This window comes from Hyperoodon ampullatus, assembly GCF_949752795.1.
Source record: "Hyperoodon ampullatus genome assembly, chromosome: X".
Classification (NCBI taxonomy): domain Eukaryota; kingdom Metazoa; phylum Chordata; class Mammalia; order Artiodactyla; family Ziphiidae; genus Hyperoodon; species Hyperoodon ampullatus.
This window is the reverse complement of record NC_136913.1, coordinates 2,932,696-3,076,874: the sequence shown is the minus strand read 5'-3', so window position 1 is coordinate 3,076,874 and position 144,179 is coordinate 2,932,696.

The window sequence follows — 144,179 nt, the reverse complement described above, 5'->3', positions numbered from 1 at the left end:
GTAGAAAATAATATTAGAATGCAGGTACTTAAAAAAAAACCCAAAAAACTAGGATAAGTCTTAGGAAATCAACATAGCAAACTCATTTTCAGGGTGCAAATGGTCAAGCAGTTGTACCATAATAAAAATATATATTTACTTGTCACACACTTGTATTTCAAGATACAGGGTGAAGTGCCCCTGGGAGCCAATGATGTCTTATTAGCAAGAATTGCATACAATTAACTAGAAAATAAGCCAGGGTCTTCTGGAAACTACAGGGGATATGTTAGCTTTAAATTCAAATTAAGCAGCAACGCCTAGAATGCAGATCAGAGAAGATGTTCAGGCAACTGAGCCGAACCATGGGAAAGAGAAGGATGTTTATGATTGGTCATAAGAAAATGTATTGCTTGTAACAGGTTGGCTATCAGATATAGGGTGCCAAAAATGTGAAATTTGAGTAAAACCTCTGTTCACCAGTAAGGATAGACCATCTTAAAATAGCTGTTAATATTTTGAGAAATTACAAAGATACCTTATTGTATGTATATAATATATATATATACACACACATAGTATATATCTATAATATGTATATAATATGTATATATGTATAATGTGTATATGCATATATGCACAGTTTATATACATATGTGTATATATATATACACACTGAATATATAATATGTATGATCAGTGTACATACTGTATATACGTATATATAACCTGTTTACATATAAAATCTGTATAATCTCTATATGATATAAATATAATCTCTATATAAAATCTTTATAATATATACAGTGTATTTATAAGCATATGTGTGTATATATATATACACCTATATATAATGTATAATCAGGTTGTGTTTATAGAGAAGCATAATAAATCTCTTTCAGAAACATAATAATCCAAACTATTGGGCCACAGAAAGAATGAGTGGAGTTCCTGTGTCCAAAGCCAGACACAGAATTACTTGGACATCCCTCCCAGATGCAAGTTATAGGACGATCTCACATGGGCTTTTTAGGTTGTCCCATAATTATGACCCATAAAAGCTATCCAAGAAAGTCTTTGGGATTCACAGTCACATTAAATTAATGGATGAGTAATTGATATTGTTCTTATCACGAGACTCTTTTCTCTTTAATTGGTTTAAAAGAAATTCCATTAAGAGAATTCCTGTGTCTAATAATTATACTGTCAGTTTTATTTTTAAAAAGTTAAGGCAAATGGACTATTTTATGATTTCTGCCAAATGTGCTAATGTGGCCATTTTAGAAGTGTTCATTGCAGCTAAACGTTGTTGCCATTTATGACAGGAACTGCAGATGTAAAATTATGTTCTTGGAAACACACTTTTATTTACATATTGAGGCATGAGGAAGATTAGCTATGATCGGTCCCCCAAAAGGTCATGTTACTATGTAGGATGAGTAGGGAAGATAGAAAAATGGTGTCATGTATTTTTCATCTTTTGTTTGTTAGCCTCATATTGTTTGTAAGTCGATGGTCCTTCTCCAACTTATATCCTGCACAGCTAAGTGGATTGAGGCCATAAGAGACTAAGTACCGACGGCTGACATGCAAGCACCTGTTCTTATCTAATATTCTAAAGTATTTCTACTAGGTCTTCGGGATCAGAGTGAAAAATGCCATTTCTTTAGACTCATTCTTGCAGCATAAACAAAGATCGTTTGCCAAGTACATGTGATTCCCCTTAAGGATGGTGACTGTTCGTAAGAAGGCCAACTCTCGGAAATAATAGTCGTACAGACCAGTTATTTCTGAATTAGCCTTGAACGGGAGGTCTCAGCACATTCACAGCTCAAAAAAGTTAATTTGATGGTTGGAATTGGATCAGTGTTTGTTAATACTGTCCTCAAAGAGAAGACCAAATTCTTTTATCCCTAGGCACTCAAATTTAGGGTCTTAGGTAAAAACAATGCAGAATAATTTCTTCCGTGTCGTGCCCCTAAAGGACTTGAGGAGGCATTGTGTCTTCATGGATGTTTTCTTTCTACATCATGGTTGCTAAATAACAGTCACTTCCAGTCTCCATGCGTCACCTTGAGATGATGGGATAGGTACACTCCTCTCCAGGATGGTTCCAGACTCCCACAGACAACCAACTTTGGAGATCCCAGCTAGCCATTGAGTGTGGTGGGAGTGGACAAATGACATCTGTTTTCATTTGGGGGTGTGATGGCTTACCTCCTGTGTCAAGTTGACTGGGCCATGGGGTTGCCCAGGTGTTGGTTTAAACATTCTTTCTGGGTGTAGTAGTGAGAGTGTTTCTGGAAGAGATTCACATTTGAGTCAAGCACATGATTACCCTGCTTAATGTGGCTGGGTATGACCCAATTCACAGAGAGCCTGAACAGAACAAAAAGAGCAAGGGTGGATTCATTCTCCCTGCCTGACTCTCTTTGAACTGGTTTTCAAGCCTTTCCTGCCTTTGCACTTAAACTTGGACTGCAAATACACACCGTCAGGTCTCCTGGGTCTATAGCTTGCCAACCACAGATTTTGAGGCTTGTCAGCCTCCAAAATCATGAGTCAATTCCATAGAATAAGTAGAGACAGAGACAGATGTAGATAGATAGATAGATACGTAGATACATACATAGATGAATAGATAGATAAATGGATAGATAGATAGATACATACATACATACATACATACGTAGATAAATGGACAGATACGTATATACATAGATAGATAGATGCCTACATACATACATAAATTAATAGATAGATACATAGACAGACATAGATATACAGTTTTCTCATACTGATTCTCTTTCTCTGTGAAACCCTGACTCCTCTGACTAATACAAGGGGGGACTTTAGGGTCAAGATTTCTTAACCTAAAAAATGAAATATCACATATAATCATTTAACATTTTGGAAACCTTCAGGGTCAGTTGTGGTTGACCCAAGGATTGTGAGGTCTGTTCTGATATTGTAGTGGTTAGGGCCTAGGTATGCTAGCCATTTTGAGGATACAGGAGAGTTCTGTTCAAAGAACTGTCCCTTTTCCCTCATGACTTTCAGATATCCTCCCAGACATACATGTAAGTGGAAAAAAAAAAAAGAGAGATTTTGTATGTATACAGATTATATACAGTATATATACTGATTATACATATATATAGACTGTATATACATATATATTACACATATACACACACTGTATATATATATATACCATGTGTGTATATATGTATATATACATTCTATATATATAGTGTGTGTACAGATATATGTACACTGTGTATATATATACACATATATATATATACACACATACATGCAGTGTATATATATTGCTGTCTCTGAGTCCAGAAACTAATTAAAACCCATTTTACATATGAATACAAATAATATTTCAAATTGTTCTTATACACATTGAATTTTCAAGGAAGACATTTAAACTGTGTAAATTCAGGAAAAATGATGTTTTGTTTTCTTTTAAAGGCTTTTCCATGGAAAACCTTTTTTTCAGGACACACTACGAGCAAATTCTACCCAGGTTGCAAGTATAAATTCTATTGGAAGTAACAGTTCTTTCTCTACCACTAAGATGCTAAGGAAACTAATGCTGAGTTTCCTGATAACCATTCAAAACTAATTTGAATCCTGGTACCTATTCCGCATTTTAAATACAATCCTGCTTGGTAGATAAAGGTGAACGTTTGACTGGGATTATGTGTCACCCGTTTTATTTTCCCTTAGCATGGGGAAAAACAAGCAGGGAGATTGTCCCTTCACTGAAAATAATTTAGGAAAAGAGAGAAGCTTGATGATAACAAAGATTATTTTTTTCTTCATTTTGGTTTTATTTCTGCTCTATCTGCTCTGCTACCTTCAAACACCAAATGTTTCCATTCTCTGTTGTTTCTATTAAGTTTTTCTATTTTGGAAATTCAAATACTCTATAATCGTTGACGATTATACAGTGTGCCCTCCCAGAGAAAAGGATGATAGTGCAACTCAGGATACTCAAACTTCCACAGTCCATCCCTTGCTTAAAACTTCTCTGGCTTGAATCGGAATCGGAATCAGACAAGTTTTGCAGACATGGCGGGGGCTTGACCCCATAGATGAATATCCTACATTCACTCGTGCAATTTCAGGAAGGCTACTCTCTGTAGAAGTGGCCTTAAAGCAACCTATGAATCATGAATTGCTCCAAATGCATCTTTCAAAAAACAAACAAAAAAGATAGAACGTCCTTTTAAAACAGTTGTTCTGACCAGTCTTGGTGAGGTCAAAACAGTTCCAGAACCTTAGTCGCCGTATGTACCCATCTTGAATAAATTGCTAGAAAATGGCGCTGAAAGCAGAATTGCCTTAACATAGTCACAGAGTCTTCCTGTGAAAGGTGAACAGGTGAAAAGCAAATGACAGAGATACGGTAGAATGCGTTTAGGCCTGGAAAGATGGAGGGAAATGAGACCAATTGAGCAGCACGCAAAATAACTTCCTGTCCTGTATATCTCCACGGCCCGTCATCTTGTTAACGCAATCAAAGGATGCAGAGATGATTTCCACAAAGCGCGCCCAAAGAACTGCGGTTCTAGGCTCTAGAATACCTGGAGAACCTTCCTGCATGGGTCCTATTTCTGATAATTGGGCGAACACCCACCTCTGAACTGCCTGGGAGATCTCTCCCATGTAACAGAATACGACCCGCGTTGTCACAGATCCCAGGCTGTCGAGCTGATCTGCTTTCCTTTGGACTTTGGGGAAGTTTCGGTGGGTGCCAGAGGGCTTCAGAGAAACCAAGAAAGAGCTCATCTGGTTAAAGGAAAGTCAGGACAGTGCTGTGGCCTGAACCACTCAGTACGGTTGGGGAGAAACACGTCCGATGGCAGAGCAAGGAAGTAGACGCTGTGTGGTCCTGTGGACAGAAAATCTCAGCCACCCTATGGTGTTATTGTTACCTATTAACATCATGTCTGTGTTATTTCAGTTTTGTTTTTTTTTTTTTTTGCGGTACGCGGGCCTCTCACTGTTGTGGCCTCTCCCGTTGCGGAGCACAGGCTCCGGACGCGCAGGCTCAGCGGCCATGGCTCACGGGCCCAGCCGCTCTGCGGCATATGGGATCTTCCCGGACCGGGGCACGAACCCACGTCCCCTGCATCGGCAGGCGGACCCTCAACCACTGCGCCACCAGGGAAGCCCTATTTCAGTTTTTAAAATTCTGATAAAAAACAATGCTGGTATAAGAGGAAAAGACGTTTAAAGTACTTGGAAATCAGAAGATGATTGTCAGGCACATGAATTTTAGCAACAGAAAGAGTAAATTAAATCCCCTGTTTCTTGTACTTTGGATGAACAAGTTTTCCAGGTTGGGAATCATCAATAAAACATCGCCTGCAATATTGCCAAGCCGACCTACTGCTGTTTTCTTCCTTCTTTAGTGATTGAGGGAAGAGTAATATTCATAAAATGTAGATGATTTAGAACTAACCCCACCAACTCATCCAATACCAGTTAGGTATTGACTTCCTACTCAGCGCTGGGCAGTGTTTGAAACCCTGTGGATTTAGTGAGAAATGAAACCAGCGTGGAGCGTATGTTAGCTTTATTGATTCGGAGCCAGCTGGGAGGCCTAGACGTCAAAGGAAGAGTCAGGAGTTTGGTCTTAAACATACCGTTTCACTGATTGGCAAAAAGTTGAATCTACCCTTGCCGTGCAAGTCCGGCATTGAGGACAAGAGCATGATTTTGGACAGTGAGAATATTGACAGCATGAAAAAAGCATGCCCCTCTTTCATGTTGGAATCCCATTGGGAACGCCTTCTGCATTTTTAAAATTAAATATCATCCAATGTTCACCCTTGCCATCCACTTGGAGACCTTTTTATTTTCGCATATGGATCTATCTATCTACCTACCTACCTACCTATCTACCTACCTACCTATCCATCCATCATATCTGTCTATCCATCCATCATATCTATCTACACAAATATATATGTATATATACACACAAATATATATGTTTTAATTATGACATCATACACATAATATCAATTTTACCATGTTAACCATTTGAAAGAGTACAAGGCAGTGGCATTTAGTGCATTCACCATATTGTACAAACATCACCTCTGTCTAGTCCTCAAACTTCTTCATTACCCCAAAATGAGACCCTGTACCTGTTAGCACTAGACCCCCCACCCTCCTTCCCCCACCCCTGGAGCCACTACTCAGCTTTCAGCCTCTAAGAATTTACCTGTTCTGGACATCTTCTATAAGTGGAATCATATACCCTTTGACCCTTTTTGCATCTAGCATCATGTTTTCAAGGTCCATCTATGTTTTAGCATGTAGCAGAACTTTGTTCTTCTATGTGGCAATATAATTTTGACACAAACATATAGATACAGCGAAAGGAGTAACACTTGGGGTATCCAACCATTCTCAAAGGAACCCGAGTCCTGGGAAACCCAAAGCTGGGTGTCTGCATCCTCTTGTCAAACCTTCCAAAGAAATTCCAGCCAACCTCCCCTGACTCATCTCTGTGTCCTGTTTGCTTTCTGCATGGTGATCTTGTTTCAGATTTATTAAAGGCCTGAGAAGATTAAGTCTCAGTTAATGGAACTGTTCCCTTTGGTTCACCCCAGCTTCCTAGAGAATTTCCTCTTATTGAATAACTTAGTACTGTCAAGTGTAGCTGGCTCACCAGCTATTACTTTAAGCAGAAAATATGGATCCGCTGTCTCTGGTGGAATCAGCATTTTAATTAGCAAGCCCTCCATGGAGAACCGACAATGTATTTTCCTCACTTAGGGAGACAGTGGATGAATAACCCTCCTAGAAACATCCCCAAGCCAGATGGGCATACTCGGAGTGTTTAGGAAATATCTTGAGTCTCCTTTTTAATTAGCTTCTGAAACCCCACAAACAAGGTCACAGTAGTTGCATTTCACTTACTTTGTAAGGAGGACGGGTCTGTTTAAAATGCAAAAACAGTGCGTGTCTCAGGACAGGACAGCAGCTTAACAGAAGCGCCTCAATGTGTATCTTCAAATAGATGACATCACTCATCTTGTTTTCTCCTCTCAGACGCAACCCCTCTCTGTGGTCCAGCTGCATAATATTTTTACTCTTTCACTGAATGCTGGACTAATCACTCCAGTCAGTACAGTACAAGTCATTGCTACAATGAGAACTGGCAGGGCAGGCTGGTGGGGCAAGATTCAATTTTAAAACTTGATGCTCGGACATAATGTCCTTGATTTGTGGCAATTGCTTGAAAATATAAATACGCTTATAAATAAATATCCAGGGAATATTGGCATCTTGTTTTTTCCTCTTTAAAACACACTGGCAGCCACATATATTTAATTGAAAGCATAACAGTTTAAAGATGTAAAATTATGCCTTAGAGATTATTTTATTTAACTATGCTTTAAAGATGAGACAGCTGATCCCCACCGATATCTAGAAATGTGTCCAAGGTCTTATGACAAGAAGTTTTTCATTGCCATGTGGAACTCAAAACACGGACTTTCAATTCAGAACTTTTATCACTAATATTTGGAAAAACAAAAAGAGAGGGGGGAGGTGGGGTAATTAGGTGTGAATTTTTTTGTAGGAGGGTAAGGGATGCAAGAAAATGGGAAGTTCTAGTTTCACATCTGTGCTTTACAGTCCAGAATTAATGTTCACATCCATCCCCAGTGCTTCTATGATCTTTGTGTTTCTCAGTCACAATCTGGAGGTGAACATAATGTGGAAACGTTTACACTCTGGGTTACAGAAAGAAGTGAAACCGAGTCCCCCGAACACTGAGTTCCCTGACCGAGTTTATGATTAACCTCTCTATCCAATACTCTATTCCCTTTCTTGACCTACCCTTGTTCCACTCGGGGTTGAGAACTGTTGAAGAAGACGGGGGGATTGAAACCAAGCAGGACCCTGCGGGGAACCTCCCTGGTACAGAAACCCCCTCCATGTTCCCTGTTTTCTTGTTCATAGAAAACAAAAAGGCTTTCGTGTCCTAGGCTTTCCCCACGTTCCAAAGAGCAGACTCAAGCAGTTAAGGCTTAGAGTTATAGAGTCACACCTCTCTTAGTTCCTCCTCAAGGGCTAGAGGTAATAATCTGATGCATATCTCTGAGTACTTCTGCAGAAACTAAGACCCCTACCCCCCGTGGAGGATGGTGACCACCTGCTGACCACCAGCATGTAGACCCCAGGCTGGTTGGAACCTGAAGGTTGATGATTAAAATTCCCCAAACATCACCCTGTTACCTCACCACCAACCAGTCGAAAGAAAGTCATGCCCCCTGACACCCTCACCCCAGATGCTGCCTTTCAAAACCCTTCCCTGAAAGCCTCAAGGAGTTAGGGTCTTTGGAGCCTCATTTGACACCCTGCAAATAAACCCTTCCTTTGCTGTAAACCCCTGCTGTCAGAGTTTGGCTTTCTGCATCGTGGGGACACAAGTCCTTGCCTGGTAACACAATCAATTGTTAGCTTCTCTTTTAAGTGAATTTTTACTGTGACATATAACAGGGGCTCCAAAAGTGCATAAAACACAAATGTAGACCTCAGCGGTATCTTAACAGAGTGGGCACCTAAGTAAAGAAATAAGACCTTAACAGCATCCCTGGCTTCACAAACATCAACTCTTCCATTCCCTCCAAAAATAACAGTATCCTGAGTGTTATGGCCATTGCTAGCCGCGGCGGTGGACCTTTGGGTCATATCCAGGTTGAGGATATGAAAAATAAGAAACGTGCAATGGATACAGTGTAGAAATCATTCCCGCATTTCAACTGGGTCTACACCCACGGATGGAGTCTCTGGTACCTAGATAGATGAGATAATGCAAGAATGTTTTTCGAAGTTGGGTACCAGTTGACTTTTCACCATCAGTCTTTGGAAGTTTCTTTTTCCCCCATGTCGTCGACAGCACTCGGTATTGTCAAACTGTTTTCCTTTAGCCGGAGGGTATTTTGATGTACATGATGGGTGTTACAACATGTATTTTCTTGGGCACAGTGGACTGGCCACCGTTTTGTATGTGTATTGGTTATTCGAATACGGTGTTCTCGTTTGTGAGGCTCTTGATGAGGTCCTTGACATTTGTCCTATTCCTGTGTCTTTTTCCTTCTTGGTTCTGAGGCGGTATTTATAAGCTCTTGGTGGTTGCATATGTTGCAGCGTCCTTACCTGATGGCATGGCTGAGCTTCCTGCCCTTTGTGTTCACACTGCATGAGGAGCAGTTCGGAAACATAACGCCCTTGATTTACCAACATTTTTCTAATATTTAGGCCTTGCTTTAAAATCTCACTTTACGGTGAGCTCCTAAAAATATTCCATAATATTATTTTGTAGATCAGCGCCGCTCACTTCCCCTTTCTGAGATGATGGAAATGTTCTGATGGTTGCCGTCCAGTGCTGGCTATGAGCACGTAGATGGGGCTAGTCTCACTGAGAAACTGAATTTAAACTTGAATTTGGTTAGTTACATTTGAATTGGCCTCTGTGGCTACTGGGTGTCCTACTGAATGGTGAAGTTCTAGATGCTTTATGGGTTTACATTTCTCATTCATAGCGTTTCCATTGTTGAACCATCATTTATTCGTATAAAATGCGTCTACTTCTGACCTCCCCATTCCGTTCCCTTGGTTTATTTTCTGATTTTTGCATACTGTTTGAATGACAATTTAATCTCTCTTTATGTCCAATAAGACCGCTAACACTCTTGCAGTGAACTCCTAAAACCCTTGCAATTTCCTGAGGGATAAGAGTTTCCTTGTAATTCATGGCATGCCCCTTCCAAGGACACCTGTGTTTATGCTAATGAGTTTATGCTAACAAGTGATGGCTAGAGGGGCCCAGGATGGCTTCAGGATGAGGGCTGGTTGCCCTAAAGGCCGCCTGGGAGATGTGAGGGTTGGAACTTTGAGCTTCGCCTTCTGACTTCCACAGAGGAGAGGCCTGAGATTGACTTCGATGACCAAGGACTAAGGATGTGATCAGTTATACCTATGTAATGCAACCTCCATAAAATCCCATAAATAAGAGGATTTGGAGAGCTTGAAGTGGGTGAACCCAAGGAAATGCTGGGAGGGTGGTGTGCCTGAGTAGGGCTTGTGGATACCCTCAAATTTATATCTAGTTGATCCAAAGCACAGGTGGCCCCAGAGACTTACACCTGGTATCTGAAATGGGGGCATTGCTGTGAGACTTGAGCCCACTGCCTGCAGGGTCTGTGTTACAGCTGGGGGTTACCTTTGGATTCAGAGAATTTGTTCTCGGTGTAGAAAACACCACCGTACTCCCCGAGTTCTCCTCTTCAAGACAAAGTCTGGCTAGTCTTTGTTAATTGCAGTTAAATAGAAATTGTAGGTTTAGTTGACCAGATTCCCTAATAACCTGTTGGATGTTTGGCCATGGGGATAGATGGGTTGGTGGGAAATTCAAACCTGTACAATACTGATTCTTTTAACCAATAAAAAGTTTAGGAACCTTCATTCCTTTAGGCCTTTCTTATTTTCTCTTACGATTGTTTTAATTTGCTTTTGTGAGGACTTCTTCCACTGTATTCTGTTTACATTTGTTATAGGTAATTATTACAGTCATGCTATGGTAAATGGTATTTTCTTTCAATTTTTTTCCCTTTTCTTTCTCTTAGGTAAAAATTCAGTAAATTGTGTGAGTGTTGATTTTGAGCCTAACACTGCTGCTAAACTTTTGTATTAATTATATTACTATATCCCTAGCTGCTTTTGGAGTTCTAGTTTATATCACATATTTTTTCCTTGCCTAATCACCCAGGAAATAATCTCTAGAAGAATGCTGAATAGAATACGTTTTTTGCATGCCTATCTTGTTCCTTATTCAAGGAGAAAGTTTCCAATATTTCCCGAATAATTAGGAGCTTTGTTATAGGTATTTTAAAAATATGTGCTACTTATCAATTCATAAAAAGCAGACTAGAAATATAATAACATTATTTATCAGGGATTGATACAGAATTTTAAATTATGATTTTTTACCTCTGTTAAACTAAAGTGGTGAATTATTTTGATTGATAATGAATGATAACCTAAATTAGGATTCCATATTATGGTATATTTTCTAGAAAATGTTTTGCATAGAATTTTATCAATTATGATATTGGAAAATTGTGAGCTGTAATTTTCCTTTCTAATGCTGTCCTTTGATGGGTTTGGTATCAAAATTAAGCTGGATAATGAAAAAGTTTTAGGAAATCTACTCTTTTGCTGCTACCTGGCAGCATGTGCTCAAACAGGTTATTCTACCCTGATATTTCATTATGAAAAATTTAAAACATGCAGCAAATTGAAATATTTCTACAGTAAATACCTATATACTCCACCTGGTTTAAACCTCTAACATTTTTACTTTGTTTTTTCAAATCACATGTCTGTCTGTCTTTGTATCTGTCATTTGTCTATCTATATGCTAACATCTATCTATGTATCTATCTATGACTCTTTGTATCTATCCTCTATGTATCCATCCATATACCTATCCTCTATCTGGCTATATCTGTATCTATTTATCTATATATCATCTATCTAACTATGTATTCATGTATTTGTCTATTATCTGTCAGTGTATTTGTTTCATATCTAACTATATTCATCTCTAAGCAATCTTGAGCTGTACATACAATATATAATGTATTTAATGCATATATAATTTATAGCATATAATTTTAAAAGTATAATTCATAGCATATGGCATACAGCATAATATATAAGTTTATTCCAGGCTCTCTGGGGACCACCTACTCATTTTCTTTATGATGACTTTTTTTTTTTTTTTTTGCGGTACGCGGGCCTCTCACTGTTGTGGCTTCTCCCGTTGCGAAGCACAGGCTCTGGACGTGCAGGCTCAGCGGCCATGGCTCACGGGCCCAGCCGCTCCGCGGCATGTGGGATCTTCCCGGGCCGAGGCACGAACCCGCGTCCCCTGCATCGGCAGGCGGACTCTCAACCACTGCGCCACCAGGGAAGCCCCTTTATGATGACTTTTGATGATCAGATTTTTTTTTTAAGTTTGATGAAGTCTAAATTGTTCACCTTTTTCTTATATGGTTATTGTTTTCTGTAACCTGTGACGTGCTTTTTCCCAGTGCATGGAGGTCATCTCCTTTGTTTTATCTTTTATGTTCAGGTCTATAATACACCTCAAATTAATTTTTTTTTTTTTTTTGTGGTATGCGGGCCTCTCACTGTTGTGGCCTCTCCCGTTGCGGAGCACAGGCTCCGGATGCGCAGGCTCAGCAGCCATGGCTCACGGGCCCAGCCGCTCCGCGGCATATGGGATCCTCCCAGACCGGGGCACGAACCCGTATCCCCTGCATCGGCAGGCGGACTCTCAACCACTGCGCCACCAGGGAGGCCCTCAAATTAATTTTTAAAAACTTTTGTTTGCAGTGTGAGGCAGGGGTTAAGGTTCATTAATTCCATAAAGATAACTAGTTATTCCAGCATCATTCATGGAACAAAACCCACCCTGCCTTCAGTGGATTACTTTGGTGCCTTAGACAAAAGCCAAATGGGTATAGAGTTCTATTTCTGAGTACTGTAATCTGTTCTATTGATCTAGTGACTGGTTGGTCTTTAATGCTGATACCACATTGCTTGATATCTGCTGATCTGTAGTAGTTCTAGAGGTCATTGGGTCTAAGTTCTGCATTTTTTTTTTTCCTTTCAAGTGTCTTTGGATATTCTAGGTCCTTTGACTTTACAAATAAAATTTAAAATCAGCTTGCTGGCTTCTGCCCATAAACTGCTGATTTTTTATTGGGATTACATTGAATCTTTAGATTATTAAGAGAAACTGTTACACTGACCCTTTGCATAGTCTGGTTGGCCAAGATAAGACATGTGACCATGTCAGGCATTAATGGGATGAGAGAGTATACACCTCAGCAGCAGGTTTTGTTTTGTTTTGTTTTAACATTGATATTTTTTAATTGTTTAATTTTTAAATTATTTTTTATAATTTAAAAAATTTAAGTATAGTTGATTTACAATGTTGTGTTAATTTCTGCTGTACAGCAAAGTGATTCCATAACACATATATATGTATACATGTACATTCTTTTTCCATTATGGTTTATCAGAGGATGTTGAATATAGCTCCCTGTGCTATACAGTAGGACCTTGTTGTTTATCCATTCTATATACAATAGTTTGCATCTACCAACCCCAAACTCCCATTCCATCCCTCTCCTCCCCGACTCCTTGGCAACCACAAGTCTGATCTCTATGTCCAGCAGCAGGTTTTATTTTGAGGTTCCATGAAGGTTAATTATATGTGTCCACTTGCCGGATGTCTTGGGTTGACATTGACATCTATACTGATGGACTTTAAGAAAAGCAGATTGCCCTACATAATGTGGGTGGGCCCTGTGTAATCAGCTGAAGGCCTGCATAGAACAAAAAGATGGGCCTCCCCAAGCAGGAGGGAATTGTCCAGCAGATGGTCTTTGGATGACATCTGCACCATTGGCCTTTGGGTGTCAAGCCCACTGGACCACCCTACAGATTTTGCCATCCTACATCATCAGATGAGCCAATGGCTCATAATAAATCTATCTATCTATCTACCTATCTACCTATCTATCTATCTACATACACACGTATTATTAGTTCTGTTTCTCTGGAAAACTGACTAGTACAGGTGGGAAGGCATGACTGTTTCCTTATCCATAATTTAAGTGACCACAATTACTATACGTACCACTATCATATCAATCCCTTCGATATATACTGTCACTATGATAAACCCTTAACAATCTTCCTTTTTAAAAAAATACGGAAGAGAATGTTCATAATATGATGTCTAAAGTCAACTTTGTGTCTTCTCAATCTTTTTATTTAATTCTCTTTCATTCGCCTACATGAACTTTCCCAATTGGATCACACATTTATGGTCTTTGAGCAATTTCCTATTGCCATTCACAGGACCCATGTTAGGCCTGAATTCTGCCCCCGTTTTATCCGTTAGCAAACTTGACCTTCACAAAGGTCTGGCACTGCTGTTATGACATGTGTCAACATCCTCTGTACCACCAGGATGTGAATGAATGATCCTGAAACTCATACTCTCATGGATTATTTCCTATCATCACTAAAAGCAATCTTCTGAGTGTCTGTGGCATCCCAGAGGGAAAAAAAAATTTTTTTTTTGCTTTAGTACAGGCATGAATTATTAAACATGCCAACAGCAAGATATATTTAAAATTCTTTCTACTGGTTTTGAAAAATTTCATCAATTATGAAATAAGCCATAATATTGATCCAGTGTCAAGATCTTAAGCATTACATTGCTATGGAGGCATTACGTTTAACATAATATTCAGTATACGTCAAGGCTATTTTTCATGTAGGTATGAAAAACTAAACTCAAACTAGTGAAGGGCCTCCCTGGTGGCGCAGTGGTTGAGAGTCCGCCTGCCGATGCAGGGGATACGGGTTCGTGCCCCGGTCTGGGAGGATCCCATATGCCGCGGAGCGGCTGGGCCCGTGAGCCATGGCTGCTGAGCCTGCGCGTCCGGAGCCTGTGCTCCGCAACGGGAGAGGCCACAACAGTGAGAGGCCTGCGTACCACAAAAAAAAAAAAAAAAAAAAAAAAAACTAGTGAAGAAAAAAATTTTTTAAATGGGAGAAAGTTAGAAAGTTAGAAATTTCAAGAACAATGCTGGTTATCCATTAAAATGGACAAGAATCTTTCATGTTGCCACTCTGCTTTCATTTGTATCATCTTCATGAATCATCGAGTACTTTCCTGGGGAGCGGAGACAAATTGTTCAGAAGGAGCTCACAGAGAAGCAGATCCAGTGGGTGTAGATTTTCTTTCTCCATTTTCTCAGTAAAATGCTTAGGATTGGGCTTCCCTGTTGGCGCAGTGGTTGAGAGTCCGCCTGCCGATGCAGGGGACACGGGTTCGTGCCCCGGTCTGGGAAGATCCCACATGCCGTGGAGCGGCTGGGCCCGTGAGCCATGGCCGCTGAGCCTGCACGTCCGGAGCCTGTGCTCCGCAACGGGAGAGGCCACAACAGTGGGAGGCCCGCGTACCGCAAAAAAAAAAACAAAAAAACAAAAAAACAAACTTAGGATTCGCTCTTGGATTAATTTGGACCACCTTCACCTCTAAACTTGTTAGTGATGGGATGGAATGTGGTGTTGCTTCCATGGGATATGGACAGCCTCAAGATCTCTTAAGTAGGATCAGCTCTACAAAAAAGGTCAGATACTGAGACTGAACCCCCATGTTCACAGCAGCACTATTCACAATGACCAAGACAGGGAAGCAACCTAAATGTCCATCGACAGATGAATGGTTAAAGAAGATGTGGTACATATACACAATGGAATACTACTCAGCCATACAAGAGAATGAAATAATGCCATTTGCAGCAACATGAATGGATCATACTAAGTAAAGTAAGTCAGACAGAGAAAGACAAATACCATATGATATCTCTTATATGTGGAATCTAAAAAATAGTACAAATGAATCTGTGTACAAAACAGAAATAGACTCACAGACATAGAAAACGATCTTATGGTTACCAAAGGGGAAAGAGGTGGGCAGGATAAATTAGGAGTTTGGGATTAACATATACACAGTACTATATATAAAATAGATAACCAACAAGGACGTACTGTATAGCACAGGGAACTATACTCAACATCTTATAATAACCTATAATGGAAAAGAATCTGAAAAAAGAATATATATATATATATATATACCTATATATACATGGAAGATATGTAATCACTTCGCTGTACACCAGAAACTAACACAACATTGTAAAGCAACCATACTTCAATTACAAAAAAAAAAAAAAAAAAGATGGAGCATGTATCAAAAGGAAACTCAAGTAGTTTTGCTGGAAGTCGAGATGTTGAATAAATGAAGGCAGTAGCCATCTAATTGTAAGTGACAAAATCCATGTGATGACTACCAAACATTTTTGAAGTATTCATACATGTAAAATTATATATGACATATATAACATGCATAAAAACTAGTGAAAATGAACCATGTTATATCTGAAATCAAAATGGAGCCTCAGACTCTGATCAGTATTTGTAGGGCACCTCCAGAAACATATCCCTTTGTTGCCTATTAAGGTGATGGATTTTTGCTGATTGTCTCTTTGTTCTCGGGTATATGCATATATCCTTAAACACTATATTCTTAGGTTTGCTATGGGTTTGTATTTTGTATACATTCACCTTAACTGTGTAGAAACTTATGCTAACTGCGTTTCTTACTCAACATTATGCTTACAAATGCAGTTTCATGTAATAGCGATTAAGTGAACTTCACCAACATATAACATTCCAAAATAGGAACAGAACAAGCTTTTTCTGTTCTCTTGTGTTTGAACATCTTCCTTGTTTTATTTTCCTAAAAAATTGTTTTTTAAATGAGTGCTGATTTGAGGATTCTTTTCCAGACCTCCTACTGAATTTTTTAAGAATCTGGTCCTCGATAATACGCTTCGGAGTGGAAGTGCTGGGTCCCAGTAAATACACTTTACAATCCGTATATCCTGAAGGTGTTTTGATGCCACTCTTCCATGTCCTCTCAAACACCTGCTTTCATGGGGCAGTTTGATTTCTTTCCAGTCTGTTGGTGGAAACATATGTCTTATTGTAGTTTTTATTTGCTATTCCTCATGTTGAAGATAGTACATTTTTCATATATTGTTTGGCCATTTTTTTTTCTACGAGATGTCTGAACTGATTCTAAAACACCCCCACCTTTCTAGAATTTCCATGAACATTTCCAGATACTTCAGCAGTAAGTTTTAAACCTCACAGATGTTGCTAACAGTGATATTTTGGGGTACAGAAATGTCATTTTTATTTTTTCTTAAAAGTTTTACTGATTAGTGTATTCACCCTGCCACCTCCTCCGAAATACACACACCGTCACTCTCCACCACCACCCGTTACACATAGTAAAAGCACGTTATGTATACAAGTATTGGCCCAATTTTCCCCAAGACACAATCCATTCTCAGATTATAAGATCCCTTGTTGCATCAAAACAAAGTAGAATATGACACAAAGTACAATTAAATCGCATTTGCTTGTATTGTAAACATTTAAAAACGAACATGCTGGGAGACATTTGCTTGCAGGAAACAGCTAAGCCATTGTCCGGGCATAATTAAGAGATACGTTAGGGAGTTTATCGATATGGGATTGGGCAGGTCCATTTGAGGTGATAGATTGCTTTTCATTATATTGTTGTATCCCCGTTTAGCAGAACAAGCAGAGATTACACGGAACCGTGTCCATCTTGTGAAATTCCCCTCCTACAGCAGGGAAAAGGGTGGTTTATCCTGTATCAGGTCCTTTCTCTGTGTGATAAAATTTATTCCACAAGATTGAATTTGTCTGGTCTTAACACGACAAGGCCGAATGCCTATCTTTTCTGTGTCCAGATTCTCACCATTAGGACACGATCTCACAAGGCGATTTTAAGGAACAGAGGAAATTCTATCAAGTAGCTTGTTTTCTCTTTTTAGAATTGCATTTTTAAGTCCACTTATAATGTGTCCTCTATCCATTTCCTTTAAGCTTCTTATTGTTTTATTTTGTGGCAGCCCTGCACGGCTTGCGGGATCTTCGTTCCCCAAGCAGGGATTGAACCCAAGCCACGGCAGTGAAAGCGCCGAGTCCTAACCACTGGACCGCCAGGGAGCTCCCTTCCAGCTTCTGAAATGATCAGTTTTTCTCCTCCTCTCGAACTCTCCTTTTAAATGTTTCTCACAAAACGAGTCCACTTGGTAACCCATTGGTCTCGAGCTCCGTTTCCCCATCTCAGCACTATTCGCATTTTGGATTAGGTAACCCTGATGTGGGGCTGTCCTGGGCCTTGTAGTGTGTGGAGCAACATCCCTGGTCTTCTCCCATGGTAGCACTCCCAACCGAGTTGTGAGGACCCGGAGTCTCTCTCTACTTTGACAAATCTCCCTACGGGCAGAATCACCCCCAATTGGGTTCCATTTGTCAAGACTCCACCAAGGAGTTGGAAGTAGCTATCATCACTTCCTGCTAGTTTCACCTTCAAACTCTATCCCTCCAGCTCCAAGACCACCACCATCATCTAGGTGATGGATCAGCAAACTACAGCTCAGAATCCGTATCCAGACAGCTGCGTGTATGTGTTCTCTAGTCGCACAGCCCTGACCATCCGTGTCTGTATTGTCTACACGTCTCCAGTAGCTTTCACACGACAGCTCCAGAGTTAATTGTTGATAGAAACCATATGGCCCGCAAAACCTAAAATAGTTACTTTTTATTTGGCTTTCTGGAAAAGAAAATATTGCAGATTTCTGTCATCTCCAGGGGTCTGCTACTTTCTCACCGCATGTGCGTTGTCTGTTTGGTGTCTTCAGAGTTCCTCCTGATTTTTCTTTTATAAAATGGAGATATAATTAACATATTATATTAGTGTACGTGCAACATAATGATGGGATATTTGTGCATATTTTGATATGATCACCACAGTAAGTCTAGTTATAATTTTTTTATTCTGGTGATGAGAAAGTTTAAGATCTACTCTCAGCAACTTTGAAGTATAAAAACACAGGGTTAGGGACTTCCCTGGTGGCCCAGTGGTTAAGACTCCACACTCCCACTGCAGGGGGCCTGGGTTCGATCCCCGGTCAGGGAACTAGATCCTGCATGCATGGCGCAAGTAAGACCCAGCGCAGCCAAATAAAATAAATAAATAAATAAATATTTAAAAACACAGTGTTATTAACTATAGTCACTATGCTATGCATTTCATTCCCAGGACTTGTTTCATAACTGGAAGTTTGTACCTTTTTATTCACCTATTTTGCCCACCGCCCCACCTTGCCTGAAGACGAATGGATAAAGAAAATGTGATTATATATATAAAGTACATGCATATATATATATGATATACAGATGTATATATGTGGGAGATATATATATACACACATGCACTTATAACACACAGACACGCATATACGTGCACACACTGGAATATTATTCAGGCATGAAAAAGAAGGCTATCTTGCCATTTGTGACAACATGGGTGGACTTTGAGGGCATTATGCTTCGTGAGATAAGTCAGGCAGAGAAAGACAAATACTGTATGATCTCACTTATATGTGGAATCTAAACAGACAAAACCCAGACTCACAGATACAGAGAACAGACTGGTGGTTGTCTAATCTGTGTTTTACAGAACAAGTTGAGCAGTATATTTCTTTTTTTTTTTTTGCGGTACGCGGGCCTCTCACTGTTGCGGCCTCTCCCGTTGCAGAGCACAGGCTCCGGATGCGCAGGCCCAGCGGCCATGGCCCACGGGCCCAGCCGCTCCGCGGCATGTGGGATCCTCCCGGACCGGGGCACGAACCCGTGTCCCCTGCATCGGCAGGCGGACTCTCAACCACTGTGCCACCAGGGAAGCCCAGTATATTTCTTTTAAAAGTGTCTATGTGATTATTTTGCTCTACTTTGTAGAACTGTGCATCTCTTCACAGTGAACTCAGGACTAAATCCAATCACCTCAGCTTATCTCTTCCTTCCCCGGCTACTCAGGTCTCCTCATCCTCCAAGTTCGTACCCACCATGTCCTATTTTCTTCCTCAAATATGGGTTGCCTCAGTCTTTGCCTGACTCCCTCTTGTTCGTCCTTCAAGTCTTAAACTAAACATTCTTTCTTTACAGTTAATTTTTTTTTAATGACAACCCCTACCCACATCAATTGTATGCTTTTCCCCCACGAATCATTCTCAGTGATGCTCCACACATGAGGATGCTCAATTGCAGACAATCACATCCACGTAAGCTCATGTCAACAGCATGGACTAGTACAGAGTGTTAGTTTGATTCTAGAAGCACAGCCCGCACTGCAAGATTCTCCGAGAAGGAAGTGGCTGCCCACAGGTGGCCCCTGTCACACCAGGAAGTGATCGGTTCTGTTACCAGCCTCAAAACCTGGCAGCTTCTGCTGCCATCCCTGGGATGGCAGGAGCTTCTGCTGCATCGTTGGAATTTATTTTCAATAATGAGTCACACTCTTGGTCTGCCTGCCCACAGAGTGACAGAAACTTGACATTTTTCTGTGGATTTCACCATAGGAAGGAATAATTCACATTGTAGGGAAAGAATCAATACGGAATAAATCAGTAAGTAAGGAATGACGTATGATAAGAGGAAGGAGATTTCTCCCAGGGTAACAGAAAGGCGGTGGAGAATGAGTGTCATTTTCTACAGTTAACTCTTCTATCCAGAAGAAGGATGGCAAGACACAGAGTTGCTGTCACCACTCTGTCAATGGACACCTTTTGCTTTCTGCATCAAAAGCAGTGATGTTTCTCAATCTCACACTTGTAGGATCATTTATACTCATTCTTTCGTACCTTGCCAAAAGTAGTCCTCACTGTATAATTGTTCTCTTTCGCCAACTGAAGAATAAATGCCGGGACTATTTACATACATCCTATATATTTACACATTACGTAGCCTAAGGATTTGCTGTAAAATGAGGAAATGAATGGTATCTCTTTGTATAGGGCAATCATTAGGCCTGTTGTATTAAGTACCAGCCAGTGCCCTGCTGTAGTAGCAGATTCGGAGTTTTATCAAAATATCATGAAAAGAGCACTTCAGAGTCCTTGGGATTCTTTTACAAAGTCAGAGACAAGTCAGTGGCAAGATGAGTTCCAGTTGTTGCAGCACGGCAACTGAAAGTGAGAAAAATTGGACACCGTCTCAAAGAACACTGTTAAACTTTGGGTGTTATTAGGATTCTTTTCATTTTAGTTAATCATCAGAGACAGGGTGAAACAGAAGTTCAGGGAGAAAATGAAGACAAAAGAGGTATTTGATGCTGAATTTTAAAAAAAAAAGATATGTTATAAAGGTGGAAAAACATCCATTTCAGAATGTCACGCTCCTTTTGATCTCAGTTTTGAGGCCAATCGGCATTTTTCCAAGGTCGCAAAAAAATGTTTCAAGCAGACCAATAAAACATGCATAACCTCAGAGACATCTGAATTATCTATCTGACCCTGTCGCTTTTCTTCAAATACATCGGTAGCTATTTGCCATCTCTAAGGAGAAGCTGAATGCCTACACAGGTGCGAGACCCTTCATGATCTAAGCCCCAACTTACCTCTCCTAATAGCCTCCTGGTCACTAAGCCCACAGCACCAGCCTATTGCCTTTCCACTTCCCACAAGTGTTCATACGGCTGTACTTAAAGTGTATACTCAAGCTCTGTGGCTTTGCTGAGGCTGATCCCACTCCATATAAAAGCAAACCCTGTTCACCCTCTTCACCTAGAAGAGTCTCATAAATAAGTTAAGACACAGCTCACCTGTTCGTCTTCTGACCATCTCCTAATCCTGCCGGGCTAGATAGGATTGCGTATTTCCTCAGAGCATAGTTTGATCACTCTGTATAATTCTTACTCTGTCTTGAGTATCTTGTTACATGTTTGTCTCCCATCCAGGATGAGGGATCAGGTGCATATTTACTTAACATTTAAGCATCCAGGGCCCAGCTCAGTGGCTGCTTAGAAGAAAAATAATTACTTCTGGAATGATTAAATCAAGGAATGCATGGATACTGCCTTGTGTTATTACCTGGGCCATCCTTTTTATTCTTATTCTAGAATTTATTTTATTCTAGAATTCAAATGCCTTTGGTGCAGAAGAGTGAATGCTCAACGATTTTTAAGAAGTGAGTGAATGATCTCATCCTATTTATAAATTATTTTCACCAAGAATCTCTGAGGCTCCAGATGATCTATTAATTAGAGGTGCTGAGTTCCACATAAGAGGCTGTTGGATACTTACCAAATTCAGAAAAATGAATAACCTCAATATATGTCTGATAAGTGTTGGTATATCAACACCTGATTGACAGCCAGTCATGAAGCAAGCTTGTTGTAAGCTAGAAGTCCATGCCTCTAGTTGATGCAATTCAAATGGATTATAAGGTTTATGTGTCTTCATAATGATCTACATGATTCCTTCATCACCACCAACAACAAAGTATTAATCAGTCTATCCATCTACATGTAATCTGACCTGACATCTGTTTTAGACCAGATACATTGTTGGAGATAGGCATAGGGAGATAAAAAAGAAAAAGTTGGTTTCCACCCTGATGAAGAAGACACCCTAATTGGTGAAAAATAAGCAATATATCTAGAGATTGTTGTAAGAACACACTGTGAAGTTGATGATGGTGGTGATGGTGAGTTTAACGATGTTGATGGTGGGGTGATGGAGATGATGATGCCATGATGATGATGATGATGGTAATGAGCGTGATGGAGATGATGATGGTGATGATGATGGTGGTGACGATGATGGTGCTGCTGTTGCTGAAGGTTGTGATGGTGATGATTGTGATGATGATGGTGGTGGTGATCGTGGTGATGTTGATGGTGATGATGGTGGTGATGATGATGGTGCTGATGGTGATGATGATGATGATACTGATGGTGATGATGATGATACTGGTGGTGATGATGGTGATGATTATGGTGATGATGATGATGGTGGTGGTGATGATGATGGTGATGATGATGGTGGTAGTGATCATGATGGTGATGATGATGGTGGTAGTGATGATGGTGATGGTGGTGGTGATGATGATGGTGGTGGTGATCATGATGGTGATGATGATGGTGGTAGTGATGATGGTGATGGTGGTGATGATGTTAGTGGTGATGGTGGTGGTGGTGGTGCTGCTGCTGCTGATGGTGATGATGATGGTGGTGATGATGGTGATGGTGGTGGTGGTGGTTATGGTGATGATGATGATGGTGGTGATGATGATGGTGGTGACTGATGATTATGGTGATGATGGTGGTGATGACAATGGTGATGATTCTGGTGGTGATGTTGATGGTGATGATGAGGGTGATGGAGATGATGATTCCATGATGATGATTATGTTGAGGGTGATGGTGATGATAATGACAGACAGTTTTTAATGGCCATTTATTTTTTGCCTAGTCAGAAATCACTGCCTGATTCAGCTTAGTTCATAGATAGACATCCTGAACAGCCAGACTCACTCCCAAAGTAAAACGTAATTTTTCAATAAATGTGTGATAGTACAGTCCACTTTTGCTTTCTTTTGTGTTCTGAGAGATGAAAAACGGGAGTGGGCCCTCAGCCTCTCCTTCCCTCAAATATCATATTAGCTACTTAAACATGAAACTGTTGTAGCAGAAGTTCCTTTTCGTAGTTGGTAACACGCCAGCAAGCTGTTCTGTCGTTCTTCACACAAGTGCACAAGAATGTTACTAAAAATTAGTTTATCAGCACATATTAGTTGAGCTACCAGATGGTCCCCCAATCTATAAAATAATTTTAAAAACTAAAAATTCCCCATGTAACGTATATGCTGATTATTACTGGCAGATGGTGCTCAGTGGATATTAAGTTTCAGTTATAAATTCTAGCGATCTGTTCTACAACACTGTACCTAGAGATGACATGGTACTGTGGACTTAAAAAACTGTTAAAAGGGTAGATCTCGCATTAAGTGTTCTTACTAACATGTTCACACACACACACACACAAAGGAACACAAAGACACTTTAGGAGGTGATGGATACGTTTACTTCCTTGATGGTAGTGATGGTATCATAGTGTATGCATACGCCCACACTCATAAAATTTTATGTATTAAACTCCTGCAGGTTTTAGTAGTTCAGTTGTATCTCAGTAAAGCTGCTAAAACAAAAGAAAGAAACATGAGAGTTATTTTTTGACTGTTAAAGAGAGATAACAATAATCAGGTTAAGTAGAACCTCTTGAATTTTATGTCAAATTAGAAGAACCTGGAAAACTCCAAGTCAGGCTGCACACTGCCAACTCTTTTTCTTGAAATACTGGAATATTAAAAACATACATGCAGATCAATTAAATTGATACCTATTTAGAGTAGTATTGTTCTCAAAATTTGTCCAAATTCCTTTCTGCTGGGATTCTTAAAAAGGCAAAAAGAAAACTTGTTCATGAAAACATGATTATATAGTGACTACACATTCTGAAACAGATATAAATTATATTCTGCACAAAGCACTCTAATTTATTTATTTATTATTTTTGAATCAGGAGATTTATTTATTTATTTATTTATTTACATCTTTATTGGAGTATAATTGCTTTACAATGGTGTGTTAGTTTCTGCTTTATAACAAAGTGAATCAGTTATACATATACATCTGTTCCCATATCCCTTCCCTCTTGCGTCTCCCTTCCTCCCACCCTCCCTATCCCACCCCTCTAGGTGGTCACAAAGCACCCAGCTGATCTCCCTGTGCTATGCGGCTGCTTCCCACTAGCTATCTGTTTTATGTTTGGTAGTGTATATATGTCCATGCCACTCTCTCACTTTGTCCCAGCTTACCCTTCCCCCTCCCCGTGTCCTCAAGTCCATTCTCTAGTAGGTCTGTGTCTTTATTCCCGTCTTGCCCCTAGGTTCTTCATGACCTTTTTTTTTTTTTTTTTAGATTCCATATATATGTATTAGCATATGGTGTTTGTTTTTCTCTTTCTGACTTACTTCACTCTGTATGACAGTCTCTAGGTCCATCCACCTCACTACAAATAACTCAATTTCGTTTCTTTTTATGGCTGAGTAATATTCCACTGTATATATGTGCCACATCTTCTTTATCCATTCATCTGTTGATGGATACTTAGGTTGCTTCCATCTCCGGGCTATTGTAAATAGAGCTGCAATGAACATTTTGGTACATGACTCTTTTTGTGTTTGTTTTGTTTTGTTTTTGCGGTACGCGGGCCTCTCACTGCTGCGGCCTCTCCCGTTGCGGAGCACAGGCTCCGGACGCGCAGGCCCAGTGGCCATGGCTCACAGGCCCAGCCACTCTGCGGCATGTGGGATCCTCCCGGACCGGGGCACGAACCCGTGTCCCCTGCATCGGCAGGCGGACTCCCAACCACTGCGCCACCAGGGAAGCCCACATGACTCTTTTTGAATTATGGTTTTCTCAGGGTATATGCCCAGTAGTGGGATTGCTGGGTCATATGGTAGTTCTATTTGTAGTTTTTTAAGGAACCTCCATACTGTTCTCCATAGTGGCTGTACCAATTCACATTCCCACTAGCAGTACAAGAGTGTTCCCTTTTCTCCACACCCTCTCCAGCATTTATTGTTTCTAGATTTTTTGATGATGGCCATTCTGACTGGTGTGAGATGATATCTCATTGTAGTTTTGATTTGCATTTCTCTAATGATTAATGATGTTGAGCATTCTTTCATGTGCATGTTGGCAGTCTGTATATCTTCTTTGGAGAAATGTCTATTTAGGTCTTCTACCCATTTTTGGATTGGGTTGTTTGTTTTTTTGTTATTGAGCTGCATGAGCTGCTTATAAATTTTGGAGATTAATCATTTTTCAGTTGCTTCATTTGCAAATATTTTCTCCCATTCTGAGGGTTGTCTTTTGGTCTTGTTTATGGTTTCCTTTGCTGAAAGCACTCTAATTTATTCTTGCTTGTTTTAATTTCCCTGTCAAATTTTCTCTCCTCAAATGATGTATCTAAAATATCCTTGGGAATTCCCTGGCGTTCCAGTGGTTAGGACTCCACGTTTCCACTGCAGGGGGCACGGGTTCGATCCCTGGTGAGGGAACTAAGATCCCGCAAGCTGCATGGTGTGGCCAAAAAAAAAAAAAAAATTAAAAATAAATCCTTAAGTAAACTTTTTTGTGGCTCTCCATTAAGAAAGCTCCTCATTTATATTACCAATAAACCTTTCTCTCTCTGGATCATAATATTGAATATGACACTTTGAAAATATCAGTGTACACATATGACTTTCCTTCTAGACTTGAGGTTTTTCAAGATGGCACATACCTCTGATTCATCTTGGTGTATTCAAATGTGAACCCACTGCCAAGATTCACAGTGGACCCTGCCAGTGTATTAATGAAAAGTGAGAATTCAGGGATGGGAGATGTTCACAGTGAGATAATTTCTCAATGCCCCCTCTTTTTTGAGTCAGGCGCTGCATCCTGTGTGTCCTCAGAAAGCATCTTAACAGCTAATCAATTCTCTTCTGACAAACACACTCAGCAACTGTGTAAAAATAAGATGAAATTGCTAAGCAAAGTAAATATTTAATTAAGAAACAGCTAATCAGATTCCCCTTTGCTTTTTTCTGTTTATAGTTAAGCAACTCCATTTAATAGAAGACCATTTCCATTAACATTTTAAAATCCCTTCAATATTTTTTCATTTCAGTTTTCTGCTGCATTATATTTTACTGACCTTCATCCCCAAATTGATTTTGACTGTGTTACTGCTGGAGATATATGTATATAAGACTTTTAAATTCACTTAGAATTCGAAATCATATAATCATAAACTTAGAATTGATCATCTTATTTAAAACAAGCCTCTCTGCACAGGCAGAATTAGAATGAAACTGCCCTCAGATGATAGTTATTGTGGTTTCTCACAAACTTTCATTAAAACTTCAGATAAACATAGGATCTTAAAAGACTAAATGCAATGCATTGCTGCTAATTGAAGAGGAACAATTATTCTTAAAATAAGAAAAATAAATCTCAATTTCTCTATTTTCAAAATTATAAAATATAACCAAACTTTAATTTCATGCCTAATCCGTTTTCCAAAATTATAAAATATAACCAAACTTTAATTTCATGCCTAAGATTTCCACATTTTTTTTCAAGTAGGATTGCCTTGATTTATGAAAACGGACAGCCCATTTTACCCTTGTTGTCTGTACCTTTAAAGATTTAAAGAAAATCAGTCACACATTGTAGATAGTAGCTTAAAACCAATTTTCAAATGCAGTACTGTAGTATAATGTTAAAAGGCCACCAGATAACATATACTGAAGGTAATCTTTATTTTTTTATTTTTTTATTTAATTTTATTTTTGCAGTACGCGGGCCTCCCACTACCGTGGCCTCTCCCGCTGCGGAGCACAGGCTCTGGACGCGCAGGTCCAGTGGTCATGGCTCACGGGCCCAGCCGCTCCATGGCAAGTGGGATCTTCCCGGACCGGGGCACGAACCCGTGACCCCTGCATTGGCAGGCGGACTCTCAACCACTGTGCCACCAGGGAAGCCCTGGTAGTCTTTATTTTTTAGAGATCTCCAAATTTTGTTTTGAAATAAATAAATCCAGCTTATCCTGGATAGAATTAAGCATGAAAGAGATGTACATAAAATTCAGAACAGTGATTATTTCTGGAGAATAATAGAAAGGAAATGGGGGGGAGTGGCTGAGGATGGCTCTGTTTCTGATCAATATCCATTGATCATATATTTATATATGTAGATTTATACATAAATATATAATCATCTGAAGCATAATGTCAGATTATTGACATGTAGTACATTTAGATGTTTGTGTGCGTGAGTGGGTCCTATATTATTTTTGGTCCTTTCCAGTGGAAGCTCTAAAGAAGACATACTTACTGTAGGAGCAAAAAAAAAGCCAGAAGAAAAAAAAAACAAACATCTGCACATGGTGGGTGAGACATCCATGAAAACTGAGACACTCAAAGGATGGGAATTTCTCTCAACAAAAAAAATAAAGTTAATTCTACCATTATCCTTATGGAAGTGACGTAAAAATCATGTGAATTTTAAAGTAAAAAAAAATCAAGCTATTTTAACATTAAAATCAAGTTGGGTCAAGAAGCTTGATCATCCGTGAATAGTATAGAAAGATGACACAGCTTGTGATGGAGTTAAAAACATATTTTAAGGGATTTGGGAACCCCAAATGGATTCAGCTAGAGATGATTATGCAGGTGCTCCCCAAATATTTTGAAAATTATAAAACACAGAGGCAAAAGCATGTAGATGCGTCATGAAAAAATAAATTCCCATGAAGCACGTTGTAGCACAAAATCCTAGTTGATTTTGTCAGGACTTGGTTGCTGTTAAGAGCTCAGTTAAAGAACATGAGCTCCTGGGACTTGCCTGGTGGCACAGCGGTTAAGAATCCGCCTGCCCAGGGAGATCAGCTAGGTGGTTTGTGACCACCTAGAGGGGTGGGATAGGGAGGGTGGGAGGGAGGGAGACGCAAGAGGGAAGAGATATAGGGATATATGTATATGTATAGCTGATTCACTTTGTTATACAGCAGAAACTAACGCACCATTGTAAAGCAATTATACTCCAATAAAGATGTTAAAAAAAAAAAAAAGAACCAGCCTGCCAATGCAGGGGACACGGGTTCGAGCCCTGGTCTGGGAAGATCCCACATGCCGCGGAGCAACTAAGCCTGTGCGCCACAGCTACTGAGCCTGTGCTCTAGCGCCCATGAGCCACAACTACTGAGCCCGTGCACTCTAGAGCCCACGGGCCACAACTGCTGAACCCACGGGCCTAGAGCCCATGCTCTGCAACAAGAGAAGCCACCACAGTGAGAAGCCCGAGCACCGCAACAAAGAGTAGCCCCCGCTCACCGCAACTAGAGAAAGGTCATGATTGGTCATGGCTAGTTCCAAGGTCATGATTGGTTCCAAGAGCGACAGAGTGCAAATGTCGAGGCCACATAAAGTATCCACCCAGAGCACTCACAGCAGCCCAAAGCCACAACTAGAGAAAGCCCGCACGCAGCAGCAAAGACCCAACGCGACCAAAAAAAAAAAACAAAAAAGAACACGAGCTCCTAGTAACACATATCTGTCTTTCAGGCTGATCTAGGGTGGTTAGAGGTTGCTTTCTCCAGCTTCCTCTTAGGAATTCTTAGCGTTCTATCTGCTACTGCTTAGTTTTCCTGTCTGGTTATTCTTGAGTGTGGCGAATCCCAGCGTTGGTCTGTGCAGGTAGATTGGTTAAAACTCCACTTAGAGGTGTTGAGGGTGGCCATGCCTGATGCTTCCATTTTTAAAGTCTCATGTAAAAAACTCTTATGTTTACAGAAGAGTTTAAAAATGGAAGGGGGGAGGGAGGGAGGAGGGACGGGGGAAGGAAGAAAGGACGGGAAACAATGACAAAAAGAGAAAGGGTTTTAGAAAGCCAGAGAGGAACCAGAAAAAGACCTTAAAAAAAAAAAAATGAGCCTATTTCTACAAAACAGTTTTCCAGCATTGAAAAGGATGATTCTTCAGTCACTGCCGTCCAAGTTAAAGGGAATCGCGGCGGTGCCCCTTACCTGTCACCGCACTACAGACTGTCCTCAAGCTGCAGTGTCCTCGTACCATGATGTTTTCCTGTGTCTCATGGAGAATGCCTGCTCCTTGCTGGTTTCCCTACTGATCTAGGCTGGTCTCACTCACAAGCTCACATTCAGAGAGATGTTCAGCCCTGGCTGGCCTCCACAGAGGGGCTGACGTGGCAGAACCTGCCTCTTCTTGGGCTGTTTCATCCTTAAATCCTGGAGCCTGAGCCTCCCCACAAGGTCGTGATTGCGTTCCAAGAGGGGCAAAGTGCAAAGGTCAAGGCCACGTATAGCATCCGCCCAGAGTACTCACAGCAGCCCAAAGGCACATTCCGTGGCTCAAGACATCCCCAGGGGCAGCCGTGATTCAAGGTAGCAGCAACAGGAGGACGCCCGGGCCTCATGGCTACTGAGCACTTGGAAGGGAAAGCCGTGCTTCAGCTCTCTGTGCACCCCAAGCTACAAAGTCACTTGGATTGCAGCTAGGTATCTCTGGGTCTATTAGTTCCCCAGGGCTGCTCTTAACAAAATACTGCAAGCCATGTGATCTAAAACAACAGAAGTTTGTCTCCCAGTTCTGAAACCAGAAGTCCAAAACTCAAGGTGTCAGCAGGCCTTGCTCCTTGTAGAGACTCCAGGGGAGGGTCCTTCCCGCCTCTTCCGGCTTCTGGTGGCCCCTGGATACCCCTGGGCTTGTGGCCCCGTCACTCCAATTTCTGCCGCTGTCTTCACATGGCTTCTGCTCTGTGACTGTATCGCCACATGTCTTTCTCCTATCTTATAAGAAGAGCACGGGCACTGGATTTGGGGTCCGCCCTCCTCCAGGGTGACCTCATCTTATCTATGTAATAACATCTTCAAAGACCGTATTTCCAAATCAGCTCAGACTGTGCAGGACGGGGAGTTGGGACTTCAGTGTATCTTTTGCGGGGGACACAGTTCAACCCACTTGCATATGTAACCCACCTATTCTAGTACTGTCATTCCACTTTCTATGTTTTACCCATCTTCTTTGACCTTAGTCTCTTTTTCTAAATTTAATTTTATATTCTTTTAACATCTTTCTTGGAGTATAATTGCTTTACAATGGTGGGTTAGTTTCTGCTGTATAACAAAGTGAATCAGCTATCCATAGACATATTCCCAATATACTTTTCTTCAGGGTTTCGTTCTCCCCGGAGAACCTCATTCCATAAAGATACTTTAAGAAAAACACTATTTCTGGCAATCAAGGTACAAATATTTGGGACATTACAGAATGAAAGCCTTTTGAGACTTTGGCTTCCTGCACTTGAGGTTGACCAGATCTCTGAGTTGATGTGATTGTAAACAGGTAAAATATACATCAGAATTGTCTTAGATACATCCAGGAGCTGACAAGAAAGTTGGGAATGCTCAGAAAAAAAAAAAAAAAAAAAGACCAGGAAAGGCAGAAGGGGCACAGATGCTGACCTCGGTTTTGAGATAATTTGTTGACCTGGTGAATGTGACCACCGATATTCTACTGAGTCAGTGTATTAAGGCTTTAAAGAGAAAGACCAGGGACAAATGGTCAAAATAATTGGTGTCATAGGAAAACACTGCTAATTCTGGTGCACCAAGATATTAGCATAGCCTAAAGTGGACATTTCCTGGCAAGTGCCAAAATAAATAAGCACAGTAGATAAGAAAGGATGAGCTCTAGAAATGGTTCATGATCTCTTTTGGAATGAATAAACACTGAACAAGGTAGGGAGACATGCCCAATGGATAGTAAAAAAAATATATATATATATTGTAAAGATATACTCATTAGCACAGCATCCCATTGTTGCAAGGTAGGTCCAAGATACCATAAGATACATGAGTATATGGATGCTGGTTCTATGGCAGAGATGGGGTTGCCACTCATTGTAGAAAGGAGGAATTTTCACTCTTTTGCGTGCATACTCTATGTCACAATAAAAACTGCAAGGAAACAAACAGTATTTATTATCAACTCTGAGTATGTTATGGCAAAGGAGGGTTATAAGATGTCCAACAAGAATTCTGCCTCTTGGGACTTCCCTGGTGGTCCAGTGGTTGAGAATCCATCTTGCAATGCAGGGGGACGCCGCCGGTTTGATCTCTGGTCAGGGAACTAAGGTCTCACATGCCGCAGGCCACCTAAGCCCGTGTGCCACAGCTAGAGAGCCCACGTGCCATGAACTACAGAGCCCATGCGCTCTGGAGCCCATGCGCCACAGCTAGAGAGAAACCCACGCACCACAATGAAAATAAATAAATAAACATAAAAAAAAAAAGAATCGTGCCTCATGGTGGCACACACCCTGTATGATTCAATCCCCTTGAGTGTTAGTGGGACTGTGGATAGGATGGGATGTATTTCCTATGATTAGGCTACTAACTAGTTGGCTTTGAGTTAACCCAAAGAGGAATTAGTGCAGGTGGGCCTGGCCTAATCAGGAAATGAAAGCAGGGGCACTCCTGCAGGGCTCAGGGAAGACAGGAAACACCTGTGATGTACACGTAGAAGAGGTGGCTTCTAGATGCTGAGCCTCCCTCAGCCAGCAGCTGACAAATGACAGGACCTCAGTCCTACAACCACAAGGAATTAAATACCCAAAACCTCTAGATGAGAATGCAGCCAGGCCAACACCTGGATTTAATACGTGTGAGCAGAGAACCCAGCTCAGCCCTGGACTCCTATCCCACGGACACTGTGAGATACTAGATGTGAGTTTAGGCTGCTACCTGTGGAGTTCATTATGCAGCAATAGCAAAGGAATACAGACATCCGTTAGGTTATAAAGATAATAGTATGGGTGACATTTTAACCTTGAAATGATACATTACCTTGTGAATGATTCAGAGCAATCGAAAGGGGAAAATCAGCCTAGTAGGTTGGGAAGTGGAGGAAAAACTTAGAAAATCCCCTAAGTTGCACAGAATGCAGGTCTACTCATTTTATCCAAGAGCCTCTATCTCTCAATAGACAGGACCCAGTGGATAAGATGTTTTGCCATTTGAAGGTGTGTTAGCACACTTTTCAGAAGGACATTTTTATATCCTGCTCAGGCAAAAATAAATAGTAAACAAACGTGAAAGACTCACCTTGAAGGTGCCCTGTTCAACTGTATGGCGTGGCTTCAATGTATTCATCCAATTTCCAGGTCTCAGGTGTGAGCCTCACCTCCAGAAGATTCCCTGTGCCCTTTGGAAGAGTCTGCCTTTCTGTCTGAGCCACATGGTGTTAGTCCTCGCCAGAAGTACAGTTCTGCAAAACAAACATTATTTGTAATACTTAAGGGCTCAGTCAACTAATGAGTTGGCATTGGTATTGGGGAAAAAAAAAAGATTGCAAATTGGAAAATGAAATCCGTTTGATGTGGACTTTTATGCCGAGTGTCTTTACTGAAAAAGTCTGCACCAGACACTGACATTCCATAGAAATGTCAAAAAAAAAAAAAAAGGACAGTTGATGTAATAATCCTTTCTTCAGAATAATTGGGCATCATTTGACAAACTTCTCTCTCTCTTGCTGCTTTCCCCTGGTGTGTCCTGCTGCTACAAGCCTGTTCTCTCTTCCACAGGGGTCTCCTTAGACCACTGACAGCGGACAGATCTCTGCACTGCACCAAGAATGGAACTGGGCTCCCAGCCATCTGTTATCCAAACCCTCCTCGCAGGCTTCACGGGTGAGTTTATTGTAGATGAAAGAGACCCCACCTACGGGGAAACACTCTGGGACCACATTTCTATCCAAAAAAACACATTGCAACAAGAGAATGTAGAATATTGTGATGCTTTGTTTGTCCACAGCTTCTGTAGAAGAAAACTGTTAGCTGTAGAACCAGTTCTGTGTGATTCATACATAACGGGGTGGGGAGTATTCAATTCTGAGACATCGTCATCGGATTATAAAGGCTGAGGGAAGTCTGTCTAGCAGGATCGTACATTTGGTCGCTGGTAAGACCTGTCTGAATTGCCTATGAGAAGCATATCACAAGGATGGGTTTCAACAAAGCACGATGAGTGAATTTTGTTCATGGCATACCATTGGGGTCACCACCACCATTTTTTTCATGAATTCTCTTTATTTGCCTTGTATGTGTAAAAAGCAAAGGTGTGTGTCTAGTGAAAGGTTGTCTCGGTATTAACACAAGTGGCAAGAAAATGTGGAGTTTGCTGTCTAAGGAATCAGTGAAAGCCAAGTTTATGATGATCAGTATCTGAATCATGCTGGAAAGGAATTGATGGTTCATAGGATTTTCTTTCATAATCATCTTTTACAATGGTCAGCTTTCAGTGCTTGTTTAATGTAAGTGTTATAGATATAAATTTTAGTAATCTACCAATTTATCTGTCTTCCAAAAACTTACCAACTTAGGTACATTCCAGTGAACTACATACAGGGATTCTGCCCACAAAGCTTTTTGTTTGAAGAATGGCTTATTTATGACATATATTTTCTAACTGACATGGATGTTTATTTTGTAGTCATACTTGTGTTTTTTTAACTTAATTGCATTGTTTGTTGGAGAACAGTGTGGTCTATCGGATACAGATATGAAGTGATTTGTTAAAGGCAAATGTCTAAAATACCTACACTTTTTGAAAAAAAGAATGGGATCTTTGGGCAAATGACAGAAAGTCATAAGGAACATACTTGTGGTTGGGCAAGTGGATGTTTTTACACATTGCAGCAAGGGAGAGTGCAAACCATGGGGGCCATGGGCTGTCTCAGTTAGAAGATGTTACAATGAGCTGTCCTAGGACTTGGACGCTGGTGGGTGACTTGGGGACCATCTAAAGAATTGGAGGTTTATCTGGATTGGACATTGTTGGAATGTGGAGATATTTCTATGATAGAGTATTTCAATAATTCTTATCTCTGAGGACAGAAAAGGCTACCTCTGTCATTGGTAAAGAAGCAGCCACCGAATCAGTCACAAGAGGGGGCAGTTTTGCATTTTGTGATCTGGATCATGTTCCTGGCGTGTCTGTGTGTGGAAGTGATCATGGCGGGGGGCGAGTCTTTGTCTTTTTTTCTTTTTTTTTTTTTTTTTTTGTGGTTCACGGGCCTCTCACTGTTGTGGCCTCTCCCGTTGCGGAGCACAGGCTCCAGACGCGCAGGCTCAGCGGCCATGGCTCACGGGCCCAGCCGCTCTGCGGCATGTGGGATCTTCCCGGACCAGGGCACGAACCCGTGTCCCCTGCATCGGCAGGCGGACTCTCAACCACTGTGCCACCAGGGAAGCCCGAGTCTTTGTCTTAATTTGTGATAATCAAAGGGCGGCATCATCACTTACTATTTGAGATACGTATACCTAATTCCGTTTGTTCTTTAGTTTCTCTACTTTCTCTGTTTCAAAATGTGCAAACATAAACCCCTGTTTTCGCCCTGATCTTTTCATATTTGAATAAGAGGTGTGTTCGTGAGACTGGATCACACCCATGAAATAATCTTGGTATCTTAAGGTGACCTGTGTCATAGAACATAACTCAACCACGGGAGTGACAATCACATCCTAGTCAAGAGCTTTACTTTATGTGAAGGGAGTGGACTCTGTCGTCCGGTCTTGGGCTTGTCCTTTGGATCCAGTGTGCGGACACGGAAGGCCTCAGGGATGGGTGAAACCATAAACTTCCGGCATCCGGGTCCCTGCAGCCCAGGTGAGACTGAGCCCTCTCCTCTCTGACCTCAACATGAGGCGAGTAAGGTGTAAACCTTTTTGCTGTCCAGGCTCTGAGCTTTGCAGGACATCTGTTTCTGTGCTTACCCTGCTCACAGAAAGCTGGGGAAAATGATAAAGGTCCTGAAGAGTGAGAATCTGCCTGTGGGAACCTTGGGCTTCCCCGCTGCTGAGATGGACCCATGGGAGCCGCAGAGAGAAGACGGTCAGGTGTGCTGTGTGCCAGGGATGTGGCTCTTTGCACAACTCCAAGGTGTGATTGGTCTAGTTTTAGCACCTGGGTTTTGAGCATCAGATATCAAGGAATAATATCGTTGTAATTTAGGTAATGAAAATAAATTTTACTTCTTTTGTAATCATACTTGGTGTCATCAGGGCTTTTGACAGCTGTAATGGGCTGAATTGTGCTCCCCCCACCAATTCCTGTGTTGATTACAAAAATGTGACACAGACACATGAAATGAGCAAATGCTATTGGAAAAATGACCGCAGTAGACTTGCTGGACACAAGGTTGTCACAGACCATCAATCTGTAAAAACTGCGGTATCTGTCAAGTACAGAAAAAACTGAGGTCTGCCTGGGTGTGTATATACAGACATATCATATCTTCCTCTCTTCCCTTATTTTCTCTATCATCTTTTTCTTATGTGGGATAACTTTATTTCCACGAGTTAAATTCTACTAGTCACTAGATTCTCATGTAGAAGAACTGTTTATTGTATGAGAATATACCTATTTTTCCTGGGGCAGTCTGTTGAGGTTTTTCTAACTTAAGGTGAAATTTGACTTTCTTTCTGCTTAGCTGTCAGAAAGGTGGGAAGAATTCTGAAAACAGAGGTGTATCGTCCCAGTAGTTGGCTAAGTTCAAGCCAGGCAGTTGATCACGCTTCTCTCAAGCCAGTGTTTTATCTGGCTGAGTCGACATTCATAGCGGAGAAACTGGCAAGTGAAAATCAGTGAGCATATCGGCCTCAAGAAAATGGGTTTTTCAATTCCATGATCTGTAAATAGTCAATGCAAATAGAAAAGTCATTGAAATGAAGAGAATTGAGAGAGGAGGTTGATTAAAAGGAAGAAATTCAGTAATAACATTATGCTTGTAAAGATGCATATAATTCAGGAAAGCACCCATCACTGAGGACCTATAAATGGCAGCCCATTCACAGGTCCAGATAACTGCGTTTTTTTTTTTTTTAAAAAGAAGATGTTGGGGGTAGGAGTTCATTAATTAATTAATTTATTTTTGCTGTGTTGGGTCTTCGTTTCTGTGCCAGGGCTTTCTCTAGTTGTGGCAAGCAGGGGCCACTCTTCATCGCAGTACACGGGCCTCTCACTATCGCGGCCTCTCTTGTTGCGGAGCACAGGCTCCAGACACGCAGGCTCAGTAGTTGTGGCTCACGGGCCCAGTTGCTCCGTGGCATGTGGGATCCTCCCAGACCAGGGCTTGAACTCATGTTCCCTGCATTAGCAGGCAGATTCTCAACCACTGCGCCACCAGGGAAGCCGTGAGATGTTTTTTGACAGTTAAACTGAATGATAATTTTAGGCTTATCTGTGTGTCAAAGTCCTGATAATATTTTCCAACCATCCCTTTTATGATTCTCAAAATTGTTTTTTCTTTAAAAATCATAATATTAGACAGTGTTAGCACAGAAATTAAATTTAGAGATGATTTGCAACCAAAGTGTCTATGTTATACATCTCTTTGGAGCCGAAGATATGAAGCTGTTAAGTATGGCAGATATAGAAAAAAAAAAACCCGGAGGTTTTCTTTCCAAAGCCTGTATCATTTCTACACACATTTTAGTTAGATGAATACATTTTCTTTCATTACTCTAGAAATCCTTAACCCAGTTTGTATTACTGTTACCGTTTTACCAGCAAACATCAAGTGTAAGATGATGGCCTTCCAAAGCATCACTTACCAGTATGTGACTTCTGTGATGGATGATTTTTTTAATATGTATTTTTCAGTAGCCTTACAAGGTATCAAATTCAAAAGAACGAAAGACAACCAGATCCACAGCCCAGTAGCAAACAGCATTATCTGTTGTTTGGATCTACTTGTCAAAGATCATACATTACATGCTTCTTATATACGCAAATACATGGAGCGTGTATTTATGAGTAAAAACAGAGACACAAGTGTGTTTGCGTCACTGTATCTATTTTCCTGGAGCTCATCCCATTTTACTAGAGGTTGGAACAATGTTTCTCCTCCCATCTTGTCGGATTAATATACGATGTTCCGATTGGTCCAACTCCCACTAGTTGGCAGAAAACCTAAACAATGTCTGTGATATTTAAATTGATAAGTAACGTGTCCTGGTCTCTTTCAGGACCCGGACTTACCCGTCTCTTTGTGGTGAGTCAATAATCTTTCCTGGATTTTGCCAAATATCCGCTCTGTGAGGTCAGATGGCAGGGGAACCAGTGTAAGGGAGCAAAACTGGCCACCCTAAAACATCTCTAGGCCATGTGGATTATTTCTAGCTGAGAACAATCAAGGCCCAAAAAAACTCAGGAAGAAACTTTGACCTTCCCCCAACTGCCTGAGGAATGTAGACAGAGGACCAGCCCCAGGAAGGGAGCCGTCACCCTAGATAATTATACTGTGAACTGGGTGTGTAGGTGGGGAGGAACCCAGCAAGGTCTGCCTGTTACAGCCCCTCCCTGTGTCCCCCTGTCTCTGCAGGCCCAGCAAACACTTGCTTACGAACACTTGCTTCTCCATCTCCATGGGAACTGCCTTCCTCCCTTTTGAGGTCCCAAATGACTACCCCAGCAGGTTCTTTTGTCTTTAGCTCAGGATGGTATTTAAGGGGAGGGGTTCAGTCATTTTGGTGAGTGACTCAGTTCTCCCGGGTCTCTCCCATGTGTACGTGTGATTAAACGTTGTGTGATTTTCTCCTGTTCATCTGTCTCATGTCCATTTCATTCTTAGACCAGCCAGAAGAGTCTGGAAGGGTAGAGGGAAATGTCCTCCTCTCGTCTATACTGTTATGGGGCAGCTGGGGAGACTTCAAGTCACAGGCGGCATCTGTTGCTGAAATTCCTGGGCTTACCAGATGTGTTCTGTGTTGCCTCTGGTTCAAGGAGTGTGGCCGTATCCCTGTGCTTCACTGACCCTCTTTCTACTTTGCTTTTCTGTCATTAGCAGCTTGTAAAAATTATATTCTTTCCTTGTCAACACTCTCCAGAGCCGTCACCATGCGTGAGAGAAAAGAAGTTAGGTTATTGAAAAAGATGAGGACTTCCCTGGTGGTGCAGTGGTTAAGAATCTGCCTGCTGATGCAGGGGACACGGGTTCGAGCCCTGGTCCGGGAAGATCCCACATGCCACAGAACAACTAAGCCCATGTGCCACAACTACTGAGCCTGCGCTCTAGAGCCGGCGAGCCACAACTACTAAGCCTGTGTGCTGCAACTACTGAAGCCTGCATGCCTAGAGCCCATGCTCTGCAACAAGAGAAACCACTGCAATGAGAATGCCATGCACTGCAACAAAGAGTAGCCCCTGCTCGCCACAACTAGAGAAAGCCCGCATGCAGGAACGAAGACCCAACGCAGCCAAAAATAAATAAATAAAATAAATAAATTTATGAAAAAAAAAAAGAAAAAGAATTGATTCGTTGCAGACTATATGTATCCCCCAGTTACTTAAACCATGTTAATTAGGCTGTGTTCTTCTCCTTTAGGAGAATATGTAATATATTTGGAAATGGGTGTTCTAAGATTTAAATACTTGCAACATTCTTCTTTTCCAGAAAGGGAACAAGAATCATTTTTCAGAGAAATTCAGTTGCTAATGATAAGGTGATTTATCTTATGTAAAAGACACAGTGGAAGTCCAAACTCTCAATAAATTTGTTAAGTACGAGGAAAAATATGTTTGGGGAATTTCAGTAACATCAGAAGGAACTATTTCATCCTGTGCTGAACATATATTTTCTCCCCGCTAATGAAGCGTGAAACGGAGAATCATCCATCACGGATAATCATTTTTAAGAACTTGCTTGATCTCTGTCAATGTTATGTTGCCTGGAATTACCAGAGTGTTTAAAAACTATAGGGATTTTAAAACATGTTAGAATTGGTTTTATTTTTCTGGTTTATGGTCTCCTTTGGGTTCAGGCTCCTGTGAATCACCACAACTGGCTTAATCGTATCCGACAGATGCAATCTTCATTACACTGAGAGAGAAAACTGAATCCTCCAGGCAGCATGTGGAGTTTTAAGTATTTAGTAAAAAATGGCACTGCATAGTGAGCTAGAGTTCACTGTACTTTGGCATGCAATAAAACAAATCTAAATTCCTGTTAAATTCCTCACTACAGTGACTTTATAGTGAAATGAGAGTGAAATATTATACAGAAAGAAAGTGGATAAACTGTAGCTACACAAACTAAGCTGGTGGGTCTTAACACCTTAATATATAGCTGTAAAAAAATCCTCAGAAAGTTTCTCTAACCCATGATTCCATTTTTTTTAGTTTCAACACAAAACCAAGTGACATCAATAATGGTTTATATAGCAGTATATAACTTTATAAGATTAAACTTAAATAAAGGGAATGTTCCATAAAAATGCAAGGTATCAGTTACTTAGGGAAATAACTTGTAGATTGATCCAAGTTCTTGGTAATATTCTCATTCTTTCTTTGGCTTGTAGGCCAATAGATAATTATTATACTGCTAAAAATGAATGAATACATGAATAGATGGATGGGTGGATGGATGGGTGGATGGATGGGTGGATGGATGGATGGGTGGATGGATGGGTGGATGGATGGATGGATGGATGGATGGGTGGATGGTTGGATGGGTGGATGGATGGGTGGATGGATGGGTGGGTGGATGGGTGGGTGGATGGGTGGGTGGATGGGTGGATGGGTGGATGGATGGGTGGATGGATGGATGGATGGATGGATGGATGGATGGGTGAATGGATGGGTGGGTGGATGGGTGGGTGGGTGGATGGATGGGTGGATGGATGGGTGGATGGATGGGTGGGTGGATGGGTGGGTGGATGGATGGGTGGATGGGTGGGTGGATGGGTGGGTGGGTGGATGAGTGGGTGGATGGATGGGTGGATGGGTGGGTGGATGGATGAATGGATTGATGGATGGGTGGATGGATGGGTGGATGGATGGATGATGGATGGATGGATGGGTGGATAAAAGAAAATAAGACATAGATCAGGGATACCAGTGAACTATGATTATTCCACCTCTTTACACCTGAGTTACTGAAAGAAAATCACTAGCAGAGTAGGTTTTATGTGCATGAACATGTTTCATCCCAACACATGTATTCAGGTATCCAAAGGGAATGGTCTAGTACTAGTAAGGGCTGCCACATACATGGCCACAGTGGAGTGACTTTTTATGTTACTACTTCATTTTGCTAAGTGCTGCTGCCTGGGGCATAATGTGGAATGCAGTGGCTGTCCTTTGCGCTGGCCATGCTGTGAAGCCCCAGTTGGGTAAAGGATTTTAAACGGCTATTTCCCACCAACACTTTATTTCACTGATTTTTTCCGATGGCTTCTGAATGTAATTTTTTTAATCCATCACATGGAGCAATCAGATGTAGTGTCTAAGTACCTTGGTTTTACAAAAGGAAACGGGTTTGTTTGATGAAAGAAAAGGACAAAGAAGGAAGTTGAGTGACACACAGGTATCAACTCTGTCATCTCATCACCTGTTCAGAATATCCGAAGACGCTATTCTCAGGGCTGGGGGCTCTCTCTGTGCAGGGGGATGAACTGCAGGGGATGAATCCTTGGTGGCAGCATACAGGCAAGAGTTCTGAATCATTGGCTGCCTTCATCCCCAGATGCTTGTCTGACGGGACCAGTATGATGGTGAGCCCACACTCTGTGTCTTGTCTTAAGAAAGGAAAAAATGCTCCATCATGGCTGGATATTCATGTCTAACTTCTCATGCCTCTTTACGTTCTTGAGAGCATGGCCTTATTCTAACTGCTTGATCTCCCCCAAGATCGTGGTATTTCAGCTCATGGTTTCATGCTCATTAGATTTATGTTTTATTCATTGTTATGGTCAAGAAACCCAGGGTCCTATGGTAGGCAGGATTGTAATACAATCCCCAACGACCTACATCTTTGTAGAAGTCTTTCCCCTTGGGAGTGGCAAGGTATGAGAATATGGTGATGAGCTCTCACTCCCATGATTAGACGATGTTAGAAAGCACCGTTGACTTCAACAGAGATTATCCTTAGTGGGCCTGACCTGATCAGGTTAGATGCTCAAAAGCACAGCATCCTTCTCTGCAAGAGAGATTCAAAGCATGAAAGGAATTCCACCAGAGAGAGATTCTACATGGCTGTCTGTGAAGTTTGGACAGGACCACATGACAAGGAATGCAGGTGGCCTCTGGGGGCTGAGCACAGCCCCTTGAGGAAAACCAGCAAGGAGATGAGGACCTGATTCCTACAACCACAAGGAACTGAATGACTGAAGCTTGGAAAAGGACTCTGAGCTCAAGAAGGGAACAGGTCAACACCTTAATTACAGTCTCGTGAGATTGATCTGAGCAGAAGACACTCATATGCTATGCTGGAATTATGACTTACACAACTGTGAGCTAGGACCTGGGGCTTGTTTCAAGCCACTACATTTGTGGTAATTTTAAAAAATATTTATTTATTTGGCTGTGCTGGGTCTTAGTTGCAGCACGTGGGATCTTTAGTTGCGGCATGTGAACCCTTAGTTGCTACAGACATGTGGGATCGAGTTCAGTGACCTTGGATCGAATATGGGCCCCCTGCGTTGGGAGCATAGAGTCTTAACCCCTGGACCACAAGGGAAGTTCCTGTGGTAATTTATGATGCAGTAATAAAAAAATGAATGCAGGGCCTAATCATGATTGTATCAGGAATGCTTAGGGAAAACCTTAGCCATAATAAGAAAAAAAGCATCCTTGTGACAATGTATTTATGATCACTACAAGATCCTTTAAATTTATTTTTTAAACAGCAGTTTCCACATTAAGATTCTCAGGTCTTCTTTTCAAAAGTGAGATTAATGTCCCCTGCTCTCTTGGGAAATTCCTCATTCTCAGATAATATTTTTGTTTCTTTTTCAGATCCAAAATGCTATGTAGCCAAAAACAGATTTTATGAAATAGTTATAACTGGTTTACATTTCATTAGAAATTTGGAAACTGTTGATCCTGTTGACAGGTTATTTTTTAAATTGAAACTCTGCCATAGATGTGTAACAATGACATTGTACTATCGAGAAATATAAAAATTTAAACTCTCCGTTTCTTTAAGATGATTTCACCTGCAACATCACAGAGAATGAGATTATATTATAAATGTTAATGATTCATTGTCCTTTTTTTTCAGAAGCTTAGCCTATATACTACAGGGTATTGATTTTTTAGCATGATTCTTTCAAATGAGATTATTGCCAGAATTAACTCAGTAATTGATAAAGAGTAGGGTTAAAATGATTTATTCTTGAATATTCACCACATGGATGATAACTCAGGGGAATATACATCTTTAAATTACATATGCATGTGTTTCTGGTAGGACTTATTACAGAGAATGTACATTATACTTTAGATAGCAATTTTGCAGGTTTGAGAAAAATCATCATATTGCTGTCAATGATGACAGATCCATTTGGCTCACATTTATATGCTCGAGAAATATCCAAACCAGGTAATTGTTGAGAACTGTGAATTGGAGGACTTCCAATTTTGTATTTTAGCCTTCTCAAAGAATTGTAATTAGAAGACCAATATCTGTTATTTTTAAAATGCCGATGACGAGTTATATAGATAAAGATCTATAGTTCTTACAGCTGTGATTTAAAGATATAATAATTTCTAAGACATGGTGATTAATAAGGTTGACCAGATGGCTGAAAAGAATGTAGGGTTTTAGTTGATTGGCTTCTCTATTTCTCATCTCTTTCTGGAATACTTCACCTTGGAGGGAGCACCGAGTGAGGGATTTTGTTTCTCTCGCTCTCACTTTGCTGGAATTCCAGTGAACACAAAAGAAATAGTGGCCTGAACTGCTTCCAATTTACCATATAAGAGAACGTTATCTCACGTTCAAAGGGATGGAATAATGCAGCTCAAATTAGATGGTCGTCACAGGGTCAACAAACCGTGTGGTCAGAGGGGCTGTGAAGGTTGCAGGAACACAGAAATAGCGACATGGGTGGGAGGAGCTGGAGTCCACAGAAGGCTGGTGGGATGACATGGCAGTAGATGTCTCCACACTGATGCAGGTTAACCTAGAACACCAGGTGCCCAGAAAACAACAGAATTCTTCAGGTAGATCTCTTTGGAGAAGCTGTGACTTGACATGTACTTCCAAGGAGAGAGGATGAAGAGTTTTCTATTCTGGAAACTATGCAAATTGAATTGGAATTCACCCAGGTGACATTCAGTGAAAGCCTGGTGGGACACGGTATCATTTTGATGAGACAACTATGGTGATTTCGTCTTCTACCCTCCAGTCACGTCTCCTGATGTGATGTGCCCTTCTCCAGTCAGTTTTATAAATCCATGCCCATTCTCTGAATTTAAGAAGAGGTCATTAGTCCACAGAATACAAAGCATAGAAAAGTCCATTCGTGGCTGTTGAGTTTCATGTTCCTGGAATAGCCAAATGGGTTGAATGAATACAGGTCCAAAAATGAATATTTTTTCACTTTTCAGTGGAATAAAGATTCCAAAGACTACAGGAAGACAGGTGAGTTTGAGAAGCTATCAGGAAAGCTGAAACATTGATCTTTGTGGTCAGGAGCCTTGCTCTGGGCCCTCCCAACCAAATCAGTTTTTTCTTCTCCTGTCTCCAGATCTAGCTCATGGGAAATTCTGACTTCCTAGAGTTCCTCGTTGCCATAGCCCTTGGAAATAGAACAGTAGCTATGGCATATCTAGGCAGAGGGATCCACTGGTTCTTTGGAATGGACTCTGACCCAGCATGGCGCAAGCTGGTAGCAATGGTTCCACCCATTGGGAGGACATGGAAAGAGCCAGGGGATGAGTTTAAGCCAAAGGGACTTAAAAAAAACAACCCACAGCAGAGCCCAGCACAGCCCCACCCCTGAAGACCAGATGGGAATTGGCATCTATCAAGCAGTGATGTCTGGGCAGAAGCTAACGCCAAACACAAGTTGGATCTTGTTTGTATACACTCCCCCTCCTCCACAACCATCACTTAAAACCCTAAACAACCTGGTTAGTGCAAGAGCGTGAATCAACAAAATTACATTTCCAGCCTTGGTGAAGTGGAGGCTAAAAACCAAAATTCAGTTGTTATAGAAAAAAAAAAGTCTATCTTTTTTGCACGGGAGTTTTAGTTGTGCATCTGATACCCAATGATATCAAGAGTCTCTTCAAACTCTGAATAGTTTTGTGGGTTTTTGCTTTTGTTTTGTTTTGTTTTTGGCATGCTACCACGGAAGCTTTATTCAGTTCCTTCAAAAACACTGGCAAAATAAATTTCAGTTACAAATTCACAGATACACACTTCAAAGTATAAAGTTGTATATAACAAAAAAATACAGGTAATATTTATAACAGTAACTTACAGATACCAACGCACGATAAACTACAGTTTCACAAAGGATTAAATAGTGTTTTGATCATTTTAAAGTCAAATGTCACTAACCGCCCCCTGCCCTATTTGTTTCCATACATGAGCTTGCTCCTGGGGGCTGGTGTTGGTATTACATTCTTTTACACAGTGGTCATTTTCAAGTTGTTGACCTGTAGGAAAACTAGTCATAGATCGACAGGGGGAGAAATCTTTATAAATAGTAACGTGCCAACGACTGACAAAATTAATGACCAAGACGATGTTGAATCTACCCTTGGCGTTTCGTTAGAAAGCAGTGCTTAGAGCTCCCCCTCTGCTGACTGTCTCTAATACTCTCCTGGGAATCAGATATTGATTCCAACTGCCAATGGCCAGGCTACTGCGTGTCCTTCCCCACACAATGAGAAACATATCCAGTCAAAATTCATCCCGAAGCCAAATCCAAAGGAAAACGTCGTATTTACATAAGGTCTCTGAAGGAGGAAAATTAATCTAATTAGAAATGAAAAGACAAAGGTAACTTTTGAAAGTAAGTCTCGTTGGTAAGGCATCTAATATAATTTGTCTCACACACTTTTTTTTTTTTTTTTTTGAGAATGTATGTCCTGTTTCTGAAGGAAAATAAAGGCCAGCATTATAGGGGGCATTGGGCAGCCTTCTTCCTACCACCTGTAACAGGGGAGGGTACTCACGCCTGCAGAACAGAGCACGGCATGGGCAGTGGAAGAGAGAAATATAGAAAACAGTGCCTGCGTTTCATAACCACTCCCTCACCACAGGGGAGATGACAGCCTTTATTGTATTCTTGCATTTTATTCCTTCGGTCACGAATATATATTAACGTCCTATGATGTGTAAGGGTTTTCCTGGATGCTAAGAACATAGCATCGAAACACGTGATCCCTGCCCTCAGATATTTCAAGTTCTACTCATTGGGATGAGTAGACCATCCATACTCCATCCATGCTCAAAGACAGCTGTGCACAGTGTGCAGTGAAATGTGGGGTCCATGCTGGTAAAGACCTTCTTGGAGGAATCAGGGAGCTTAAAAGAAAAGAAGGCATTTGCCCTGAAAGCTTTTTCTGTTTTTCATTGTTTTGTTTTTTGTCCACACCTGGTGAGCTCATTCAAGGAAAGGGCAGGCAGACATGAATAAATGCATTAACACCTGGCAACATGTTCATTCTTGCCCTCGTGTCTTCCACACTCACTGCACTGCTGATGAGTTTTTGCTGCTATTACTATCTACCCCGGAGTTTAACACAAATCACGGTTATGACGCTTTACTAGGGAACTCGGGCTGCTGTCACAAAATAGCACAGACCAGGTGCCTTCAAGGACAGAAATGTATTTTGTCACAGTTCTGGTAGCTGGAAGTCTGAGATCAGGGGGCCAGCAGAGTCGGGCTCTGGTGAGATTTCTCTTCCTAACTTGCAGGCAGCTGCCTTTTTGCTGTGTCCTCACATGACAGAGAGACAAAGAGAGAGCAAGCTTTCCGGTATTTTTTCTTATAAGGACACTAATCTTATTGTCAGGTCCCCACCCTCATGACCTTACCTAATCCTAATCACCTCCCAAATGCCCTTTCTCCAAATACCATTCCCTTGGGGGTTAAATGTTCAACCTGTGATCCATAGCCATGCTGAGAACACTTCAACTTGAATCTGTGAAACTTTTTACAAATTAAAAACAAGCCAACCTTTGATCGTGATAGTGTATTTTTGGAGAAAAGGATAACTTTTGGCCAACTAACTTTATGCTGATAAAAGGAACGTCAAGAGGGAAGAGATATGGGAACATATGTATATGTGTAACTGATTCACTTTGTTATAAAGCAGAAACGAACACCCCATTGTAAAGCAGTTATACTCCAATAAAGTTGTAAAAAAAAAAGGAACATCAATTAAAAGGTTCAATAGAAGGGATAAACAACAAGGTCCTACTGTATATCACAGAGAACTATATTCAATGTCCTGTAATAAACCACAGTGGAAGAGACTCTGGAAAAGAACATATATGTATGTATAACTAGCTCACTTTGCTGTACGGCAGAAATTAACACTGTAAACCAACTATACTTCAATAAAATAAATTTAAAAATTAAAAAAGGATAACAACAGCAAAGTTTCAGACATGTAAAAGATATTCAGACTACATATTTACAGGCAAGATTCATCTAAAAGTACCTACAAAAATTAATTTGAAAGAAGCAAATGTTAGCTTATTTCTCCTCCAGCCAAAGGGTATGTCTGTCTAAAGCTCTCTCATGCCAAGTGGTACCATCTATAGACAGGAACAATGCAGAGATTGAGATTTTGATGCCAAATCCCACTATCTCAGGAGATAATATCTTCTTTTATTCTTACTATGTCAGTCAATAACACCAATAGGAATCACATTTCTGTGACTAACATAACCCCCAAAATTCCAGATGATGGTTTAATTTCATTTTCTAGTGATGCTTCCTGGAGAAACACATCTACATAAAGAAAGAGAAGAGAAGTGAGCCCTCTTTCCTGACAAGGGGAGAATCGCCCATTCAGTGTATTTGAAAGATGCTCATTGTATGTCAATAAGAAATGATGTGTTTAAAATCTGCCAACGACCTTGCAGCTCTGAGAGCCCGAAATGCTACTTACTATGTCACAGCATTTAGACCCACTTCAGTATTTTCATAAGACACAGCCTCACCTGTGTTTTTGGCGTGGAGTTGGTGGCATGCTGGGGTCAACTCATCCTGGCTTGAGAGATCGGATTACATTTTCAAGAATTTTCTGAGCTGCTTGATGTCATGTAGGTAGCTTAAATTTGTCAACGAAGGGGATATGTACATCAAATAACTGGGGAGCGGCTACAGATCAGACTTTTTCCCCTGTAGGCAGTTGCTAAATATTTACCAGCACTGTAAAAACTCATATATTTGATTTATTTCCTGGATGTTAAAAGAACCAAGTCAATCACTTCGCATTTGGTTATAGATGACTGGTTTTCTTCTATCTGTAAGGACTAGAATTTCCTTCTAGCCCCGGTGCTGCAGATAGGATTGAAATGTTTAATTTGGGACTTCCCTGGGTTAAGACTCCATGCTCCCAGTGCAGGGGGCCCAGGTTCGATCCCTGGTCGGGGAACTAGATCCCACATGCATGGTGCAACCAAGAATCACACGTGCCGCAACTAAAACCCAGTGCAGCCAAAAGTAAATAATAACTAAATAAATAGAACAGAAATAGATTTAAAAAAAAGATGTTTAATTTGATCCAGTAGTGCACTTTGGAGTAATATAAACACTATCTACTTCCTGTATAGAGAAGATGATTTTGATTCCTCTTTCCCTGATCCTCTCCATCAAGGGCAACTATAAGTCCTAGAAATGGTGCAATAAGCAACCAAAGGAGAAGTCTGAAAGGCAAAAAGCAGAAGGCAGGGTGGTCTAGGATCTCAAAACTGGGGGGAAGGACATAGCAGCAGGTGTCTTTGGATGCCCTGCTCAACAGAAGAATACGCAGACCTGGAACCTCCATCCTTGCAACAGAGGATGATGCCTCAGGTAACCATGCTTTTCTCCCTGAGTCCAACACCACCAGAATAGGGGATTGATGCAGATTCCTGCCAACAATACATGGCTGGGGGTAGCACCCTCCTACCCTGCTAGCCCTGACACTCAAAGACGCACACAACCCACAAGTCAACTGATTTTTGATACGGTTGCAAAAGCAATTTAACGGAGGAAAGGTAGCTTTTCAACAAATGTTGTTGGTGCAGTTGGACATCCATCCACGGGTAACAAACACAAAACCTCAACCACAAATCTTGAACAAAAATTACTTCAAAGTTGACCATACACTCAAATGTAGAAGTGTTATTTTTTAAGAAAAATAGAGGAAAACAATTTTGGAATCAAGGGCTAGGCTCAAAGTTGTGAGAGCTGACCCCAAAAGCATCAAAGAGAGAAACTGATAAGGGAACCTCATGAAAATTAGAAACATTTGCTACTTGAAAGCTCCTGTGAAGACAACGAAAAGACGAAGTACCTACTGGGAGAAAATATTTGCCAACTCCACATCCAATACAGGACTAGTATCCAGAGTACATAAAGAATGCACAAGACTCAACAATTAAAAAACAAAAAACAAATCCACAGTGAATAGGCCGAGCATTTTGGGGTCAGTGAAACTGTTCTGTGTGATACCATAATGGTGGTTACATGTCATTTATACGTTTGTCCAAAGGCACAGAATGAACATGACCGAGAGTGAACCTGAATGTAAACTATGGCGTTTGGGTGCCCCGATGATGTGTCTATGAAGTGTGTGGATGGAGAATGTTACCTGCCATATTGGTAAACAAAGGATGTTGATGCCTTTAAGCCCTCAGCCACTGCAGGTGCTCCCAGCGGTGCCCCCTGAGGGGCTTCAGGATGGAGATAAACAGGATACTGGCCCCAGATGATGTGTCTATGAAGTGTGTGGATGGAGAATGTTACCTGCCATATTGGTAAACAAAGGATGTTGATGCCTTTAAGCCCTCAGCCACTGCAGATGCTCCCAGCGGTGCCCCCTGAGGGGCTTCAGGATGGAGATAAACAGGATACTGGCCCCAGGTAGCTGAGGTGCAGATCAAAGGAATGACTTTTCAATGAGCCCAGACTCCTGCATCTTCCCAGACATAGAAAAGTACTAAATTCATTAACTTGAGACGCTTAGTTTTCTTCAATTAACAGTAATCTTTTGATGTCCTACCTGGTTTTTGTTGCAAAAACCCCTACGCTTCCCCTACCTCTTGGGAACAGAGCTGAGAGGCTGCCTCCTGGGCTTAAGTCCTCAGGAAATCTACCCAATAAAACATAATTCTCCACTTCTAGGTTGTGCATTTTTCCAGCGGACAGTAGGTTGATCACCACACTAGTGCAAGATACTAATTATCGGGGGAACCACGGGTATCGGGAAAGAGGATGTGGGAAATCGCTGTACTTTCTGCACAAGTTTTCTGTAACCCTAATGCTGCTCCGAAGAATAAAGTCTATTCATTTTTTTTTAAAGAATAAGACAATAAATCTACTGTGACAGCTAGATGTCCCTCATGTCACCATGAACGTGGGGAATATTCCTCCAGATGTTGCATTTGGAAAATGCTGCCTTCAACCAAAGGCAGCTCCTGGGGAGGTGCCTTCATTCTGCTGACTGACACGTCTGGGAGGGCTCACCCATCAGAGGCCTCAAATCAGACCACGTGATGCTGCTGATAGGCCCCTGACCCTGAGGAGGCCGGAATCACTGTAGCGCAGGCGTGGCTCTGGGTCAGCCGCAGCGGGGCCCTTGACTATGCTCACCTCCTGTGAATCCGTTTTCTTCTCATCCCATACCCCTGACAACCAGGAGGGCAGAAGACCACGGAGATGTTTCACGAGCCTCATCTTCAGAGGGGAGACCGTTCAGGCCTCTCTACACCCAGCAAGCAACCTGATAGCATCTGCTTTCCCTGCCTGGCTTATTCTATTGTGTGTGAATTTAGTTGCTCCTGGAATGCTAAGTATACAGCTAAACTTTGCATCTGAAAAGACAAATGGAAATCCTTGATCCTGGCCATTCTGGCCCCCAAGCCCTTAAGAGTTTAATGAAAAACCAAGGAACTGGTGTCACTCATTTGCACGGTGGCTCTTGTGATTTGAATCTTGACTTGCCTCAAACGTTCCTTCTTGAAGGAAGTGGATTGCAATATGCATTAAATTACTCCAAATAAACCGCTGGTGGCAAGAGGCACGCTGAGTTTAAAGTAAGGCTTGCGGTATACAGGACTGTTTGAAAGACATGAGGCATACAAATTTATGTGAAAAAATACATACACATTTGGTTGAAGCCTTGATTTGGGGGTGGAGAAACCCAGTAAAGTTAGCAAGCATTCTCATTGTTTTCATGGGCAGAAAATTATCTCCTTGAAAAATTATTTTGGTATTTAGAAGAGTCTATTCCACTGAAATTGAGCATAGACTCTTCTAAATGCAACTATAATATTGACTTTAATATCGGGGCCTTGTAAGGTAAAAGTTAGGATACAGTGCTCATGTTCAGTTGTATGTTTTATACTTACACCAGATTCAGAAATGATTATTGTGATACTCCTAAAGATAATTAATAAATTATTATCTTTAATAATTTCAATCTGTAATAAATCTATTTCTAGTTAATACCTCAAGCATTTTATCCACAGGAAGTTTTGGGGTTTTTTTTCTTTCACATTTTTCAGGTCCAACTAGATTATTTTCTTCTTTAAAGATGAAGTTCCCTCATTCATATTCTGAGTTCTTCTTTACCCATAAACAGCCATTTGAGTGAGAAGCAGTAAGTGGACCAGAGTCCAAAGGCAATAAAAATATAAATGTTAAACACACAAACAGAACATCTCTACCTGACCAGAATGTAATCTCTACCTTTGAGTTTCTGCAGAAACAGGCACAAGGCCAACCTTATGAATTCTTCCATTCACCATAACCCACCAAAAATAGATATATAAGAAATGAGGTCCATGAATATCCAGTTCCTTTACCCACATCATACAAGTTTATAGCAGCCTGGAAATAAAGAGACGAACAGATACGGAGAATAATCCCATTTATGTTGAAATATAACATTAAATTCAGAATCCTTCTATGTTTTTGGTGCCATAAATATAGCCTTGATAAAACTAACACCTTGAAAATTGTCTAGGACATTGTGGGTTGTTGATTCTTAGTGCATCAGAAATCCACTCATTTTAAGCAGTAAAGTGATATGTTTAATATAAGTTTTATCAGTAGCTTATTCTGGCTATTTGTAGACAATGGATTCTAGGACTGATATGATAGCAAACTCAGGGAGACATACTAGGAGGTATTTCAGTAGTCCAGACAAGGGACAATAGAGGTTTGGACTGGGGTTTTAATAGTGCAGATGGAGAGAAGAGGAAGAATTCAAGGTGTGTGTCAGATTTAGAGGAAAATTGCATGTTGGAAGTAAGGGAAAAAAAATAAAAAACCTAACACCTTTGCTCCAACTTCATCTTTGTTCTGGTTGCCTTTGGAAAAGACTATGGGCATTGTTTCTTCAAACTCTAACACAGCTTCTGCCCCAAATGTAACTGAAGTTAAAAAAAGATTATTCTTGAAGGGTATTGGGGGTCCTTAGGGGCTGAATTGCATTCCCTCAAAATTCATCCATTGAAACCCTAACCCGCAGGACCTCAGAATGTGGCTGTATTTGGAGCTGGGGTCTTTAAAGAGGGGATGAAGGTAAAATGAGGTCATTAGGGTGGGTCCTGATGGAATAGGAATAGAATTGGGGTCCTTATAGGAAGAGGGTATTAGGACACAGACACACAGAGGGACAACCCTGTGAGGACACAGTAGGGAGATGGCTGTCTCCACACCCAGGAGAGAGGCCAGCCCTGCAGACACCTTGATCTTGGACCTGCAACCTCTAGAACTGGGAAACAATGACTGTACCTTGTGCAAGCCCCAAAGTCTGGAGTACTTTGTTATGGACGCCCTCGCTGACTTACGCTGGGGCTGTCCACAGTCCTGAGTCCTCAGTATTCCATCCAGCAATATTCAGAGGAAGAAGGCATAGTTTAGGGTAGACATTATCTCAGAGGCACAAATAAAACCACTAGTCATTTCCGCTATACAGACTCTTCCTCACGTGGAGAATCCTTTTTTTTTCCTATCCTTTAATTTCCAAAGCGTGTTCATTCACATTTGACTCATAGTACATAATTTTCTTTTACAATAGGCCAGGACATCTGTGTTATCCTGATTATACAAAAACAGATACAAAATGGTGTTGAGACTTACTTGCCTGAAATGACAAGACTAAGTGTGTATGCGTATATTTTTTTAAATCTCTTTTGTTTCCATTCCATCCCTTTGGCTGAACTTTTTAATATCTGCCCTTTCTCTTGTATTCCCCTGTCTTGTGGAAGGCATCACTATCCAGTAACCCAAGCCAAATCTCCTTTGTCATCCCCCCACCAACAGTCATCAGATGCTAAGAAGACATCTTCCTAAATCTCTCTGGAATTGATCTCTTCCCCATTAGAGTTTCTTTTTGCAAGTCCATTTCTTCATCATAAGTCTGATACGTGAACAGCTTCAGGTCTGTTTGCTTTTGTAGTTTTTGTATCAAGGGTATAGTCTTATTGAAAGGAGCACAAATGCGGTTCTTAATCTCTTTCTGCTCAACAGCAGTTGGTTTAAAGTGTGCATGCAAAGTTGGATATCAAGACTTTATTGCTGACAATTCCTTTAAGAGTGTAACTGGGGGCTTCCCTGGTGGCGCAGTAGTTGAGAGTCCGCCTGCCGATTCAGGGGACACGGGTTCGTGCCCCGGTCCGGGAAGATCCCGCATGCTGTGGAGCGGCTGGGCCCATGAGCCATGGCCGCTGGGCCTGAGCGTCCGGAGCCTGTGCTCCGCAACGGGAGAGGCCACAGCAGTGAGAGGCCCGCGTACCGCAAAAAAAAAAAGAGTGTAACTGGATTTTTCTTGCCTGCTGAATCAGGATAATTGGTCTTGATTTCATATTCCAGCCTGTACTGAATGTAATCCAGATCAGAGTCAGCTTTCTGATAGGCTGCTGATTCTCGTGCCCCCAGCTAGAGGTATGCATGAGACCGTTGGAGGGTCTGGGGCCTCTCATCCATCTTCACGGCACAGATCCCGGACTGGAATCTGCTCGTCCACTGATGAAACACCCCTCTGTCTCTCCTGAGTGTCCACCTCTCCAATCAGATGTTTTCAAGTGGTGTTCCTTGCTCTGCTGATAACCAGTGGACTTTTTCTGCTTGCTTTTTCAGTTTTTATGTGTTTGCCTGATTTTTAAATAACACTCCATCTTCAGATAAATGAATAATAGATTCCCATGCAGTTGTAGAAATAATACAGAGGGAAAGCATGCCTGCTTTGGATACTGTCAGCTTGGTACCATCTTGGTAAATTGTAACGTAATATCACCACAAGGATGTAGACCATTTCTATCAGCACAAAGATCCCTCATGTGTCCTTTTATGGCCACTTCCACCTTCCTTACCCTTCTCAACAACCCCTTCACCCCTGGAAACCACCAATCTCTTCTCTCTTCTCACTGTGTGTGTGTGTGTGTATTTTTTTTTAAATTTCAAGCACGTAATATGGCGTTCTATGGATGTACACGATTATGTCACCATTCCCATGCTGAAGCATTTAGTGGCTCTTCCAGTTTGAGCCTATATGAATAAAGGTGGTAAGAATATTATGAACAAGAGTTTATGCACAAGTGAAGCCACAAACTTCCATTTTTCTAGGATATATGTCCAAAAGTTCTGGGTTGTATAGTAAGTAGCTCCTTGTTTATTTTTTTTAAGGCATTACCAAACTGTTTTGCTGAGGGTCAGAGCCATTTACATTTCCATGGAAATGTATGAGTGACACAGTTTCTGCACATCCTTGCCAGCATTTGTTGGTGTCACTATTTTTTTTTTTGGTCATTCTCATAGGTGTGTGGCTATATGTCTTTGTGATTTTAATTTGCATTTCCCTAATTCCTGATAACACTATATCGCTTTTCATCTGCTTCTTTGCCATCTGTCCAACCTCTTTGTGAAATGCCCGTGTTTTGTCCATTTTCTAATTGGATTGTCTCATTTATTTTATTGTTGAGTTTGGATACATTTTTTAGATATTCTGCCTATTATTCCTCTGTCAGGTATGTGAGTTGCAAATAGTTTCTCAGTGTATTTTAAATATGATACTTTCTTATTTCTTTAATCATGTTAGTAAATTTCAAACAAGAGGCATTTTGAGATCTGACCTTTCTGTAATTTTATCTAAGACTCATCATTTTGTAAGGAGAACTACTTTATATGGGTTCTTGTTCTTTATACATGTTATTTGTCAGAATAAATGTTTCTTTGCCAAGTAATTTAATAATGCAATTTTACTCAATGGCTTGGTCAAGAATGACCAGACAATGATGACCACATGTGACTGAAGCCATGGGCAAGTGGGTGGGATGGCAGGATTACAATATACAAACTCTGTCACAGAGAAGAGACCTTTTGAATAATGCAGAAAATTCCTCCAGGAACCTGTAAGAGAGAATTCCTCTTTCAGGTTTACATATTTGAACCTTTGTAAAATCCAAAAGCCGTAATAGGTTTCTTCCCTGTAGACAGACAATGTTCACTGAATTTTGAAAAAAGATACATATTTCCTGAAGCTGGCCAATGATGCAGACTCTTGCGGTAGCCATACAAACAAGGAAAGATATAGAAGTATAGGCAATGACCTACGTACAGGTGACATAAGAAAGTGATGCTTAATGAGCTGACCTTAAAATCAGACGTCCAAGCTGAAAACACACTTTGGTTGAGAAATCAAGACAGAGGCCAGGAAAGTAACCACCTGGTCAAAAGTATGGGCTAGCCTGCTACAGAGAAGAGAAAATGCTAAGGTAAAAGAACGTAAATGCTGATGAAAACACATCCACCATCCTAACCACATAATTCGTGTATTAGCAAAGGAGTTATATCCATACCAAAAACAGGCAAAAGTTATCACTCTATACAATGCATATGTCAATCTAAATATCTTTAATTGACCAAACTAATAATTAGTTCATTGTTTCCTATACCCTTAGCCTTTCATATATCTTCAGCTGTCTATATCAAGGTTAGAGCAAGGAGTTAGGAAAGCTTTCAGCAATTTTTAAGACGTAATCCGTGCAACGCACATTTTACCACTGTCCAGAAGATACTGTGACATATGTGAACTGCTGCGGCGGGGACCCTTCTTTCAGAGATGGTCCATTAGTGAAGCCGAATCCGGCCTCTGTACCCCGGCACCGAACTAAATCTCAGAGACAGACTTTGGGGTGACGTAGAAGAGAATATCTTTATTCGTTTGCCAGGCAAAGGGGGACACAGTGGGCTAATGCCCTCAAAACCGTGTCCCCCAACTTGGAGCGGGTAGTGAAAACTTTTATAGTTATGGTTGAAAGAGGGTGTGATCAGCTCATGGCCTTTCTTCTGATTGGTTGGTGGTGACGTCATCGGAAGTCAGCATCATCGACCTTCTGGTTCCAACTGGTCTGGGGTCTGTGTGCTGGTGGGCAGCACGCGGGGCTTTCAGTCTCTGCAAAACAGTTGATAGATATTGTTATGTGTATCCCTTGAGGGGAAGCCAGGACTCTGGCCCCCAGGCTGCACCATTGTTTCTCTTGGCTGTTCCTCCCTTGTCTCTGCATCCCCTCCCTTTCCTGATTAGCATCTGTTTGAACCTGCTCCTTGGAACTCAGGGAAGGTCATGGGGGTGAATGAAGCCTATTTCCTGTAACCAAACAAATGGGGGCAGGGGAGGGACACAAAGGCTTTTGTGCCCAGGAGCCCTGTGGGGGCGGGAACCACATGGTCATGAGATAAGAGTCATCCGAAAAGGAGGAAGCGGTGGTTTCTTTTAAATCAACACGAATCACAGGTTAAAGGAAAGCAAGCCCCCAGGGCAACCTGTTAGAATGCAGATTCTAATTCTGCAGGTGTGGGGCGTGACCTCTGGTTCCTTCTGTCTAATTAGCTCTCAAGCGATGTCCTCAACTTGATGGTTCTCAAGCTTTCCATTTATAAAAAGGTCAGAGCCAATGCAAAACTCATCAATCTTGTTAGCTGTCAGGACAGTGTTTACCCGCTGGGAACTTTGGCTGCTGCTGCAGAGACGTGAGAGCCGGTTTCTGAGGCTCTGATCATTTTCTGTGTCTTTATCTGGCCCTTGTGCATCTATTTGCATTTTGTAAAAAGTCCGTAGCATTTTATACTTGTTAATTGAAAATTTGTTTGTAAGTGTGGTGTACTTGGATAAACTGTATTCTTTGATAAAATGTGTTCTTTCATCAAAAAAGAAAAAGAACACGATTTCCCCCCCTAGTTATCTAGAAGAAATTTGATTCATTTCAAAGCAAATGTTCCCAGTACTGAGCAGATGTTCTCTTGTATATTGGGTGCAAATGTTCAATAGTGTTGGCGAAATTGTGACCACTCAGGCTTGGGCAAACATCGCATTTCTTTTCTTTTTCTTTTTTAAAGTTTTTTTGACATAGACCATTTTTTAAAGTCTTTGTTGAATTTATTACAATATTTCTTCTGTTTTATGTTTTGGCCACAAGGCATGTGGGATCTTAGCTCCCCGACCAGGGATCGAACCTGCACCCCCTGCATGGAAAGGGAAAGTCTTAACCACTCGACCACCAGGGAAATCCCCAAACATCGCATTTCTTGAATGAAATTCTGTACAAAGACTACTAGCCAGCGTTGAAACCAAAAACCTAACGATTCTGGGGGACAAAATGAAATGAAGAGGTGCGTCTTTATTATTTCAGAAAAACATGCATTTTAGCTGTTCATGCAAAGAGTCTAGTCTTGATATAAACGGCCATGCTTTTTAAAACATGGCTATCAAACCAGAATAATTGGGGACCCGGTTTGTAGAATTGGCCTTCCTGTAAAATCTCATGAAATTCTTCTTCATCAAAGCCATTGGCCATCTCTTGTAAATCTTATTTTCTAATTACATAAGGAAACGTTCACTCAGTGACATCCTTGGGAGTGAATTTTAAAGAACCACCACACATGATTATTTCATCCATGAAAAGCCGAATAAGAGTAACTGCTTGGTAACTGTTGCTTGCATAGATTAATCTTTAAAAATAATTTATCAGTTTCCAGTGTCATAGTTACGTGAAGGTATTTGGAGAAGTATAAGCTATGGAAATCCTTGCTGATTTCCCACAGTCTCTATTAATGAAACGTCACACACAGAAATATTTCCTGGCAATAGTACTTACATATATCTAAATTGTAAACATTACCTTTTAATAATTCTTCCTATCTTTTTAATTAAATTCTTAAATCTAAAATTATGAACATCCAAGAAAAATCATTAAGCTTGGGTGGCTCCATAAAATACATTATCATTTAAAGTTTTAGTAGGTGATACTTTCACATGTTTCAAAATTTAAAAACAAATGTATAAACGGATATACATTGATAAGCTTAGCTTCTGTATATGCCCCATACAGCCAGCCTTGCTGACCCCATTAGATAATCTTGTACATTTTTGTAAATTGTTCCATTGTTTCTTTATACTTAAAATCAAAAATAAATATGCATGCAAATAGAATAAACACACAAACAAACACATATAGATGTAAATGTGGGAATTTTTTCTCCTGTTCATTCAAAATTTAGAAGATCTGCACTTTTTTATTCCCTAAGTAATGTTTTATCTGGAGAGTCTTTTCAAATTCCTTCATAAGGTGATTTTTTCTTTTTCCTTTTCTTTTTTTCTCATGCCTCCATAGAGTTGCATTGTTTAGCTTGATCCTCATAAGTTGTTTCCAGTCTCTTGACACGACAGAAAACATGTCCGTAAATAAACATGTACATACGTCCCTTCTGTAGGAGAGGAGAAATGTCCTTTTCCTTTTACCCTTCTGGGTTCTCAGCTGTGTCTCGGTAACAGAAGACAAATTTACAAAAGTAAAGCATACACATTTATTTAATTTAAGTTTTATGTCACAGGGGAGACTTCATAAGGAAATGAAGACCCAAAGAAATAGTTAAGCCTGAGCATTTTTTAAATTGAATTAGGGGTCATTTGCAATTTTGTGTTAGTTTCAAGTGTATAGCAAAGTGATTCAGTTTTTTATATATATATATTCTTTTTCAGATTATTTTCCCTTATAGCTTATTACAAGATATTGAATATAGGTCCTTGTGCTATACATACAGTAGGTCCTTGTTGTTGATCTGTTTTATATACAGTCGTGTGTATCTGTTAATCCCAAACTCCTAATTTATCCCTCCCCGTTCCCCCGCTTTGCTAACCGTAAGTTTGCTTTCTGTGTCTGTGAGTCTGTTGCTGTTTTGTAGATAAGTTCATTTGTGCTGTATTTTAGATTCCACATAGAAGTGATATCATGTGGTATTTGTCTTTCTCTGTGTGACTTCCTACACTCAGTACAATCACCCCTAGGTCCACCTGTAGGCCCGAGCGTGTTTATACTGGGCTTGAGGAAGAGTGGAGAGTTGTGCATAAACGTGACAGGACAGCAGTGTGTGGGCACATGGGGTAAACTGGGAGAGACAGCAGGTCTGTTCTTGATGATTCGATTCCTCTCGGTGCCCCTCCATCTGGGAGAGGAGGATGCTCCTTTTCTCTGGGTATATGGATGGCGCCTGCCCTCGAGGGTTTCCCGACCTTCTTCAGGGTAAGGTCCTTCCTGCACCTTCCGTTTCTCAGATTCCTTCACCTTAAACCCCTCAGTATGCCCTGGGGCTGTGTGTCAAGGCAGTGTGTCCTGAACGCATCACCTCGCGCAGGTACAGATGGGTCTGGAGGGTACAGTGACCACAGGAAGATGGCTGGTCCAGTGGTCGAGTGCCCCTGTCGATTGGACAGTTCTCCCCAGTTGTGTCCCACAGGGCTGGCACCAGCCTGTCCTCTCTCGCCAAGAAAGCACAAGGGAGTTCCTCTCCGACAGCTGTGCCACCGGCACGGACTGTTTAACTCTGGAGCCATCCCGTTGTCCCAGCAACCCCGAAACCAAGCCATCCCCGGGTGTGTTCCTTAACGTATGCATTGCGTGAGCATGTGCGGACAGGTGCCTAAGCTCGGGATTATCCAGGTGAATCAGGCTCGGTGTTTCAGCACAGAACTTAACAATGGTTGTGAAAAAGAGTTGACGACTCTTAAACACTTGCCATGAGCCAGACACCCTTTGTAAAATCCATGGATTAAGCGATATATTCTCTACATATTAACTGATATATTCTCTGCAGCGCTCTGAGGCAGGTATTATGATGAATTCCTTATTTTAGATTCATATGCATCAACACACACCCATTCACATATACACTCACACAAAGGCACACACATACAGTAAGATACACAGTCACACACACACACATGCAAAGCCAGTGAGCTCACCCACGGCCATCAAGCTGCGGCCAGAAACATAACCAGTGGATTTTCCATCCCAGGTCCCATCTTGACTTGTACAAAGAACCACAAAGCCGTGTCCATCCATCATCAGCTCAGTGAGCCTGACTCACACCAGTATCCCCTTGGTCTTCACCCAAGGAGATTTTCTCTTGGTCCTTTCGTTTCTCTGTGCCTTTAAAGCTTTTAAAGAAGTCTCCCCACTTCTCTTTGACTCTTGCTTCACAGACCTTTCCGATTTCCCCCTCCCTCTTCCTGTCACCCGGGTGGATTCATCCACTCCCTTTCTAATCCATCATCAAAGCAAGGAAAACATTTCCTGTCACATTGCTTCCACACTTTCCATGTTTACATCAAGCTCTCGTGGCTAAACTCATGCATGTGAGTTTTGAAAACCACCCATGGTTAGACTTCGCTTTTGTATCCAAATGTACTGTGCCCCTGTAGGAAATCCACACAAGTCCCCTAAACACCCACACCACTTTCATTCATTCATGGAATTTATTCTTTCCTCCCACAAACCTGTTTTGAGGGCTCTGGGTGCTTCGGGTACCGATGTAGATATTTCACAGGATCATGTGCTGCTCATGCTTTGGGATCCAATAACCTTCATTTCTTCATGACTAACTAAGTATGATGGAATATCGACCCCAGCTCCGTTAATGCTACAGGAGCTGTCTTGGTGCCAAGCTGTTCTTGGGCTTTCAGAATCAGAAATTTGGCGTGATTGCCAAGGACTTGCATTGCGATGCTCAAAAGCAGCTCACTGTGAAACTGATGAGAAACCTCCAAGCCAGACATTCTTGCATCTAAAAGAAAGACAGATTCCTCTCTCTCTTAGTCTATACCTCTCATGGTACCATGACAACAAACAAACAAACAAACAAAAACTACGATCCCTTCTAAATATTACATAAATAAAAACATAGATATATAATTACTACCTAAATACTGTCAACATTCTGTACAGCATATATACATGTGTATACATATAACACATGTGTAGTGTACATAGTATACTTTATATAAAGTATACAATATACAATATAATAGCATACTATTTATATTGAAACAGCACATATTATACACACTATGTTATACGTGCTCTGTATTGATATATATTATATATTTCATACTATGTTTTAATTACAGTATACTATATATTATAGTATATACATACAGTATGCATATGTCATATGAAATGATATTATAAATAATTTTATTTTATATATAAAATATGCACACACACAATTACTGTCTTCTTAATTATGTTTTACACCAAAAATAAAATAAACGCTTTCACTGCATTCTTATGGAGCAGCATTTCCTAATAAATTATTTTTTCAGCATTCCTGAACCAGTACAGCAAACGTAAGTCAGAGGAGGGTAATTTTACTCTCAACATCTTAAAAATCCTGAAGACGTCCTTTAAGATGATTAAAGGTTCATTTGCATGAGTCAAGCCCATCTCGTGTCTGGTTTCTTCCAGGCATTTCTGCTTTCATAGCTGCCGATGTGGTTCCTGATTTCCCCAGTGGCTCCCAGGATGCTGCAAGGTTCCAAATCAAGGGAGGGTTACACCCGCAGCATGAGAATGAGGGCATTTATTTCCTGCCAAGCATTCAGGAGTGCTGGAGAGAACAGTGTACTCTGTCAAGAGTCTTCAAGAAAATGTCTCTCGCAAATATGCGGAGAGGTTATGAGAGAATTCTTTATCCCCCCCGTGTTTAAAGAGATGCTTAAAAGTTTTCCACTGGGTTGGATCAGTCTATAATCACGAAAATACTGAACTGGTGTTTAAAACAGTGCAAATAACTATATCTTTTAAAGCAAATACCCTAAGTATCCTGATTTATAATCTAGATATAAGCAAAATTCTCCACTACGTACCCTGCCAGGAGCAAGGACTCCAGTGATATACAGAGAACGTGAGATCAGTCTAAAATGTACTGACTCAGATTTCTCCACCCCATGACCACCATAGCACTGTGTCCCCAGCCCTGCATTCCCAGCACCAACCCGCTCCCAGCATTTCCAGCGTGCGGGCTCAGTTTCCAAGTTTCTACGCTGTTTTCTCTCTGTGTGGCCTGGGGTCCTTGGTCTTGGCTGGGAGGTGGCAGATCAGGGGGTCTTCCATCCAGGTCTCTGCGTTTCTCAATTTTTCACTCTTCCTGTGCTGAAACCTTGTAGGCTCCAAGGCTGAACACGTGAGGCAGTGGCAACCCAGTACCGTTAACAGAGGGTCCTGGTAGGGTCTGAGATTTCCTGGTGTTTTAGGGGCTCCAAGCCTGTAGACTTTGATTCTCTAAGGGTCTTGATTTATGGGAACAGGAGCCCGGCACTGCAGGGGGCATTCCATCTTGAGGGCTTGATGACCAGACTGCAGTGAATCCGGAGTAGTGCTTGGAGAGTGATTTCCATCTGGAGCCAGTATCACCCCGCAGGATACATTTAGCAATGCACAGGAGATATGTTTGGTCGTCACAGCTGGGAGCAGATGCTGCTTGCATCTAGAGGGTAAATGCTGAACATCCTGCCGTACACAGATTTCTTATTCTCTGCCCAGAAACTATGGACTACAGGTACTGGACATGAGATGTCGGAAGAACTTGATGCTTCTGTGAATGGAGTTGCCCAACTGCATTTATGGACAAAGATGGGGTCCCTCTCATGGAGGTGGGCCCAAGTTAGGATTCTGCCGGAGCTGAGGTTGTAGATGGTCTGTGGTCTAGGTCTTTGGATTTGCCATCGCACAGCTCTGATGTGTCATGATGAGGATTTGTATTCCTACCTCTGATGGTCTGGCGTCTCTGTTAGCTGGGACTCTCCAGAGCCTGGGTTCTGGGTTCTTTCTCCAGTGCCTGAAGCTGCCCCCTGCCCTACGTCCTCTTGCTGGCCTGGTATCCACACTGAGCTTGTTGGAAAAGCTCTGGAGGAAAAGATGCAAAGCGAGGTGGCAAACAGCCAGCTTGCCTGGGTCTGGTCTCTATATGGATGGATTCCTTCCTGCATTTGGAACTGATGTTCAAACTCAGCCCTTCCAGGAAAACGTGGGTCTTAAATAGACACGAAGGGAGATACTGATGCATGGTCTGTCTTTGAAAATGAGAGATCCTTCACCAAGTGGTCTCCATAAGAATCAAGGAACACCCACCCATCATTCTGTTTATGGGTGTCTCTAGTACTGGTAAGTGTTTAAGACGTTCCTGGGCATTGTTTATTAGCCTCATTGTATAGCTGAGCAGATAAAGAGTTGTGTAACCACAATGCACTAACATCCCCTTTGGGGAGACTGTAGATTAAATCTTACCTTGGGGGCTTCCCTGGTGGCGCAGTGGTTAAGAGTCCGCCTGCCGATGCAGGGGATGCGGGTTCGTGCCCCGGCCCGGGAGGATCCCACATGCCGTGGAGCGGCTGGGCCCCTGAGCCATGGCCGCTGAGCCTGCGCGTCCGGAGCCTGTGCTCCGCAACGGGAGAGGCCACAACAGTGAGAGGCCCGCGTACCGCAAAAAAAAAAAAAAAAAAAAAAAAAATCTTACCTTGGAGAGATTTCCTCGAAAGGCCTTATTTAAAGTTTGTGTCTTCTGGTGGATTTTTGTTTGTTTTTCAGTTTTATTCATTGTTACAGTGATAGATCCTTTCCCTGCAAAGGTCTGGGTTGGATCATAGTTGCATATGAATAAGATACCATGTTTAATGGCTGCAGTAAAATATTTGTGTGCAGCTGGCACAGAGAATAGACTCCAAATATCCAGCATCCAGAAATAACCATGTCTCAGGTTGTTTAGGAATTCCTCTCTAAGGCCGAGGAAGATCTGGCAGCATCCCCTTAAATCAGGAACACATCATTCAAGCCAAATGAATTTTCTAAGCCACAAAGCATATACTTTGATATGCTTTCAGACACAACTTGAAAGTTGACAGCAAATGTGCCATTTCAACATTATTGAAATTGTTAAAATTTAAAAGCGGCACAGCATGAAAGTATGCAGTTTTTAAAACTTGCCGTTTGCAAACATCATTGAACTATTATTGCTCTTTCCCTGTTTAATCATGCAAACGTGCATGCGTATCCAGTGAGCAGTATTAATTATGAGTCAAGTGCATCTTTGGAACTTCCACTGTAAAACCATATTTCTAATATAATCCAAATACTACTATATTCCCAATACCCTTCATTCTTAAGTAGAGCAGTTATTTTCCAGCTGGAGGATCAGGGGTGACATTGTTCTGGAAAAAAAAAAAAGATTACCTTTAAGTCCTAACTCTGATACTTGATCCTTAATTTATTCACATGTGCTTTAAACGCTTTGCAGTTCACAGGGATCTTTGACCTGGGGCCACTATTTAAATCATTCCATAGCAAAGAAAGGAAAACGACAAAATGGGTGCAAACCTACATCACCACCCAATGTCTGTGAAAATCTCTTGCTTGGTTATTGCATTTCTGCATATAGAAGGATTACAATTACATGTAGAGTGGGAATGGAAAATCCACTGCAATTTTCTCACCCAGGAGAGCAGACCTGACTTATTAAAAAAAAAAAAGGTTTTGAATCTTTAAAGTTCTATTTTAGATAAATGGTCTGGGTATAAAATATTCAATGTTTGTTAAAGTGTGTTTTGGTGTATTTTGGTTTCAAAAGAATCCTCCATTCTCTCACCCTCTCCGTTCCATTCTCTCTGTCTCTTACACACACACACACACACACACACAGGTGTGCACACATAGGACATTTGGGGTACACAGCATCGTGAACATTGGTTTTCTCGTACCCCTTTGTGCAGCAAAATTTTCCATCTACAGATGCTTATTTTGGGACAGACACTCACTCTTGACAGAGATGTTTTCTAACCTAAATTTCCCCTGGCACATACAGGTCTTTTATAATAATAATAGGTATATGTCCGAATACATATATGGAGAGACTCCAGATATTTTTATATCTCAAAACGTGCTTTTCTCTCCTTAAATTCACTACACTCCCCACTCCATGCTTTCTCCTGAGGGATACTTCTCTATCGTTGTTAGATAAGTTTCCTGGGAATTCTTCAGTCCTTAACCAAGAGCAATGTAAAACAGCGATGGTCTGTCTCCATTGGCTAGACCTCTTCGGTCCTGTCTGGAATCCCTTGTGTCATGTAAATTCAGGAGCATATGACTTGAAAGACACTACCATAAAATATCACTGTGCGGGAGGGGGTCCCTGCAAAATTATGTCAAGTAGAAGTTATCTGACTCATTGAAAGTCCATCCTCTAGAATTTTACAGTTTCTGCCATCGAATTAGCATGTATATCATCTACTTAAAATCAGTATATGCTCAAGCCAGCCTATTAGTCAAAAAAGTGGCCAATTTAATGGGAAGCAGGTGGAAAAACAAGAGTTAAATTGTTTGCTTTATGTCATGTAGACAGCAATAGCTAGGGTCACAGCATCGTTTCACTACCGAGCCTCTGCTGTTTAATCTCAGTCCTCATTTTGGATACAAAAATTGGGGTGTGGATCCACGGAACGGTTGGCCAGTTTAATGCAGATTCAGTCGTGGAAACCAGGATGAGCCCTTTACTCTTGGTTTTAAGATGACCTTTTAAAGTTCTCTACTGAATCTTCTCTGAGGACAACAAGAGATACATTTTAGATTGACGATAATGAACACTTTAAAAGAATAGCTGCCTTAAGTAAGCTTGATAAAATAAATGAACATTAATACTAATCCAAAGAGCATAGTCTGATAGCATTATCTTACACTCCTGTGTTTTAACCACAGGGATAGTGTTTTTAGTCTTTTTCTGTTGTTGTTAAATAAGATTGCACTTTTTTCTCTCAAATTTATGATGATGAGGGTTAACACTGCCTTAGTGGGAACAGTCCAGTATTGTAGAATGAAACTGAAATAATAACGATGCAGGCTTCACCAATAATTTTCAAGAAAGGACTGACCCTAAGTGGGAGCCGTGTCCAGAGCACAGTGTTGGTCCGAACAGGAAACCCAGTGTATCAAACGACAGAAAGCTGTGAGGGTTTGAAAATCCTAAGGAAGAAAGTCCATTCAAGGGAGACTGGAAAGGTCAGCCAGGCTTTGTGGAGACATGGACTGAAGAGAACAGAAAAGACCCGTGACATGCTTTGCCAGAGGAGTGAGGCAAACCCAGTTTTCTGTAGGTTCTGACCATGTGAAGTGGAGGCTACCATGATGCATCCCATCTCCCTCAGTCGCCTTGGCAACAGCACAGCGTTTATACCAGGAGGAGGAAAACAGCTGACCTTACCAGGCAGCAGAGAGAGACAAAGCCACCCAGGGTCCAGAGATCTCGCCAGAAGGGCACAGGTGGATGTTTGCTGAGCACAGGAGGGCACCATGAAGAGAGACACTTGATTCCTGCATGAGAGGATTCATTGAGCTACCAGCTGCTCCTGGAGCCCCCAGAAGACCCCCTTGGACATTGGCTATCATCAGTGTCAACCACACATCGAGTCTTTGTAAATCTTTGATTTCTTTTTTCTTTTTAATTTTGGTTTTATAGGAGTACAGTTGATTTACAATGTTGTGTTAGTTTCAGGTGTACAGCAAAGTGGTTCAGTTATACACGCACTTGTATCTATTCTTTTTCAAATTCTTTTCCCGTTTAGGTTGTTACATAATATTGAACAGAGTTCCCTGTGCTCTACAAGAGGTCCTTGTTGGTTATCTATCTTGTATATAGTAGTGTGTGTATGTTCATCTCAAACCTGATTTATCCCTTCCTCCCAGGTTTCCCCTTTGGTAACCAAGTCAGACAGAGAAAGACAAACAGGGTATGATATTACTTATATGTGGAATCTAATTTTTTTAAAAAATGAATTTATTCACAAAACAGAAACACACTTACGGATATCGAAAACAGACTTACAGTTACCAAAGGTGAATCTTTGATTTCTCAAGCCCACCTGATCCCAGTGTACAAGGAACGGAACCCCCCTGGGAAGATGGCAGGTGAAGAATAAACCAACCAAAAATCTTTTGCCACTTCTCAAAATGATTTGCAGTAAAAAGCAGTTCATCATTGTAAGTCCGTTCATAACTGTAACTCAGCACAAGTTTAGTGTCTTTATAAATGTGCTCATTGATTGAAATCACTGTATAGTTCTCAGTGCAGACAGGCATTGATAGAATAGAGATCAATCTCTTCTTGTGACTTATTTGGGATATTTTCCATGTAAAAATAATCTGGTGAAGGTTCCCCCTTGAACAGAGGGTCTCACAGTTATTGTACAGTCCTTCTGGGTTAAAAGAATCTAGAAAAGTGTTTCCCTTGAAAGTGTAGAATTTTTTTTCTCTAAAGTAAAATTATGATTGTGTTAGCTATTTAATTTCATTGTTCTTGGACTTTACAAATATTTGTCTTTACAGATTAACCTTTAAGAGCTCATTTTTTTTGTTTGCTCTTTGCTTAATTTACTTGGGCATTGTAATTTATTAATAGCTAGTATCACTACCTGTTAGTTCCTAAATAAGCCAGACAACTATATTTCTATTATTTGTAGTCCTGACACTGACCCTTTATGTGAGGTACATTAGTTGTTTTTTTAATATTTATTTATTTATTTATTTATTTATTTATTTATTTATTTATTTATTTTGCGGTACGCGGGCCTCTCACCGCTGTGGCCTCTCCCGTTGCGGAGCACAGACTCTGGACACGCAGGCTCAGCGGCCATGGCTCACGGGCCCAGCCGCTCCGCGGCATGTGGGATCTTCCTAGACCGGGGCACGAACCTGTGTCCCCTGCATTGGCAGGCGGACTTCAACCACTGCGCCACCAGGGAAGCCCCTAATTGATATTTTTGATTGGTAGAAATAAAACTAGGAAGTGAGAAGCTATCTGAGAGAAAACTTCCGAGTTATTTTACAAAACTGCTTGGCAAAGCTTTTCATCACCATTTTTTAAAATATGTGGACACCTTTTAAAATTAAATGAAGGATAATCATGTGTATATTTATTTATTGTTTTAAAACTTATTTTTGAAGTATAGTTGATTTACAATATTGTGTTAATTTCTCCTGTACAGCAAAGTGATTCAGTTATACATGTGTGTGTGTGTATATATATATATATATATATATATATATATATATATATATACATTCTTTTTCATGTTATCTTCCATTGTGGTTTATCACAGGATACTGAATATAGTTCCCTGTGCTCTACAGTAGGACCTTGTTTTTTATCCATTCTATATATAATAGTTTGAATCTGCTAATCCCAAACTCCTGCTGCGTTCCTCCCACACCTCCCTCCCCTGGCAACCACCAGTCTGTTCTCTATGTCTGTGAGTCTGTTTCTATTTGGTTGATAAGTTCATTTGTGTCACATTTTAGATTCCACATGTAAGTGATATCATACAATATTTGTCTTTCTCTGTCTGACCTACTTCACTCAGTAAGATAATCTCTAGGTCCATCCATGTGGCTGCAAATGATGTTATTTCATTCCTTTTTTATGACAGAGTAGTATTCCATTGTATATATGTGCCACATCTTCTTTATCCAGTCCTCTCTGTCGATGGACACTTAGGTTGTTTCCATGTCTTGGCTATTGTAAATAGTGCTGCAATGAACACTGGGGTACATGTATCTTTTAGAATTAGAGTTTTGTCTGGATATATGCCCAGGAGTGGGATTGAGGGGTCATATGGTGACTCTGTTTACTTTTTTGAGGAACCTCCATACTGTTCTTCACAGTGGCTGTACCAATTTACATTCCCTCATGTGGATATTTAAAAACAGCTGTGTTATGGACTGAATGTTTGTGTCTCCCCAAAATACATGTTAAAATCCTAACCCCCAAAGTGATGGTACCAGGAGGTGGGCCAGTTGGGAGGTGACCAGGCCATGAGTGTGGAGCTCTTATTAACGGGATTAGTGCCCTAATAACAGAGGCCCCCGAGAGCTCCCTCCCCTCTTCTGCAGGTGAGGACACGGTGAGAAGGCCCCCTCTATGAACCAGGAAGGGCACCCCCTCACCAGACAGTGAATCTTCCAGCACTTTGATCTTGTACTTTCAGCCTCCAGAACTGTGAAAAATAAATATCTGTTGTTTATAAGCCACCCAGTCTGTGGTTTTCTGTTATAGCAGCAGGAACAGACTGAATCAAGCTGTTTAAAGCAATAATTATTTGCCAACATACAATTATTGAGATATAAAATAGCAGAATATGAGATTATGTATCTTATATCTACAAGAAAATTTCTCTAAAAGACTAAAAGAAATTTTTAGATAGACGTAGGTAAAACAAACTTCTTTTGAAATGTCATTACGAGATTAGGAAAAGAGATGGTTAAACACTAATATGAATTGCAAGCAGAAAGAAACCCAATGTGCAGTTTCCCAGGAAAATATGACAATGCTTATATACAATTCAGTGTCTTAATGGAATCCCAGGTAACCATTAGAAATAGCTAACCTAATTATATTGCTATTACAAGGTAGATGAGGGTAAAATATATATTTATATGCATAATATATATTATATTATGCATATAAATGCTATAGGGAAATAAATTATGCAAATGTATGCTTAGGTAAATAAAAGCAATTCAGAAGATTTTTTTTCACTCTGATTCTCGAAGGGTTTGCCATCAAGGTAGCTAATGCAACAAGGTAATTATCAGCAGAATTATGATTGGGTTCCTTAAAGAATGTTTTAAAACAGCTGTTTTAAGCTATGGATATGAAAGATATATTTTCAGAAATTTAGACGTTCAGAGGTCATTCAAGGAAACTGTTTTCTTGGAATCTGTGTAGTGTGGAGATGTGATTTGACTAAAATCCTTTAATTTGGCGTTATTCAGGCTATATGTCCATGAAGTAGAACAGGGCATGATGTTAAAATACAACAGTCTCAATACTGGTCAAAACAAATATCTTGTTTATGTTATGATGTTTCATCTCTAATTATTCTTCAGAGGAATGATGAAGAATTTAATATCAGGGGCTAATTGGTCCCATTATTAAAAAGAAACATGTGCCTCAGACTTCCGTCAGCCTTAATTATGCTTACTGGAACAAATTCACAGTCTGTAGTGACCTTCCTCCTGTCTCTAGGAATCATACAGAATTTTAAAATATAAATAGCAAAAAGGCCGTGTACTCCTTCTGTCTCAGAAAATTCATTGTTAGCGTTCTGATGAAATTGCAGATACCACCCCTTTACTCTAAAGAATATCGACAGTTTCTAATTATTGAGGGAAAAAGTGATAACCTTGGCTTCACATTGGCTTTCAGATACGACTATCAAAAAGTATTTGTTTGCCTGTAATTTTTAATTTTCTCAGTGTTTGACTTTGGAAGGAGCAAGGATAAATATTTCTGTGGAAGTGCTTAGGTAAATGCTGTGAATCTTTGCATACCAAGTATTGCCCCATCTGTGTGCTATGGTGTAGCAACAGTTCTTTCTGTGCAGCTATCCTGGTTATCTTCTTGAGGGTCTGTGGTTCGTTGTACCATTCTGCCATATATTGATAAATAGGACTCACATGTGTTGCTGTGGAAGTTCTTAAAAAAGATGGATGTGATGTTTCCAGCATCCCAAACTCAACAGACAGAGGGAAGATGAGACACTGCCATTTCCCATCTTACTGCATCATACCTGGACGCAGGTATGATGCCCGTCTAGTGGACCAGATGCCCCGTGAACTGAAACTCAGCTCCTCTCGTCCCACCATTGGTGGAGCATGTGGCTCTGACCTTGAATGTGATCCTTTTCATCTGTAAACTATGACTGAAAGAGTCGGTGGTCTCTTTTTCCACTTCACTCACTAGCATTTGTTCCAAATAGCGGGAAATCTGTTAACATTGCTGAAGTAACTGTTGTCATGCCATTTCATTTCATTTTACTCGCATGTATAACCTCTCCTTCTAAGTGACCCCAAAGGCAGCATGGAATCCAGTGTGCAGTTTGGAGCGATGAGGCATCAGTGGGTTACAGTGGAGCTAGAGATACTGTGGATATTCAGAAATTATATTTGTGCTTCCTAAGAAGCATATCCAGAACGTTCTCTATACTCAACCCATGTGTGAGATTATGAGAATCATTTTCATCCCAAGTGTACCTTTAAAGATATAAAAACCTTACCGAAATAGTGGAAGATACCCCAAAATTTTTGATTTAAGCAACAGTCAGAGACCATGAGAAATAGTCCATAACTTGGACATACTGTGAACTATGAAAAATGGATTGCTACTTCCAGGAATGTGTTCAACAAGATAATAGAATATGGTGATTTTTGAGTGTGGGTTGGTCAGTGTTGGTTTTCAAAGTTCTGGAGTGAGTGAAGAATGACAGTTTATTGATGACTTCCATTAGGATCACCTGGAGGCTTTTAACTACACAGTCCTCTGTCTCCACTCCACACTTGCTGGACTGGAATATCAAGGAATGATGTGCATGTACCTGAACCTGTAACCAACTCCCCAGGTGACTTGAATGCCTGACAAGTTTGGGGAGACAGAAATCTTGGTGTTCATGGATAGAGGTGGGGGATGGAAACCCACAGCCTCCCAATGGGGCAGTTGGTAGAAACACAAGGTGTTGACTCTTGGGGGGCTTGCCATACTGATAAGGGTTAGGATCTCATAGTTTCAGCCAAGTACAATGGAGATATAGACTTGCTCTAACCTCAGCGAGGGAATGGACACGCTGTATGGGCTTGGAAAATCCAGCAGACGAAAGGGAAAAGCTGTTTTGGAAGTGTCTCCTAGAAGGAGTTGGCATGTGCTCCTGCCTGCCACCCATAGTTGGAAAAGCTCTTGTCAGTATGGACTTACCCTGAGAGACAAGAGGAGTTATCTGGAACCTTGTAGGGTTTACAATAATGAGGGGCAAGTTAGAAAACCAATAATCAGAGGCTAAGCCCCCAAAAATACCTGTACCTACCTCCTCTCATTTTGTGGAAGACACTGTACCGGTCTGGGTGTCTTAAATCCGTGGGGAGATAGCAACTGAGATGTGGAGTTTCTAATACTGTTATTTTAGACCTATAGTACAGAGTTTCTTTTTTTTTTTCCCTTTTAACTTTATTTATTTATTGACTTTTGGCTGCATTGGGTCTCTGTTGCTGTGTGCAGGCTTTTTCTAGTTGCGGCCAGCTGGGTCTACTCTTCGCTGTGGTGCGCGGGCTTCTCATCGCGGTGGCTTCTCCTGTTGTGGAGCATGGGCTCTAGGTGTGCAGGCTTCAGTAGTTGTGGCTCGTGAGCTCTAGAGCGTAGGCTCAGTAGTTGTGGCGCACCAGCTTAGTTGCTCCGCGACACGTGGGATCTTCCCAGACCATGGCAGATTCTTAACCATTGCACCACCAGGGAAGTCCCTAGTGCAGAGTTTCTTACAGAATGGTGAAATTGTCAAATGGTGCATTGTCCAAAAAAAAAAAAACCTCTCCAAAAATAAGCAAGGAAACCAGTATTAGGAATCTTGCTCTTGTGAGGGGGAGGAATAATGATCAGAAAAGGGTTACACTACAAAGTTTATTTTGCAGATGACACTGGGTGGCAACGGCAGCTTCACGACATGTATCAATCACTTACATCAAAGAGCCAAGGCATCAGTTATATCCTTGGTTATGAAAGACTACATATAAATAAAGACTTTGATTTGAAGGAAATAACCTAGTACCCTGCCAAGATAAATAACCCTAAAATTTTACCATGAAACACTACCAGCAAAAAAAAAAAAAAAAAAATTGATGCCAATGCATTACTTTCCATCTCTTCCAATTACAAAAGCATCCCTATTAAAATATTGCATCTTTGTCACATGAAGGACATTCTTTGAAGTGTTTATAGCTATCATAGAACTATATTGACTTGTTCTGTTGTAAATTGTGCTGTGGATGGTATTACAGTTGAGCAATGCAATCAACTGTAATTTTATTAAAAATAGATTTTTCTCTTTATAGTTTTTAAAGAGACCCAATTTCCTTTTCATTTGCAGAAAAAAAATCTAGTACCTTGTAAGTCTTTATACTAAAATATGGAAAAATGGTCTCTGAAACAACAGCCAATGAGAAAATACATTCAATTGATTAATCCATTTAATCATTAATGAATTCAATTGGGAAAAAAGAGAAACATATTAATAGGTCCAACTCATGTTGTCAGGCTCTCATCTATGAGCTTCAATGGTAAATCACATCAACTCTGGCTAAGCTTTTTGTTTTGTTTGTTTCAAATAAAAATATTTAAGGAGGTAAAATCATCATCCCGTAATGTGTATTTTACAGAGAAATCATATATTGGACAATGCTTGTAGTTATCTAAAAATAAAGGAATGTCCCAGGAATTCACAACCATGGCAGAGGGTTTGGTTGAGGATAACTATGAAGGAATCGGGTAAAACAACTGAAAAAATAATCACCTGGTAAGTGGGTTGGTATTAACAAGGTGAAATGATTATTGATAAGTTATTTGACTCATCCAAAACCTTAATTGGAAAAGAGATATATGTCCTTTAAAACTGAATTTAACAAAAACTGTAGCAAGTAACATGCACACATCTATTTTTACCTACACACACATTGAAAATACATACGTGTGTATATTTATATATGCATGTGTACATTGATTTATATTTGTACGTGTGTGTTGATTTATACTATAAATATATGTATATGTATATATATTAAAAATCTGCCTGTCTCTCTCACAGAGAAATTTTTGTATTATATATGAAATATATATATATGTGCGTGTATAATATATATACTCAGAAAGAGGATGATATATATACGTATTATATATATATATATATATATTTAGAGAGCGTGAGAGAGAAACAGAGGGAGATAGAAAGAGAGAGCGAGTGTATATTTCTACATATAGGGAGAGATCCAAAGGGATTTGGTTTATACAATTAGCCGTAGTTTTAAAAGAGGATAACTAAAATGATATCAGCATAAAAGCAACTACAGAATATAGAATAATCTTTCACTGCAATAATTTGTTATGGAATCTAGATGTTTTTAGTTCTGTTGCAGCTAATGCAAAAATGGAACTGTGTAGGAATATGTCATTTTTATTGTCCAATGAAGAAAACATATCATTTTCTCAGAAGAAATTCATTTTCTCTGGTAGTTCATTAAATGATAAATTATATGCTCTAAATTTTGGAGATCTGATAGAAAAGTCATGTAAAAAAATAATTAAGGTGTCTGAGTTCAGCCCCAAAATAAATGTCCCATGGATAATGTACAGAACATGTCTCATTCAGCTTCAGTAAGAGGGATTCTGGGGCGTCTGTTTCTAAAAGAAAGCAAAGTTGGCCACAAGTTCCAATGCTGTTGAACAATGGAGACCAAAACATACCACCTGTGCAAAGGAACGGGAGCCATGCTCCTTGTGTGAAATCAGGGACACAGGAGTTACTCTTAGGAAGCAGGAGGAGCGAAGGAACACAGCGCAAACAAAATCCTCAGACATCTCCATCCAACCACTCTTCCTCCTCAAGACCCTGGGGACTGGCTTCATCTTAGAGATGCTACAGTAGGAACAAGGGTTTTCCCCTGTGACCTGCAGCCAGTGCACATATGGAGGCTGCTGTGGGCAGATTTTGGCAATGAGCAATGCTGAGGTGTGTGGTGTCAACCAAGATGAGAGGCTACATACACAAGAGCAATGTGCACAGCATAAATCCTATGACACCATGGCAACTGCTCCTACAGCTTGTATGTCTTGGAAGCTGACATGGAGATTAATGATTTAAAAGGCTGTTGTGCTATTTATTTATTAAAAAAAGTTTTTTTTTTTTTTTTTGCAAAAGCCCAAGCCTGAAAAGGATGGCAGCTTGATCCATTTGGCGGGTTCCCAGTTGGTTTCTTTGAAAATGTTCTCTGAAATACCAAAACGATTCATTTTGTTGAATGTCCAGGTGATAAGAATAGAAATCATGCTAAAAACAAAACCTTCCTAATTTCCCATTTCCATTGCAGAAATATTTAATTTTCTCTTTTATTAACAGTGAATTGTAAAACAGAAAGGCATAAATGCAGAAAAATTTTTATAACACATAAAATGGCAAAAACTGTGTGCACAGCGTGATAACAATAGCAAATGTTGTAGTTAATCGTCTCTTACTATTACAAAAAGAAAGGCATAATGAAGAAAAACGTTATAACTCATAAAATGGTAGACATTAGTGTTTGTGCAAAAGATGATTTGCATCAGAAAAATAACTTAATATACACTATGGTGGTGGGGGAATTTCATGTGAAAATTACCATCAAATTCATTGCCATCAAAATGAGGCTGAATAGGACTTCCCTGGTAGCGCAGTGGTTGGGAATCCTCCTGCCAGTGCAGGGGACATGGGTTTGAGCCCTGGTCCAGGAAGATCCCACATGCCACGGAGCAACTAAGCCTACGAGCCACAACTACTGAGCCTACGTGCCACAACTACTGAAGCCTGTGCACCTAGAGCCTGTGCTTCACAACAAGAGAAGCCACCGCAACGAGAAGCCTGTGCACCTCAGTGAAGAGTAGCCCCTGCTCGCCGCAACTAGAGGGAGCCCATGCGCAGCAACAAAGACCCAACACAGCAAATAAATAAAGAAAGAAAGAAATTGATTGATTGATTAATTAATTAATTAATTAATTTAAAAAAGAGATTGAATGTATAGCCTGAAGGAACTTAGAAGTTTGAGTAATGAAAATATTTGTCATGCAGTGAATATCCATGAAATCAAAAGGGTGGGCACTATCTCTAAAATTAAAATATTTGACCATTTCTCCTAGTTCATTTAGTCTAGAAATCAGGAGGACAATGCAGTGAAGTGGTACCAAAATAACAGTTATCCAGGAGGAAGGTTCTAGGCATGGGTGTATATGTGTCCACATGTATGGATCCTCTCATGGACCCATGGTGTTCTTCCTGGACCTACAGCTCTCCCAGGAAGCAGCAGGATCACACTTTTGACCATCACACTGCATTATCCACCTAGAAGTACAACGTCCATCTTTTAAGTCCTCTCTCACAGCAATCTTGATCATTTCATTCTGGTTTTGAAACAGTGAAAAATTGGAAGCAATCTAAAGTATGCACCTAAATGTAGAGAGGAATGGGTAAATAAAATGCAGTTTATTCACAAAATGGAATAATATACACCATTAACAGCAAACTAGGTTTACCTTTGCCAAACAGAATAAATCTCAGAGGCATAGGTTTGAGTCAAAAAGAAAGAAAAAAAGAAAATAATAATTAACAACAAGGTCCTACTGTAGAGCAGAGAGAACTCTATTTAATATCCTGTGATAAACCACGATACAAAACAATATGAAAAAGAATGTGTATATATATGTATAACTGAGTCCCTTTGCTCTACAGCAGAAATTAACACAACATTGTAAATCAACTAGACTTCAGTAAAATACATTTTTAAGACATAAGTAGCAAAAATACATGTAAATATATGGAGAGGAGGGTATATTTTGTGTCCAGTTTGAAATCAAATAAATTTCCTATAAGACACCTAAATGTAAAATGTTTAAAAATATAGATGGAAAGAATGTACATCAACATGAGGAAATTGGTAATACGTGGTGGGGACAGGGAGTGGGAAATTTGGGGGATTTATTTTAAAAATTGACATGAAGCATAAAATTACCCAGTTTTTATTTGTCTTAACATTTAATGTTGGAAATATTTTCTTAATCAGCTAAGATTATATCCAGTATGTGCAAGATCTCTGGGGAGAAAGATCAAAATATTGTTTAAAATTTGCAGAACAGGGGCTTCCCTGGTGGTGCAGTGGTTGAGAGTCCGCCTGCTGATGCAGCGGACGTGGGTTCGTGCCCCGGTCCAGGAGGATCCCACATGCCGCGGAGCGGCTGGGCCCATGAGCCATGGCCGCTGAGCCTGCACGTCTGGAGCCTGTGCTCCACAATGGGAGAGGCCACAACAGTGAGAGGCCTGCGTACCGCAAAAAAAAAAAAAAATTTGTAGAACAAACATAGATGAAGTATGAATACATGTAGATGAGAAAACTCCATACTGTTAAAAATGCAAGATGTTCATTAAGCTAAATTCAATATGATCCCAAAGAAAGTACCCATCTTTTTGGTAGAAATTGACAAGCTGTTCTAAAATCTGTGAGCACAAGTGAGGTGCAATCGTACCCAAGGAAAATTTGAAACTGAGGAATGACTAGATGAAACGGAAACTTCCATAAAGTTATTTATTTATTTATTTATTTATTTGTTTATTTATTTATTTATTTATTAGCTGTTCTAATAGTATGGTGTTGTCAAGAAATAAGTAAACACGTTAGTTTACTTACTAAAAAGATTAAATGATGTGATGAAATTAAATTCGTAGAACAAAAGGTCAACTGTGTCCATGTGATTCCTACTGTCACAGTATGTCCATTGTCACTGAGAACATCTTAGACCAAAAGTATGGGTTTTTAATTTGCGTAAGAAATTTCCACACGTCCAGCAATGAAAAGTAACACCCATTGGTCAGCTCACAGCTTCTGTGGGTCAGGAGTCCAGACACAGCACAGCTGAGTTCTCTTCAAGGCTGCAGTGAAGGTTGCTGCCAGGACTGCATTCTCATCTGAAAGCTTGGCTAGGGATGGACCCATGCCCAAGCTCACCTAGGCTGTTGTCAGAATTCATATCCTTGTAGTTGTAACACTGGGGCATTCTCATCTGAAAACTTGGCTGGGAATGGGCCCACGTCCAAGCTCACCTAGGCTGCTGTCAGAATACATGTCCTTGTAGTTGTAAAACTGAGGCGTTCTCATCTGAAAGCTTGGCTGGGGATGGCCCACATCCAAGCTCACCTAGGCTGCTGTCAGAATACATGTCCTTGTAGTTGTAAGACTGAGGTGTTCTCATCTGAAAGCTTGGCTGGGGATGGGCCCACATCCAAGCTCACCTAGGCTGCTGTTAGAATTCCTGTCCTTGTAGTTGTAAGATGGGAGGGATTGGCATCCAAGCTCATTAGGTTGTTATCAGAATTCACAATATAGGACCTTGCTCCTTCAAAGAGAGAAGGGTCCAGAGTGAAGTCTTAAGTAAAGAAAGATCATCACAAAAGGCATATCCCATCACAATTGCCATAGAAGGTGACCTAATCAAGGGAGGTGACCTCACCATGTCGGTTGTATTCCACTGGTTAGACCAAGGCATCGTTCTCACTCAAACACAAGGGGACAGTGTGACCACCAGGAGGTGGGTCCTATGGACCACCCTACAGTTTCTCCATCACAAATAGTTAGTTCCCAGTGACCTACCACATTTTTTAATTTTAAAAACAACTGTATAGACTGGAAAACCATCCCTAGTGATTTTTTTAAATGTTTATTTATTTTTATTTTTATTTTTAACATCTTTATTGGAGTATAATTGCTTTACAATGGTGTGTTAGTTTCTGCTTTATAACAAAGTGAATCAGTTATACATATACATATGTTCCCATATCCCTTCCCTCTTGTGCCTTCCTCCCTCCCACCCTCCCTATCCCACCCCTCCAGGCAGTCACAAAGCACCGAGCTGATATCCCTGTGCTATGCGGCTGCTTCCCACTAGCTATCTATCCTTACGTTTGGTAGTGTATATATGTCCATGCGACTCTCTCGCTTTGTCACAGCTTACCCTTCCCCCTCCCCATATCCTCAAGTCCATTCTCTAGTAGGTCTGAGTCTTTATTCCCATCTTACCCCTAGGTTCTTCATGACATTTTTTTTCTTAAATTCCATATTTTGAATATGAAATATGTTTCGTAGTTATTTTATAGATTATGTTGACCCAATGGTGAAAATATATTGATCTTTATTTTATACATTATTTATGCAATGTGTTATTTTTACAAATGGGAAGGCATTAAAAATCCCATCTTTCCAGATGTTGTCGAAATTCTACGCACAAATAACTACTGTGGATTATAGCCACCTGTATGTCCTAATAGAAGAGTATAATATGATGCTAATACATTCTCTCTCAATGAAAATGTTTAGAGACTTATTGTTTCTATCTTTTTTTTTTTTTTTTTTTTGTGGTACGCGGGCTTCTCACTGTTGTGGCCTCTTCCGTTGCGGAGCACAGGCTCCGGATGCGCAGGCTCAGCGGCCATGGCTCACGGGCCCAGCCGCTCCACGGCATGTGGGATCCTCCCAGACCGGGGCAGGAACCTGTGTCCCCTGCATCGGCAGGCGGACTCCCAACCACTGCGCCACGAGGGAAGCCCTGTTTCTATCTTGGTTGGAGAAAAGTCAATACTCTAAAAGGATTGCCAGAAAATATTAAAAATCATCATTGACCATAATTTTAACTCGAAGGGTTTATGGCCACAGTATTTATAATGTGACTGAAGAATTCATGAGTAGGGACAAAACTCTATCATATAATTAGGGAAATGACTCCAAGAGGTCATATGATGTTCATGAAGCTAAAGCAGCTGCTTTGGAAACAGAGATCATTCTATGGAAAACAAAAACAGCCTTCCCATACCGGACAAGAATGGCGCCCTGTCGCCATAATCCTTCCCAGCCTTTGCTCAGTGGTAAAGTCCTAGATGGTGAAACCAGCTTGGTTTCGAAAGCTGTTGCCCCCCTTTTTGCTCCATCAGCCAGCACTGAAACGCCAAATCATTGTGCAGACCCGTTTTCATGGCACCCTCTTCCGATACCCCCGCCTGTGGCATTTCTGTGCACATAACAAGTAAGCATTTTAAAGGGGGCCGGAAGAGGGCAACTTCGTAAAAATGGCAAACCAAGCGAAGTAAGTGAAGCCCAATGTTGTTGTAGGGCTGCTGTCTACTTTTTATGAGCCCAGGCACAGGAAGTCCTGTAACACTCACGTGTGCCTTTTCTCCTTCACGCGTTTGTTGCCACCTTTAGCTCTTGGCAATAGAAATGAAAAGATTCCCCACATAATCACTTCATTTCCCTCCCTCCTCTTTCTGTCTCTTGTTTGGCTTCATTGAGAGGCTTCCAACAGACCTCATGTTTTGACTTTATGCCCCCTCATTGTACAGAAACGAATGAAGCGTATGAGTTACTCTGAAAACATCGCTATCATTGGAGACACAGCCGGGTGTCATCCAAAACTGCGGCACGGAGCTAATTTCTGTTACTCTTTCGAGTGCACGTGGCAGTTTGAAAAACCGAAGCACTCCTCATGGTCCTTGGAGCCCTAGGTGATATAGTTGAAATGGACCTCGTTTTGTTGCTCTGCTTGTTCATTAGCTGGGCAACTAGGCAGCTTATTTAATAATGCATTATGTTTGGAACGTACGGTGTGTGCTCAGGCTTAGAAAGCTGGAGATTCATCGGAAGGAGCGCATACAGCAGGGATCTGGGACACCACAAAATGCATATATTCAGCCACTCTGTGAATATCCAGATTTGCACAGCCCACTCTGCAAGCCACTAAGAGGCAGGAGCAATAGACACTGAATGTGACCATTTAGCCCAGAAACATCATCTTTGGAGGATCCTCTTGAAAATCAACTCCACGAGTTCATTGATTTACGGGCATTTGTAAGAGATTCGGCGCACGCGTCATTTTCTTATTCCTAATACTTTCCATGCATCTGGAGATCTTCACAGTGACCTTCTCATCGCCAGGCTCTTAGGCCAAAAGAAGGCTTTGTAGGTATTGTGATGTCAGGTGTATGTCTGTAAAACCACCAAGGAGAGCCTGAATTAGTCATGGCAGGAGTGGACAGCTAGACCATCACAGGATTGAAAACGAATGGATCAACCTGTGTAAAGATGGGAGAAATCTTCCTCAAAGACATGAGTGTACCTGGACCTGCCCTCAGCACCTCCACAACAGTCTTTACAAGCCATTTTTTTAAATTAATTAATTAAAAACTTTTTTTAAGTTTTTAACTTTTTTAAGTTGAAGGATAGCTGATTTACAATATTGTGTTAGTTTCAGGTGCACAGCAAAGTGATTCAGTTATTTCGATTATTTTCCATTATAGATTATTACAAGATGTTGAATATAGTTTCCTATGCTATGTAGTAGGTTTATTATCTATATGGTCGTGTACATCTATTAATCCCCTACTTTGAATTTATCCCTTCTGACCTTCCCCTTTGGTAACCATAAGTCTGTTCTCTATGTCTATGAGTCTATTTCTGTTTTTTAAATAAGTTCATTTGTGTCATTTTTAAATTTTTAATTTTATTTATTTAGTTATTTGGCTGTGTTGGGTCTTCATTGCTGTGTACAGGCTTTCTCTAGTTGCAACGAGTGGGGTCTACTCTTCATTGCGGTGCGCAGGCTTCTCATTGCAGTGGCTTCTCTTGTTGCAGAGCACGGGCTCCAGGCTCGCAGTCTTCAGTAGTTGCAGCACACGGGCTGAGTAGTTGCGGCAGGTGGGCTCAGTAGTTACAGCATGAGAGCCCTAGAGCACGTGGGCTTCTGTAGTTGCGGCACATGGGCTCAGTAGTTGTGGCATACGGGCTTAGTTGGTCTGCGGCCTGTGGGATCTTCCCAGACCAGGGCTCAAACCCAAGTCCCCTGCATTGGCAGGCGGATTCTTAACCACTTCACCCCCAAGAAAATCCAGTATCATTTTTTTAGATTCCACATATTAGTGATACTATACGGTATTTGTCCTTCTCTGTCTGACTTCACTTAGTATGATCATCTCTAGGTCCGTCCATGTTGCTGCAAATGGCATTATTTCGTTCCTTTTTATGGCTGAGTCATAGTCCATTGTATAAATATACCACGTCTTCTTTATCCATTCCTCTGTTGATGAACATCTAGGTTAGGTTGTTTCCATGTCCTGGCTATTATAAACAGTGCTGCTACAAACACTGGGGTGCATCTCACAAGCCTTCTTGATACCTGTGTCCGTCCTCCTTTGTCAAAGGTTGAATTGTCCCTCCCCCCCCATGATTGTAACCCCTAGTTGCTCAGAATGTGATCTTGTTTGGAAACAGGGTCATTGAAGGTACAATTAGCAAACTGGAGGTGTGGTTATGGGACATTTGGACCTGGGGACATGGACACAGGAGGAACCGATGTGATGACTGGACTAATACTGCCATAGACTCAGGAACCACCACCAGAACCTAGGAGAGAGACCTACAGCAGACCCTCCCCTGGGTGGCCTTTAGAAGGAGGGCAGCCCTGCTGGCATAGCTTCATCTCAGATCTCTGCTTCCAGACCTGGAAGAGAACACATTTCTGTGGTGTAAGCCACTTGGTTTGTGATGCTTTGTTGTGGCAGCCCTACGAAATAAATCCAGGTCTTTCTGGTGCAATGAATAGAATTCACATTGAATGCCTTAGGCAGGAAAGGAGTTTCTTACTAAATAATAGAGAGTTCAAAGGATTGCCAGAGAGTCCGATCTTGATGGCTTATGCAGCCTGGAACAAAATCCAACCACGTGTGGGAGATTCTACAAGGTGAACAATGGGCTGCCTGCCACCCTGACCATTGGAAAGAACTGCCACCTATCCTGCTCCAGGACAACCGGACACCTTCTCAGGAAGGGGCGGGGTCCAATTTCCCTGCCACCAAGCCGCTTACCTCTGAAGCCACTCATTGTAAACTGGGTCACCTGGTCGACACCTGATGTCCAGGGGAGTCTGGCATATTGGCTGGATAGCGCCTTGGGAATCATCACAGACTTGGAGAAATTCAAAAACTGAGTGAAAGGTTTAGGTTGGGAAATCAAAGAGGACAGAGGTTTATAGAAGTGGTTGAAATTTCAACCATTATGAACGTTTTGTGATCAGTTCGTCTTTTTATCTGAACTCAGAAAACAAGAGCTGTGGTGCCATCTTTGTTCTAGCCACCAGGAATCCAAAATGAACAGGACAGATTTATTCCTGTTTCTGATGGAGCTTGTCTTCCAATAAGGGGAATCATTTGAAAGCCACATTTTTTACAATATTATAAACCATTTTCGAAGTAGAGTTGATGTACGATATTATGCAAGTTACAGGTATACAATATAGTAATTCACAATTTTTAAACACTATATTCTACTAATAGGTATTATAAAATATTGGCTATATGCCCTGTGTTGTACAATATATCCTTATAGCTTATTTATCTTACACATGATAGTTTGTACCTCTTAATCCCCTACCCCTATGTTACCCCTCCACACTTCCCTCCCTCCCACGGGTAACTGCTAGTATGTTCTCTATATCTGAGTCTGTTTCTGTTTTGTGATAGTCACAAGTTTGTTGTATATTTTAGATTCCACATATAAATGATATGAAACAGTATTTGTCTTTGTCTGGCTTATTTCACTTAGCACAATGCCCTCCAAGTCCGTCCATGTTGCTGCCAATGTCAGGATTTCATTCTTTTTTGTGTGTGTGTGGTACGTGGGCCTCTCACTGCTGTGGCCTCTCCCGTTGCGGAGCACAGGCTCCGGACGCGCAGGCTTAGTGGCCATGGCTCACGGGCCTAACTGCTCTGCGGCATGTGGGATTCTCCTGGACCGGGGCACGAACCCGTGTCCCCTGCATCGGCAGGCGGACTCTCAACCACTGTGCCACCGGGGAAGCCCAGGATTTCATTCGTTTTTATGGTTGAGTAATATTCCATTGTGTATATGTACCACATCTTCTTTATCCCTTCATCTGTCAATAGACATTTAGGTTGCTTCCATGTCTTGTGAAAGCCACATTTTTAAAACATAATTAATTGTTGGTTATGATTGGTGTCTTGAAGGATTAAATACAACTAAAGACCACCAGGTAGAGTTGTGTAGGGTTTTTACCTGCAGCAAAACACTTAGCCCAGCGGTAAAGGAAGAATGAAATCAGCTTCTGCCCTGCAAGCCCTGCCCTGGGGCGTGGGCTGTGTCTGCCCAGAGCAATATGGTCTGTTTGCTAATGAGTGCTGTGCTGTTTCTGGGCCAATGTGGGTCTCTGTGCTGAGGGTATACAGGCAGAGATAATGCTATTTACACTGCGGGTCAAAGGATAAAGAGTTGCCACCCTGACATTTTCTCTGCATCCTGTATTGATACATACGGATCTTGTGATGGTGACCACGATGTATGTTTTCATATATGGCATCTGGCATCTCTTTGTCAATCATTCTCTCTTACCACATTTCAGCTACATATATAGTTTTGTTGTCCTAATGCACTTTATGATTATTTAATCCAATTTAGATAAAAATCCCAGTGGATTAGAATTGGATGGAGTCACACACAACTAATAATTTTCAGTTTTGGTTTGTCCATCAGAATTTCCCTTTTACCGCATAATATACTATTCACAGTTGGTAATAAAAATATTGTTTTATCGCTACCAGTCATTACTATTTTTCTATTCACTTTAATCGCAGGACTAGAAAAATGTTTTTTTTAAAGACAATTATTTGTATCCAGCTAGTTTTCCTAAATCTAATATGAACTCTAGTATTTCTTTTTTTATGGAGTGCGTTGGCATTTTCCACGTATATGGTTATATCATCAGGAAAGAAAAAAATAACTGCATCTCCTCATTTACAATGTCCATACCACCAACCTGTTCTTGTTTTACTCTTTGCTAAAATTTCTAAGGCCATGTTAAATGATAATGGTGCCAGTAGGCATCATCTTCTACTTTCTTCTCTTCGTTAAAATCGGTTTTCATGCTTTTGCCGTTGAAAATATTCGCTGTGGATGTGTGAGGGGTGACTGTGCCTTGTTGCTCACAGCTGTTTTTATTTACGTCATCCCTTCCTTGTCTCCCACAGAGCTGCTTTACCTAAAATATAAGACCTGGGCTCTCTCAAGGTGAGGGCACTCAGCCCTTTGGACACACAGTAGTTAGAGTTTACGTAAAAACTTTTCAAGGGGCTTCCCTGGTGGCGCAGTGGTTGAGAGTCCGCCTGCCGATGCAGGGGAAAAAAAAACTTTTCAAGAGGCATCTACCTGTGGAAAAATGGTAACGGGAGCAAAGTAGAAACAGTGTACAGATTAAGGAATTGAGTCCACATTGTTTTGTTTTTGGCGTTTTGTTGGTTCAGCAGCCCATTTCTTTTGTTTGTTTGTTTGTTTGTTTGTTTGCAGTATGCGGGCCTCTCACTGTTGTGGCCTCTCCCGTTGCGGAGCACAGGCTCCGGACGTGCAGGCTCCGCGGCATGTGGGAATCTTCCCGGACCGGGGCACGAACCCGTGTCCCCTGCATCGGCAGGCGGACTCTCAACCACTGCGCCACCAGGGAAGCCTGCTGGCAGCCCATTTCTTGAGGGGCCCATTTCAGGTTCCTTCGTCCAATTTAAGCCAGTCCTGGAAATGGGGTTTGTTTCTGTCACTGACCAACGGTGATCCAATTAGGTCAATCTGGGTTGACACAGTTTGCAACAGTAATTGGTTTCTTTAATTGGCTGCTGTAAACCAGGATGGAATGGGCTCACTTTACTCTGTCACTCTTCAGGAGGGGGTTTTGTCTCTGGGGAACATGAATAATTACAATGACCAGAGGCTTTTTCCATCCGGCCATACACAGATACGCTCAACCGCAATCAAACAGTTCCATGAAATTTTCCTTAATACTCTTTATACATTCATTAGTCACAGATGCTCATCTTCAGTTTCAAAACAAAGAAATGAACTACATCTTCCTCTCTTTCTCTCTCTCTCTCTCTCTCCCCCCCACTTCCTTCCTTCATTTCTTTCTTTTCGGCTGTGTCAGGTCTTAGTTGCGACACGCAGGCTCTTCATTATGGTGCATGGACGTCTCTCTAGTTGCGGCGTGCAGGCTTAGATGCCCCGTGGCATGTTGGATCTTCGTTCCCCGACCAGAGACAGAACACAGGTCCCCTTCATTGGAAGGCAGATTCTTTACCCCTGGACCACCAGGGAAGTCCCTGAACTACATCTTTCTAAAGAAGGAACTATAAGTCCACCCTTTTGTCTTGTGTTCTCTAAAAGCAAGCGCATAGCACTTTGAACCACACTCTTACTGTATATATCTTGCATCATAGTTAAATGATATTGACAATAATAATAATAGTGTTTATGTGTACAATTTCTTCTGCTTTTTTTTTTGAAGGCAGATCTTATCAAATGTTTTCAACACAACCTTTCTACGCACTGCCATTGTGAAGTTAAGGTAGACAATTTTCTTTCTTTTTTTTTTGACAATTTTCAAAACATCATCAGAGCTTTAATTTTTTAAGCTATTTGTGAAACACTGAATGAAGTCCTTCACATATACCCTATCACTAGCTTCACTGTGCATATGAGAAAATTGGGGTTTTTAGCATTAAAGGAACTAGACAGACTTTACAGCTGTACGCGGTGGATGGAAGTGAAACACATTATCTGCCCGACACATGCTGGATTGCTCAACCACTAGTCAGTACTTCCCCCAGGCCAAGAAGGCCATCAGCCCAGAAGTGCGACTTATTTACTTAATATATCAAAAGTGGTACCTGACTCATTATGTCTGGAACCACAAGTGTCTCCCCCTTATATTAAAGTACCTCATACTTAAGTGTTAAAGGTAAAGGTAAGGTTCTTAAACTCACGTGTATTTCAGTAATAAATCCCCCCATCAGGTAGGAGTAAAATGACTGCTGTATGGTTTTCTGCAAGCACTGTAATCTGTTCAGTTAGTTCTTATTTGTATTAATGAGAGAAGGAATAGGTGATGGAATACTACCTTTGCAGTGTTTTCTGGTTGGATAGAAAAATAAACAAGGGTGCTGTAGTCAACGGCATACGTGTCTTCACATTGTAGGGTTTTATAGAGATTGTTTCCCAAAAGGTAAAAAAAAAAAAAAATCCTTCCAAGAGCTGTTCATTCTCCTATGACTTATGGGGCCCAGATGTACATGGCGGCTGTGATGCATCTAACATTCATATAGCACAGTGGTTTCATCCCTGGGCTTTTGGTTTCATACATTGGCTTCATCGAGAGACCTCTGTTGCTTCATGGGGGCCGTCCGTGGGACCCAGTAATCTCTGTGTTTGCAAGCTCTCATGGGTTCTGATGCATGGCTGGCTAAAATTTGAGAACCTTTGCCTTTCGTGGATGGAAAAGGTTATCAGGTGCAGGGCTTAGGAAAAGACTCCCATTTTACATTTCTATTTCTCAGATCTCAGATGTGTTTCTGGTTGCCAGGGTGAAAATGTAAAAGACCTTTTCAGGAAGTGGCTTGAATAGATGTTCCTGGCTGACGCCCCTGTAGGGAAAGACAGATGAACAAGAGAAAAATAAACAAGTTTATGCACGTGTCTACCCAGGGAAAAATGAGTAACTCCCCAAGGTGGCTCAGAATTCCAGTTCATGTGGCATCTTCTACAAAGAACAAAAACTTTTGGAGAAAAGGCAGGACACCGGCAAGTGGTTTTAGGTTTCCAAGGTCAAGGTAAGCTAACGGTAGATAAAGTGTAATTAGTAAAGTCTGTTATGTAGATTCCTTTGGTGCCACCTCCAGCCAATAGGGTCTAAAGTTGATGTCCTACTTTTAGGTAGTAGGGGGAAGGCAGGAAGTTTTTCTTGTGTCTGCTTCTTAGTTGTCTTCAGCTCAAAATAATCCTTACTCCAAAGGGGCATATTTTGGAATGACTTATGCTATGTTCCACCATGAGCAAAACAACTTCTCCTGTCTTTGTCCCCTTTGGAAATTGACACTCACTCTTTGAAGGATGAAGGTTGTATTTTTGCTTACAAACGACTGCATCCCATCTTGTTCAAATATACGTGCTTTCCAAGAAATGACTGCAAAGGTAACTGCACATGGAAGCGTGCTTACCACCCACACTTGTGTTTAAAAGGCGATTACATTATTCCACACAGTACCCTGAACACGTGAGTGGAAGACAAGAGAATGGGCATGTTTGTTTAAACTACTGCAGGGATGGCAACTCTAAAAAGCAAACCTGGGGACTTCCCTGGTGGTCCAGTGGTTAGGACCCTGAGCTTCCACTGCCAAGGCCACAGGTTCCAACCCTGGTCGGGGAACTAAGATCCCACATGTCGCCCGGTGCAGCCAAAAATAAAATTAAAAAAAAAAAAAGCAAACTTGGATCCCTGGTCACATGTAGTACGTCAAGATTTCAAAATTATGCAACAGCCGTGACTGAGTCATGAGTGTATCCCTCTTGATTTCATAACGGTACATGTTAGATAGGTTCGCATGCATCGACATGGACAGAAAAGGTCAATATTTGTATTAATTGGTCAAATTGAAATATCATGAAAGAACCCCAAAGTCTGCAGCAGCCACAGCTCATGTTTTGAAAAACAAGAGGGGAGTAGAATTTAGGAGATAAATGGCTTGATACCAGCCTGAGCTAATGGCTTGTCATCCTTTTATGGTCGGCAGGCGCCCTCCCACCCCGATGCCCAGACTGGAAGGGAGATAAGGCAGACTGTACTGATGTCCATCATGGTAGAACGGGGGGCATCCCTCGCTCTCTCTATATATAATATTTGATAATCGTCACTAGTCAAAATTATTGGGCTTCAGGAACTGTTTCTGTTTGAATCTAGAAAACATTTTAAAAGGAACAAATTGGGAATTCCCTGGTGGTCCAGTGGTTAGGGCCCCACGCTTCCACTGCAGGGGGCCCGGGTTCCATCCCTGGTCAGGGAACTAAGATCCTGCATACTGTGCAACCAAAACAAAAAAGAAAAGAAATAAAAATGAACATACTATCTAAACATAAATAAACAGACTAGTTTTCTGAAAAATTTAAACGTTGTACGTGCAAAGTTGAGTTAGTTTTTCTGCAGTGGTGCCTCCACTGGATCCCATGGGATAATTCATCCCATCCCATCAAGGCCGGCCTGATCAATCCCATTGCTTTCTGGCCAATTTAAATACATTGAGTTCAGTCTAAACCCAACTTTTCAAATATGTGCTGTGAGTTGAATTGTGTCCCCTTAAAAGGTATGTTCAAGTCGTAACCCCTGGAACCCATGAATCTGGCCTTATGTTGAAACGGAGTCAGGCAGATGCCGTCGAATTAAGATGAGCCCATACTGGGTCAGGGTGGGTCCTAGTCCAGTGCCTGGGGTCCTTATAAAAACAGGGAGATTTGGGCATGGAAACACAGAGGGAAGCCAGAGGCAGAGACTGGAGTGTGATGCAGCTCCATGCCAAGAAACCCCAAGAATTGCCAGCAAACCACCAGGACCTAAGAAAGAGGCATGAAACCACTTTCTCCATCACAGCCTCAGGAGAAACCAACCCTGCTCACACCTTGCTCTGTCTTCTGGCCTCAGAGAATAACTTTCTGCTGCTTTCCGACCCCCGCATCGTGGTCCTGAGTGGCAGCAGCCCTGGGATTCAGTACAGCATCCTATTGGGCTTAACCATCTTTCGACATCAGTGTGGGTCAGCTCCTCATCTGTGGGGGGGGACATGCTGTGGGCTGTCCCTCCCCTCTGCCCCCCGCCTTTTCCATCTTCCAGTATGAAGACGGCACAATGGCAGTTTCACCTCACACTTGCTGTCACGAATTTCTTTGTACCGTGAACGCATATTCTGTGACCAGCATCCAAAAGCTGGTTTTCTTGTGGGACACACATTGGGGTCCTTCTGGAGACATCTCCGCAGTGTAGCTTGGTGAAAGCTCTGTACCGGTTCTGGGCAGCATCCTATTACTCCAGCACCTCAAATTTAAGTCACTTTCCCTCTGGGACTCTTTCACCCATGTATTCCAGAAGACTCAAAATCATGAACGCCTTAATGCCTTTCCTGCTCTCTTGTTTAAGATGGGTAAGCATTTGATGTATTGATTTATAGACAACACTAAGGTGTAATCACAGATGTTTGTAAAAAGAAAAGAAAAAAGAAACTATAATTCCACCCACAGTGTAAATAAATGTTGTCTTTTTCCATTCAGCTTCTTGTAACTTTGCCATTTTATATATCTCAGTTGTTAATGGATTAATTGAAACACGGGCATACACAGATACATTTATATGTTCATTTATAAATGAAAAGAACGTTGCCCTTTGATTTTCCCACGTTTATCAACATTTTTCGTATCTTAGAGTAGCCTACGGAGCCACTAAAACAACCCTGAGCCATAATGATGGCGAGGGACATCTCTACCTTTTATCTGCATTTTTAATAGATATTTTGATATAGAGCTGACAATACTTATCGTTTCTCATTTTAATTTTAAAAAGGGTTTTAACCTTTCATCTGAAATTTTACCAATGGCTTTATCAGTTTCTAATGTTATAATCCTGTGGGTTTTTTCCTTCCTAGTCTTGTTGGTATAAGTTTATTTCAGTGAACCACCAGTAATTTCCAGTAATATCCTTTCCTTAGACAAGGAATTGTATTGTTTTATCAGCATACGGTTGAGTGTGACTTTAAAATATGTTCAGAAATATGGATTAATGATTAATCTGTAGTTACTTTATCATTATTAGTTGTGGTAATCACGTGTGGTAATAATTTATAATAATTTAATGAAATGAACCAGGGAGCACTTGCTTTAAGTAGAATTAAAATCATCTGTTTCTGTTTGCTCATTTTTGTATATTTAAAGGATCATACAGCATTTACCTATGATACCCTCTGGTCCTAAAACCCTTTACAATGGAAATCAATAATCGCATTTCAAATCTCTTTCAGATAATTGGAAGTTATAATTCTCTACCTACATGTGAGTCAAAACTCTCCTTTATCTATTGCAGTGCTTTCCTAGCCACTGTATACCTTGCCCATTTTTTCCTTATTACTACGTCTGTATTATGATAACCTATTTCTCTGGGGTTTTTTTCCCAAGAAACCAGCTTTTGTACTTATACATTATTGCTATTGTTTATTATTTTTGATCTAATGATTTCCAATTTTTATCTTAATCAGTTCTACTTGCCTACAATTTGTTTATTACGTGGTCCATTTTATAATTTCTTAAAGTAAAAATATTCTTCCTAATATTCAATATTTTTCTTTAATAAAATTTACAGCTATATAATCTGTACTTAGTACATACTTGGCCATATATTTTGGCATTTAGTATAAGATAGACATCTGTGTTTTCCAACTTTGAGCTGAATTTAATGTGATAAATCTGATCAAAGAGTATTTAGGGAAATGTTTCTTAATTTATGAGCAATTAAGATTTTGGCAATCCTTTATTATTATTTTCTAATTTCATAATTTAAGATTATTTAATAATATTTAATGTCAGCAAACATCACATTTTCATTTTGTGAAATTTTGATGATCACATACTTAAGCTTTTTCACAGATATTCTAGGGATATAAAATAAGGATTTATGGAACTTGTTCCTCTTTCTTTATACATATGCATGTTGGTTTTATTACCCATAACCCTGCTCAGATTTTGCTCATATTTTTTTGGATTTAAAATCCAAACACTAAAATTTAATTCCACAAGTTTAGCTTATTAAAATATTTAATTTTGCTCAAAATGTGTACCTGAGGATTCTTTTCACACGTGTACATTTATAAATTCTATATTTATCATTACCTTTACTCTATTTCCTGCATGTCCTTTATTATTACATTTTTTGCTTTTATCACTTTGGTTTAGGGATGTTTCTTAGAAATACCATTTTATGAATCCATTTAGTTATTAACTTTTTATATTTGTGATAATTTTATTTTTCTAGAGCCTTTATAATTTCTGACCTGGTCTAATTGGTATTCATCTTTTTTCCCCTAATTTAACAGCTTGTAGTTGGTATTATGCTTTTCTATTGTCTTAGATGGCATTGCCTCTTTTTCTATACTCATAACCAAAAGAAAAAAAAAACAATTATTCTTGTCAATAAGGCACTCTCTCTGTATGTTTTTCCCTTTCATTATCTCCCAGGTACATAATGTAACTTCCTTCCCAAACTTTCTTTACAACTCTGGGTTTTAGACAGTTTGTTCTTTTAATTCTCCTCACCTGTTTTATCTGTTTAGTACATATAGCTGGTAATACCAGGGCTAAAGAGTAACCATTAATTTATTTCAAAATTGGCTTCTCTTCAAAGCCAATAAAATAACCAAACATAATCCTTATGCTTATAGACAAAATAAACCCTTTTTTCTTTAAAAAGAGCTTTTCTTTGGTTACAGTTGCATGAGTATTTTAAGAATCTCAATTCATGCTCCCACACTAAGAGATTTTTTTAATCTACACCATAATACATTTACCAGAATTGTATTTCATCTTATCACTTATGCATCTGTTTCAAAAAGTGGGTACTTTCTTGATCTGTGTTTTCAATTTATAGACATACCTAAATATTTACAGAAGCCCGAATCTGTGGTTTTAAATGGGAATTGTAAGAAGTGAGCGGCGTATGAGGGCTGACATAGGATCACCAAGGGTTATACTATTCACTCTTTTTTTTTTTTTACATCTTTATTGGAGTATAATTGCTTTACAATGGTGTGTTAGTTTCTGCTTTTTAACAAAGTGAATCAGTTATACATATACATATGTTCCCATATCTCTTCCCTCTTGCGTCTCCCTCCCTCCCTCCCACCCTCCCTATCCCACCCCTCCAGGCGGTCACAAAGCACAGAGCTGATCTCCCTGTGCTATGTGGCTGCTTCCCACTAGCTATCTGTTCTACGTTTGGTAGTGTATATATGTCCATGCCTCTCTTTCGCTTTGTCACAGCTTACCCTTCCCCCTCCCCATATCCTCAAGTCCATTCTCTAGTAGGTCTGTGTCTTCATTCCTGTCTTACCCCTAGGTTCTTCATGACATTTTTTTCCCTTAAATTCCATATATATGTGTTAGCATACGGTATTTGTCTTTCTCTTTCTGACTTACTTCACTCTGTATGACAGACTCTAAGTCTATCTACTATTCACTCTTGAGGCAAAGGGCGAAATATTTCAAACTGCAATTCAGATACTGATGACTGTTTAAGGGTTTTTTTTTTTTTTAAAACACCGTGTTATAGAGTTATATTTATTCCTAATAGAATCTGAAGAGCAGGGCCATCAGAATGAAATAAACCACATATCAAGTGATTGTTTAATGAACTGCAGAAAATGTCAAAAGAAAAGCTGTAAATTCTCTGAAAATTGGACATTGCCAGGAGAGATCTGGCACCTACTTGGAGATAATTGCAAAAGAAAATACTCCCTGCGATGAGTTAACAGCAATTTTTTTTTTTTAACAAAAAGCTGAAGTGAACATAATTTGTGGTTTCTGACATGTAATCTCTCTTGAGGACCTAGTGTTTTACAGGTCTGCTCATTCCTATCTCATTTACATGTCACGTTAGCCTGGTCCTTGTTACGAATTCCACACAAGGTGATGTCAGCTCACAGCAGCATCCCTGATTTGCTGTCCTGCTTGTTTTAAAGGCATCTCCTAGGGAAATGATGTAAGGTGTTCCATTCATTGCTAGTGTGATGTACCATTGGCAGATGATGCATTTATATCAACCATGTGTCCGTTCTTACTGAACACAATGGGTATTTCAGTTCTAAGTTCTCCACATCACATTAAAAAATAGCACAACAGGGGATATTATTTATTGCTGGAAATTAGAAATTATTGGGGGGAGATAAATTAGAAGTTGGGGATTAACATAGACACACTATATATAAAATATGTATGTAAAATAGGTAAACAACAAGGACCTACTGTATAGCACAGGGAACTGAACTCAATATCTTGTAATACCCAATAATGGAAAAGAATCTGAAAAAAAAATATATAAATATAACTGAATCACTTTGCTGTACACTTTAAACTAACAGAACATTGTAAATTAACTATACTTCAATAAAAATAAATGAAATTTAAAAAAATCATTAAACATCTGGTCTAGACTTAACCAACATAAGCACTATTTAGGGATTAGTTAGCAGCTAGAATCATGTTGCCTCATATTTTACAAGTATTATTTCTATTATTTTGAAAATACAAATAAAATTGGAATAAAATGTATATTGGCTGCAAATACAATTTTCCAAGCAGATTATTGTTCTGATTTTTTCCTATAAATCAGTATGTCAGTTGCTTCTCCTTAATTAACTAACAGTGAGACTGTTTTTTGATCATAAGTGCAGTTTATTGTATCTGTGAGATCCTTTTGTATATTGATCAAACCATCAATTATATCTAGAATCAACCCTTGGTTGCTGGCAAACATCCAGTCTAGACAGGATGAAGTATAATGGACTCACCAGATTTGTGGTCAACTTTTTTCTTTATAGTAGTTAAAGTTAAGGCATGTAAAATGGAATTCACACATATTTTTCTTAGCCATTGATGGCATGTTATGATAGCATTTCCAACTAAAACAGTTGGGAAGGACTTCCCTGGTGGTGCAGTGGTTAAGAATCCACCTGCCAATGCAGGGGACACGGGTTCGAGCCCTGGTCCGGGAAGATCCCACAGGCTGCGGAGCAACTAAGCCCGTGCACCACAACTACTGAGCCTGCACTCTAGAGCCCACGAACCACAACTACTGAGCCCCCGTGCCACAACTACTGAAGCCCAAGCACCTAGAGCCCATGCTCCACAACAAGAGAAGCCACTGCAATAAGAAGTCCATGCACCGCAATGAAGAGTAGCCCCCACTCGCTGCAACTAGAGAGAGCCCACACGCAGCAACGAAGACCCAACGCAGCCAAAACTAAATAAAAAAATTTAAAACATACACTTTTAAAAATAATAAATAAACAGATAAAATAGTTGGGAAAATGCTCCTTATTCTCACAAAATTCAGCTCTATAAACTTCAGTCAATTTCTCAAGTATGGTGATAATTTTAGACACTAAAATAGAATTGCATAATTTCTATGGGCTTATGTCATTTAAAGTTCCCATAGTACCTAAGCATTCTCGTGTGTGTCCGTGTGCGTGTGCACACATGTACTGAATCTTGATTAGTGAATAAGCTGGCAACAGTTCCATGGAATTCAGTCAAATACATTTTGAACATATACTGCACAGTGCTGCTCTCTGCAAAGGAAAGTGTAAAAAGAAGAATAGAACACTTTCCTCCCAATTTACTGTAATCAGAAAATTATAATAAATATATGAGCTAAACCCGAAGAGAAGATGATTGCCATGGTGGCAGACAGTTAAAGAATGGTAGAGGCTTAGAGGCTGGGGGTAGGCGGGTGTGGAGATACCAGGGACACATCACAGCTTCTGTGGGCTAAGGCACTTTTGCCTCTGTGTGCTCCTTCCTCCATAAAAAAGAAGTATTAAAATTATATTTTATGACCACCTTGATATAAAGATGAACTGAGTCCCTGATTGACTGTTACATGAGCCTGGATATTTCTTCCCTGACATGAGATTATTCTTGGGATTTCAATAACTGGAGAGCGATTTATTATCTGAGACAAACTTTTGGTTAAGGGCAGAGAAGCACCCAGTGCAGGAAAAGAAGAGAATTATTTTCCACTTATATCTTACAAATCATACTTATGCAACGTCACAGCTGTATAAGACAACACTGGGATTCATGGACATGCAAGAGACACAGAGAAATGAGAGGAAAATCCAATACACAGTTTGGAATAAAAGTTATTATTTTTTAATTAAGCGTGGCTTAGGCTATATGTCATAAATGTTGAAACAATTGATTTATTTCAGAGATGTGACATATCTCATACATGTTTAAAGAATTGATTCAACTCAGTTCTCCATATACTATTTGTAAACAAAAACTATTTTGATATGTAATCTGATCTTTGCATTTGATGCTTAAAGGCAGGTGTCATAACGTACCTTAGTCATGCATCCCCCAAAGAAACACGTACTTAGGAAGATCCTAGGGACAACCCAGGGGAAATCCTTCACTCTCACCTACACAGCTCAGCTTCACAAACTCGAATCTCATGACTCTCTTCAGCCTTACCTCCAAACTCATGAAAGTAATGCAAGGAATTCCAAGTCACATTCTTTTCTCTTAGCACCCTTTGGTTATTTCCTAATGGCACTGGGTACAAGAGAAATTCCTTCCTGGTCCTTTGCTCACACTATACATGTAGAGTGTTTATTCCAGCCGGTGTGTAGAACTTAGATAAGACACGGGGAGAGCAAACACCCTTACCCATCATAACACCACACCTCTTCGACTTGGCGAGGATTCTTTAACAGAGTTGCATTTGCACTAACAGAAATATGGACAAAATTCTAAAAGAAATGGATCCTATAGGGACTTAGGGGAAAAGGTACATGAGAGGTGAACCTGAAATCTCTCACTGATATGGAGGATGAGATTTCTTTCTACAAAAGAAAGGCATTATAAGAAGGAAGAATACTTTCAAATGGTCCGTTCCAAAGGAACACATTTTACCTCATTGCTCATCGTAGAGTTCGTATGATAATAAATATCTCTAAACAATATGCGTTTTTAACATTTGCGGTATAAGGACTGCTGCTTCCAAACAACTTGAAATAACAGACACAAGATTTTAATTGTAGCCCGAAGAAGAAGAAATATATACATTTCTACCTATCTGTATATTTATCTTCTGATACTAAAAAGGAAGTGCTGTGGTAGGGATTAAGAACAAAACATAAGGCAATTGGCGAAGTTGGAAAGTAAATGTATTTGAATAAACATAAATTAGTTGCATATCAGAAACACCCCCGCCTTCCAAGATCATTAGGACCAAGACTAAATTATTGCTAACAAGGAAACATGTAAATCATAGGACAATGAGTCCGATAAGCTATTTTGGATAAAAAAAATTAATTAGACTTTTGAAGAGAAAATTAGTTGTTATGATAATTTCAAAAAATAATTACAGTTCCATCTGTGCTAAAATATGCAACGACCTTGCCAATTAGGAATATAAATTTGTTCTTCTGTTCTATTATTTTTTCATTAGAATATGAATTGTAAAAGTATTCATATGAAGCTGTAACCAACTTCAGGTTGTGCTCCTTAAAAGTTTTGAATTATGGTCAGATATAGTTTACAGAAATACCTGTGAAATTCAAAGATGGTTACTCATTAAAGTCACATGAATCAATTACAAGTCAAAAGTAACTATGGTTATGACCCATAACGTGATAAAATGTCCCCTCACGTGAGCTTACAGTAATTATGTTGCATCAGTACTCAGGGGCTAACAAAGACTTGCCTTGCCTTGCTGTACTATGTTTCCTGCCCCTATCCATCCAGAAACCTGAAAACTAAAACAAATATGAGGACTGACCACAGAAAAAGTGTGTGTTATTTGTTGCAAAGAATTTTGCTGAACTTCGGACCAATATGTTTCTTGGTAACTGCTGACTTTTCGTTGCAGAGCTATTGCTACTTGATTATACCTGAAAGATTGGCAAAGGTTATGGGAAATTTTAGTGTGAAAGTCCAGGAGTCTCCTGCACAACCGAGAATAAGAAGATGAGGAATTCCCCGAGACAGTTTAGCTCAGGAAAGAGTGGTGGTTATTTTCTGCCTAAGGGCAGAGGATCATCCAATGATGGGTTCCTCACGGTTCGTCATCACGTGTGTTGTCTTCCTTAAAAGCGTGTAGGAGGTATCATGTTGTGCCTCACACAGATTTAAACCAGTTCTGGTTATCTGGTTATCTCGTCGCCTCCCTGCTCTCAGCCAGCCATCTGATAGTCCCTGGGGCTGGACGTCAGCAAACTGCATTTCTCAGGTTCCCTGGGGAGCTGTCTTCCTTGTCAAGTCTGTCCCAAAGGGGTCAGAGACCTGTGTATAAGGAAACAGAGCTGTTGGCAGTCTTGTGTAGTAGCTGGCGACTGAGTTGGGACAGACAGCCTTTCAGTGGTTCTCACCAGACACTGCAGACTCTCTTTACCAGTTCCTGAACCACCAGGTCTAAATTCATCATCACTGATAGAGCAAGCGAGGGTTTGGGGCTCCATCCAGGGGGAGACAGCATCTTCCCGACCTGTGGGTACCAATCCCGTCTGCACTGTGCTACTGCCGTGCCCTTTCATTTTTCCTGCTGCTCTGCTAGCACTTGTATTACCATTGTCTTCTTTTTAACTTTATTTTATTGAAGTATAGTTGACTTACAATGTTGTGTTAATTACTGCTGTACAGCAAAGTGATGCAGTTATACACATATATATTCTTTTTCCTATTCTTTTCCATGATGGCTTATCATAGGATACTCAATAGAGTTCCCTGGGCTGTACGGTAGGACCTTGTTGCTTATCCATCCTATATATACGGGTTTGCATCTACTAACCCCAAACTCCCAATCCATCCCTCCCCCTTGGCAGCCACAAGTCTGTTCTTTCTGTCTGTGAGTATGTTTCTGTTTTGTAGATAAGTTTACTTGTATCATTTTGTTAGATTCCACATATAAGTGATATCATACAATATTTGTCTTTCTCTGTCTGACTTACTTTACTCAGTATGATAACCTCTAGGTCCATCCATGTTGGCATGTAAATGGCATTATGTAAATGGAATATTTTATAAATATGGCATATTTTAATAAATGCCAAATGTAAATGGCATTATTTCATTCTTTTTTATGGCAAAGTAGTATTCCATTGTATATATGTACCATGTCTGCCTTATCCATTCCTCTGTTGATGGACATTTAGGTTGCTTCCATGTCTTTTAAAAAAATTAATTAATTAATTAATTTGGTTGCACCAGGTCTTAGTTGCGTCAGGAGGGCTCCTTAGTTGTGGCATGCAAACTCTTAGTTGTGGCATGCATGTGGGATCTAGTTCCCTGACCAGGGATCGAACCTGGGCCCCCTGCACTGGGAGTGTGGAGTCTTAACCACTGCGCCACCAGGGAAGTCCCTGCTTCCATGTCTTGGCTATTGTGAATAGTGCTTCTATGAACATAGGGGTGCATATATCTTTCTGAATGATAGTTTTCTCTGGATATATGCCCAGGAGTGGCAATCCTATTTTCAGTTTTTTGAGGGACCTTCGTACTGTTTTCCATAGTGGCTGCACCAATTTACATTCCCACCAACAGTTCTAATACCATTTTCAAAGCCAAATCCCTATAATAAAATCCTAGTTTGAAATACTTGGCTTATGTTCTACTGAATATTTTCCTCTTAAGCCTGGATGCATACAGCACCTCTCTGGAGATCTGCATTCCTAAAAATGTGAATTAAAGTGGTCAATTTATATGCGTCAAGACAGAAACAAAAGATGGCACATGGGGAGATGTGAGAATGGTTTTCGCAAACTGGATTATGTGTTGGACTAGAACACTCGTAATAAAAACGTCCAAGGGGACTCATAGGAATTATAAAGTACAGGGAAGAAACACTGACCCAAGCTTTCGGTTCTTTAAGGCTTCAGAGAGCGTTTAATATACGTTTACCCTTCTGATAATTTCAGGAGTCCTAAAATAGTAGAAACAAGAAAGTTAATATATATTTTGATCAAAAAAATTTATTGCCGTATTTAAACAGAAAGAACCTTAAGTATAGCAAATGCTGCTATTGGGATGACCAGGGAAGGGAAAAAATAAATCCCTGGTTGGACCTAATTTAACTGAAGGATCAATATCTATGCATCTATCCATACAGATACGGATGCAAAGAATGTCAGTGAAAAATAAAATAACGGTTTTGACAGGAAAGACTTATTAGAATTAAAATGATTTAAAATAATTTAACAGAATCATTCAGTAGGAAGAGATAGCAGTTCTGAACTCACCTGTCCTAAGTTACAATGTCAAGATAAATAAAACAAAAATATTGAATTGGACAATGGGAATTGAACAAAACGATGTGAGAGATTTTATTCTGCGTCTTTCAGAAACATATGTAGCTGAGCCAAAATAGAAAATTCAAGAAGATATATATTATATCAACTGTTGAGATCTATGGACTGTTCTGATCTTACAGAACTACTGAAAAAGCTGAAAGTAAATATAAAGACATTACTTACTATTTTTAAGCACCCATAAAATATTTATCAAAATTCACCCCGTCATTAGCCCTGAATAAATTTGTCAAATGAAATACAGGACACCCACATATATTTAAATTTCAACCAAACGACAAACAAAATTTCAGTAGACCTATGCCCTGAATATTTCATTAGACACGCTAAGAAATTATTTGTTGTGAAGCTGAGATTCAAATTTAGTTAGGCATTTGGTATTTTTATTTCCTAACCTCTTAACTCCAATCCTGAAGGAAATCTAAAGAAAAAAAAACAACAAAATGGAGAACAGTGATTAAACACACCATTTCCTCTAAAGATGAATGAGTGAAACTGGAAATACATTTTTTAAATGCTCACAAACCACTTCTATTTAAATAGTGCTGGTATTCGGGACTTCCCTGGTGGCGCAGTGGTTAGGAATCCACCTGCCAATGCAGGGGACACGGGTTCGAGCCCTGGTCTGGGAACATCCCACATGCCGCGGAGCAACTAAGCCCATGGGCCACAACTACTGAGCCTGCATGCCACAACTACTGAAGCCCACGTGCTTAGAGCCCGTGCTCCGTAACAAGAGAAGTCACCACAATGAGAAGCCCGCGCACTGCAACGAAGAGTAGCCCCCACTCACCGCAACTAGAGAAAGCCTGCATGCAGCAACGAAGACCCAATGCAGCCAAAAATAAATAAATTAATTAATTTTTAAAAACAGTGCTGATATTCTAAGTAGCTCATTTGTCAAACAACTTGCAGTAGAAATTACATATTTTTAAAAATCAGAGGTCTTGCCTAAATATCAAAATATGACAGTAATTTCCAGGATACAGGTAATTGCACACACAAAAGAAAAAGGCATCAAGTTCAATATCTTGTGATAAACCATAATGGAAAAGAATATAAAAAAAGGAATGTCTGTATGTGTATAACTGAGTCACTTTGCTGTACAGCAGAGATTGGCACAGCATTGTAAATCAACTGTACATCAGTTAAAAAAAAAAAAAAAAGGCATCAAGTAGACCTCGACAATCAGCATCTCGCTTAGATACTTCTTTAGCTGCTTCAGAGTTCATGCTGCCCAAAGTGTAATATAGAAGGTTTCTAGGCAGTGCATGGGGAATATATGTTATTTAAAAGTTTGCTACTTTGTTCCTGAAATATTTTAATTTTATTTTATTTTTAAATTTTTATTTATTTATTTTTGGCTGCGTTGGGTCTTCGTTGCTGCACGCAGGCTTTCTCTAGTTGCAGCGAGCGGGGGCTAATCTTCGTTGTGGTGTGTGGGCTTCTCATTGTGGTGGCTTCTCTTGTTGCAGAACATGGGCTCTAGGCGCGTGGGCTTCAGTAGTTGTGGCACGTGGGCCCAGTAGTTGTGGCTCGCAGGCTCTAGAGCGCAGGCTCAGTAGTTGTGACACACGGGCTTAGTTGCTCTGCGGCATGTGGGATCTTCCCGGACCAGGGATCAAACCCATGTCCCCTGCATTGGCAGGCAGATTCTTAACCACTGCACTACCAGGAAAGTCCCAACATTTTTATTTTAAGCTCTCATATTTATTTTGCTTGGATAATTGTTCAGGGAACAGCGCTCCATAAAAATCTATAGATTCTGTGTTGATTTACCAAAATCAACCAGAAAGAGCCTGTTGGTACATCCTGCCAAAAGCCTTGCCTAAATGAGAACTCTTTCCCGGCCGGACCTGGTCACTCTGCTTATCAGGACGTCTGGAATGCGCCTTTAATGTGATTCAAAAATTAGTTGGTAAACTTCAAAACAGCATGATAAAATGAACTTGCAAAACTAGGAAGGGAAGGGGCTTTTCTTGATAAAAGGAAACTAACACAATATTACAGAAAAAAAATTGGCCTTAATGGTGAAATATTAGACTTATTCCTTGTAAATCAATAACAAGATAAATATGTCCACTGTGACAATTCTGTTCCACACTGAGTTGGATGTCCTATCAGTGCAGAAATGGAAAAGGAGCTGAGGGGAACAGCTGTTACTGGCAGATGATCCCACTGACATAATTATTTTGGATAGATGTATTCATGAATAAAATAATTTTTAAAGGTGTACCCAATAAAAGATAGGTGACATATATTAGTAGCATTAGTTTACACCAGCATTACCAAATACCAAATGGGAGTGTTACTTGTTCAAAACTCCCTATCCCAACAGGAAGAAACCTACGTGTTCTTAGAAATAGAATTTTTAAAAACCTAAGAACTTTATGTAAAACAGAACAAAAGTATAGGATCAACATGAAAAATCATCTAAATAAGATGTATCAGCATTCGTTATACGGCAGATTCAATAGTGTAAAGATGTCAGTTCTCCTCCAAAGTGATTTGAAATTCTAACTCATTCTATTTTTTCTTGACTTCACAAATCGATCCCCAAAAGTATATGAAACTAAAATGTCCTGAGATTGTCCCACAAGACTGGACGATAATTATTATGATTCCTGCCCCTGGATACCAAGACTTACACAGTGATCTCTGTGGAGTTTGGGCAGGGTGGATAAAATAAAACTCTGAAATACGGAACTTAAATACAGAAATACGGCAGTTTTCTTATTACAAAGTTTCTGTGACAAACAGCCAGCAAAGGACGTGCCACCTACAAAATAAATAATGGTAGCAAAACTGGTTTTTGTGACATTTACTTGTTCCTTGGACTGGACAGATATCAATATCAATGGCTTATTCCAACAGCATTTTATTTTTCTCCTATGATAATACATCCAAAGCATGCAGGATGACGTGCCCAGAAACGTCTCGCTGTTTTCTTCTTCATCATCCTGAAAGCCAGGGTGTCAGGTGAACTGTTCCCCAAAGACCACTTTCCATAAATAAGTAATGTTCTCACTACATGGTGAAAGAAAAGGGGAAAAACTCTCATCTCGGAAGGATCCTTGCTTTTAGGAAGAAAGCAGTTTTATTCAGAAACCCACCCAGCTGAGTTGAACCTACCTTGCATTTTCCAGAAATGCATCCCATGACTATCACTGGCTGCAAAACAAGTGCTTGAAGAGGAGGGTGTACCCAACTGTGAACATAAGTCACGCAGAACAAATCCAAGATCTATGGGGAAAGAAGAGATTGGCTCTTGTGATGTCAAATAACAGTATTGCCACCACTGACAATATGGAGAGAAACATGGAAAAGAGATCTTTGCGATGCATTAATTAATTAGATTCCAGGTGCCGGTAAAAACCTCAATATGAAAAGCAAGTGCTTCAGACTTCTAGAAGAAAGCACGTAACTTCTTTATGATAGCATGGGAGAAAATCCTTCTATAAAAGCGTAGATTGGGCCTCCCTGGTGGCGCAGTGGTTGAGAGTCCGCCTGCCGATGCAGGGGATACGGGTTCGTGCCCCGGTCTGGGAGGATCCCATATGCCGCGGAGCGGCTGGGCCCGTGAGCCATGGCTGCTGAGCCTGCGCGTCCGGAGCCCGTGCTCCGCAACGGGAGAGGCCACAACAGTGAGAGGCCCGCGTACCACAAAAAAAAAAAAAAAAAAAAAAAAAAAAGCGTAGATTGCTCAATAGGACTACAAAAAAATACACCTATTTTGTATGGCAAAAGCACGGTGATTAATTGGGAAAATAGGCAAACTCTGGAATTCAACAACTAGACTTTTCCTAGTCTCTCATGGTTAAAGACCTTAGAGAAATTTTCATTCATGCTGAAAAATTGATGAATTCATGACACGATGTATCGTAAAATATGCTTTTCAAAGACTGCCTTTAGTGAATTAATTTATATTCTTCTCTCTTCTGCCTTCTGGAAGTGTTTAAAAACCCATATCTTATTAAATTACGTTTATTTGATTTCTTAAAATATGGCAAGTAGTGAATCATGAGTGTAGAGATGTAGCCCATTTTGTTCGAATAAATCTGGTTAAGGAAACAGAGCATCATCTTTGTTGAGAACCGTTTTTATTTTTTTCCTTTTCAGCGACTCTGGATAAATATCTCAGGTGAAATGCAGTATTCCTAATTTTCCGGGCATGCCCAGAAAAGAGTGAAAGGCAGTTTGTAGATGCAATTCTGTATTATGTGGGAACACTTAGACCTTGCGAAGTCCTAAAATCGAATAATTTGAGAGACTTCTACGAAGGGAAATAAAATGCTTTAGAAAAGATTGGCTTTGGACTCTATATCAAGAATGGGTCCATTTTGTAGAATTATGTATTTATAGTAGCATCCACTCAAAGTGTGGAAGAAAAAAGTATTTTTGATCATACTTCACACATTTTTATGAATATTGCACTGAAATATTGGCAGCAGACTGTGGACATTTATCTTTTTCACGTTAGTTTGTTCATTGTCACCATTACCAGTAAATCACCATTGAACTAACACCATTCAAAGCTGTGTTCTCTACCGCTCTTGCTTAGGGAATAGAGATTAAAATTTTCATAATTATTCCAGGTTCTGAACTGGTCAAATATTCTTCTACAAGACAGAGTTAAATATGTATTGAGCAAGAATACTCTTGGAGGGGCTTCCCTGGTGGCGCAGTGGTTGAGAGTCCACCTGCCGATGCTGGGGACGCGGGTTTGTGCCCCGGTCTGGGAAGATCCCACATGCCGCAGGGCGGCTGGGCCTGTGAGCCATGGCCGCTGAGCCTGCGCGTCCGGAGCCTGTGCTCCGCAACGGGAGAGGCCATAGCAGTGAGAGGCCTGCGTACCGCAAAAAAAAAAAAGAATACTCTTGGAAACTGATCATTTATTAATTCCCTGTATTTTGAATGCCAAAAGCATACTAAATACACATTTTAACAGTATGACTCAGACTAAAGGGCAAAAATGCCTTCACAGGTACTGTTCTTCACCTTCCAGAGAATTTCCTCTGGTGTTTATTTTCTACTTTAGTTTCAGCTTTAGGGTGGACACGGCAAAATACAGCTCTCCTCAAATCCGAGCATTCTTCAAGAGATTTATTCACGATCAAGTGAATCATTAACACGGTGGGCCGTTATGAGCTTAATAGAAAATCATAAAACACCATAGCAGCCGTTGTATCCGCCATAAATAATAATAATATATAAATATAGTTTTAGCCCGTGTTTTCTATGGGCAAAACAGAATAATGACTTTGATGTTGAATCAAAATCTCTGAAAAGGAATGAACCCAATTAAAGAAAAGTAAGTGATTTCCAATGGGATTACCTGAGGGCAGTTTTTGTGCAACAGCAAACCTGTTTGAAAGAAAGCATCGGCTGTGACAGCTCTGGTTTAGAGGATGTAAAGCCTTCTGCAGGACTGCCCACGCTGTGCAGTTGCTAATTTTGTTTCAGGGGAAAATACTTTCCTTGAATACGTGATGCAGCCCGTAGCATGCTTATGCTAAACACTGGATAAAAGAACAGTGAACGTATAATCAGTTTAACAAGAGATGATTCTTTGGGCCATTGTGAATGATTCTTGAGTAGGGAATGCATACGTGCTTCAAAAAGGGAAGGGATATGTGTCCTGCAGTGAAAACTCTGGCTCCTGCACCACTGAACCCCCAGTTCCACATCCGGTCCCCCAAAGCAAAGCACGCTGCCGTTTCTGCTGGTCCCACGGGATGCAAACTCCATCCTTCCACACCTGTTCTGTGCTGTTGGAGCCCGCCTCTCTGGACCAGCTCAGAGGACTTCCCTGCCCTCTGCTTTCTGATTGGCTTGGCCCGATGGGTATAGCAGGAAATTGAGGCAGTCTTCCGTGCCGCTGTTCCATGGCCGTCTGTCTCTCTGCAGCCGTCTCCTTCAGTCTCTCTCCTCTCTCTCTCTCTCTCTCTCTCTCTCTCTCTCTCTTTCTCTTGCCCCTTCCAGTTTCCAGGGCTTCCTGCTGTGACTAATCTTTCTCCTCTTCCTGGTTTTCTGGACACATTCCTGCAAGCATCTTTGTACTGTGTCCCTTCAGGGCTCCTCAACTTACCCCCCTCATGAGGGCACTCTGAGTTCCCCTGAAACCCTGACTCAGAGACACATTGATGTTAGTGTCTTATGACTGCATCACAACTTTCCCTCTGCACATGTAAGCGACTACAGACAGGTGGGCGTACCCCAAACTTCTTTGCCCAAAAGATGTCTTAACTGTCCTGTACCTTCCTCTACTGACTTTATAAATTTTTAAAATTTGTTTAACTTTACAGTGTATCCTGACCATCTTGTCCTAACGCTGCAGAGGGCAATTCCTAAACATAGTGTTCTATGGCGATGGAGATTTCCTGCTCATGTATGGGGAATGATTGGTATAAGCCTCCAATTCCATATAAAAAAACTCAGCAGTAACTTTACCTTGTACATATTTTCCATAAATGTGTGGATATGGGATAAATTCCTAGCAAGAGTGTTTCTGGGCCAACTGGAGATGCAAGTGTGATATCCGTAGATATTTAAAAATCCTCCTTTGTAAGAATTCAGTTGTAGCTAGTTGTAGACCCACTGGGTATGAGGACATTTCAGATTTGCTAATAGAAGATTAAGTCAAAGTAAGCTTAGCGTACTTTTAATTCATAATGTCTCTTTTCATTAATGAATTTTACATATTTTATATGACTAATAATAATGGATTTTTCACTTTTTGTGAATTCCATGTTAATTTGTATTATCATTGTTTTATATTACATCTGTGGGTTTTTACATGCACCTACATATTTTTAGGAGCTATTTATATATTTGGAATATTAGCCCTTCGTGATATGATGCGCAAACATTTTCCCAGATTTTTCTTGCTTTGCTTATTTATATTTTGCTATAAAGACGATTACAAATCAATCGTAATCAAATTTATTAGTACTTGTATGGCTACTGGATTTTGAGTTTTAAAGGTTTTTCGAAGATTCAATACCAGGGTTCAACCTTGAACACCAAGGTTCAACAATTATCTGTATAAAGCAAACACACATACTCTATTTATAAAACCATTGCATTATGATAGATGAGTAGCATATAATATGCAATATTATATATTGTGCATATAAGTATTATACGATTATAAGCATATAATTATTATAAATCGTTATCAGGCATCCTTTGTCTACCTGTAAACAAACTTTAAGTGGGGCTATATTTTTGAGGAGCAGACATAGTTTGTATGTAACAGTAGTTTCGGAATGACTATAAACTTAAGAAAAATACGGTCTATCACATGTTTTAAAGGCAGAGATATATATATATATGTATATTTTAGATTTTTCTGTGCAATTTTATTATTTTCTTCTTTTTACATTCATTTTTGTTTTTAAAATTATCTACATTGAATATGTAATTTTTAAAATGTAAGTTATCTCTAGAAGATGCTGTATAAATACTCTTTAGAGAAACAGGGTTTTCTTTTTTTTTTTAACATTTTTATTGGAGTATAATTGCTTTACAATCGTGTGTTAGTTTCTACTTTATAACAAAGTGAATCACTTATACATACACATATATCCCCATATCTCTTCCCTCTTGCGTCTCCCTCCCTCCCACCCTCCCTATCCCACCCTTCTAGCTGGTCACAAAGCACCGAGCTGATCTCCCTGTGCTATGCGGCTGCTTCCCACTAGCTACCTATTTTACATTTGGTAGCGTATATATGTCCATGCCACTCTCTCACTGCGTCCCAGCTTACCCTTCTCCCTCCCCGTGTCCTCAAGTCCATTCTCTAGTAGGTCTGCGTCTTTATTCCCGTCTTGCTCTTAGGTTCTACATGACCTTTTTTTTTTTTTTTTTAGATTCCATATATATGTGTTAGCATACGGTATTTGTTTTTCTCTTTCTGACTTACTTCACTGTGTATGACAGACTCTAGGTCCATCCACCTCACTGCAAATACCTCAATTTCATTTCTTTTTATGGCTGAGTAATATTCCATTGTATACATGTGCCACATCTTCTTTATCCATTCATCTGTCAATGGACACTTAGGTTGCTTCCATGTCCTGGCTATTGTAAAGAGTGCTGCAATGAACATTGTGGTACGTGACTCTTTTTGAATTATGGTTTTCTCAGGGTATATGCCCAGTAGTGGGATTGCTGGGTCATATGGCAGTTCTATTTTTAGTGTTTTAAGGAACCTCCATACTGTTCGCCATAGTGGCTGTGTCAATTTACATTCCCACCAGCAGTGCAAGAGGGTTCCCTTTTCTCCACACCCTCTCCAGCATTTATTGTTTGTAGATTTTTTGATGATGGCCATTCTGACAGGTGTGAGATGATATCACATTGTAGTTTTGATTTGCATTTCTCTAATGATTAATGATGTTGAGCATTCTTTCATGTGTTTGTTGGCAATCTGTATATCTTCTTTGGAGAAATGTCTGTTTAGGTCTTCTGCCCATTTTTGGATTGGGTTGTTCCTTTTTGACCCAGCTCCTAGAGAAATGGAAATAAAAACAAAAATAAACAAATGGGACCTAATGAAACTTATAAGGTTGCTCACAGCAAAGGAAACCATAAACAAGACAAAAAGACAACCCTCAGAATGGGAGAAAATATTTGCAAATGAAGCAACTGACAAAGGACCGTCTCCAAAATTTACAAGCAGCTCATGCAGCTCAATATCAAAAGGCAGGGATATTTTTATAAATATCAAATGTGTTAACTTATGAGTATGGCATAGTTGACCTCATAGGCAGTAGTGTTGCTGAGCTTCTGGCCCCTGAATAGCTTTGGGGGAATCTTTTTCTACTAAAAGCTCATGCCTATCTTTTGACACCCCAGTTTGAGAAACCATTGATGGAAAACCATAAGCCATGTCCTAAAACCAAACTGGATTGTGAGCATGATGCAGCCTTACATAAAGAAATATCTGGAGTAAATTAGGAGTTGGGGGTTAAGAGATACACACTACTATATATAAAATAGGTAAACAACAGGGACCAACTGTATAGCACAAGGAACTATATTCAATTCCTTGAAATAACCTATAATGAAAAAGAATCTGAAAAAGAATATATATATATCTGAGTAAGTTTTCTCTACACCTGAAACAAATACCACATTGTAAGTCAAGTATACTTCAATAAATAAATATATATATTTCACAAAATATGTGTGTATATATATCTATATATCTATATTTATCTATATCTATATCTATCTATCTATCTATCTATCTATCTATATATATATCTATATATATACCTGAATGGATGTGAAGTTCCCTGCTAGGTCAGCCCATATGAATGGTCACACAATATGTGAACACAAGACATTATTAACCACAATTGTGAACATCTACAGCACATGTCAGCATACACCGAGTGCTTGTGTTGGGTATAATACCGAGTCCTCTGTCGCTTTATGCATTGAATCAGCAGGAAATTCATTAACAGAAATCATCCCCCAAGAATCAGTTATTTTGGAAATGAATTTCACAGACACAGAGCATTGTGTGATGAATGAGCACAACCTTGAGCTTTGTTAACCAACAAAACCCGAAGATGAACAGCCTGTGTTTGCTTAGTTGCCTGACCACGAGCAATCTTCAATACTGTGCCCCATCCCAGAAGGATCCCAATCACTTAGTGACTCCCAAACACGGTGCATTAACCACATATCTGAGTGATGCTTGCCTGCTTTACATTTGCTGACATATAAACACAAACTACGATTCCAATTAGGAAACAAATAAAAGCAAAGCACTCAGTAATAGAACTGACCTAAGGGAAGCATGTGGATTTATAAACACAAAGGGGTTCGTACTAAAAAACCAGAACATCCACATGACTGAATTACTGCTTCTTTGGTCACGGAGGTGGAGCTATTGTGTAATTTTGGATAGGCTACCTTCTGAATGGCAGCCGATATCCAATCTTAAAACGTTCAAATCAACAAGAAATTGTACTCTTGTAGGGCAGCCTCTGAAAGCTGGAAAACTTTTGTAGATTCTCCCCAACCGAGTGTCTCAGAAAGAAGTTCCATCAGCTCAGGGGTTTTCACTTCTCATTTCTCTGATGGGATCCTGTGAGGGCAAAGTAACTTCTTCCTCCAGTGAATAGCAGGTAAGGAGATGAAGGAAAGAGAAGACGGGGGGAGAAGCGCCAAGGTCATAGAGAGGTGGGGAAAGTTGGACTAGAAATTTGAAAGAGAAAGAAATACCTCTTAGCAAGTAGATGTACGGTATCTGGTCATGATAAGGGCTATGAAATATATGGTCATAATAAGAGCTTTGAAATAAGGCAGAGTAAGGGGTTTGTTTCTTTTCTTTTTGTTTTTTGTTTTTTTGGCTAAAGTAATTCAACCACATAATCCCAGAGCACCCTACAGACCTACTGAATTGCAATGTCCATCTCTAGAAAGCTCTCCCCTGTAACTGATACTCACCGAACATGGTAGACTAGGGTGTTACGTATTCATTGACAACGTCTCAAAGTACCCACTCTGCAGCGCATCTGCTTTCAGGGACTAGCCCTGTGCTCCACTCAATCCTGTGTTAAAGCTTATTTGGGACGCTGGCACTCTGTTCTAAAGAAGGTTTCCATGGCATCATCAAAAGGCAAATGTGGGGCTTCCCTGGTGGTGCAGTGGTTGAGAGTCCGCCTGCCGATGCAGGGGACACGGGTTCGTGCCCCGGTCTGGGAGGATCCCACATGCCGCGGAGTGGCTGGGCCCGTGGGCCATGGCGGCTGGGCCTGCGCGTCTGGAGCCTGTGCTCCGCAATGGGGGAGGCCACAGCGGTGAGAGGCCCGCGTACCGCAAAAAAAAAAAAAAAAAAAAAGGCAAATGTGTTTGTCTTCTCTTTGAGGAGGCTGAGATGGAGGCATGTCAGATTTAAAATCTAAAGACAGGAAATCATGGTCGAACGTTTTAAACGTATTCTGAGAGCCTGAGTGTAGAGCTCATTGGGATTAAAATAACAAAGCTGAAAAGGCAGTAGATTTAATGCTATCACGTATTGACTATCTAAGGGAATCTTAAATATTTCATATGACATCTGTTGAATTTGTGGAAGCTAATATCTTGTCCTTGTTGTACTTTTTTTTGAAGACAGTGTTCATAGCTAGACATTTTATGTTTTCTCAGATATTAAAGTCACCCTCAAAACCCAAAGATAAGGGAAATATTCTAAGCATGCATCCCGTGGGCCAAAGCCATCTTGCCACCTGTTTTTGTAAATAAAATTGTAAGGAATAGTCATGCCCATTCATTTAGTATTGTCTATCCCCGCTTTGTGATACAACAGTGGTGCTGAATACTGCAGTTTCAAGAGGCACCATAGAGCCCACAAATCCAAAAAAATGTACTGTCTGGACCTTTCGGGAGAAAAAATGCTGACCCTTGATCTAAGCACTGAAACTTAACAGATGCAAAGAAACCTTTTCTTTTCCCCACCCATGGTATTATACCACATCGAGAATGCAGTATTTCTTTGTGATGTATCTGTTCTAATTAATTTGGGGGGAGGAAAGTGTAATTTTTTTTAAAAAGTTTTATTGCAGGATAGTTGATTTACAACACTGTGTTAGTTTCAGGTGTATAGCAAAGTGAAACAGTTATACATATATCCACTCTTTTTTTAGATTCTATTCCCATATAGGTCATTGCAGAGTATTGAGTAGAGTTCCCTGTGCTCTACAGTAGGTTCTTATTAGTTATCTGTTTTATATGTAGTAGTGTGTATGTGTCAATCCCAATCTCCTAATTTAACCCTCCGAAAGAAAGTATAATTTAACAAGTTACATGTTCCACTACATTGCTAAGCATTTATTAGTAAACTTATTTTGAATACCGTATTGTATATTTGAAAATTTCTAAGAGAGGAGACCTTAAAAGTTCTCATCACAAGAAGAAAAATTGGTAATTATGTGTGGCAAAGGATATCTAGTCATCTAGACTTACGGTGGTGAGCCTTTAGCAATATATACAAATGATTTTCAAATGTACACAAATATCGAAGCGTTATATTGTACACCTGAAAGTAAAACAAAGTTACATGTATTAGTAAGGAGGGTGAAACTAGAAATGAAACCAGCAGGAGAGACACAAGTTAGGATGAATGTGAGCAGAGGCTTAAACCAGACAGTGGGTTTTGTGAGAAGTGGGGAAAATTAAGGTACATTCTCAGAATCACCCATGTGGCATCAATCCAAAAAATGATTACTAACACATTTGTGAATTCAGCTGGTATCTTTTTTTTTTTTTTTTAAAGAAGATGTTGGGGGTAGGAGTTTATTAATTAATTAATTAATTTTGGCTGTGTTGGGTCTTCGTTTCTGCGCGAGGGCTTTCTCTAGTTGTGGCAAGCGGGGACCACTCTTCATCGCGGTGCACGGGCTTCTCACTATCGCGGCCTCTCTTGTTGCGGAGCACAGGCTCCAGACGCGCAGGCTCAGTAGTTGTGGCTCACGGGCCTAGTTGCTCCGTGGCATGTGGGATCTTCCCAGACCAGGACTCGAACCCGTGTCCCCTGCATTGGCAGGCAGATTCTCAACCACTGTGCCACCAGGGAAGCCCCAGCTGGTATCTTTTTAACATAGCTATTTATATATGAGTCAGGTTGTTTTATATACCTGTATACATTTTATCCATATCAGTACCTATCCCAATTTTAACTACTTTATATTAAAAACAAAACTATTTTCTCTGGAATTATGCATCAGTTGAATGGCTCAATGCTGTTGCATAAAGTAGTCATGGCAACGTTTACAGACAAAACTCTTTACCATTAAGCTTTTAAAGTTTTACCTTTTTTTTTCTATCACCAGCTCCATCCACTGAAAGCATTAGGAATAAGTCTGGCTTTTAATATTTTTTTTTCCGCAAAATTCACACCAGCTCATCATGGTAGACTGAATGAATTGGGATTACTTTGTTAAACATATGAGTAATTGAGCAGGCTTTTGCTACATAGTGCAGTAGTGCTGTTCACAGTAGTATTCAAGAATTCCCATTTCGGGCTTCCCTGGTGGGGCAGTGGTTGAGAGTCCGCCTGCCGATGCAGGGGACACAGGTTCGTGCCCCGGTCCACGACAGTGAGAGGCCCGCGTACCGCAAAAAAAAAAAAACAAAAAAAGAATTCCCATTTCATCTTCAATAAAATGGGGGAAAAAAACACTTTATGTTCGAAGAAAAACACTGTAGAAAAGTCATTACTTTCAGTGAACTGGAAAAGAAAATGGTTAACACATTTAGTGGACAATTCTGTTGATATGTGAAATGTTTTTGCAACATGCTGGATTTCTCTTTGTTTACCTGGGTTGAGGGTAGGAGAGATTGGGGAAGACATATGTATCAGCTTTTAAGGAAAATTATATGTTTCTTTAAGCAATAGAAAATCTGTGAGTAAATCAAACTCCTTTATAGTTATGATTCCGTGCTTCTCAATTGTACTATATTAATTTGTAATAGATACAGTACAACTAGTAGACCCTCCTTTGAATTTAACTTCACACTGTTCCACCCACGGTTTGTACATGTTCTGTAAACAAACCCTTAGTGAACTAAGAAAGCTAACATTTTAAAACACAAGCTGATTTTTGAAAATTTGACAATCATCTTATGACTCTACCACTGGCATAGTGTAGTTTTTAAATTATATTATAAAATGGATAATTTTACATTTCAAATTGGTAGGAATAAAATAGAATAAATAATCTAGATGGTGCTTAGGGGTTTTATGGGATTTTAGTTACTTGTCAGGCACATAACCTGTGGGTGATTGTATTCAGGCACTGCATCGTTTGTCTTAATATTCATAAATATGAACAAAATGCCACCCATCACGTGTGTTATGATAGAAATAAACACTCAGTGTATTAGTCTGGGTTCCCCAGAGAACCAGGACCAATAAGATATATCTGTATCTGGATCATTTATATCTATATCTTTGTATCTATATTGCTAGAGGATATAGACTAGCCCCTTCACACTGTTTCAAAGATGAACAACCCAATTGCATTGGTCAAAGACATCCAGAGAAAGAGGACCAATAGGATGTGTTAGATGCATAGATTTAGATACAGATTTAGATGTAGATAAAACTACATATATTTACTTACTGTAAGGACTGGATCCATGTGTTAGGGGAGCTGAGACATCCTGAGATCTCTAGTCAGCCAGTTGGAGACCCAGGAAAGCTGATGGATTAGTTCTGGTCAGAGTCCAAAGGCTGAGAACCAGGAGAACCAATGGAGTAATTTCCAGTACCATCCCAGCCCAAAGCCCAGAGAAGATAGGTGTGCCAGCTGTAAGACAGTCAGAGAGAGACCACTATTTCTTACTTGACCTTTTATTCTCATCAGACTTTCAACTGATTAGATGAGGCCCACCCACAATGGGGAGAGCCATCTGCTGGATACAGCCCACTGATTCAAATGCTCATGTTATCCAGAAATGCCCTCATGGGCACACCCAGAATCACGTTTTACCAAATATCTGGGCACCCAGTCAACCCAGACTAGTGGACATGTAAAATCAACCAGCCCGATGGGTAAGGAGTGTGTGTATATATATATATATTCACACATATATATAAATCCATGAATATATATACACATATATTTATGTATATTTATATATACATATATACATGAATATATATATTTATGAATATTTAAATAATTAAAAATAACACTGACTTTTGGGTTTTAAAATATAGACATATATTTTCCTATACATGAGCATGGCAGTCAGTGGATCCCATCCACAGGGCACAATATGGTTGCATCCCATAAGCATGCTAATGAGTGTAATATGACAAACACTAAGCAGTGTGTCTTTCTGAGTTATGTATATAAATATCAAATAGAGCAAAACAGGTATTTGATGGTAGAATGTAGACATTTTGCTGAGATAGGGGCCACGATTGTTGAGAGTGGATACTACTTGTAGCGTGCCTGAAATATCCTATTTCTTAATTGGTGGTGCAGGGGGTGTTCACTTTGTGGTATTTTGGGTGCTGCACAGTTTTTGCTTTTCTGTTTTACTGCATAGATTTTACTTCAATAAAAGAGTTTCAAGAAGTAGTGTAGGTGATATTACCCTGTGTTTAATTCTCTATCTCACACATATACCTGTATTTGAATATAGACATTTCCATTTGTAGGTACATATACATACACATGTATAAACATATATGTGCAAAAAGATATGCTTAATGGACCCAGAAATGAAGGCTGTATATTTTAAATTAATATACCACAGACATTTATGTATTTATGAAATGTAACCTAGAATACACTTTGTGTTGGTATTAATTTCTTATTATTTCAGAAGCTCATCTTTTTGGAATGGTAGAGTTATGGGGATTTGACTTTCTTCTTTAATCTCATCTTTATCATGTAGTTTCTGCCATAATCTTGAAAGATTAAACGATTTCTATTGCTCTAGGAATGTAATTGGCCTTAGAAAAACAGTCTCCTTCTGACAGTATTTAACTGTATAGAGCTTTAATGTTTTAATTTTCAGACAGAAATGTGAATTCGCTTGAGAATCATTTAATCTCAGTCCACTCTAAGGATTATTTCCATTAAAGTCATACTTTTCCATTTTTAAATATTTTCCTGTTATCTCTCTGCTTTTATATGTTTTACATGGCTCATGTGATTAAAAAAATAGTTGGATTAAGATATGACTTGCTAGTCTTAGATTACTGAATGAAGAGAGGGTTTGGGGGGGAAAAACAGAAAACTCACATGTTCTTTGCAATTGGGAGTTGATTTGAGATGCATGTGGACATATGTGTCATTTGGACGAACCTTGTATTTAATCATTTTTCTAATGGTCAATTTCTTCACCATCACACATCGTTACTCTGGGGTGTACCTGGCAGATGGTGAGTCCATATGCCATGTATTTAAAAAATGGGCTCTCAGAGCCATTGCTTTGAAGTGTGAGATTCCTTCTGGTGTGTTTTTAACTTTTCTTGGTCATGGTCAAAGTCAGGACAAGGCTTAAAGTATCATAGAGTCGCCAAGGGAAAGTATATCTTCCCCGCCATCTTGAAACCTCACCTGAAATTCTTAGGGCCCATCTAAAAGTGTCCAGGCATTTTTGCTTTGCTCGAGAGGATGGATTTTTCTCTCTCTTATGCATATATCATGAGGCATGGGCATTAGAATCTGGAGGAAGAGCTAGAGATGAGTGACTTCCAGGTGGAGAGACCATCTCTGGCTGACTCTTAGGAAGGCTGGAGCATCCTGTGTGTGGCTGGTCCTATTTTTCTCATGGAGAAGGAGAGACTTATGTGGAGGTGTGGACCCTGCCCTCTGATACCTTAAGTACCAGACATTAAGAAGAGAAACCAGCTCGCAGCTTATATGTTCAGCTAACGAATCATTGTGCATGCTTACTATCTTTCTGGCATTGTGTAAATAAGCGTACAGACCAGGCTCTTAAACACCTATTTCCTTCATTTGCTTTATTCCACTTTCTCCTGTTCATTCATTCTACTTCAGTAGACTTTGCACAAGTCTCCTTGACCTCTGCATTAGGAAATCCAGCAGAAAATTTCCAGTCCTTCTTGGCCCCTTGGTCAATATTCCTCCTGGTTGTCCAGTCCCAGTGACTAGAAACATCCTCTTCCCTTGTCTTCAAAGACACCACTGTCTCCTGATGTTGCTCTGGTCTCTTTGCCCTCCTCTTCCCCATCTATTCTGAAGTTCCATCCTGTTCCTGTCCATCAGATGGTATTTTCCATAATGCAGGATCCTAGCACTACTTCTGTTGTTGGAGTCTCTTTATCTTGGGTCTTCACTGGCCCTTCTTTAGTTCTTGGAAAGCACCTGGTGTCACCGCTAAGGGGCGTGGAGGATGGCAGCCTACCCCGAGAGGTTTCCTTCACGTCTCTTCCCCAAACTAACTCCTTCATCCTTCAGACCCCAGATGAAGCATGAACCTCTCATGAGCGTTTGTAGATGATATTTATTCAGTAGAACCTCTACTGACCGTCTATGCAGGCTGGATCCTTCTAACCCATTATTCTCACTTGAAACAACTTACTGTTCCTTCAGATCATTTATCATCATTGTAATTTTACGCCTATTTATTTTTTGACCAGAGTTTTCCACACTCTTGAGCCATGAGCTTCATGAGGGCAAGAGACTGTGTTTATTATGCTTACCATTTGCATTTCTCCCCTCTGGCATTGCCCATCAGGCCCAGAGGCATTGCTTAACAAAGGATTTGCTGATGTATTTCCTCTTTCACAGTGCCTTTCACAAGAAATTATTTGCTTGATTGATTAGCATTTATATTTAATGTGAGGAATCATGATGAAGAAAAATGTGTAAACAAAATCTGTGAATAACGCCTCTTGGCGTGTAGGATGCATGCATCATTTATAGATGCCACAGACAATGGGACAGCAGGTGGGCTTTCTACACCAAGCAAGTCTCCAGTTCTCTGTAGATACCAACGGTCTTACAAGGTAACTCAGTTCTGACACCCTCTCCCTGGAGCTGGTGCAGAGTGGGTCCCCAGGTTACCCACACTTCTGTCCAATTTGGCTACAAATCGGGGGCTCCCAGGACCCCCTCCTCATGTTCAATAACTCGCTACAACGGATCAGAGAGCTCAGGGAACCACTTACTACCGGTTTATTACAAACATATTCCGAAGCATGCAAATGAACCCTGAGATGGGCGGGGTCTGGACAGGTCCCAAGTGCAAGAGCTTCTGTGGAGTTTGGGGCATCCCGTGTAGATGTGTTCACAATCGTGCAAGCTCTATGAGCCCCTTCCTGTAGGGTGTAGATGGGGCTTCCGTTCCGTAGGTGTGATTCATTAAGTTACTGGCCATTGGTGATTAACTCAGTCTCCAGGGCCCCTTCTCTTCCCAGACGTCAGGGGGTGGGGCTGAGAATTCCAATCCTGTAGTCACATCGTCGGCTACTCTGGTGACCCTCCCCTATCCTGAAACTATCTAGGGGCCCATGACGGGTCACCCCATTAGCATAAACTCAGGTAAGATCGAAAGGAACTTATTACGAATCATAAAAGATGCTTAATCACTCCTCTGGCCCCTATCCCTCAGGAAATTACAAAGGCTTTAGGAGTTCAGTGCCAGGAACCAGCGACACAGACCCAATACGTATATTTTTTATAGCACAGTATCACAAACAGCTGGTTTCATGTGTGATGAGAAAGGTCGAGAAAGACTTAAATAATTAGGAGAAGCCACATATAAGTTGAATACAAGAAAATAAGGTGTGAAGGCGGCATAGGTGGGCACAGGAGTCAGTGGGGGTAAACAATCAATGAAGGGGTCCTTCAGAGCAAGTCAGCATGATCTCTGCCCAGAGGGGCCCAGGTATGTGGGTACCAGGGAGAAGACAGCATCCCTAGGGCTTGGTGAGACATGTTGGGTACCAGGAAGAAGACAGCATCCCTAGGACTTGGTGGGACATGTTGGGTACCAGGAAGAAGATGGCCTCCCTAAAGCTTGGTGGGGCATGTGGGATACCAGGGAGGAGGTGGCATCCCTGGGGCTTGGTGGGACATAGGGTCATCTAGAATGATTGAATTATTACAAGAATGGAGCAGTGGACTGAGATCACGTCAGAAGACTATTCCATCAACAGTAACAAATTTCCCCAAACTTGATGGCTTAAAACAACACAAATGTTTATTTTAATTTTTCCCCTCACAGTTCTGTAGAAAACCAACATGGCCATCTAACATTAAAAGGCCTGCAGGGCTGATTCCTTCAGGGAATTCTGTAGGAGAATCCATTTCCCTGCCTCTTCCAGCTTCTAGAGGTGCCCCCTTTCCTGGCTCATGGCCCCTTCCTGCATCTTCAAAGCCAGCTATGTTACATCTCTCTGATGCTTCTTCCGTAGTTATAGCTCCCTCTGACTACAGCTGGGAAATAGTGTCTGCTGTTAAGAACTCAGGTGCTGAAGTGGAATCCACCTGGGGCACTCTTTGTGCCTCAAGAGTTGCACCCTTAACCACCTCTGGAAAGTCCCCTTTTCCATGTAAGGTGACATAGTCACAGGTCCCATAAATGTGGGTATCTTCGGAGAGCCGTTATTCTGCCTGACATAAGGGGGATTGAATCTGATTATCTGTGTCATAACATCTAAAACAGGGAAGAAGCATATAACTTCTGGTAATGATACTTATGCTCTTGTTTCCTGCACTTCTGATTCTGTTGTGCAAAGTCTCACTAATTGCCTTGAAGAACAAACCGTACTTTAATTCGATAGTAAATTGTGTGCAGATTTGGCCTGCAGTGGCTGTTCCGAGGACATAAAATTGGGACTGAAGAAAGAACCCTCTATGTAGAATTTGAGAAGATGACTGTAAATTGTAGAACATGCATATTTTGGATTATTAGAATTCCTGGTTTGCAGTGGAATTATGAGTGCTACATTAAATCTGATGGGAGCAGGAAAAAATAAAAAATGCTGTGTTAAATGCGTATTAAAATTTTAAATAAAATCCAGGTTCTCAGTCTTGCTTTTAGAATTAGCTGTAGCAGAGTGAGAGAGACAGAAAGAGAGAGAGAGAGAGAGAGGAGGGGTAATAGCCTGAAGTTAGTTCATGCATTTGGAAAGATTTTTACATAAAAGCGACAATCCTTAAATATATTTTAGCTTGATTAGAAAGACAGCACTCTGTTAATCATCATCAATTATGAGGTTAAAAATAAGAAACTTTAAAAAAAAAATCACATCTCACACGGAAATCAGAAGAGGCATTCAAAAGCATATAGCATAAGACTAAGTTATTTTTTTCTTAAAATAAATCTTCTAAGTGTTAGTATCAGAGTGGTGAGTTTCTCAAGTTAAATTTGATAATTGCGTACTCTCTTCAGTACCTTCAGTTACTTAATAAATGTGATTAGGAGACTCGATTTTTGAAAGAAGCAAGTGTGCCTCGAGCTCATTTGTTTAAATTCTGTTTCTCTCATTAAATAAAGCAGGCACAACCTGTCATTTAATAATAATTGATTGGAGATTATTTCTGAGAAAATGAGTTTTCTCTTACTAGGACATTTTAATTGAACTCAAATCGGGAAGTATGATAATGTGGAAAATATTCCGGCTCTAATTACAATAATATATGTAGAGAGAGCAAGAATCAGCTTTAAGTCGTTGGCGTGGCTGCATATGTGAACATACATATTACAAAGGGATGCACAAATACACTTAATATAATTTAAGTGTGAATTAAATTATAATTAATATAATTAAATAAAATATAACGGATGTGCCTTTGTTGACATATAGAAACTGGCTAAAATCCCCCATCTGTTAGCTGTGGACACGTTGCATGGAATCCATTTCCACTTAATTGCTGAGAGGAATATGAATAAACAATTAAGACTGTTGATTTCCAGCTTATCTACAAAACGGAGATAGAGTTACAGATGAAGAAAACAACCTGTGGTTACCTGGGGGTACGGGGGGAGGGAGGGGTAATTTGGGAGACTGACACATACACACGACTATATATAAATAGATAACTAACAAGGACCCAACTGTACAGCACAGGGAACTCTACTCAATTCTCTGTAATGACCTATATGGGAAAAGAATCTAAAAAAGAGTGGATATATGTGTACGTATAACCGATTCACTTTGCTGTACACCTGAAACTAACACAACACTGTGAATCAACTATACTCCAATAAAAAATAAATGAAAACAAACAAAAAACTGTCGAATTCCAAGTAAAACTTCACCACCCCCCAACCCCAGACAGCCTCTCACATGAGTGAGCTGAAGCAGAGAATGATGAGAAACCTGTGGGCACTTAGAGGAAGCCCTAAACCATCAGCCCCAGATGGAATTTTGATTGTTTGGTGGTCTTAGGGTCTCCAACAAAATGGATCATTTCCAGTGCAGGAGAACTGGGGAAAATTCCAGTCGGTTTCCCCTGGGGACCAGAGCAAAGTTGAACACATTCTACACACTTTATGTAGATGAGCTGAAGAGAGAGGCCCATCTCCTAGACATCGTATCCAAACCGCTGCCTTCCAGAGAGTCCCACAAAAAGGGAAAAGCTACCAGGCACAGAGTGACGAGAAGTTGAAAGTTCATCCGGCCGCCGTATTTAGACAATCTGCACACGTCTCCTTCCACACCCCAGTGACACACTTCCAGTGTGCTTGTCCATGGACAGACCCCTAGAGTGTGAAGGTCCAGTTCGAGAATACACATGTGCTTAAAAACCAATAACTGATGGGTACTGGAAGCGTATAATAAAGCCAAGGAGAAATGTCCATGTCAAGTGATTCAGGCTAAAATTAGTTCTACCCCATTACTGGGACAAAGGTTTCTCAGCCTCAGCACTACTGATAAATCGACCTGGGTAATTCTCTGTGGTGGTGCAGGGAGGTGTCCTGTGCCCTGTGGGCTGTAGAGCAGCATCCCTGGTCTCCACCCAGCAGGTGCCAGGAGCACCCCCGGCCCCAGTTGTGACAAGCAAAACTGCCTGAAGACATTGCCACATGTCCCCTGGTCGGGGGGCAATCCTTCACTGGTTGAGAATCACTGTTTTCCGTTGGTTCCAATGACTCCAGACCTCCCCTGTGATTTTAACACCCTCTAATTTAGAATATGTTATTTAGCCACAGCTCTTAAAATATAAAGTTTCACCGCTGTTTATGTATCAAATGAAGTGTGACAAATGAAAGAAAAATTAGCGTCATGTGGTATTTTAGGAAGACGGTAGCCTGTCCATTCCTTCACCATTAATCCTGCGGCAACTTGGAATAGGAGAGGCATTTCCCTTCAGCGTCGTAGGGCAGAAAGGATTTGGTAGGGTGGGGATGCTCGCAAATATATTTGAGGAAAAAATGTAAGAAGGCAAGGGATCATGAGAGACAGAAAAGAAAGAGAGAAAGAGAAATAAGCCAAAGAGAGAGAGAAAAAGACAGACTCTGGAGGGATGTCCTTGAACAGTTACCAAGGACAGACGAGGTCCCAGAGTCACAAATGTAGGGGCTGCATTTGGGGAGGAACACAGAGAAGTCACAGAGAGTCACCAGCAGGAAAACAGTGGACGTCAGGACAGACTCAGGTTACACGCTTCTGATGAGACCACTCCTGAAGAGGCTGTGGTCTCCGGTCCTCTTCAGCTATATGCCTTTAGCAGCCAAGTCCACAGAAAGGTGGATTTACCCAGGGCTGTGTTTTGTTCTGTTTTGTCCCAATGTCTTTGTCCTTAGTTTTCTTGGTTCAGTTGGACAGCGGGACAGGGAGCTACGTTGAGGCTGTAAATCCATGAGTCACCTTGGCGTGGATGCTGTGTAAGGAGGAAAGGAAATCCAACGGGGGGGTGGGCAGGACAGAGAGACCCACGGGGTTGTTAATGGCCTGGAACACAGAGTTTCTCCAGATCAGGGTCACGGAGGAGGTGAACCTGAAACACAGGAGGTGGCAGTTGCAGAAGGAGTTACATGAAATCAGAGGGACTGAGCGTTGCAGTCACTTGGAATGATGGTGCCGTGTTGAACCAGGAACAAGAGCCTGGGGTGGGGAAAGGGATATATCCATGCAGGAGCGAAGTTCAAGGATAGGAGAGGCCAACGTTCTAGAAGGACCAACTACATATACGTTGAAGTTTAGACAGGATTTATGACATGGTACTGCAAAAACCAGGTAAAATATAATTTATACACTATTACTTTAAACAGATGTACAGGTGTATGCAGCCTATATGTAAATCTGTTCCTCTATAATCTATCTATCTCTGTCTCTATTTATCTGTCATCTATTTATCTGTCAGTCCATTCTTTCTATCATCTATTTAACATCTACCAAAATCTATCAATCTTTCATCTGTCCATATCTATCATTATCATCTATATCTATTCTTCTTTCTTTCTCTCATCTGTCTATCCATCTATTCTGTAATCTATCTAGTGTATCCTATCTACCTATCATCTATCAATTTATCCATCCACCTTTCTATTTATTTATCCATCAATTCTATCTATCATCTATCTATCTACCTATCTATCATCCATGTATTTATTCATCAATCCACCTACCCACCTCCACATCTATCTATCCTTCTATCTGTCATCATCTATCAATCTATTATCTATCTCCCTATCTGTCTGTCTCTATCTCTCCACCTATCTATGTGTATAGGAAAATACAAATTTTAACACTGTGATTACAGTGAACATGCATTTTTATGCTCTTCCACACTTTTCTTTATATGTTAAGAAAACGTGTGTTGCTTTATGGAAGAATGGATTGTTACTCAGCCTCTACAGTGTCTCAGCCGTATTTACCTCTCTGCCTGCCACTTGTCCTCACACAGCTCTTATCGGCACAGCACAGAAAGGATGAGGTACTAAAAGACAAGACCAGACAGCATCTCTCCCGTTAGACTCAGGAAACACCCAGAAATCCTGCCACGGCAGTGAGTTCATAATTCTCGTCTTCCAAGAAATGATGTATGAGTATTTTTAAAGACCTTCTTGTTTTAGAGCAGTTTTAGGTTCACAGCAGAATGGAGCACAAAGTACAGAACTTTCCCACTTACCCGCTGCCCCAGCTCAGGCACAGCCTCCCCTGCTATCAGTGTCCCCACCAGGCGCTACATTTGTTATAACTGAAGAATATACACTGACACCTCATCATCACCACCCAGAGTCCGTAGTTTATAATAGGGCTTTGCTCTTGGTGTTGTGCATTTTATGGGTTTGCACAGATGTGTAAAGACTATGATCCACTATGACAGCATCACACAGAGTAGCTTCACTGCCCTAAAAATCCTCTGTGCTCCCCCTGTTCATGGCTTCATCCCCAACCCTGGCAACCGTTGATCTTTTTACTGTCTCCATAGTTTTGCCTTTTCCAGAAAGTCATGGAGGTGGAATGATACAGTATGTCGGCTTTTCCCATTGGTTTCCTTTGCTTGGTGATATCCTTTTAAGGGTCCTCCCTGCCTTTTCATGGGTCGAGAGTCCATTTCTTTTTAGTGCTGAATGACGTTCCATTGTCGGGATGGACCACAGTTTATTTATCCATTCACCTACTAAAGGGCATCTCAGTTTGGGCAATTAGGAATAGAGATTCTATAAACGTTCATGTACAGGTTTTTCTGTGAACATAATTCTGGGTAAATTCCAAGGAATTTGGTTGCTGGATCTTAGAGTATGCTTCGTTTTGTAAAAAGCAGCGAAAGTGCCTTGCAGAGTGACTGCACCCTTTTGCATTCCCACCAGCAATGAATGGGAATTCCTGTTGCTCCAATTCTTGTAAAGAAAACAATTATATTTCTTTTCTTTTTTTTTTTTTTTTTTTGGCGGTACGCGGGCCTCTCACTATTGTGGCGTCTCCTGTTGTGGAGCACAGGCTCCGGATGCGCAGGCTCAGAGGCCATGGCTCACGGGCCCAGCCGCTCCGCGGCATGTGGGATCTTCCTGGACCAGGGCATGAACTCGCATCCCCTGCATCGGCAGGCGGACTCTCAGCCTCTGCGACACCAGGGAAGCCCCTATATTTCTTCATATAAGAATTATTTAGTCAAGGTCCTGTAGTGTTGTATACTGTACATGCAGGTTACATATCAAGTATTCTAGTCACAAACAAGAGATCAGTATGGATAGAAGCAGGAGAAATTCACCTGGCCTTTCCTTCAATATCATGTCTTTGTCGTCAGCATTCTTGGGATGACTCATCCCACAAATGGGTCCATTAGTTTTGATTACTTACACCCAGACTCTGAGGTACCTAACTCAGAGATACAAGAACTCCTTTAAGTTCTTGCTTCCCTACCTGCCACTTAGACAGTGTCCTAACTTAGTAGCTGAGGGAGTAATTGAACCTCCAAAACCCAGCACGACTTCATCCTCCTCATGGCTCATGTGGTGTTCAAATCACTGATTGCCCAAGTGACTTAGTCACTCTTACAAAACTATGAATTTGGAATTTCACATTTATCATTTTATTATTGTCCATACATCATAAAAATTATAGCCAATTTCATCATTTATTAAGCCATGACATTTTAAAATATCATATGGCTTACATTATTGTCCATGACTGCATTAGACACTGTTGAGGTGTTATCTTCAAAAATGAAATGTCTGCTGGGAGGCTTGCTAAATAAGTTTAACTTTTCATCCAATTTAAAGTCATTGTTGTTGATCTGACTACAGGGGTGGCAGTTAGAACAAGTTCAAGGACAGCCTTGACTCATGGGGGTGGAGGAACGTGGGAGGAGAGAAGAAATGAGCCTTTTCAGTATTTATTTTCTACATTTCCCTTTATCCCCTTTAAACATCATTGAACACTTGCATTCATGTGTTCCATTGCTGTGTCATGTATAACATATGCTTAACAAATGGGGAAAATGCTAACCTTACATTGAGAACAATGCAAATTACAGATATCAGTTAGCAAACATTTATAGATAGGAGATACTGATCCTAAAATATGATCTAGGTAAAATTGAAACAAACATAGTGTCCATAGAAATATATATTACTACCTGAAAATAGGACAGGCTGGAAATCAGTGAACCAAATCCTTTTTTACAATTCCAGGCAATGGGTTTACATTTTTATTACATTTAAAAAAAAATTAAATTAAAACATTTTTGGAATTGTGATGACCTGTTGCCTACTTTTTTAATCTGATTGTTAAAGAAATACTTTATATCTTGTTTGATGAGCTGGATCACAGTAATATCTAGATGAGTAGCCTGTTGAACAGAAGCAATTTCTTTTATTTACAGAGGTTGAAACTATTGGAATAATGGGACCAATATCTTCTTTAGTTTGTGTGGCTTATTATGAGATCATAGTCATTGATTGCTCATTCTCTATTTCATAATTTGATATAAACTTTGCACTTTCTCATAACTCATATTTTGCTTTGCCAGTTTCTGCTGGGTGATGTTTTGAATTACTCCTTCCAGCACTGGAATACAACTGGAGCCTTTTTTTTTTTTTTTCCATTTATTTGGACTTGTAATAGGACAAAAATTGAATGGGCATCATTTTTGTCCCACTGCTCTTCCTCAGCACAGTATAAATTATTTTTTGAGTGCAACAGATTCCTTCAAAGCTAGTAAAAGGGATCTTTTTCTTACAATTTCACAAGGTAGTCTTATGAAAAAATGAATTGGTTTGATTGAAAGAAATGTTGACTTGTACTCCAAAAAGAACCAGACTGAAAATTACTGGCTGTCTTCTGGAACAACTGAAAAATACACAATATATATTTTAGTGTTGTGGAATTTCTTGACTTACACGTATTTTGTAGAATATCATCATTTCTTCTCACTAAGCAATGAAACAATAAAATGAATATATTTTTAGAAGTATTGGTATTTGTGACTCTGCAATCAACATTAATTACTTACTGGACAATCTGCCAAAGTTATTTTTTTTTCTTTTTGAGCAAAGCCTTTGCATATGTTATTTATTTAGAATTTACATAGTGAAAGTTGGCAAAATAGTTTTTTTATTAGCAATTTCCCTTTACTAAGTAATCCTTGTATGAACAGAGTAAATAATCATGTAACTGTACCTTGCTTTAACAAGATAAATTCCATTTGGAAAAATGTATCAATCATGTTGGTTTCGTAAAATAGAATAAAGAGAAGCCATCGTTGAAAGCATAAACAAGAATGTAGAAGCAAAAATAAGAAGTCTTTCCACCCTGGGCACTGAAAGATCATATTGAACTGTAAGTCCTGGTGATTTCAGGTTTCTCATGTCCATGTGCAAACAGAGTAGGAAGGGAAGGTTACTGTGGGTGGTGGTGTGAGTACCAGCCTTAGCTGTCCACCTGGCTAGCCTGTGGTACCCAGTTATACCGTCAGTGACTAATCTGGATATTCCTGTGCCGTTATTTTGCACAGGTGCTTAACATCTGCAGTCAATTAACTTTAAGTCAATCCACTTATTCTAATGTTGAGCAGGACTCATCCAATCAGTTGAAAAGGCTTAAAAGCAAAAACTGATGTTTCTTTGAGAAAGAAGAAATTCTGCCTCAAGACTACAGCCTCCACTACTCCAGCCTGGAGTCTTGTCCTACAGATTTCAGACTTGCCATTCTCTACAAATGGCTTAAGCCAATCCCTTGAAATTTGAGAGATAGACAGAGGATAGGTAGATTGATACATATAGATAGATCAATTGATATAGATTACAAATAGATGATAAATGGTTAGAGCTATAAATAGAGATCTATATAGATACAGATAGATAGATATGGATAAATAATAGATGATAGATATATGGATACATATAGATAGATGGATAGATAGGTAGACAGATAGATACGTTCATTTCATAGTTATATCTTACTGGTTCTGTTTCTCTGGAGAAGTGATAAAGGTGGGAATTATCAACCCCAATTACCCCAGTTGATACAAGGCTGCTGCGGCCATTGGGAACCCATGCTTTCTCCTGCAGTAAGTCCTAATGCTGTCACACCTAGTAGAAAAGCAGGTGGACCATTAGAACAACCTAACCCGGTCGGAGGCAGCAGGGGTTCTGTTCCCTCAGGAATGCCACATACGGTCACCCCAGCAGTTGGAGACTCAGAACAGGCTGAGGGCACGAGGGGGTGGGGCATGAGTGGTGGAGAGAAATCATGGCAACCGTGAGAAGTAGACTTGGTACCCATGTGTTCTTTCTTGCCTGGTGGCTTATGTGTGGAAGAGTGTGTATGTGTGTGTGTGTGTGTGTGTGTGTGTGTGTGTGTGCATGTGTGTGTTGCCCTATCTATTTATGCTAAATAGGTTGTAGCCAACTGTCACCTCATTACCATCCATTAAAGTGGAGTTAAGGAGAGAGCAGGGGAGCCCAAGCTAGGCTGGTGCAGAGCCTGGAGAATGATGGGGCACCCTGTGTAAGGACGGGTGAGGACCTTTTGTGTCCACGCTTATGCTGCATGGACAGTCTCTCCCTCCCTCCACGCGGGCTGTCCTTCTGTGCCGCAGAACTGGGAAAGCTCAATGTTCCATCTCCCTGCATTCTTTCTAGCTATGGTTCTGGATGAAAACTAGGTGCTCCCAGTTACTTGAGCATGGAGAAGCCTGGTGGAGACCTCTGCAGGCATCCTCTGTCTGCTTCTGCAGGCATGCAAGTTCAGGACACTTCTGTCCTCCAGAAGAAGAGTGCCAGGGCCAGTCCCAGTCTACAGCCAGTGGTGGCTGTAGAAACGTCACCACCGGTGGTCCTGTCCAGGTACCCTGAGCCCAGAAGTTTTAGTGGTGACCTGCAGTGCCTCCAACCACTAGGCTTCAGGTTCCGTACATTCAGTTACAAGCTGCTGGTGACACCTGTAAGGAGATTCTCTTCCGTCCACTGAAGCTTAGATGATGCAATGTGCTTTTCAGTCCATGATATTTCATCCCTGGCACTTTATTTATTTTTTTAATTAATTTTTATTGGAATAGAGTTGCTTTACCGTGTTGTATTTGTTTCTACTGTACAGCAAAGTGAATTAGCTCTACGTATACATATGTTGCCTCTTTTCTGGATTCCCTTCCCATTTAGGTCATCACAGAGCATTGAGTAGAGCTCCCTGTGCTGTACAGCAGGTTCTCATTAGTTATCTATTTTATACATAGTATCACATGAATTTAATATAGTCCTTGGTGCTTTAGTGAAAAGCAGTTCTACTTCAATATTTAAATGAAACTTTCATTCATTTATAATTTATATTGTAATTGATGTTTTTATTTCTATTAAGTTGTATGTACATGTAGACACACACACATATATATACACACATCTGTATACATACATATATATATAATTTTAAATAGATGTTTCATGGTGGTAAAAGTACACAACACAAATTTTCCCTTTTAAAAAATTTGCTTTTTTTAAGGTAAAATGTTTATTTTTGTTTCCAATTTTCTTCTGAGCACTACATTGTAACTGAGACATTTATAAAGCTTGTCCTTTCCTCAGAAGTAAGAGATGGCTGGTTCTCTCCATAGGAGTGAGTGAAAGAATTAGGATATTTTTGGGCTTCGCTGGTGGCACAGTTATTAAGAATCCGCCTGCCAATGCAGGGGACATGGGTTCGAGCCCCGGTCTGGGAAGATCCCACATGCCACGGAGCAACTAAGCCCTTACGCCACAACTACTGAGCCTGCCCTCTAGAGCCCGCAAGCCACAACTACTGAGCCCTCTTGCCACAACTACTGAAGCCTGTGCGCCTAGAGCCGGTGCTCCGCAACAAGAGAAGCCACCGCAATGAGAAGCCCACGCACCGCAACGAAGACCCAACACAGTCAAGAATTTAATTAATTAATTAATTTTTTAAAAGGAAGAATTAGGATATTTTTAAGAGAACGGAAGTCCTATCGGAATGTTAAAACAGAGAAGAAAACTTCTGGGGAGAAGTGACACAATGAAGGGTTTACGTGCAGAAGACAAATGACATTTCTCCGCTTGGCTACAAAATGCAGATTCAGGAAGATGAGCCTCTGAAAAATTACGTAAAGAGGACCCTTCTCCTGCATGGAGAATTTCTGTATATTCAGGTAGCAAAGAACAGGATTTCAGGGTGATTAGGAAAACAGTGTCTCCCTCCTTTAGGACTGTGGAGTTCTAAACGGGATGGTCCTTTACAGTCAGTACTCCTCTCTCTTGGCTTTTAAAATGCTCTCCAGCTCTATGTGCTATTTTAAGCTATTTTTGTGGGAAAAAAAATCAACACGCTCCCTAAAGTGGTGTAATATTCCATAGCCTATTTCTGGCTCCATCTTCATTTCCTCCCGGTGGGTCCCAGTGATCACTGTATTTTGCAGACTTGTACCAACGTGGGTTTATTTGAAAGCTCTCATTTGATTGGCAAACATCATTCTTTTTTTGTTGTTGTTAACTAAGAAAACATTTACTTTATTTGCCAATATGTTATCTGTAACTGCATTCTAGACACATGCAGCACACTTAGCATCGTCTAAGAGAAAAGCCCTTCTCTGGCCTCCACTCTTGACCCAGTTCTAATGTCATTGACTTTGTTTTTTGGGTTTTTTGTTTTGTTTTGTTTTTTGTTTTTGTTCCAGTACTCATCAGTTTTAATCATGTAAACACTTTCATTCAATTAAACCAGAGGTCTTTCCAGAGAGGATTTAAAGTGATTTACAAAAGTCATAATAGCAAAAAGAAAAATAGCAGATATAATTAGAAAAGTTAGAATTATGGATTTTTTCCTTGTCTGTTTAACTTTTTTTTAAAATTAATGTTTATTGGACTATAGTTGCTTTACAATATTGTGTTAGTTTCTGCTATACAGCAAATGAATCAGTCATATGGATACCTATATCCCCTCTTTTTTCGATTTCCTTCCCACTTAGGTCACCACAGAGCACTGAGTAGAGTTCCCCGTGCTATACAGTAGGTTCTCATTAGTTATCTGTTTTTGTTTTTTAATTTTTTAAAATTTATTTATTTATTTTTGGCTGTGTTGGGTCTTCGTTTCTGCGAAAGGGATTTCTCTCGTTGTGGTGAGCGGGGGCCACTCCTCATCGCGGTGCGCGGGCCTCTCACTGTCGCGGCCTCTCTTGTTGCGGAGCACAGGCTGCGGATGCGCAGGCTCAGTAGTTGTGGCACATGGGCCCAGCTGCTCCGTGGCATGTGGGATCCTCCCAGACCAGGGCTCGAACCCGTGTCCCCCGCATTAGCAGGCGGACCCTCAACCACTGTGCCACCAGGGAAGCCCAGTTATCTGTTTTATACATGGTACTGTGTATATGTCAATCCCACTCTCCCAATTCATCCCACATCTTCCTTCCCCCTTGGTAACCATAAGTTTGTTCTCTACGTCTGTGACTCTATTTTTGCTTTGCAAATAAGTTCATCTCTACAATTTTTTCTTCTTTTTGTTTCTAAATTTTTCACTGGCTTATAGTTGACTCACAATGTTGTGTTAGTTTCAGGTGTACAGCAAAGTGATTCAGTTATACGCATACATATATATATTCTTTTAAAAAAATTTTATTGGAGTATCGTTGATTTACAATGTTGTATTAGTTTCAGGTGAGCAGCAAAGTGAATCAGTTGTAGCTATACGTATATCCACTGTTTTTTACGATACTTTTCCCACATAGGTTATTACAGAGTATTGAGTAGAGTTCCCTGTGCTCTACAGTAGGTCCTTGTTGATTATCTAGTTCATATATAGTAGTGTGTGTATGTCAGTCCCAATCTCCCAATTTGTCACTTCCCCCCATGTTTCTTCCTTGGTATCCATCCAAACATCATTCTTAATGTTTGGGTTTTGCCGGCAGTTGGATCAGGGGTGCTTCCAACCTCAGACAACCATGGTTTGTCTTTACTGTTTCACTTACAGGTTTCAGCTAATGAGGACTTGAGGGGGCGGGTGGTTAAAAGGTGAGACCCCTGGCCTCAATATAGAGTACCCTGAAGTGCTGAGCCTTCTTCCCAGTTCCTTTAGGCACCAGCTAAATCCTCTGCTGTTACACAATGACATTTCCATTGCTCTCTCTACCCAAACCTGCCCCTGGCCTTTTTTTTTACCTTTTTTGAAAAATTTTATTGAAGTATAATTGATGTACAATGTTGTGTTTAATGTCTGCCGTACAGCAAAGTGACTCAGTTATACATATATATTCTTTGTCGTATTCTTTTTCATTATGTTTTTTTTTAATTCAACTAATGTTGCTTTATAAGGTTATATAATTTCCATGTGTACCACATCATATTTCAACATCTGTACACACTACAGTGTGGTCACCACCCAATGTTTAGTTTTCATCCATCACGGTAGGGTTGACCCCCTTTACCTGTTTCACTCTCCCCCGACCCTGCTTCCCCTTTAGTAACCACTACTCTGTTATCTGTCTCTACGTGTTTGTTTCATTTGTTTCTTTCTTATGTTCCACATATGAGTGAAGTCTTATGGTATTTGTCTTTCTCCATCTGACTTATTTCCCTTAGTGAAATACCCTTGAGGTCCATCCGAGTTGCCGCAAATGCCCCTTGCCGTTTTTTCAAGTGTCTGTCTTATGAGCGCTCCCTGATGAACCTGAATCCCAGCTTCTGTTTCCAAGGAACCTGTTCTAAGCCTCTGTCATGATGTGTCCTTCTAAAGTCAACTGACTGCAGCAATATTTACAATAGCCAGGACATGGAAGCAACCGAAATGTCCATGGACAGATGAATGGATAAAGACGACGTGGTACATACATACAATGGAACATTACTCAGCCACAAAAAAGAATGAAATGCCATTTGCAGCTACATGGATGGACCTAGAGGTGATCATACTAAGTGAAGTCAGTCAGATAGAGAAAGACAAATATCGTGTGATGTCACTTACATGTGGAATCTAAAAAAAGGGTACAAATGATCTTATCTACGTAACAGAAATAGAATTACAGATGTAGAAAACAAACTTATGGTTACGAGGGGATAAAGGGTGGGGGAGGGATAAATTGCGAGATTGGGATTGACATACACACACTACTATATATAAAATAGATAACTAATAAGGACCTACTGTGTAGCACAGGGAACTCTACTCAATACTCTGTAAGGACCTATATGGGAAAAGAATCTAAGAAAAGAGTGGATACCTGTATATGTATAACTGATTCACTTTGCTGTACACCTGAAACTGACACAGCATTGCAAACCAACTGTACTCCATCATAAAAAAAAAATTTTTAAGTAAAGTCAACAGAAGGAAGGGCGATGGTATACCACATGGAGTGGCATCCCCCCACTCACTGTCCATGTCAGCGTGGACCCTCCATGTGACCTTACTTTGAAATAGAGTCTTTGTGGACAGAATCCAGTGAACAAGGGGGTGGTCTCCAATCCAGTGATCGGGGCCCTCCCAGCAAGAGGCAGAACGGAACACACAGCAAAGACGGTGGGAAACAGAGAAGAAGACCCTGTGGACAACAGAGGCAGAGATGGGCGTGATGCTCAGTCTCCCTCAGAACTTCCAGCAGGCACCTGCCGACACCTTGATCTCAGACTCCGAGCCTCGGCAGCTGTGAGCGAGTCTGTCGTTGAACCACCCTGTTGGCTGTGCTCTCCCCACTTCTGTGACAATTATAGTGTTTCAAGCACGGTCACTGGCTGGAGTTGCAGTGATCTTCCAAGAAGAGCAAGAGAGAATTTATGACAGACAGGCAAGTCTCAACCCCAGGCAGAACCTTACACTGAAGGACTTCAACCTGGAGCTACATCTGTTCTGCCTGGCACAGCTAGAAAAAGAAATTAAATTCTTAGACCACACACTGTGGGAATGGCGCTAGCTTTGTGTCTGAATTTGCCAAAATAGCCCCATTCATCCTGTCCTTGGCAAGGTTCAGAAACACCTCTGAATTTTTTTTTCTGCTTTTGTATTCAAAGTCAACTGGAAAAAAAGACACTTAATAAAGATGTGCTGAAAGCAAGTGAAGAATTAAGATCAAACATCACATTTTACAGATACATCACAGATGCCTGTGTTTAGTTGAGTTACCATAACCTTCAAAAAACACTGAAATGTATACAGTGTTGAAATGTGGACATGTTGAGATATTACTTTCACAACATTTCAATATTTTGAAATATTGTAATGAGCATTCTGCTGAAATCGGTATATATTTCTCAAAATCCTTCTCCCCTTGGAACGGGAGTTAAAGGAACTATCTTTAAAAAGGAAGGGACTTCCCTGGCGGCCCAGTGGTTAGGACTCAGCGTTTTCACTGCAGGGGGTCCGGGTTCAATCCCTAGTCGGGGCACTGAGATCCCGCAAGCTTCGTGGCACAGCCAAAAAAAAGTTTAAAAAAGTAAACTAAAAAGGAAAGCCCAGGGTAAAATCCATGGGCACAACGGGTGACACACACACACAAGCATGTATAAATTTTCACAGGCCTGTAAAACGAATAGGAACATTTAATCTGTATGTAATGCAAGACTGTCCAAACTTTTTTACAGAGTTTTTGTTCTCTTCCTAAGTATTCTAAGCATGAAACTCAAGGGAAAATTGGAACAGTGAATTTTAATATATTCTTGTAGCAGTAAGTATATGTGCTCCCAGGGAATGATGGTGCTTCCTTTTTTTAACTGTTTTTTAAAATTTTTTATTGGAGTACAGTTGATTTACAATGTTGTGTTAGTTTCAGGTGTACAGCGAAGTGAATCAGTTATATGTATATGTATACCCACTCTTTTTTAGATTCTTTTCCCATATAGGTCCTTACAGAGTATTGAGTAGAGTTCCCTGTGCTCTAGAGTAGGTCCTTGTTGGTTATCTATTTTATATATAGTAGTGTGTATATCTCAATCCCAATCTCCCAGTTTATCCCTCCCCGCCCTTATCCCCCCGTAACCACAAGTCTGTTCTCTATGCCTGTGACTCTATTTCTGTTTTGTAGACAAGTTCATGTTGATGGCTCTTCTTTTTTTCTCTCCTTTTTTTTTCCCTTAAAAATATCTGTCCCCGCTCTATCCCCCATCAGATGACATCGTCTCCCTGGGAGAACCAATGTCAGCATCGTTTACCTGCATTTGACATGGGTCGGAGAACATTTTCTTACCTTTTCTTCGTAGTTGTCTTGTCCTCCACAGAAACAACACCCTTCACCAGCAGAGAGCATGGGTGACATTTGTGCGTCTGCCGACGAGGTGCAGGGAGACATCCCGAGGGTGTGCTGGAGGGACAGATACAGAATAAACATCCTTCAGTATCGTGGGTGACATTGCAAGTAAATATTAAGTATTTGAATAAATATACTTTAAAATCCCCCCAAATTAGATTCATCCCCAAATAGAATTCTAATGTATTTAAAAGATTTATATGAAGGAAACATCTCCAGATCCTACGAATACTTGAACAATTAGCGCTTTGATTACACCACAGTCATTGATGTTCTTTCAAAAGGAACAAACACAAGGCATTAACACTGCAGCCCACCATTTGCTGTTGCTAAGTATTTACAGGATTACCCTGACAATTTAAACAAAAGATGGGTAGGTAAGTTCAGATCCTAATAAGCCTTTGAAAATGTCTCGGCCCTAAAATATTAGAAAATACTAGGAGCATGGTATGATAAATTAAAAATTCAATAGTCCATCTTCTTTCTCTCTCGACCTCAGCTGGTACCCTCATACCAAGTTGTACGATGTGAAAGATTTCTTCAGTAAAAAGGATCCTGAGTCAAATGGGGTATTTACAGGGCTCGTTTGAGCAAATGCGCCATTTAACTGAATTTCAAGTGTTCGAGACACAAAATGAACAGAGAAGCACTCTGATTTCCCCTCCCCCCACCATTTCGTTCAGTGTATTCTTAATCAAGGACCATTATTCAGTCTCAATTTAAGTGAGTATCCGCACATTCTGACTGTTCCTATTTAAGAATAATCATGCCTGATTTATATGTAAGGAGGAAATAGATTGTTCTAGTGGCATTGTCTATGCCTGAATTTTAACTTGAAAAAATAAATGCTAAGACATGGAGAATTGCCTAGAATCTTACCACTCCACCCTTTTATGAATCCTAGTTGTTTCCTGGCTCTGTTAACTTGGTTTCATTGAATTTCATGATGTCCAGACATACAATGACACATCCCTGATATGTGAATTTGCAGAGCTTCTAAGACCATTAGCATTTTACACTAATCATAACCAACATTTCTTATGATTATTAGTCGACCACTTCCTAAACACTAAGTCTGACTCAGTAGCTCTGATGAAAGGCTCAGTTCTTCGCATCTCTCACAGGTTAGCAGACATTTCGTCCTGTCCAGAATGTCCGTAAGATGTTTGGTCCCTACGATATTTGGTGCATAAGATGTTTGGCCCACAAACATTTGGTCCACACCAAAAGGTCCTTGAAATTTGATCTTATCCAAAACGTTCATCAGCCTATTTGGTTCATGCCAAATGGTTTTGGACAGGACCAAATATCCAGGACCTTTGGGCGTGGTCCAAATGTTTTGTGGATGTTTTGGACAGAACCAAATAGTCCTGCAAATATCGTGGATCTTTTGGAGTGGAACTAATGTCTTATGGATGTTTTGGACAGGACCAAATGTCCTGCAAGGCTCTAACAGGCTCCCATAGGGCACTGCTACTGCTGGTACACGGACCACATTTTCCGTAGCGAGCCTATACAATACCGTCAAAGAAGTCCAGGTGCAAACGCTTGGCTGCAGTATTCATACAAAGCTCTTGATTCAAAAATGGATTCTATAATAGACTATCCTGAGTGAGATCTACGCAAAGATCTATGCAAAGAAGTGGTCGCATGGAATCTGGAATAAATATCATTTCATAGCCCCTCAATATTTATAGCTGATCTAGGAGGATGGCTACACGTTTATTTTAAGGTAACTGTTGAGTGTGAACGTTGGCAAGACATGAGCAAAAACTGAGAGTTTGTGGCCATAGAGATAAGTTGAGTGTAAATTATAAAATTAGTCTGGGGAAGAGCTGAAGCTTTGCAGGTTGTTCCTTAGAGGACTGAATAGGTCTCTACAAACATGGGTTTGAATCATGCTAAGCTTAGAAAATGTGGCTTCTTCTTGTGGATACCAGGACCATCTTTCTCAGGGGTTCTCTCCCAAGAGCTCAGTGGCCGAGGTGCATAAGAGTAGCTGACCCCTAAACTGATAAAACTAGTGCGTGCAGAGAACTGGATTCTAACGTGGTTCTTCTAACGGGAGAAGGTCCTGTCTCCAAGATTTCCATACGGGGAATGGAAATCCGCACCATTCCTCATCTTATGAAGAAGATGATGCAGGACCGGACCTGTGGATTTAGAAGGATCCTAATTCCCCTTCTTTTATCTGGACCTCATCTTCTCAGACTGGGATGCTAGTGGGTCTCACCCTGTGTCAGAGCTTTCCCACTTGGGGGAGGCTGTATCCATTTCTGAGGGGTACCTAACAGGGTGCCAGAAATTGGGTGCTTATTGATACAAGAGAAATGTATTGTCTCGTCATGATGGAGGCCAGGGGTCCAAGATCAAGGGATCAGCAGGGTTGAGTCCTCCAGAGGGAGGAGGGAGACTCGCATCCATATCTCTATCCTAGTTTCTGGTGGTTTCAGGAAACCTTTGACATTCCTTGGCTTGTAGATGCATCATCCCGGTCTCCACCTTCCTCTTCATATGGCCTCCTCCCTGTGTGCACGTCTGTGCCCAGATGTCCCCTTTATGTAAACACACCAGGCATATGAGATTAGAGCGCACCCTAATGGCCTCATCATAATTAAGTACATCAGAAACTACCCGATTTCCAATAAGGTCACATTCTGAGGTAGTTGGGTTTAGGACTTCAACCTATGAATTTTTGAGGGATACAGTTCAACTCAGTACGGTGCTTTGCAATGTCTTGTTACTGAACCGAACTTGGGTTTGCTCACCTGACACACAACAAAGCCGGTCTGCTGGCACCGGGTTGTGGTGAAAGAAAGTACAGCATTTATTACAGGGCACCAAGACCAAAAGACCTGAACACCCCAAGCGCTTTCAGGGAAGGGTTTTTAAAGGCGACATTAGGGGTGAGGATCACAGAGTGTGTGATGAGCTCATGGACATTCTTCTGACTGGTTGGTACTGAGATAACAGAATGGTGTTTCAGGAATCTCAGTTATCCACCTTGTGCTCCCAAGTGGTCTGGGGTCTACGTGCTGGTGGTCAGGAGTTTTCTTCTGGTGGGAGCCTGGTTTCCGTAAAAACCACTTATAAATGTGCATCAGACGTTGTTATCTATGTCCTTCAGGAAGGAGCTAAAGATTCTGTGGCTCCGCTATGTGGCTGATCTGTTGTACACATGGTTCCCAGTTTCCCAGCCCAAAAGCTATTCTTACAATCATGTTCACATTTTCCTAATTCTTAACTCTCAAGCCAGCCTTTTGAGACTCTGGAGAGGCCTGAAGCAAAGGCTTTCACTTCAAGAGACAGGGGACATGGGATGGGGGGACTCATCTACCCAAGAGGATCCCAAAGGGTCCTGCTCAGTTTTCATCTCAATCTGAGAGCAGTCCAGATGCAGTGGGAGTCCTGTAGGAAACAGCAGGAGATACAGGACAGGATATCTGAGTTCTGGAAGCCACCAAATCTTCAGCTACCTTTGGAAGCTGCCGTTTCCCTTTTTTTAATGCCCCAAATTTCATTTAGTCCTTATTAAATGTTGCAGCCTGATGACAAGGCCAGTCATGAGGATTAGCCACTGAGCAGAGGTCGGTGCTCTGAGAGGCAAAGCCATTGCTGGGGCACAGAACTTTCCAGAAACTGCCCCGTGCATAACATTACCCAGTTTCTCCCGTCGGAATCAGGATCCCAATTACTTAGTAGGATCTAGAGTCTATACCTGGGTGTGAATGCCAGCCGTCAATGCGCAGAAGCCAATTCCCTAAACAGTAAGGGTGTAAACAAACCCAAAAGCAAACTAATCGGTGGGATGCAGTAAAATTATTTGATGAAGGGACCTGTGAACTTCTTCAGTTGGTACCACGTCATGGATGCACTTGGATCTCAGATGCTGCTGCTGCTGCTGATAAAATGCTGCTGTTGTTGCTCATGCTACTGACATGTTTCATTACCTCGAAGAGGAAGAAAAGAACATCACTTCTAGGCTGTATATGAAACCCTACTTATTGCTGGCTCGAAGAAAAGGACATTTCATATCCTGTCTTAACCTTTCTGCTCCTGATTCCTGGAGATGTCACACACTATTAAATATATTTTGCTGGGTTTTGAACGTGATATTAATATTATAATCATATAAAATCAACATAGTATATTGTCTACATTATAATAGGTATAAGATATAAATTATGTTATGATATATTAAGATTAATAGATTACTATTATAATAATATTAACATTACAGGGAAACCGTATCAGTGACAAGTTTATTTCAAGATAGACCAATAAGAAACATAATTTTGAATTCAAATTTTTAAAAAATATTTTTTTCATTCAAATTTAAGTTATTCATGGATGGAACTAGAGATGATCATACTAAGTGAAGTAAGTCAGACAGAGAAAGACAAATACCATATGTCACTTGTATGTGGAATCTGAACTATGACATGAATGAACTTATCTATGAAACAGAAACAGTTTCACAGACATAGAGAAAAGTTGTGGTTGCCAAGGAGAGGGGGTTGGGGGAGGGATGGAGTGGGAGATTGGGGTTAGCAGATGTAAGCTTTTATATACAGAATGGATAAACAACAAGGTCCTACTGTAAAGCACAGGGAAATATATTCAATATCCTGTGATAAACCATAATGGACAAGAATATGAAAAAGAATGTATATATATGTAGAACTGAATCACTTTGCTGCACAGCAGAAATAATCACAACATTGTAAATCATCTATACTGTAACAAAAAATTGTTATTGATGTGTAAGGTATATAAAATGTTAATTACATGATTTTGTACAAAGCCACTAGATATATAGTTCATAATTATTGCACCCCTGTGGCCAGTGGCAGAGAGAAAATCTTTGATTCTGATGCCATGTGTAATATCTAGAATGTTTTCCAGGAAATATTTCTATTTTATACAAATTTGTCTAAAGTATTATGCTAGAAAATCCAATGTGGGAGCTCCCTGGTGGCACAGTGAAGAATTCACCTGCTTATGCAGGGGACATGGGTTTGAGCCCTGGTCCCGGAAGATCCCACATGCCATGGAGCAACTAAGCCTGTGCGCCACAACTACTGAGCCTGCATATAGAGCCTGCGAGCCACGACTACTGAGTCTGTGAGCCATGACTACTGAAAAAAAAAAAAAAAAAGAAAAGAAAATCCTGTGTGATATTTAACTTTGTGATTGGCATGCAAACAACTAGTAACAATTAGTATAGGAAATGTGGCAATGAGTCAACACACACACACACACACACACACACACATACATACACATACACACACACACCCATGGCTTGGTGAATGTTGTTACAGAAAGATAGAATTCCAAGCAAGAGTAAGGATTTGCAGTCACTGCAAAGGAATTCTGCAAACAAAATACAAATGAATTCTTTTCATTAATAGAGGCAAAGAGACCTTGAATCTAGTGAATTCCAGTTGTAATCAGTCTAATGTGAAATTTATTCAAATTTTCATTTGTGCAAAACAGTAAAAAAAGTTTTAATGAAACGTAAGAAAGAATGGGAGCAATGGACTTCAGTAATCAGAAATACTGGTAGTGTCTGCTTCACTAGAATTTTGTAATTCAAATATTTTTACTAAAATGCAAGGAAGTACATATTAGAATAAAAGCAAAAGTGCACACAGATGTTTATAGCAGCTTTATTCCTAACTGTGAAAACTTGGAAACAGCCAAGATGTCCTTCAGTAGATGATGGATAAATTAAGTGTAGTCCATCCAGACAATGGAATATTATTTGGCTATAAAGAAATGAGCCATCAAGCCAGAAAAAGACACAGAGGAACCTTAAATGCGTAGGACTTAGTGAAAGAAGCCCATCTGAAAAGACTGGTTACTGTATGATTCCGACTCTGTGACATCGTGGAAAAGGCAAAACTATGGAGACAGCAAAAGATCATTGACAGCCAGGAGGTAGAGGGAAGGGAGGGATGAATCGGCAGAGCCTGGAAGATTTTGAGGGCCCAGAAAATATGCTGTCCGATACTATAATGATGTGTACCTGTCATTGTACCTTTGTCTGAAACCATTTCCACTAAGATCAGGAACAAGACAAGGTTGCCCACTCTCACCACTCTTATTCAACATAGTTTTGGAAGTTTTAGCCACAGCAATCAGAGAAGAAAAAGAAATAAAAGGAATCCAAATTGGAAAAGAAGAAATAAAACTGTCACTGTTTACAGATGACATGATACTACACATAGAGAATCCTAAAGATGCTACCAGAAAACTACTGGAGCTAATCAATAGATTTGGTAAAGTAGCAGGATACAAAATTAATGCACAGAAATCTCTTGCATTCCTATACACTAATGATGAACAATCTGAAAGTGAAATTAAGAAAACACTCCCATTTACCATTGCAACAAAAAGAATAAAATACCTAGGAATAAGCCTACCTAAGGAGACAAAAGACCTGTATGCAGAAAACTGTAAGACACTGCTAAAAGAAATTAAAGATGATGATACAAATAGATGGAGAGATACACTTTGTCAAAACCTATAGAATATACAATGCCAAGGGTGAACCCTAATGTAAACTACAGACTCTGGGTGATGATGACGTGTCCATATAGGGTCATTGATCATAACAAATGCACCATCTGGTGGGGGGATGTGGATAATGGGGGAGGCTCTCCATGTGTAGGGGAAGTAGGTGTATGGGGTAATTTCTGTACCTTCCGCTCAGTCTTGCTGTGGATGTAAAACCGGTCTAAAAAATAAGGTTTATAGGGCTTCCCTGGTGGCGCAGTGGTTGAGAGTCCGCCTGCCGATGCAGGGGACACGGGTTCACGCCCCGGTCTGGGAAGATCCCACATGCCGCGGAGCGGCTGGGCCCGTGAGCCATGGCCGCTGAGCCTGCGCGTCCGGAGCCTGGGCTCCGCAAGGGGAGAGGCCACAACAGTAAGAGGCCCACATACCGCAAAAAAAAAAAAAATAAAAAATAAGGTTTATAGTCAGCCCTCCATATCAGCGGGTTCCACACCTGCGAATTTAAACAAACGCGAATCAAAAATGTTCAGAAAAAAAATATTTTCCAAAATTTCCAAAAAAACTTGAATTTGCCGCAGTCCAGCAATGATTTATGTATCATTTACATTGTGTTTACAACTGTTTACATAGCATTTATATTGTATCAGGTGTTATAAGTCATCTAGAGATGATTTATTTAAAGTGTAGGTGGGAGGATGTGTGTTGGTTATATGCAAATACTATGCCATTTTATATAAGGGACTTGAACATCCACAGATTTTGGTATCTGAGGGGGTCCTGGAACCAGCATCCTGTGGAGATTGAGGGATGACTATTTTAAAAAATGTTCAGACAACCTTGTGATTTTTACTTTCAATGGGCTTCTTTACTGCCAGGAACTTAAGAGGAGGAAAATGATCTATTATATGAACCCAAGTATTTGCTCTTTCTGTTTTTCTTTCTTCATTTCTGACAATTCCACATTTCCCTCTGTTATTATGTCTCTTCCCTCTGAAGAATTTCTTTTAACATTTATTTTAAAAAGCAGATCTTGGAGACAATGTATTGTAGTTTTTCTTGAATTGAAATGCCTATTTCAGCTTCATTTCTAAAGGGCACCTTTTTGCTAGATGGAGGCTCTGGTTTGACAGTTATTTTTCTTCAGAACTTTAAAGAAGATTTTCTAAAGTTTTCTGGTTTTTTTTAGATTTTTTTGTATGTGCTAAGAACAGTTCACAGGAGATCTTAACCTCTTCACAAATTTTCAAGTGTACAGTACAGTATTGGTAATTGTGAACATGTTTTACAGTGGGTCCCTAGAACTTATTCATCTAGTATAACTTAAATACTATGTCCTTTATTTTTAAAAAATTTTTATTGGAGTATAGTTGGTTTACAATGTTGTGTTAGTTTCTACTGTACAGCTAAGTGAATTGTTTATACATATACATATATCCACTATTTTTTAGATTCTTTTCCCATATAGGTCATTACAAAGTATTGAGTAGAGTTCCCTGTGCTATACAGTAGGTCCTTATTAATTATCTATTCTATATATAGTCGTGTGTATATGTCAATCCCAATCTCCCAGTTTATCCCTCCCCACCCCTTACCCCTGGTAACCATAAGTTTGTTTTCTACATCTGTGACTCTATTTCTGTTTTGTAAATAAGTTCATCTGTACGCTTTTTTTTTAGATTCGACATATAAGCGATATCATGTGATATTTGTCTCTCTGTGTCTGACTTACTTCACTCAGTATGACAATCTCTAGGTCCATCCATGTTGCTGCACATGGCCTTATTTTGTTCTTTTTTCTGGCTGAGTAACATTCCATTGTATGTGCTTTTGTTACTTTCAAATCACAAATTCTAACTTGCCTTTAGGGGCTGTGGTTCCAACTTAAGTTTTCCAAGACTGCGCTGTGTTATTTTTTAGTCTGTTCCCCGTGGGTACCTCCAAAGGGCCAGTCTGGTTTCTGGGTGGTAGCCTTTATCTGCTACAATTACTGTAGCTTCTGCTCTATTGATGTCAGTCCGTCCACATAAACAGGGCTCCGGGCCGGCCAAGGGCATCACGCATAGTGTCCAAGAAGCCCCTAGTCTAAGCTCTTCCTCTCCTTGATTGGGCCAACAGTCTTCCGCTCACAGGGACCCCTTTTCCTGGCACTCTGGCTGGAAACCCAGGGTCTTACCTCCTACAGGGTGTTGCTTCAGTTTCATGGCTAGGTGTTCCCCAGACAGATGGGCATGGGAAGCCAGCCTGGGAGTGCGACTGCAACAACTGTCACCACTGTTTGTGACAAAGCTTTGTCCCTAGAGCTCGCTGGAGGGGGGCCAGCACAGAGCCCTGAGCTGTGCCCCGCAGGGTCCCTCTCTCTGGGACTCTGACGCAATCAGGAGGTTTCCTTGGTGCTTTTCCTGTCCATGTGGGCTGCACAGCCTTGGGGGTCCGGCTGGCCACGAGCCTGGAGATACAGCAGGAGAAGCACCCTGAGCTCATTGTTGCCTGGCGTTTCTTTGAGGTTTGGTTTCCTTCTCCGTATCTTGTCCCTTCCTTATTACTTACCTTTAAAGTCCTCATGCCATTGCTTTCCATATTGTGTCCAAGGCTTAGTTGTAACAGGAACCAACGCTGGGGTGAGTGTGCCTACTCCATCCTAATCAACCTTCCCCTTTGCCCATTTTTCCTGTTCTCCATGCACTTTTTTCTTAGCTGATCCTGAGAGCTTGAAAGGGATGCACCCATCAACTATGTATCTCCTGAAATTAAAAATGGGTTTGCACCCCTGGGTTCATCTGGAATTTAATGTTTGGGAGGTCCTCAGATCGTGAGGACCTAAAACTGAACTGAAAATGAAAATCTTCCAAAGCAAGGTCACAAGCATCTCATCCTCCTCTTGTTTGGCTTCTAAAGCTGGGGGGACTGTCCTTCCTCATGAATAAGCAGTGTCCTGCCAAAGCCAAAGGCCAATCTTTTCCTGTGTTTAAGGTCACAAAAAATCTCTTCCTCGGGTTCTATGTTCTGCCTTCAATTCAACCATTTTGGCTTAAGATGCTGTGAAGTATGAAGTGGCGTGAGGTAGATCAAATGATGCGTATCGCACTATTCAAACGTGGTCCAAACATACCTCTTGCTTTGTAATATCTTAATTTTTTAAAATTAATTAATTAATTAATTTTTGGCTGCGTTGGGTCTTCGTTGTTGCACGCGGGCTTTCTCTAATTGCGGCGAGCGGGGGCTGCTCTTGGTTGCGGTGCACGGGCTTCTCCTTGCGGTGGCTTCTCTTGTTGCAGAGCACGGGCTCTAGGTGCGCAGGCTTCAGTAGTTGTGGCCCGCGGGTTCAGTAGTTGTGGCTCGTGGGCTCTAGAGCACAGGCTCAGTAGTTGTGGCGCACGGGCTTCGTTGCTCCGCGGCATGTGGGATCTTCCCGGACCGGGGCTCGAACCCGTGTCCCCTGTATTGGCAGGCGGATTCTTAACCACTGCGCCACCAGGGAAGTCCTGTCATATCTTTACATCATAAGGAGAAATCCTGGCAGTGAACATGTGCGCATCACTCCCTTTATGCGCATCACTCCCTTTATACGCCTCAAGAAGGAGAACAGGGTTGGGTGATCCGATTTATCGTGGGGGTCGGGCAGCCTGGACTGCAGGGGTGCGGTCCCTCCCTCCCGGCCAGGCAGGCTTTGATAAAGCAAAGGTGAAGTGCTCCGTCCAGTACACACCTGCCCCTTGAAGGGAACAGCCAGCAGCTTCAGCCTCTCAGAAGCTTTTGCCTTTGAACATCCCCCGTAGGCATTTATATTTAAACATCTTGATCTGCCTTTTTCACTTTTCAGGCACGCCACTGATTTCTTTTTTAAAAAAAGGCTTTTGCAAAGAAGTCTTTATAGCTCTTATTCAAAAGACCCAAGGAAGACAAACCCTCACCTGACCACCAGGAGGTAAGACATCTGTGCTCCTTGTCCTCAAATACG